General features: G+C 43.1%; 2 protein-coding genes and 1 pseudogene across 4 annotated transcripts; 1 reads left to right on the plus strand and 2 right to left on the minus strand.

Moving 5' to 3' along the window:
* Positions 1–23,664: 23,664 nt before the first annotated feature.
* Positions 23,665–34,208, minus strand: Cavin4 (caveolae associated protein 4). Its single transcript, XM_034502971.2, has 2 exons — positions 33,419–34,208; positions 23,665–27,021 (listed from the first exon to the last, which is right to left on the minus strand). Exons 1-2 carry the CDS (start codon positions 33,824–33,826, stop codon positions 26,341–26,343), a joined length of 1,089 nt encoding a protein of 362 aa, XP_034358862.1. The 5' UTR covers positions 33,827–34,208; the 3' UTR covers positions 23,665–26,340.
* A 110-nt stretch (positions 34,209–34,318) lies between these two features.
* On the minus strand, positions 34,319–112,725 carry Tmeff1 (transmembrane protein with EGF like and two follistatin like domains 1). 3 transcript variants are annotated; one of them, XM_034502732.2, is made up of 10 exons: positions 112,177–112,725; positions 94,154–94,263; positions 88,672–88,801; positions 84,490–84,516; positions 82,073–82,169; positions 60,356–60,504; positions 58,580–58,645; positions 47,408–47,531; positions 38,572–38,730; positions 34,319–35,442 (listed from the first exon to the last, which is right to left on the minus strand). In XM_034502732.2, exons 1-10 carry the CDS (start codon positions 112,349–112,351, stop codon positions 35,358–35,360), a joined length of 1,122 nt encoding a protein of 373 aa, XP_034358623.1. In that variant the 5' UTR covers positions 112,352–112,725; the 3' UTR covers positions 34,319–35,357. The 3 variants fall into 3 exon arrangements, with proteins under 3 accessions (XP_034358623.1, XP_034358622.1, XP_076791107.1); XM_034502731.2 differs by having other exon boundaries at positions 82,073–82,172; XM_076934992.1 differs by lacking the exon at positions 112,177–112,725 and adding an exon at positions 106,619–106,690 and having other exon boundaries at positions 82,073–82,172.
* LOC117708359 (Golgi-associated plant pathogenesis-related protein 1 pseudogene) lies at positions 69,479–69,837 on the plus strand (annotated as a pseudogene).
* Positions 112,726–119,619: the final 6,894 nt, after the last annotated feature.

Consider the following 119,619-nt stretch of genomic DNA (forward strand, 5'->3'; position numbering starts at 1 on the left):
TGTTAGCATGGGAATGTATCAGGAAACTCTCATGCTGTTAATGAACACAGAACAGATAGATGAGACAGGCAGAATGTGGCAAATTACGAAGATGACCATAGGGATTCAGGCTGCCCAAGTCCTGCATCTGCTTACTAGAGGCCCCTTTTTCTCTCAATCTTTGGTGCTGACCTGGCTTTGCTCAATCCCCACAGGGATCCAGCCATACTTGACCCAGAGTCCTAGAGCCCTGTCTCTGCATAACTGGGACTCTCTAGTTGCTCTGTCCATCCTTGAAACCTAGGACCAGTCCACAGTACCAGGGGAAAACTGTTCAAGGATCTTTGAGCAAACTGTTGAAGATGGTAGATTGCAGCATAGAAGCAGAAGATCTGTCTAGAGGTTGCAACCTCAAAAACCAGACAAACAGCCAATCAAGATTCCAATCTAGCTGTGAATTAACCTCATCCCAAACATTGTAAACACGTTGAAAGAAGGGGACTTGAACAAAAGAGGAAAAACTCAACCAACAAACTTATTCTACCTACACAAATAAAACCCAGAAAAACTACAAGGTGTCACCTCCAAACACTAAAAGCCCTACAGTAATAGCTCCTAACAGGAAAAAGGTCATGCTGTTGTTTTTCATGGACCCACCAGCTATACAAATAATGACAGGGAATCCTTTTAATATTTTAAAGCTTAGGTTCTTTAGCTAGGGTGATCTCCCAGACAACTATCTAAACTTAACCAGACTAACAAGCCTATGACCTGTGACATGGCTAGTTCTGTACCTCTCTGCTCCGATACAGTCTAACCAGTTCCCACCACATCCACTGGAAGAATCTCCCACCTCAGTTCTCCCAGAGTCCCTATCTCTGCCAGAAAGTTCTACCTTCTGTTTCCTGCTCAACTACTGGCAGTCAGATCTCCATTAAGGCCAATCAGCAAGTAAGAAAGGATGGGTAATCGTCTACAACGTAAGAAGCCAGTGATGTACAACAGGAATAGCAATACCAACATCTGGTCAATACTCAGCTCTTTGCTGGTGTGGCAGTCAACAATTGAATATACAGATACAACCTTCACACAACGTACAAATGGCTACCCCAACATTTTACTCCCAGAATCCACATTCCTTGGCAATAAAATCGTGTGTGTCCCCCCCACCCCACAAAAAGTGCAAATCCCAGTACTCAAGAAGCTGAGGTGGGCAAATCTCTGTGAATTCCAGGGCTGCATAACCGTGTGTGTGTGTGTGTGTGTGTGTGTGTGTGTGTGTGTGTGTGTGTGTGTGTTAAATGAAACAAAGAAAGAAGAAAAACAATCTAAACCTGGTCTGGTGGCACACACCTATAATCCTTGCTCTTGGGAGGCCAAGATAAAGTTGAGAACTTGAGGGCCAACCTGGACTACATAGAAAAGCATATCTAAAAAAGAGGGGGGAACGGAGAATGAAGGGAATCTTTTTATTGCCTCCATGAACACTTGGCTATGGATCTTAACTTGGCTAACAAGACATTGACAAATGTGTAACAAAAGCAAACCTGAAAACCACTTGGCCCCTAGGCCCTGCCTCTTTGCTGCTCTACAGTCCTTAAGATGCCGAGGAAATAAACTGAGAGTGGCCCATTTAAAGATGAGAAAACACACAAAGGAAACTGTGGCTCTGGCCTGTGGCCCACCAATAACCACACAAGAGAGAGGCCACCACTGGCCAAAGTTACATGAAAGCTGACCTGGGTCAGAACTTCCCTGCCAACCCAAAGGACTGTGGACTGCAGAAAATGGTTTATCTAAGCTGTTCCAATGTCGGTGGAGTATGTTTCATGGCAAAGGCTCACCTTGTGGATTGCTGTGTGTATTTTCTGCTCCCACAAGAGTTCCCCCCCCCCAGCCCCAAGGAGGAGTACATCACATACTCAGGTGAGGTCAGGTGGAATCTTAACTGATCAGATAAGGCTAGAGCCTGTGATTGGGCAGTGGAAGGAAAGGCAGAGCTGAAAGTTTTGGAGAAGGGAGAGGAGGACGGAGGGAGAAGATGGAGGAAAAAGAGGTGGAAGATGCAGCAGACCCACGGGCCTGGAGGAGCCGCAAGTAGCTAGGGATTTCATAGCTGGGCAACAGAGTAGTGTAGAAATAGAGTAGTGTAGCGTATATTTGCCCAGCCTAGGCAGGCAGCTTGTATTCATATTAACTGAGTTGTGTGTTCTTTGCAAAGGCATATTGGAGTTGGAGATTTTCTGATATAAATCTGGTGGATAAATATAAGTCTCTAGAGTTTTCCTTTCATGGGGCTAGAGGGAGCTGAATAAGACCAGAGTGTTGTTGGTGTTCTACAGACCATCCATGGGGGATAGCCTGAGGAACACAAGTGGCGGGCTCTAGGCATTTTCAGGAAAAACTGGTTTGGTCAGCTTAGCAGCCTGCTGAGGGAATCTGGGCCGGGTGGCTGCTTAGAGCTAGCCATGGGGGATGGTAGTAACCAAAGTGGTTGGCCCCTAAACAGATTTAGTGTGTTTTTTAAAACTACATGCTACATTCCCTGATGCTCTTAAGCTGAATGTGTGTATGTGTGTGTGTGTGTGTGTGTGTGTGTGTGTGTGTGTGTGTGTATGTGTGTATGTGTGTGTGTGTGTATGTTGTTACCATGAACTGTATTCCACCCAAGGGCAGGTAAAAACTGAAAACTGCTTTCTTTTCTCTCTTTTCCATAATATTTTTAGCTGATTTGTGAATTTCTCATTACTTACCCCCATCACATCCACTGCCCAGTTATCCAAGGTCCACTCCCCCTACCCTGTGACTTCCCCCAGAAAGAAGACGGGAGAGGGGGGAGAAAACCTCCCAGTAACCAACCCCTTAAAGTCCTCCCCGTTCACACCCTGACCAGAAGCCATCAGTTGTGGAGAGCGATGCTTCAGCATCTTCACTGTGTTTAAGAGTTCTCTTCCATAGCTTTCTGTCAAAGTTGTTACTTCTTGTGGGGGCGTGAAGTGGGGTCACAGAAGCCTTCTATGTTCCTCTTTTTCAACTATGAGTGCGCAATCACCAACACCTCTGCAAAAGTAGCTTTCTTGTCTTTACAGTTGGCAGAAACACAGATCATGGACTTCTACATGGTTTCTACCACAGCGTTGGACACAGAAGCCATAATATCCCTCAGTGACAGCACAGGCCACTTACATCAACATGGCCTGGAGGCAGCTCAGCCTCAAGACAGCATCAGGTGACAGCACAGACACTGAACATCCACCTGACCTTTGGTGGTAACACAGGTCACAGACATCAACACAGACCTCAGCTATAGTAGGTCCAGGGACCCAGACATGGTCCTCAGAGGCAGCCCAGCCCATGGACACTGATTTTCTTTGAAAATAATTCTATATTTTTCTGTTGCCAATATATAAAAATATAGGAGAAACTTTTCTCTTCAGTCTCAACCAGGATTCTTCTGGATTAGAAATGACCTTAACTTTGCATTTATTATTGTATTGCTAGTTTCTCAACCTAGAACTGACTTTAATACTTGCATGTAATTTAAACAGTATAAAGGCAAAAAAGGAGGAGGGGGGATGGGATAGGGGATTAATGGATGGGGGGAATGGGGAAGGGGAATGGCATCTGAAATGTAAATAAATAAAATATAGAATAAAAAAGAAATGACCTCAACTGTGTGTCCACCACTTTGTCCAAAAATCTACATAAAATGAGAAAGCCTATCACCTTTCTGAGCTGGAACAATGTTCCTTAGGAAAAATCAGCAGTAAGCTAGAGGTAATCCTCGGGGTCACCTGACAGCTGATCACCACAGAAACAACTTTGTGTCATGAGCCTACATCACTGGGACAACAGACTGCTTTTTTGATGGATAACATAGAGCTTTACAATACTTTGATATCATTTCACACTGCATGTAATATAAAATCATGGATTCTCTTGCTAGTTTATATCATTCTAAACTGAACAAGAAGACATAGACAAGAAGACCCCAGTTCAGCAGAACCCACCAGTGCTCACTTTAGGGAACACAGCAGCAGTCCCAGCTTCAAGGCTGCCTGGACCTTCTGCCCACCATGGTAGCTGGGACAATTATGAAGCTGATCACAGACCACTTCGTGAACAGGTACAGGAAAGCCATCCACAATGCACACCTCTGTTGTGTTTTCCCCAGCACCTGTAGAGTGAAAAATTATAAAGGCCATTTTATGAAATATGTGTAGATTTCTTTGCCCTTAGACCTGAGCAGAAAAGAGCAGATTCCAGAACGCGGAACTGAAAATAAGATTTCAGGCCTTCACTTTCCCTGGGGCACATTCCGGGTGGAAGAGGCCCAAGGCAGGAAGACACATTCCTGACCACAGATAAAAGATGCAAGCCACCTAGGTGGGGCTATAGCAGGAAGAAGTAAAGCTAGTTAATCTGAAATAGTTGATAAATGACAGGGTGGGACACAGTAACATGGTAAACCATTCAGAGTGGGTTTTTCTGGAATGTTTCGCTATTCTTATGTTATGTATCCTTGGCAACCCCTCACCCCCGCCCCACTCCCCTGGTTTGTGGTTTTTCTCTTTAAAAACCCTCCACGGACTGGATGTTGGGGTTGGACCCTACTCCTGCGCGAGTACGTGGTCAGACTGCTGGCTGCCAGCTCTTTTCCCTAATAAACCTCTGCTGATTGCATCCAGGTATGGCTTCTTGTGATCTTTGGGAGGTCGTGATTTCCTGAGACTTAAGGAAGGGTCTCCCGAGTATGGGGGTCTTCACACCGACCCAGGTAAAAGGCATGTTCAAAGGGCAGACTGACTGTAGGGAGTGGAAAATTAAGGAGCCACTCATTATGCAGATAGCAAGATCCTGGTGTGATGGACAGTGACCATCCAACTGGATCTCTTTCCTCTTTCTCAAGGCCACTAAGATGTCCTTGCTTTCTAAATATGGCAGAGAACGATTCTTCCACGAGTCACCTAGAGCATCTGACCATACTTAATTAAAGTCCACCAAGGTTTCTCCAGTCAGCTTGCTCTCTGAATCTGAATGATGATCACTACCTAAGGATTTTTTCACTCCGCCCAAATACCCAGGCACCTTTAACTCCCTCACTTCTACCAGATACTCTGGTCTCCTGCCACATGAAAATGGCAGGCTCAGACTGGAAGTCTAGAGAGTCTCCACTCTGGTGAGTTTTGGGGGTTTGTTGTTGTTTTGATTTGGTTTGGTTTGGTTTGGTTTGGTTTGGTTTGGTTTTGACAGAGTATATTTTTTTGAGACAAGGTATCACCATGTAGCTCTGGCTGCCTGTAATTTACTATATAGACCAGGCTGGCCTTGAACTCACTGGTTTTTTTGTTTTCTTTTAGTTTCATATTTTAAATTTATAGAGATAACTGTAGCTAAGGTTAAAGATACACAAAAATGACTTTATAAAGATACCTTTACATTTTAAAAATGTGCTACTATTGTGTGTATATGTTGATGTGTGGGTCTGATGAGCAAGTGTGTCAAGGTAGACATGAGGGGGTCTGTGGAGTTTTGAATAAGAATAACCCTTACAAGGCTCATATATTTGAATGCTTGGTCACCAGGAAATGGCACAATTACACAGGATTAGAAGGATTAGGAGGTGTGGTCTTGTTGGAGGAATTGTGTCACTGGGAGTGGGCTTTGAAGCCTCAGCCCAGTCTCTCTTCTCCCTCTCTTCTCTCTTTTCTCTCTCTCTCTCTCTCTCTCTCTCTCTCTCTCTCTCCTCCCTTCCCCCTCTGCCTATGGATCAGGATGTAAAGCTCTCATCTAGTGCTTCAGTGTCTACCTAGATGACGCCATGCTTCTCTCCATGGTGAAAATGAACTAAGCCTCTAGAACTGTAAGCAAGTCCTCAGTTTGATAATTTCATTTATAAATGAGAGTTTTCAGTGTGGTAATGGTGTCTCTTCATAGTAATAGAACAGTATCTAAAACAAGGTCATAGGACAACTTTGTGGAGCTGGCTCTTCTCCTGCCTTGATCTGGGCTCTGCAGATCAACCTTTCTGCCTGTTGCCAGAAGGGTTGATCTGCAGAGTGTCATGCAGAAGGGTCATGTCTCCAGGCTTGTGAAGCAAGAGCTTTTTATCCACTGTGCCTCTCACTGCCGGTCTTCCATTTTTGGAAACAGAGTCTTGGAGGTTAGTCAAGGCTAGCCTCAAACTCATGGTCTTCTTGCCTTAGGCTCCTAAGTACTAGATTATAGGCATGAGCCGCCACACCTGGCTATAAAATAGTAGTTTCATAATAAATTTAACTACATTAGTCTGAAGGACAATTTAAGAAGATACAACCAAGAGTTTGTCTCTTGATACTGTCCCATGACCTCTTCCCATCCTCATTAAACAGAAATGTGCTATTCTAAAATTACTTTGAAATACAATATACATATCTGAAAGGCCAGCAAGTGTGTGTGTGTATACATGCACACACTAAATATATATATAATAAAGAATATTTCATGTAATAACTTTCCTACAAAAACAATATTAAGAGGAAAAGAGACAGCCTACCTGGATTCTTTTGGGTGTTTGTTTTTTGTTTGTTTGAAACCAATACTCCCTGGCACAGACCTTCCCACAAGTGTACAACCATCATTTAGCTAAATATGAGAAATCTAATAGGGCCTGGCTATACTTTGTGTGAGCTCTAAAATTATTGTTTCCTTTCTTTCTGGTTTCATGAGTGTAAAAGCCGTTAGAAAACTAAGAAATAGCCACTCTCTTTACTCAAAAGGTTTGACAGGAAGATGATCTGTAGATGGACTGTATTTAATCACATAAACCCCTTATGAAGTGAGTTAACACAGTCCTGACTGAGCCAAGCCTGAGCACTTTCAGGCTCATAATTAGACGGCACCAGCCATGCCAAGAATACTCTTGAATGGAAGGTAAATAGCTACTGGGCCTTTGATTTCCATCTTGACAAATGAAGTAATTAGTCTAACGGCCCTGCTCCAGGAGCTCGTGCTAAGAAAGTACAAGGAGTTCACATGTATCTGCTTTGTTCTTCCCTTAAAAACTGACAGGAAGCCAGTCTGCCATGTGGCTCACTCCTTGAATCCCAGAAGAGGCAGAAGACCCATCTCTGAATTCGAGGTCTGAACGGTCAACACAGCGAGTTCCAGGACATCCAAGGCTACACAGAAAAACCTTGACCCATAAAAGAGGAAGGAAGGAAGGAAAAAGGAAAAAAAAGGAGGAAGGAAGGGAAGGAGGGAGGGGGAAGGATGGAAGGAAGGGAAAAGGAGAAGGGGAGAGGGAAGGGGGAGAAAGGAGGATAGGGAGAAAACACTGAAAGTATACAGCATACCAAGTATATAATTTCTGAAAATAACTCTGATTTATATCTCTAAGAGGCCTCAGCAATCTATACCACCCTACCCAAGCAAGTATACTCCCCAGAAAGGAGGCAGAGCTTCCCCACAGCTAACTGATAACCAGATATAAGACTTCTAAACAGTTTCTGTGCGTCTAGACCAGATAATCTCAAACTTTGTTACAGTCAGTAGTACTAGCTTTGAAGATCCTGTGATCTCCATCACGCCCCAGTTAAAATTTGCTTACAAAGACAGGCAGAGGCTGGATTTGGGCCTGGGACCCTTACTGCACTTTCCCTCCAGAATTTACTCTGAGCAAAGCCTGAGGAGTGGCCATGACACAGCCACTATTCTGGTTCCCTGCAAAACAGAACTCAGAGTTCTCATGTACTCCCTAAAACTCATCTCTAAATAATGCAGTATCCGTCGGTTTCCCCAGAGAGTCTTCCCCTTTGTCTTGCTTGTTAGTATTCCTAACTGTTCCTCAGTCAGGGAAGAAGTGAAAGATGAAGCAGCCATTTCCAGAGAAATCTGTGACATTGGATTCATGTACTTCAAAGGGATCTGCTTCTGGCTCAAGGCATTTAAACCTAAACCCCCTAGGTTTTTTTTTTTCTCAAAGGAGACCAAGCGACACTGTGTCCTAGCCTGCCATCTTGTGGCAAACCGGAGCATGGACGGGGGAACACTCAGAACCAGGACAGGGGGAGCAAGGGGCTTTGTAACAGGTATTAGACCCCGCAGCTCGCAGTCCCTTGCCTCAGTTAGTTTATAATTCATAAAAACAGGGGTCTGTGTCAGTCCAAAAGATTGTCGGAACATACATAAAGTTACAACAATGAAAAAGTCTGAAGGAGCCGTATCACTCTCTGAAAGTAAGTAAAGGTGATTTAACCATCAGAAGGTGGAAACTTTCTCTGGGGGGAAAATGGTTAAAATGAATCCGGATACTTGTGAGGACTGCAGAAGAAAGAGAAAAGGAAGGTAGGGGTGTGGTGCCTCATGCTGGGAACCTTATCACTTGGAAATCTGAGGCGGGAGGATTGCCAAAGAGTTGAAGCAATTTGGGGCTACACAAAGAAATTCAAGCCATCCTGCATCCCAGCTACAGAATGAGACCTCATCTCAAAAGAGATAGATAGATAGATAGATAGATAGATAGATAGATAGATAGATAGATAGACGGGAGAGGATTCCAGAGAGGATGATGTCTGTAAAACTGCCACAGAAGGAGGGAGGAAAGAGACTGTGGTGTGAAAGGAGAGGCCAGGAGACTAAAGGGGGTCAGATGTTAAAGGGCCCCACAAGCAAACATCGGGGCTTCTCTTCACACTGTGAGTGAGTATAGCAAAACTGTAAAATTTGTCCTATGGAAGAAAGACAGGCAGGGGTGGATATCAATCTATTGAATCTCATTTCAAAACAGGTCCTGTTGTGCATCAGTTGAGGTCTCAGGATATAATCACGAGTCCAACACACTGCAACAAGTTTATCTGGGAAAGTTTGGGATCCAGTAATTACTAATGGGCAGGATTGGAGTAGTGAAGAATCCAACCACAGCAATAAAGAAAGCCAAACAAAGAAAAGGAAAGATATAGGATACAAGTGGCATCCACCATTGGGGGGGGGGGGGGGGGACTCCTGCTCCAGGCCCAAATCTTGTACAGGTGGAGAAATCATGGCTAGGCAGAGAACCCTCAGTAATAAAACTTCCAGGGCACCAGGGAAAGCCACTTAAAAGGAGGTGACTCTCTGGAAGCACTCTGCTATAAAACTGCCTACACATGGTGCCACAGAATGCTGTTGGTCACAGTACACAGCAGACGGCTTAGGAGCCCAGTGCCCAAGGATTTACCCCAAGGAGAAGGGCACTGCAAGAGCTGGCACAGAGCCTTTCACACAACCGGGAAGTCCTCTGTATCTGCTGTCTCTCTAGTGCCCTCTACTGACAACATTTAGTATAGTAACAACGGTCCCCAAAATAAAATATTCGGAGGGTCCTGGAAAGTAAGCAATGGCAGAGTAGATTTGAAGACGAGAGGCTATAGATGTATTTAAACTACCCAATAAAGCCTTCTCCATTACAAACTGGGACAGGTCAAATTTGGAATTTTTTTGTTGTGGTAAATCTCCAACCCAATAAGACCTGTCAAAGAAAACACAACTCAATAATTATAGATATAAACTGCACGCCTAGATTGGGCAGATTTACCATTGCACTACTCTATTCTCCAGCTATGAGATCCCTTATAACTTGCGGTTTTTCCAAGCCATGTGCTTCTCCTCCTTTTTCCTTCCACCTCCAGCTCCTCCATCGTCTTCCTTCTCCATTGCCTTCCTTCCCAATCTTTCCTCTTTCCTTGCCTTCCTTTCTCTCCCCTCTCCAAGCCTTTTTTCTCCACCTCTCCTTCTGCCCAATCACTGGCTCCAGCCTCCTAAAAATTAAGGTGGGCAGAAGGCTCACTAGAAGTCACCTGTGTACTGATTCACTCCTCCTCTGCAGCCCCTCCCAGGAAAGTGGAATTAGCTTCAAAATACAAGGCCAGGGCTATCCACAACAATTTTAGATTTTAGATTAATTGTATTTGTGTGTGTGTGTGTGTGTGTGTGTGTGTGTGTGTGTGTGTGTGTGTGTGCAGTACTGTACTGTACATGTGTGCAGAGCCATGTGCATATGGAAGCCAGAGACCACCTCAATCCTCATTCCTCAGGATCCATCTCCTTGTTTTGTTGAGACAGGATTTCTCTCCGGAACTGTCCTTACAGCATCATCTGACTGAGTGGTGAGCAAGCCCCAGGCATCTGCCTGTCTCTACTACCTCAGTGCTGGGATCACAAGCACAAACAACCATGCCCAGCTTTTTAACCTGAGTACTGGGGATCAAACACAGGTCCTAGTGCTTGTACAACCAGCACTTTATCAAGTGAGCTACCTACAAGCCCCTTGGTGAATTTTTAAATTATAATTGTACAAACTGATAGTCTACTGTGTCACCTTCACACATGTATATTACATAACCTGGATTGTATTCACTCCCACTATCCTTCATGTCTTCTTACTAGTTCTTCCAGGTTCTCTTCTCAATACACAACAACAACACACACACACACACATTTTTAAAATCTATATTCTCCACATGAAGGTATGTGATCTTTGTCTTTCTTATTTTGCTCAGCATGACGACCTTCAGTTCCACCCACTTTCCTGAAACATGACTTTGTTTTCCTTCACAACTGTAGCATATTCCACTGTTAAACCACATTTCCATTATCTATATTGGTTGAGACCTTGGCTGATTCAATAGCTTAGCTATTGTGAACAGTGCCAACATGAACATATTCAGTAATCTTGAATGTATGCTGATTTTGATTCCTATGGTGGCTTAACTAAGAACAGCCACCATAGGTTCATATATGTGAATGTTTGGCCACCAGGGAGTCATGTTATTGGGAAGGACTAGAAGGATTAGGAGATGGTGGCTTTAATGGAGGAAGTGTGTCCCCAGGGGTGAGCTTTGAGATTTCAAAAGCCCATGGCAAGGCCAGAGTCTCTCTGCAGATCAGGATACAGTTCTCAGCTATTTCTCCAGCACCCTGCTTGTCTACTACCATGCTCCCTGCCATGATGATGGACTAAAGAAAGTCTAAGAAAGGCCCCAGTTAAATGTTTCTCTTACGATTGTTACTTTGGTAATGGTGTCTCTTCACAGCAATAGAACAGTGACTAAGAATTCCTTTAGGCACATTCACAGGAGTGAGTTATCTGATCATGTGATAGTTCTCTTTAACTCTTTGAGAACCCTCCACTTACTCCAGAATAGCATTTATGTTGTCCTTGACAGTGTATGGAAATGTCTCCTGTCTTCACCCTCCACATCCTCACCAGCATTTGTCATCATCGTTTTTCTTGGTGACAGTCATCCCCACTGAGGGCGAGATGGAATTACAATGCAGTTTGGATTTGCATTTCCCAGTTGGCTAAAGATGCCAAACACTTTTTTTATTGAGACTATACATTTTTGAGCAGCACACCTTGACCTGCAGATGGAGAGCTTTCTGGAGAAGGAGAAAGAACTACTGAGGTGGATGGATAATGGGTTTTGAAGTGGGCCAGGAGAAGGCAGAGGAAATGGTAAGAATCAACAAATTCAAAAAAGATAAAACAGTAAACAAAAATACCCATACACTCCAAGTTCCCTATGGACACCAAGTAGCAAGGTTCGTGTGCTCATGTCCCCGGGCTCACTGTACTTACAAAGCAGAGCTTCCTCCTCAGAAGGCAAGCTGGGTCAGGTGTCACAACTCCTGAGACAAGTGATTGACAGTAACAGCCGTGCAGAGTCAATTCCTGGTATAGGAAATGCACAGGAACGGAGCTGCTCTGAGAAGCTTAGCAGGCTTAGTCAGGACATCAGGTGCAGGCAAAGGGCAGCCAGTCCATACAAACACTGCCACGGCCAGTTTACAAGGAGGAGGGCACTGCTTACACCTTAAAACTTCCTAAAGTTAAAATAGCTTGTGACATTTTAATGTGCTTTTAAGTTTCTGGCATTCTTAAAATCCAGCCTGGCTTTCTGCAGCTCAGTGGCCACCTTAATTCAGCAGCTGTTCCAAGATTATTTGGGAACAGGGTTTAGAGAGGAGTAAAGTGGCACAGTAGTGTCTCCAGAAGGGCCCACCCACCCATCTGCTACCTACAAAACTGGGGCATCACCAGTGTTACAACTCGACACTGTGAGATTGAAGTAACTGTCTGCAACTACAACTCAGTGCTTAGATACAAAACAGGACAGTCCAGTGCTGTCGTGGGCGGGGGGTGGGGGGGCAGTAGAACTGTAGATGAGAGTAGAACAGGACAGGTAAGTGACTGCTGATACTGCAGTGTGTGTGTGTGTGTGTGTGTGTGTGCTTATACGTGCACGTGTGTGCATTGCATATGGACATGTGTGTATGTGCATACATTGTATATATGTAGAGAACTCAAAGAAGGACATCAAGTGTCCTTTTCTTACTCCTTGTTTTATGTCCTTGAGACAGGATCTGTCACTGTACCTAATCAGCAAGCACACAGCAATCCTCCTATCTGAATCCTCCACAGTGTTGGGATTACAAACACACATGGCCACACACAGCTTTTCACAAGGGTGATGGAAATATGAATGTGGGTCCTCATGCTTGTGCAGCAGGCACTCATACCCACAGAGCCATCTGCTTAGATTTATCTAGGGTATTTTTCTGTACAGTTAAGAAACTGTTAATAATGCCAAGTGGTGGTTGCACACCTTTAAACCCAGCACTTGAGAGCTAGAAGCAAATGGATCTCTGAATTCAAGGCCAGCCTGGTCTACAGAGTGAGTTCCAGTACAGCCAGGGCTACACTGAAAGACCCTTGTCTCAAAAGAAAGAAAAAAATAAGAAAAGAAAAAGGAAAGACAGACAGGAAGGAAGGAAGGAAGGAAGGAAGGAAGGAAGGAAGGAAGGAAGGAAGGAAGGAAGGAAATTGTTGCTGACAAAACTATTCCATTATTGGGGGGCAGGGAGCAGGGTTTTATTATGAATAGAAGAAAATATCCGGAAGCCTCTGACTCTGGAGTATAGAAGCAGTATGAGTAACCACTCTAATGTGTGGCTCTGGAAAGGATTTTGTTGTAGATATGAGGGAGATAACAGCAGAGGCATCTGGAAAAGTCTAGAACAGAGAAAGAAAGAAGACTGAACATGGCCAGCAGAATGGACCTCATCAGAAGAGAAGCAGTAAGAGATCAGAGAGAGGGAGTGGGGTGGGGGAAGATGAAGACAGAGGACCAAGAAAGCACATACCCAAAATAGCAGGGTTATACGAAAATTGAATGACTGGGGAGAGGGAAACCCATGAGCTGGAGAGGTTTAGAGTGGGAGGTGGGGGTTGTAGTAGGATATTTATTCTGTTACATTGTATTCACAGTGGAGCTTGGTGATTAGGCAGTAGAAGAGGAGGTGGAGGTGAGAGAAGAAAAGAGGAAGGGGAGGGGAGAAAAAGAGGAAGGGGAGGGGAGAAGAAGGCTAGCCGCCATGGAGAACCACGGATGGGTCAAAAGCTGTCCTGGGTAGCAACTTCTATCAAAAAGTTAGATATTGGGTAACAACTCTAATTGTGTGGGCAGCTTGTTGATTGAGCATTTCTAAATATATAAATCCTTTAGATAATCATGAAGCTTTAAGAGTCTCATTTTTGAGGCAAGGGTGGCAGATATTGTCTGGGGTTCAGCCAAACTTTATGGATGCAGTGTGGTGTACTGGCAGAGCCATCCCCCACGCTGGCATCTCATGGGTGCGAGGGCCTGTGCATCTAGCTAGCCAGAGGCCCTGTCAGAGCCGAGGAGCAGCGGGAACATGGTGGCTGCCCAGGAACAAGCCGGACTGGGTTCAGTTTTCTAAATATGAGCCCTAAAGGGGACAGCTGAGAAGATAAGACGCCAGCATGGACACTGAAAAGAGCCAGGTTCCCAGCACAGACTCTGAAGTGTGTAACAAACAGGTCCTTGTGATACTGAAGAGCTGGAGGCCATCATGTGCTTCGGTATGCTAATAACACCACAGGTAGCCTATTATCCTCTGTTTCTTCTGCCAGGGATAAGAATGGCTCCTTTTGGTAGAGGAGAACCAGCTTCACAAGTTCCTGAGGAGTGCTGGCTTTTGTCTACCTGCCAGAATTTGGGGAAATGGAGTTTCCTTTGGACCTGACCCAGAGAGAGTAGACTGGATGTGGCCAGAGAAGCAAGAGAGAGCAGAAGAGCTGAGAGTGGAGATAGTGAGTTAGCAAGAGGTGGGGGAGGGAGGACCCCATGGGGAAAACCAACAAGATAAGCCTGATGATCTCAGAAGGGACAGAAGGCTAGCCTTGGGGCTTTTGAAATACATAGCAAGTACTATGAGTAGGAACGGAGGGAGCCTGAGGCCAGCATGGGCTTTCTTGTGCAACCACTGGTATATGTCTATTTCTCTTCTGGTAGAGCTTAAGGAAATGACTCCTTCTGGGGATGAAAAGCCAGTTTCACAAGTTCCTGAGGAAAGCTGGGTAACCACCAGAAATCCTTCTATAGTCCACCCTGAGCTCATGTATAGACACACAGACTGTCTGTGATATAACATTTTCTAATGACTTTGCTGAGGTCAGGAGAAGCTTCCCAGTAAATAAGAGAAAGTTGCTATATGACTATAATGCTGAGCTGGAACATTAATAACTCAAATAATTTACTCTTAGTTCTAAAAGTAGATGGAGGCTCCTATATTATCTAGTACCAAAGAAGTTATTATATAGGCTATGTCTACAACAGTCAGTGGAGCAAGAAATCTCCCCCTGCTGGCACCATCTGGATGAACTCAGATCTCTAAATATGACAGCCACAGGAAGCAGTCTAAGCACCAACAGCTGAGAATTAAGTTCTGCTTGTTTGCTGCAACTGAGTTAAAACAATACTAATTATAAAGTAGTCCTAGTTTCTGAGCTAGAATTGGACACACTCTCTCATCCCAGGAAGCTGAGCAGCCTTCCTGCTTTTGGAAATGCGAAAATGGGCGGAAATGAGTAGTGGACACAGACCAGTAGACGGAGGGGGGAAGGGTGTTACAGAGAGACAGACAAAGACAGACAGACAGACTAGAGAACAGTCAGAGGCATCTGGAAGAGTCCAGAGCTGAGAAAGAAAATAGTGGACTGAGCATGGCAGCCAGCAGACTGGGTCTGGCCATGAGAGACAGAGGGGTTGGGAGCAGGGAGGAGACAGAGAGCATAAGATACAGAGTGTGAGCATAGTGGAAATCACAGGGTCATAGGAGAAAGAGTAGCTGGGGGAGATTAGGGGAGGGGCAGAGGTGGGAAGAGCTAAGAAGCCAGCATGGACTCTGAAAAGTGCAACAGGTCCTTGTGGTACTGAAAGAGCCTGGAGGCCAGCATGTGCTTTGGTGTGCTAATAGGTGCCACAGGTAGCCATTTGTCCTTTCTGCTACTGGTAAGGAAAATGGTTCCTTTCGGTAGATGTTGGGAAATGGTTCTCTTTGTCTTCTGGAAGCTGTGCTTCCAGAGGCTGAGGGTTCCTGCCCCTAGCTGGCTTTGATTGGTAATAAAGAATTGCCATACAGCCAATGGCTGGGCAGGGAACTTTTGGATTGCATGGCAAGGGACAGAGTGGAAGGAGAGAGAGAACTGCCATGATGAGCAAGCAGAGAGATCAGAATTAAAGGCCTACCAACATGAAAGAATCCAGGGAAGCAGCCCGGGGGGGGGGGGGGCACTCCTCGCCTTGTTTCTGGGGAACCAAATATAAAAATTAGATTTAGAAAATGTTAACTCAGGAATATTGGAAGGGACTGGTGCTAGCCACGGGGAGGTTTAGAACTGCCCAACCACTGCTAGTTAGGAATATTTAAAATTAAGCTGACTCGTGTGTGTGTGTGTGTGTGTGTGTGTGTGTGTGTGTGTGTGTGTTTCTCAAATCTAAAGGGCTCTGGTAAGTGGCTAAAGGCTCGCTCACCAGCTGAGAGGAAGCTCAAAGCAGAATAAGTATTCACTACTTACAGGTAGAGGTGAACAGGCTGGCTTCACAAGTTCCTGAGTTATGCTGGCTTTTGTCTAACTGCCAGAATTTGGAGTTTCCTTTGGGCTGACAGTTATGAACACATAATGATGTCTCTTCTAATCTCCACCCCCATGAACCAGTTTATTCTCTTGGCCTGGGATTGATATCATAGGCATCCATTTCTAGAATTGCTATTTGTAAGTAGTGGCCAGGCTAAGTCAAAATTATATTCCTCCCACCATGTTAAGTTTAGGCATGAGTACTGATGAGTGGGGTTTTCCTGGGCCCAGTGGGTCAGGAGTAGTAGCAGGAGTGGCAACCTTTGGAAAAGAACTTTCCTTAAGTGGCTGTCTTCTTGGAAGTGAGGAGACTTCAGCAAAAGCACCATGGCCAGGACAGAGCAATGGGCCAAGCACAGCCCAACTCTCAAGGTGCTTATAACATAACGGTCTAGTAGGGACCATCCATATATACACTTTAAAATGATGAATGTTCCCAACTCATGTAACAGGAGACTTTCCTGGTCAGAGAGTTGAGAGGAAGGCCAGGAAAATGGCCCTGAATAAATATTTTTTGAACTGAAATCTGAAAGATGAACAGGATTTAAGAAGTACGTGGGCAGGTACTGGGTGGAACAGAAAGGTCCTGGGGGTGGTGAGATGAAGCCATGGATCTGTTAAGCCAGTAGGCCTGGAGTGGAGAAACAGAGGGAGTAATAAGAGACCAACATGGGGCTGAGAGATGGCTCAGCAGTTAAGACCACTTGACTGCTCTTCCAGAGGTCCTGAGTTCAATCCTCAGCAACCACATGGTGGCTCACAACCATCTGTAATGGGATCTGATGCCCTCTCTGGCATGTCTGAAGACAGCTACAGTGTATCACATACATAAAATAAATAAATCAGTTGAAGATGCAAGCAGAGGCCATATCCTGTGGAGCTAAAGCCATTGAATGGTTATAGTACTTATGGACCATAACAATACATGTAGCTAAGTAGACTTTACAATTACATCCCATCAAAACAGAGCGAATGGACAGTATAAATATATAAAATTCCTTAAATTCTGCTAATGACAAAAACAAACTTTTAACACGGATACTACAACAGATAACTCTAGAGACCACCTGTGTCCCCCCTAAACAGTAACGTCCAGCTGTTCCTGCTGAATAAGTACTAGTTATGTCAGAAATTTGCATCAATTACCTGACTTAATAAAACTCTTACAAAATGGATTCTAGAAATGAAATATAAAGGATGTAACTTGTCCAAGTTCTCGGAGTTATTAGTAAATAGCTGGAATGTGAAACTGAGCATCCAACCGCAAAGCAGATGTTTTAGACAGACAGACAGACAGACAGACAGACAGACAGACCAAAGAATGAATGAAATGTGTTGTGAGCTCCTCCTAAGAGTTACAACCATGCAGTCTCCAGATTAAGGGCTGGCGTGCAACAGATAAACAACTATCATAATGTCCACTAGGCGTCAGACATGAGTTGCAATGGTGTTTTTCAAAACAGGACGTTTCAGCTCTCTAATTGAAAACATTTGCAGTCAGGGTGGTTTCCTTGAAAAAACAAAAACTAAGCCAAGTACTACAGTTACTTTTCTGTATAAAACAGTGATTTGTCTTTTTAACAAGTAAAATGGCAATAAACTCACAAAACTATGTCACTGCTCTGTTCAATGTGCTCCAGTCTGTGTCCTCGTTCAGGAAGAAACCCAAGTCCTTAAGAAAGCCTAGACCCCTTGGCTCCAGGCTTTGCACCCTTGCACTTCAGCCCTTAATCTAATTCTGAGAAGGTGGACAGGCTATATTCTTTATATTTCGTTTTTAGAATCCATTATGTAAGAATATCTTACTAAGTCAGGTAATTGATGTAAATTGTTTGACATAGCTAGTGTTTATGCCTCAAGAACAGCTGCACGTTAGTGTTTAGGGGAGACACAGGTGGCCTCCAGAGGAGACACCTGTAGTAATATCCTCCCTCACTTCAGCCTCCTGTCTCTGGGACAGACTTGAAACTCTTCATAAATCCCTACATGGTTGAAGCAGACCTAAGGCATTGCAACCATTGTATCTGAAAAACCTTCCAGACCTTAAAACAGCTGCAGCCTACTCTTTCTGCCCTTAACTGCTCTCTGTTCCCTTACCCTGACTTAGGGCATCTGGGGCCAGGGAGACTTGCTGCACCAGCCTGGTGACCTGAGTTTGATCTCTGCCACCTACACACAAATCTGGGTGTAGTGGTGTGCATCAGGAATACCAGCGCTCCTGTGGGAATGTGGGAGACAGAGACAGAAGAATTGCCCAATAGCTATGGGCCAACCAGTCTGGAGTCCACACTTGCAGCAGTAACAAAAACAGAGACCTACTTCAACAAGGTAGAAGGGGAGAACCAATCCTTTGGCATTGTTTGTCTGATTGCCACATGGTTGTCCTGACACACACACACACACACACACACACACACACACACACACACACCTTCACTCATATGCACACATGAAAATCGCTGGGGTTGGAGAGATGGCTCAGCTTGCTGCTCCTGCAGAGGACTTGAGCTCAGTTTTTAGCATCCATGTGGTGACTCATAACCACCTGTATGTCCAGTTCCAGAGAACCTAACACCTGACATTTTGAGGTGCTAGGAATGCAGTTGTACACATGCCTACATGCAGGGAAATATTTTAAAAGGCAGTATTAAAATTAAATTATTAGTGTTAATATTGTTATTGGTGTTATTAAATTGTTAATAGTGTTATTAATACTAAAAAGATAATATTTAATCCAGCCTGTCAGTTACAGAGGTGTATCAACCAGCTTTTGTTTTAGTGCCCTAAATATCACAGAACCTTGGTATTCTAAAAATAGCCTGCAAGTACTGGAAGAAATGAATCAGGCTTTAAGCAAAAGCAAGAGGGTAGTGGGCTTGATTATTGCTGGTATAACAGCTTTAATTACATTAATTGCTAGTACCACTGCTTCTGAAATTGCTTTGACACAAGAAGTTAAGACTGCTACTTTTGTTAATCATTTAGCAAAAAAAAAAAAAAAAAAAAAAATGTTACTAATGTGTTGAATATACAAGAAGATTTAGATAGGTAGTTGGAAGAACAGCTTGATGCTCTTTATCATATTCAAATTATTGGAAGGAGGTTCAGAATTTAAGGGTAAGGAGCCATCTCAAGTGTCATGCCAAATACCATTGGGTTCCCGTTAGTTCTAAAATTTATAGTGGTAGTTACTATAATTAGGAAAAAGTTTAAAGACGCTTGCAGTGTATTTGGAATAATTCTAACACATCTCTGGATGTTTTAACTTTACATAGTGAGCTTATGAATTTTAGGAATGCTGCTCTGCTGAGTGTTGATATGGTAGATACTGCTGATAAAATTACTCTTGGCCTGAAGTCAGTATTTCTATTTTGGTCAAGGTTCAAAAATGGCATATATAGATTGATCATGCTAGCCCTTTTTGTCCTAGGAATACTTTTATTCCTGCCCACCATGTTAAAGCTTGTCTTTAACAACATCAACATGTTAGCAGCCAAAGTACAAGTCTTGAACCTGAAAATGGACCCCCAGATAAAGTTATTAAATTAACAGGCTGTCAAGCCAAGGACAGGTAAGATTCTGCACAGAGCCTTACCAACCTAAGACAGAAATGCATTGCTTTTGATAATGCATATTCCATGACGGGTAAGTAAGGCATTCTTGTCAGAATGACCTAAGACAAACTCAGTCTTGTTAATGAAATAAAAAAGGGGGAGAGGCAGAGAGCCTTTGGGGCTGCTTGGCAAGAATCTGATATGGGCCAAGGACAAGGAAACAGGCTGCATGGCAGAAATATGACATTGGCCAAGGACAAGGAAGTAGGCTTCAGGCAAAAATCTGACATTAAGCTAGAACAAAGAAGTAATTTCAGGCAGGAATCTAAATCCTAGGCTAGAACAAAGAAGTAATTTCAGGCAAGAATTGAAATATTAGGCTAGAACAAAGAAGTAATTTCAGGCAGGAATCTAAGTTTTAGTCTAGAACAAAGAAGTAGGCTTCAGACATGAAAATGACTTTGGGCTAGGACAGGGAAGTTGGCTCAGATATTTTGGTCATCCTGATAAACCCTTAGAAACAGTGATCATGGGAGTGTTCACAGAATTTTATTTATTGCTTTGCTTGTTCTTGGACTATTTGTGTTTATTGTCTTGCTTATTCCTTGACTATTTACATCTATTGTATTGCTAGTTCCTCAACCTAGGACTGACCTTAATACTGCATGTAATTTAAATGGTATAAACACAAAAAGGAGGAAGGGGGATAGGATGGAGGTTCTAGGGAGGGGAAATGGGGATGACATCTGAAATGTAAATAAATAAAATATCCAATAAAAAGATAATATTTAAAAGTAAAACAAACAAAACCAACATTATACATCCTCATTTACACTAACAGACCTTACCTCACTATATGTATGCGACAATAATTAATGAAGAAAGAGGCCATGACTCTGGAAGAGAGCTAGGAAGGGTATCTGGGAAGGTTTTGAGGGAAGGAAGGGGAAAATTATATTACATTATATAACAATCTCAAAAAATAATTTAAAACATTTGGTGAGAATCTGCTTAGGCTTCCCTTTCCTCTCCAGGCTGGGTGCATTGAGGGACTGAAAACTGCCTGGGGTCCAAAGGAGCCTGTGAGTCACTCCTGTCTCCTGATGAAAACCAAGCCATAATGTATTCAATTGATTGTTTTCTCTGACTTGCTTGAAACTTTGTTTAAAAGAAATGATAATTATTACATTTAAAAATTCAATGGGCTCCTATGAGATACAGAAATGGGGAGAATGAAGAAGGAAACCATGGATTTTAATCACATGGTTAAGTGTACATGCAGCAAAACAGTGAAAAAAAAGAAAAAAAGAAAAAAAGAAAAAAAAAAAAAAAAAAAAAAAAAAAAAAACAGCCAGAAAACTCAACTGGTCAAAACCAGGAGCAAGCACTTCAAATGCCAGGACATTGTGCAGAAGGCCAACTGGTCTTCATTGTCAATGAGATAAAATGTATAGGTTTCAAGTTCCAGAGGGAAAAGGAGAGGGGGAGGGGGAGAGGGGGAGAAGGGGAGAGGGGGGAGAGGAAGAAGGGGAGGGGGAGGGGAGGGGGAGAGTCAAAAAAGCTCCTAAGCTGCCTCTCAGGGGTCCCTGCCAGGGAGGTCTTAAGAGTTGAACAATTCTGGTTTTGGAGGCAGGAAAGGTATTCATACAGTTAAAGAAGCCACCCATTTCAATGGATTTCATTTCATCCTAAACTGATGTATCCATGCTGCTACGGTTTTCAATGTAAAGCTTGTTTGATGGAGTCTGATGAGATTAATAAATGATGACAATCAGCCCACAAGATTATTAGGAATTCGGGTGTTTTACACTATGACATGGTGGGAAACCCAGCCTGGAGTGATGCCTTCACAGACTCAGCAAACCCTGCCCACTGTGCCCCTTGTCACACACCAGGTTCCTATGGAAGTAAGTTAAGTTTGGGAGAGGGAGCTTAGGAAGCCATGCCTGAGAGATTCCTTGTCCTTCCTAATTCATGGTGTCAGAGTCACCAGGGAGATTTTCCTGGAAGTAGAACTCAATTTGGGATTTTGTCAGCTATGAAAACCTCTCCTTTCAAACTGTCAAGATTGACTGATGAAAACCCACCACTTCACTATTTTGTCAGAAGTGCATGAGGCTGGGTGTTTAGCTCAGTTGATAGAGTGATTGCTTAACATGAAAGGCCCTAGATGGAAGCAGGAAGGTCAAATATTCAAGGTCATTCTTGGCTACATACATAACATGTTTGAGGCCAGTCTGGGATATGAGATACTATCCCACCCCCACCCCACCCTCCACTCCCAAAATGTGTTTATCTCAGCCTCTCCTCTAAGCTTTGCTCTATACTTTGCCAGTTCTCATCAATCAGCCCTCACTTAAGAACAGTGCGTTAGTTCAGTATGTCCAAAACAGGCCTCAGTAAGGGGTAACAGCCAAGTTCATTGGGTCACATAAAAAAAAAAAAAAATGGATGTACATATTCTTGAGTGCTATGCCTGTGTAAATGCTTGTATAACTGTGCATACTTGGTACCTGCAGAGTTCGGAAGAGGGTACTGGATCTGGAGTTTAGGTGCTGTGAGCCACCTCGTGGGAGCAAACCAAACACTGCAAGAGCAACTGAGTCATTTCTCCAGCCCATGGGCTACATTTTGAACCCTGCACATTAGGACTCGGACTAGGCAGTGCCTTCAAACTGAACCCTGCTTTCATATGTAGTGGATTCTCTGTCCCCATTCCAACCACCTACCTCCTGACCCCTTGCCAACTTCCTTGTGGGGCAGAGGCCCACCTCAGGGCGGAAGCTTTCATTTCAGCTACTTTCAATGGCTGTGAGTGACAGGCTTGTAGGCCACAGCACCAACTGATGAAATGGGATGCCCTGCTCCAAATCTTGCTCCCTTCTGAAGCAACACCAGAACATGCACTTCCCCAAGGAGACACAAAGGCCTCTCTCCTGGCAGCATGCTACCTTTGCCCAGAATTTGTCAGGTGCCTTACATTTGGGATAGTTCCTGTATATATGCAAAGCCTTCTGGTAAAGACAGCACTTTGGTCTGTAATTTGCTACTAAGCCTTATATGGTGCTTCCATCAGCTAGAACTTGAAAGAGGAAGAATATGCCCTACAAATGCATTTTAAATCTCTAATACATTCTGAGGTTTTAATGCTATGATTCAGATCCAAGGTGACAAACACCAAAGGATCATGGTTAAAAAAAATGGGGATTCTTGCTGCAACCAAGGCCATTTTGAGCAGCCACATGTATCCTGGCAACTGCGCCCTTGGCCAGGATAGCAGGTTACAGCAGCTTTTATTGCAGTCTAAATGGAATGACGCACAGCTTTAGTTGGAATTTCAGGTGTCAAACAATACACAAGAAGAAAGACACCCATGTTAAGGATCAGGAGTTGCCTTTCTTTGGAACACAGAACAAGCAAGCAGAACTCGGGCCTTGAACAATAAATAGATCGAAGAGCTCACAGTGGCCTTCAACCTACAAGGCAGTTCTACTTCTCAAGGGCATGGGCGTACTGAAGGGAGGGCTGACTAGCAAGAAAAGCAGCCCTGTGGGAGTGTGGGTAGCAGAGTCCTGAGAGACCCACAGTGATGCAGCAGCTCTTCTGGGTTGCCCAACACTGCCAGATTCTGATCTGGGAGGGGCAGCTGTAACTGCTGGGGCATTGCCTGCTCAAAGGAGTCACAGGAATGACCCAAAACTGAGCAGGAAGCTCTTTTACTACAGACCAGGCACCAGCACACCTCAAAGTGAAAGAATTGGGGATGGAAACATGACCAGTCCTCCCCTTATTTGGAGATCAAACCTGAATTTTCTTACCAGAGTTCAAAACCAGAAGCTACAGAAAACCTGTCCCAAAAAGAAAAATAAAAGGAATCCAGTATTTGCTTTGTAACCCTGAGGATGAGAGTTCGAATCCCAGCACTCACAAAAGAAGCTCACCTGTAAAAGGCAGGCAGAGGTAGAAAGATGGAACTTGCTAGCTTCTTGCCTAGATGAGAAAGTGGGAGTACTACCTTCAGGGAGAGAGCCTGCCACCAGAGAATAGGTGACCTGCCAGAGGGCACCTGATGGCCTCTTCTGGCCTCCACACACAAGTGTACACTCATATACACAGACATGCATAAATAAATATTTAATTAAAATAAGAATCGCCATGACTACCAGGCCTGTTCCAAAACAACTTGTTTAATGTGTATAAAAGGCAGAGAAGACAAAATGGTCGGATGTTTTCTTTTTGGCTTGTACTTTTCATTCATGAAAACTTGTTTTGGGAAATACATACAAGTCCACTCTCAGCAAGCCGAACGCCCATGTTTATTTCTCTATAACCTGTAATCAGGGGCCAAGCCGCTGTTCACTCCGGATACCTGGATCACCACATGCAGGAGATAGGCTTGCACTTCCCTATCTCCCCTGGAAGAGCCTCAACACTGGGTCCCCATCCCTGGCATCTGTGGCAGCTGCTCTGCTCCATCTCATTACTAGAAGGGGGTAAATCTTGCTACGGGTTTGACTTGAGTAAATTATTTAAACTCTGATGTGTAATGCTGCATTATAGATCAGTAAGTAAACCGATGTTTCCCAAGACTTTTAAAATAATGAACACTGACTAGAATATGACTTAAGCTAAGTGAGTGTGTGACTTTTGCAGCCCATCTTCTCCGTGCCATGGAAGCAGGTAGAAGGTACAAGAGATTCTGAATGTGGGATTTAGGGATGTCCTAAACGTGAAAAGATGCTGAAATATATTCCCAACACGGAGGGGAAATCCTGGTACTGAGAATGAAGCACGGGGTTGCAATGAGCTGTCGGCAACATGAATCATTTGGTGGTTCTGGTGCCAAACTCTAGCAAGACAAGGAGCTGGCCATACCTCCTTCCCAACCAGACTCTAATATAGCTGCAGGGGCAATGCGTCACAAGCTGTCAAGGCTGAGTATTAATGAGTCAGTAAACAAAAGCCCCAGATATTTGCAGAAAAAAATATTTTAGACCAAATGAAACAAACTGAAAACAACCACTGTAACTTCTCGATATTCTTCCTACCCTCGACTTACCACATCTGTAACTTCTCTATATTCCCTCAAGCCTTGATTTAACCATCGGTTAACTCATCCTTCATTTGCATATTGCAGTTACCATTCATCACCAGTTAAAAGATTTACAACCACAACACTGGGCCTCACATTTTGCAGTAACATCATTTCATATTCAAATTTATTCTTGGACACAGTTAACCTCCTTCTAAGCTGTTATAAAAATGTGTCTGGAATTATTCTTTCAAAGTTTTATTCAATGCTACACATGCTTTAGTTTGCAGTATTAAAAGATACCAAGATGCTGTGTGGTGGTGGTGCCCGCCTGTAACCCCAGCACTGGGGAGGCAGAGGCAGGCAGGTCTCTGTGAGTTAGAGGCCAGCCTGGTCTACAGAGAAAGTTCCAAGACATCCAAGAAGGCATGCCCCCCATACCTGCATATATTTAAGTACTACATGATTATTCCAAATTAAACTAAATGTAAGTAAAAAAAATATATATCAGAAATTTCACTATCTTTTCCATATTAAGAAAATGACCCAAAGATTTCAGTGGGCTGGAAGCGCAGAATCGGTATTTGTTTCCTTCAGCAGCAGTATCTACTTCTTGACCACCCAGATCTAAATCTAAGAGTTAAGAGGAATTGGACACTCTCCAAAGAGGCTGTGACAAAAGCTTATGGGCACTGTTCTTATCCCTAAAGGGCTCATTCTGGAAAACAGGCGTGTCGGAGGTCATTTCCATGCCCAGCACATCAGGGCAGACCATAGAAAAACCTGCTTGACAACCAAGCCTCAGAACAACCGAGCCTCAGACTTCTACCTCGTGCTGTGCAAGCAAAACCTGCACGTGTCTACCCCACATCCAAATCTAAAGGAAATTAGAGCCAGATTTCCAAGGAATATGTTAGGGCGCGGCTAAAATGCCAAGGTTTGGTCTCAGCCTTTAATGGGAAAGCGTCCATCCAAGCATCTGTTTTTCACTCTTCATTCCGTGAAGAGTTGTGAAGAACAACCTCAGCTTCTGCTCAACTCTGGCCTCCGAGTCTGTGCCAAGGGATTCTTCATAGATGTAACTGTTCCGTTTTGGTTTAAGGGAGGCCAGTGTGGTTTGTGCTTCTCCACTTGTTGTTATGTCTCGTTCTCACACACTCTGTGACATCCCCTCAGATCTCAAGTCCTCCAAGAAGTAGAGGACCTGCGAACCCTCTCCATTTTTACCATTGGGAATAAGTGGTGACCAGCCAAGTGCCTCACTAGTAATAAAAGTTATGTTGCCACAGCTAAATAAATGTTCAAGCCCCAAACTTCTATTTCCTTTCCCTGACCCAAGAATTTCATAAGCTTCATAAGGGTACTGATTCACTAATGAGTCTCCAGATGTGAACATCTGGGCAACACAATGTACTCATTAGCTATTCCCCTTTGAGACTGTATGTGTGAATCCTGACCCAAATCTACAGTTTGCTGGTGAATGATGGGCACAGATTTGTCATTCCTATGAATGACCAACCATCTAACTGATCTGTGCCGTGCAACTATTTTCTCATTGGCCAAGAGCTACCACAAAAAGGCATGACATAAGGGGGATGGGGGGGGCGATGCTGTCAGAGTCATATATTCTCAGGGGAATAGAATTCCCAAAGAAATTATAAGAAAATTCTATATATTTCCATCATCTTTAGGATTTTAAAGGTAAGAAATGAAGCTTTTATACCATTTGCCTTTCCACTGTGTATGAATATAAATTACTACACCATTCAAACTATGACCACGTGGTTCCAAGTGATGGATGCTCATACTTAAATCCACTATGAGGACTGCTTTAACTCCAGCAGGAGTGACTCGTCATCCTCTACTCTCACCTGAGGTTTAAAAGTCACCTTCAAAGGCTCAGGACTTGGGGGATCCCCTCCTTCTTGGGGAATGTACCCTACTTTGGTCACCTCCTTTTCTGTTTCACTGAACTCATCAGAGTGGAACTCATGGATGGGCCCCAGAGCCAGGCTACCTGAGATGATATCCACACCCATCCCTCTGTCTACCTCCTGGCCTTCAGCCTTGGGATCCTTCGGTTTCCTAAGGCTTCGAATCTTAAAAGCTTCCTTTGAGGGGGCCGCATTTGAAATCGATTTCTTAAATCTTTCTCCCGACTGCCTCAACCTCTCTCCCGACTGCCTCAACCTCTCTCCTGACTGCCGAAGCCTCTCTCTCCTTTCAGGAGTGACTATCCTAGTTCTAATTCCACTCACTTTCTTGTCAAAATTCTGCCGTGTCTTCTGCATGTTTTCTTTGGAGAATGCCTTCTTAATATGATCAATGCGCTCTTTGCCTGACTTTCTAAACCTGGCAGATCTGCTTTCTTCAACATAATATTCTTCATCCGATGAGAGATCTATTGGGGGATCGAAGACTTCCTCGGCCTCCTCCTCGTTCTCGGGCAGGCTTCTGTCTTTAACAATAGACAGGGATGCGGGGCAAGGAACATCCTCCTGAAGGAGAGAAAAGCAATGCATGTGAGTGCTTTCTGTGCAGCAGGCGCCAGCTTCCACCTCTGGCCATACCGTATACCTCTGTGATGTCTGTCCCCAGCCTGCATCTTTCAGGGTCTCTCTCCTTGGCCTTTGTCTCACAATATTGTATCTTTGCTTCTCCACTCCAAAGCTGACAAACTTCTCCATCTAAATATAGCAGAGGCACCTCTCAGAAGTACAAGCCTCAAGGCCCATCCATTATCCTCTCTCCTTATATTGCCATTCCTGCCTTTCTCAGCATTGGTGGCCATCTGGGCAACATACAAGGTAGAGACCTCAGAAACATTGCCCCAAATACACTGTCCCACAGTCAACTAGTCATCAAGCTCCATTAGTAACACTGTAAAATCCTGAGCTCACTTCTCACTCCTCTACCCACGCCTTACCTCAGCTCCTCATCACCTCAGGTCTGACCTTGGGCTATCAGTTTCCTCCAATCCCTCTCCTTCCAGACCATTATCTGAGGGTTTCCTGAGAAATGCTTTTACAAGCAGAATTGGGTTATAACCCACTGAAGACTTCTGAGAGCCCACCAGTGCTTCAGGATTGAACCTGAACCTTCCAGTATGCTTAGCAAGCTCTTGACCTGACCCCACTTTCCCAATTCTCAAGCCCAGAGACACAAACCATTCTTAAATTCCTCAAACACAAAAGATTTTGAACCCTCTAACAAGATGTGTGCACCCTATAGCATCCTGGGATGTAAATCCCAGGATAGCTGGGACTTCCCCAATGTATTTGCAGATGTTCATGTCACATTTCAGTGCCAAGTAATTGGACACTAACATTCTATACACCTTCGTATACATGACTGCCTTTATCTTCAATGCCCCTTAACCTCTATTTTAGCTTTACAAATGATAGCTTTCTTCAAGAATCAATTCAAATGCCCTAATTTCCCCCAGGCAGAGAGTTGAGAAGACCAGGTCAAGAGAAGCTCTAGGGCCAATAGTGAGGACAGATGTTACTATTCTGACAGGAAGCCTTCTCGAGGGTCTGAGGACAGCAGTGGCATGATTTGACCCATGCTGTGCAAAAGGCACTCTGCTGGAGATAAGGCACATAGGTTGGACAAGCAAGGAGAATGACAGAGCAGTGACTTCGCTTGACCTGAAGTCATCCGGGGAATGGTATATCATTTTCCCAAAGTCAGTTTCATTCTGAATTTTGAGATACCCTTTACGTCTGAGGAGTTTTGAATGAAACACCACTCTGTCTTCTGATCTTTTGACTTGTGTGTGTGTGTGTGTGTGTGTGTGTGTGTGTGTGTGTGTGTGTGTGTGTGTTCGTGCATATGATGTGTATGTATAAGTATGGGCGCAAACGCCCTACAGCATGTGAATGAGTCCAAAGGACTGCATTTCAGTTTTGGGGAACTGATTTTTCTCTTGCTGTGGGACCTGAATTTAGGTCATCAGGTTTGCTTGGCGAGTATTTTTTACCTACTGAGCCCAAACTCTTCTTTTTCACATGAGTTCTGGGGGCTGAACCTAAGTTCTCTTGTGTGGCAAACTCTCCACTGCTGTGATACACAGTATGTGCCAACCTAAAAGCAGGCTGTCATATAATAAATGTGTTTGCTTGGGAGGAGACTTCTTTTGATTCTTTAAATTGAAGTTACAGAGATAATAATAATAATAATAATAATAATAATAATAATAATAATAATAATAATAATAATATCTGTTCTGTTTGTATTTTCTAATTGTAATTGAACTTGTTACCCTGGACATGTAAAGAAAGATCAAGCACATATTCTGTATCACTTGAATAATCATTTGTCTGTGAAACCTGAATAAAGAAGCACCTGATTGTTAGTCCGTCAGCTGAGAGACTCCCCTGACCATTGTGCCTGGCTCACTCCCTCTCCTAGAAGGTTCCTTATCTCTTCTACAGGCCACCCTGTCTTCAAAGACCCTCCAACATTCCTCTCTGTGCCTGGGGAAGACTCCCTGGGAAGGACCCCAGCAGTGGAGAGTTTGCCACACAAGAGAACTTAGGTTCAGCCCCCAGAACTCATGTGAAAAAGAAGAGTTTGGGCTCAGTAGGTAAAAAATACTCGCCAAGCAAACCTGATGACCTAAATTCAGGTCCCACAGCAAGAGAAAAATCAGTTCCCCAAAACTGAAATGCAGTCCTTTGGACTCATTCACATGCTGTAGCACGTTTGTGTCCATACTTATACATACACATCATATGCACGAACACACACACACACACGCACACACACACACACAAGTCAAAAGATCAGAAGACAGAGTGGTGTTTCATTCAAAACTCCTCAGACATAAAGGGTATCTCAAAATTCAGAATGAAATTGACTTTGGGAAAATGATATACCATTCTCTGGATGACTTCAGGCCAAGCAAAGTCTCCTATCAAATGAGTCATCTTAAAAGCTTTATTTTGCTACTATGGTGGTCCATGACTATAGCTCCAGTTCTTAGGAGGATGAGGAAGAAGGACCACAAACTCAATACCAGCCTGAACTACACAGAAAAAAATAGTAAAGGAAGAAAGGGAGGGAGGAGGAAAGAAGAAAAAAGGAAGAAAGGAGAAGAGAAGAGAAGAGAAGAGAAGAGAAGAGAAGAGAAGAGAAGAGAAGAGAAGAGAAGAGAAGAGAAGAGAAGAGAAGAGAGATCGACTCTGCCAAGAGTGTCAGAAGGGAATCTGCTAGAGACAGGCCAGCACAGTGAAAGAAACCCAGTGTGCCATTCAGAGATTATTTCGAAAACACAACAGGCCAAACTTCAGGAGTTATGAGATTTTTAAAAACTGAACCATGAGTTACAATTTCTAAAAGAAATGGTATTGACATTTGAGATTCAGGTTGATTCCACTCATCAGATTTAATAAACACACAAGAAGGATGTTTGCAAATACTCTCAAACGTGACCGGCTTGATAGTCAAGAAGGCATCTTTAGAATCTAATTCTTTAATTTAAATGACATTTTTGGCTACAGGATCAGCGTACTCATGAGCCCCACCCCTCCCCAACAAAAGAGGCAGAAGTGGGTGTCTCATGACTCTCTGATGAATCAGTTAGAGGCAGGGAAGTTATTCCTCTCCCTTCCTGACACCTGTTGTGGGGAGCCGCCTCAGCAAAAGTGTGGGCTGGACAAGCCTAAGAAGGTATAATTAGAAAAGGAAAGAGCCAAAGGGTATTAGGGTATTACTTGGTAGGCAGAGATCCCCATAATCCTGCAGGGAAAGCATCAGACACAGGGAAACTGGAATATCACACACCCTTCTCTTCAAACACACAGCACACAGTACAAAATCAGTCAAACAGAGATAAGGGTAGGAAAAGACCTTGCCTGGGAACCTATCACAGCCCCCATGAGTTGGTACTACTGTGAGTTAAGGGCAAACTCTCTACTAATAATAGAAGGTTGTTGGGGTTAATTATAGTTGACTTCTGAATACAATCACATTTCTATGTCAAGTCCAGTTAAAATTAGCTTTCCACTGTTTTTGAGACAGGGTCTCACATAGCTCAGGCATGCCTCAAACTCACAGTATATTTGAATTCCCAATTCTCCTGCCTCAGCCTGGCAACTGACAGTACTGTAGGTTGGCACCACCACACCTGGTTTAAAGGATGATTTTTATAACAGAATGAATACTACGGATCAGAGTAAAGTGGAAGTGAATCAGTATAAAAGGAACACAGATAGGAACAGTTTGGATACACAGAAGTCCAGAACTTATCATTAGAAGAGACTCAAAACTTTGGAACCACGGACTTGTGCTTACTAAGTAACTGGAATTATGAGAAGATATTCTGTGGCTCATGCCATGCACAGGGAGAGGGATCACCAGTGTTCAAAGAGAAACAACCTGGATAAGAATGTTAGCCAATCTTTAAGTGCCAACATCCAGAATTTGTCAAAAGCTTAGACAAACACAACTGTAGAAGACATAAGTATTATCAGCAAAAAAAAAAAAAAAAAAAAAAAAAAAAGATGCTTGCGAAAACTCAAGGAAGATCAAAAATGAAAATGAAAACATACTTTAGCAGACTAGCTCAGTTTCAAATAATTTTAGAAGGGACAATCTTCAAATAACTATGATAATTAACTAAGGTTAATCTTAACTGCTAAAAATAACCATGTAAATATCGTACATATCTATATACATTCTAACCTATAACAAGTACATGAATTTGAGTCTTAGGTCCATAAGATAAGATTTCATATTTTCCCTGTAGGCTTATAAAAGATAGCAATTGGGGTTTTTGTTGTTGTTGTTGTTGGTTTTTGGACAAGCTGCTGCATAATTTAAACATCTTAATTTTCAAGAATCTTCAAGATAGTCTATCTTAAAAGAAAAGAGCCTTATCATTAACTAGTACCTCTCAGTTTCTTTAGGGAACTGTAGGCCCCCAAGGCAGGAGGGAACTACAAGTTATAGAGAATAGAGACAAACAGAAAAACAGCTTTCAGGTAGGGGTCAGAGAGAGAATTACATCAGTAGATGGTGAAATTTCTGTTTCCTTGCTGTAGCTTTTGTGAATCGTGAGGGAACTGTTTTGCATATAGGTTCCCCAGACACATGGAACCCCAAGCATACTTCCTGACATAATGCATGCAGATGGAGGGTGAGCACCCAGGCAGAGGCTGACACCCCAGAAGGTGAATGGATCTATCCTTCAGTCCCCCGTGCAGCTCACCACTGAGTACACCAATGCTGGAATGGACACCTGAAATCAGGTGACATTTTTAAACCTAGAGAAAGGCCTTTATAAGCCTATAAGAAAAAGGTGATGGGAAAGGAATTCTGAAGACACCAGTTTATTCTTCTATTTTCGAAATTCCCTATTTTTTTTCCTAAATAACCTGTGGACTCCTAAAAACAAATCCAAAAATGCCACTCGACCATTCCAGCGTAACTTGAGCACTCAGGGTGTCTGGGGCACTGCTGAATGCACAAAGAACGTGAAGGTTACAGGCTGGATGGTTCCGCCCACTGTGCTCTTATTTCATGTTGTGTTTACTATTCTAGGGTTCTGTACACACGGACTTCCACTTTTAAAAGTACATAGCTGTGCATATGCATGGATGAACATTCCCACACATTCCTGAGTTTATGCTTATAACAAATCCTCTGACATGAAATCTGGGGGCCAGTAGGTTTGGGGATTTTTTAAGTTCATAATACACACTATGTAAAATGTCTTCCAAAATGTTATTCCAGCTGATTCTCCCACAAGCAGAACAGGAGAGGCGGGTCTTTCCTCACCTTTGCACTTCGGATTTACAGTTCTGTATTGGCCAGTCTTTAAGTAGGTGAGCAAAGAACCCTGCTATCATTTGTTTTGTCTTTTCCTATCATCGTTCATTCTTAACGTGGCTAAAGAGTCCAACTTGTCCCTTTTAATTTACAAGAGCTTAAAAAATGTACTGTAGACAATATATGCATTTGCCATGGGTTTTTTAAAAATTATTGAGCAGTTATAGGAACTTAGCAAAAAAAAGGGGGGGTTCAATTGAGTAAGGAATTATCTATGGGACTTCTGTAACTGTATTACTGTAGTAAGGATAATATTAAAACAAAACTTAAGGAGAAGTTGTGACTCATGTCTATGATCCTAGCACTTGGGAGGCTGGGGCAGGACCACCACCATAGTTTGAGGCCAGCCTGGATTATTACATAGTGAGGGTTAGATCAGCATGAACTACATGTTGGACTGTCTTACAAAAACAGTCAACATTTTAAAAACAAATAATGGCCTAATGATTCATTTGGAAACAGGTAGCTTTTCTTATTGTAAATAATACAAAAAAAAATCAATGGATAAACTATATTCAGAGTTTTTGATTTACTGGTTGGGTTCTTGGTAAGAATAAAACCATCACTGCCAGGGTGCTGGGTCCTAATTTGTTTTCTTTTAGGGGGATGCTGGAAGTCAAACACAAGCCTCGACCACAAGAGCAAGTGTTCTATCACTGAACTGCATGCTCTGACCCTCCTGGTTTCTTCTTTTATGTATAGCAAAGATAGTTTTTAAACTTGAGATTTCTTAGGACCCTTTTGGTTCCAACATTCTAAGTCTACTGGGTCACTGTGCTTAATAGGACTCAAATGCTGAAAGAACCTGACAGTATTGAGTTTCAAAGGCAAGAAATAGCCCGAGCTGCAAGCCACAGTTCACATTCCATGACCAGTAAGAAGTCTGACCCATGGGTGACAGCAGCATTGGTTAGAAATGTCTCTCTCCCCCGAGGGGACCACTCAGTGAGCTCAGTATATTCCATATACCATGGCTGAGATGTGACACTAAAAACCCCTGTGACCCAACAGCCAAGGATGGAAGGGATGACGGTCATCCAGCTGGCCCCAAGTCAAGCTTACCTGGAAGATTACCACTCGGAATTTGTTTTTCTTCATTATTTCTTCCTGCTTTGTTTCGACTTTGGTTACATGAACCTGTTGCTTCTCAACCCGGGCCTTCACATCTTTAATGTGAGCGCTGACTTTCCGGGTCTTCTCAAACAGCTTGTTGACAATGTGGCCCGTGTTGCTGTGTGATTGTGAGAGCTTCAGCAGGTCGATCTGGACAGACTTTATCGCGTTTCCCATCTCTCTGTGTCTCTCCGCGATTCTCTTCTGGCTTGCCTGCACACTGTCCACGACGGTGGCTACCCTGTCCAGCACAGTCACAATAGTGAGAGCTGCGTCTTGGTCTTCATCTTCAGTCGCACTTGACAGTCGATTCTGGTGGATTTTACCAGCATTTGAAGCAGACCCGTTGTGTTCCATTTTACTTTTTTCTCAGCAGAAGATCTCCTACGGCAATCGGTTCCTACGCTCGGAGCCAAAAGTCGGCCTGGTAGCAGGCAACGAAGCTGCTTTAAAGGGCTGAAAACCGCACCCTGGAGAGTGGTCAAGTATTTATAACTACAAGTGCCCATACGTGACTGCCTTGCAACATGAGCCTTTGCAAAGCACCGGGGCCAGTTCCAAACATGCTTGCCGACTGACTAAGGATCTCAAATAAATCTGTGTGGGTGGAAGGGGAAAGCTGTCTGAAGAAGTTCACTAAAGCCACTATGGTACTCATACTAAGCCTGCAAGCCAAGTAGCTCCAAACACTGAACAAAGTTTTTCTCTTTGGATCATCTCAAGGGGTAGTTTGTAAGAAGAAAGGGGATTCTGAACTGTGATCTTCTTGTCCTATGAATTTCACCTATTATGAGTACTAACAGACCAATATCAAAGAATACAATAAATAAGCACACAAGGCAGACCGTATAGTGAAAACATTATATTATAACATGCTTTTCCAAATCAAATTATTAAAATTAATATTTAAGTTTAAACATAGTCTTTAAATTCTACATGCATACTTTTGACTGGCTAAACTACACGTTAAACACCTCGATACATCCTACTCACAGTTCAGACTTAAACATCAATCGTCTATTAATACAGCTACAACAGGACAGATTTGAATTAGAGGTCTTAGGTCATTTTTAAGCTCACTTTCAGAGCACCAATCATTAACAATTAGTTCTGCACTGTATTCACAAACACTGATACAATTTGTACACTTATATTAAAACAAATACAATGTTTAAAAATGAATATGTATTAAAGTAGTTTAACTGATACCGTAGGTTTTATTCCAATCTGCTCATTAAATACCCTATCTTGACAATATCTAAATCTATTTTCGGTGATCTGTTCCATCATTAATTCCCAGATACCTTTTAAAATTATTAGGATTATTTCTTCAAAGAGAGAAACTGTCCATTCCAGTTCATACAGCTTATAAATATGTTACATCTAACACACACACAGCTTTGCAGCTCATGCAATAGGGGAAGTGTCTAAAAAAATCAGGTACTAAATCTCAAAAACATTTAAATATCTATTTAAACACAGTGTCCTCTAGATTTTCTTTCTGTAAGAAAAGTAATCTGTAAACATCTTTACTTTTAGTTCATGCTTTGTCATTTGCTGTGGTCATTGGGGAAGAAGTATGACTTTATAACCACCATGAAGTGGGTCCATCCGTCTCTGCAAAAATATTACATTCCATGGATAAAGAACAAGTCTTAGTATTACCATGTGTTACAAATTCGTGAAGCCAATTTCCGTATTTAAAAACATAAAACAGAGACTACTAAACAGTCAAAAACTGTTGTAGCTAAATATTCTAAATACGAGCCAACAGTACTACACTAAAAATGTCCAAAAATAAGGCCTCTGAAATAAATATTTCCATTCTTTAAAAAAAGACATAATAAATGTACATCACGTGGTCAGTGTGCATATAAAAGTCAGCAGCTCAAACCATTCTGGATGAAGTATCTGAAGTAAAATGACCTAGGTTTTGCTTCTGCCGTCGTCCTCTATTGTTCTTGGGGCATTTTCTGTTGCATGAAAATACAGAAATTACAAAACAAAATCATTTAAGAATGTTTAATCTACGTCAAAGTAACACACAGTTCCCACACTGCACCCCATTAGAGAAGGAAGAAAGAGATGGGTAGTTCAAGGCAAAATGAGGACAGGTGGGTAGTTCAAGGCAAAATGAGGACAGGCATAATGACTGGTTGTTGGGAGGGGTCACACACTGCTGATACACATTTCTAAGAGGGATGCCTGCCTCTCTGGCCCGGTAACTCCTCAATTCCTGTGATTGATCGCTGGGACAGTAGAAAGATGCTGATCTGGGTATTTTTCCTGAGCATTATCACAGGGTCAAAAACAGGACAAGAAAAGCTTCGCTGGCGGAGACCAAGTAGCACTGCACTGATGATCTCAGACAGAATGAACCGAAGGCCTTGCAGTCGAGGAAACAAGTCAGGCAGACCTGGTGTACACCTAGCTGCAGCATGCCACAGAACCGCCCTGGAGACTGGGACCCTACAGGTGAGGGACTCTTGGTCTCTGCTCTTACATTTCAGTAAAGGTGGCACTAATGTGGCAGAAATGTCAGGACAGTGTAGCTATCCCTCTCTCTACCCACCAGACTGCATGATTGGCTCTTACAAGGGAATGTGTAAATGCCGAGTAAAGCACTGACATGAATTCTGGCCATTTTGAGTTTGGACGCTACTGTCAGTAATAACCGCCTAGTATCAGTAGTAGCCATCTGTGCAAATTCAATGCTGCTTCATGGAAACAGTGACATTACAAGACCATTTCCACTGTATTTGCTCTAATATCCCATGTTTTCATTCAGTTTCAAAGAGGGCTGCTTTGCGTTAGCTTAAAAGCCTTAATGACAATGTTTCTGGTGGTTTCAACGGATTTTCTCTCACTAATCCTTATAAATATAGTCTGATGTAGGCAGGACTGGGATCTTATCCATTTCATAATGAGGGAGCTGGCTGACAGGCCAAGCAACTGGCTTCAACTGCCACTAACCCACCATGACCGGGAGGAATTCCAAGTTCCCGGGACCAGGCCTTTTCCTTCTATACAGTAAAGAGTTTGGCTGAGACATGTTCAAAGTCCCTGCCAATCTGTCATTCTAAGAGTCTGAAAAATAAAAGATTCCAAGCATAAAAGAAGAAAACACTACTCACAGATAAGTGAGGTGGTAGGAACATCCATTTAAAGGAAGATTCCTCACAAGAAACAACCATCAAGGATATATACAGCTGTCCCCTAATGGACTACACGGGAGAGGCGGGCCTCAAAAACTCAGTGGTGTGGTTCAAGAACATAATCACAACATTCCACACACAAGACAGCAGGCTATTCAGGGGCTGGGGTGGGGAAGGGCTGTGTTTCTTACATGGCCATACATGAGGCTGTAACGTGGCACAAATGTCAGGACAATATAACTACTCTTCCTACCACGTGGGGCTTTCCTCTACCAATGCCCTAAATGGTCTCCTCTCACCACACAGCAGCCCCAGCCCATCAGTTCTGCACATGACCATTAATAGGGTTCAAACACACTAAACCTTGACAACATCAAGTTAGGTTCCTGTGCCCTGTTCCAGGCCATACCTGGCTGGCCTAATCCCAACACAGCTCAACATGGCCCTGCCTCTCAATGGTTCAGTAGAAAGAGGAATGACTGAAGGATCAAACCGCACTGAATCCAAACCCAGGCACTTCCTCTTGCTAGCTGAATGACCGTAGGCGAGGTGGTTAACCTCTGAGCCTGTGTTAGATGGCCGTTGCCGTGAGGCCGTTACATGTTTTCCCCATCTTCTTTTCCTGTTGTCATTGTTATGGCATTCTGTCCCAGCTTTGATCTACTGCCCAATTTTATGCTCAGTCACCTTGCCAGAAGGCAGATCATCTGTTCTGTGGGATAAAGCATGCTGGCTTTAGCGCCTAAACTTCATGAAGAGTATCAGCTACTAGGAGAACATTTTCCCATCATCTCTAGATTTACCATTTTGCCTCCGGGGCAATGGGACCACTTGAAGGTCTCTTTCCAGGCCTTGCATTACAAAGCCTATAAATCCAATCAGCTTGTCAGTATCTGCTTGATATGCTATGACTCTCTGCCCCAAGCCCCGCTCCCCAAAAAGGCAGGAGAATACAAAGATATGTTCATGGAACATGAGAACCAAACCTTAGGAAGTAAGAAGAGGTGAGGAAGAAGCAAGGAGAGAAGATGGAAGGGCAGGACATTCTGCTCTGACTTTTCCAGTTCAGTCTGACATGTCTCTACTCCATTTGAAACATCCATTTATTGTCAACTGTGCTGCAGATAAGTCTTTTAACACATAGTGAATGCTTGTTTTTTTTAACATTTATTTATTCAGTGTGTGTGTGTGTGTGTGTGTGTGTGTGTGTGTGTGTGTGTGTGTGTAGGTCAGAGGACAACTATGGGGAGTTGGTTACCTTCTTCTACAATTCTACAATGTGAGTCCTAGGACTGAAACTCAGATCATCAGGCTTGGTGGCAGAAGCCTTTACTCACTAGCCATCTCGCTGGCCCCTGTGCCCTGGCCCTTTTATTTTTAACACAACATTTTTAAGCCTTTGACTTACCACTGTAATCTAGAATAGGGAGCAATGTTAAGCCAATGATGTAGTCAGAAAAGGTTATCTTTAAAGTTGATGGTTGCTTTCTTTCTTGCTACACTTACTACGGGTAAAGTGCATTCATTCCCAGACCATAAAACACATCACAGTTCTGCAAGACTTAAAGCACTGCTGCAATAGTCAAGCTCTTCTGTGAATGTACAGAAACTTCCAGAAACTCGGCTACAACCACTGTCCCTGAAGTCAGCACTCACAGTGCACAGTTCCAAGATTCCCTAGCCTCCTTGATTGCATGGACTGTTCTCACACCTCTGCTTATAACTCAGATATGTCTCTAACTCCGGGAATAAGTTCCTGCACATATTCTAAAGAAGCAAGACAGGGAGAAGTCAGACCCATGTGGAAATTCTGTCTAGTGAGCCAGACGGTAGAACTCTGCCTGATGGACTGGCAGCCATAAGGGCCCTAGCTCAGTAAATAAGCTTTCCTCTGCTTTACAACTACCAATGTCTAGTTTAAAGAACACATTCTATGTCATTACCTACCTTGTTATGCACATGACGATTGCTACTATAATGGCGATCTGGACTGCTCCAATAATGGCTGCGATAAGAACATGGGTGAGCTTCTGCCTACTTGGTACTACATAGAGAATACTAAAGTCCGTCTTCTCACAGTGCTGTCCAGTATAACCAGATTCGCATCTGCAAGGGGGGAAAAGCAATCCCCGTAAGAATTACATTGTTAATGTACTATTCTTATTCTTTGAGACTTTGAAACATGCATACGATGTATTTTAATCATGCCCACCCTCCCTAATTCTTCCCCCTATCTTCTAGATTTAACCCCAAGCCCTCCCAACCTCATGTCCTTGTTTCTTTTTTTATTATTAATCCATTGGTTTAATTTGTGCTTCCAATATACACACAGGTGTGAGACCATCCACTGGAACAGGATCCACTTACCAGGGACCATATACCCCTCAAGAAAGAGATTCTCCCTCTCCTATAGCCATCAATGTCCATAGTGCTCACCAGTTCGGGGTGGTGGCTCACGAGCCCTTCCCCTCTCTATGCTGGACCGCTGACTAGACTGATCTTGTGCAGGTCTTGTTCAGGAAGCTACAGCTGCTGTGAGTTCACAGCGCAATGGACCTGCTATGTCCATAGGGCACTGTTCACTCCAGTGTTCAGCAACCTCTGACTCGTACCATCTTTCTATCCTCTCCTACACCACACTTCTTGATCCATGGGGAAGGGAGGGTGATTCAGATGTCTCATTTATGGCTGAATGCACCACAGTCACATGAGTATATGAGTGTTTTTGGTTTTTTTGTTGTTGTTGTTGTTGTTGTTGTTGTTTTGTTTTTGAGACAAGTTCTCATTATGTGCCCCTAGCCGGCCTAGAACCAGCTCCCAAGAGATATTACTGTGCATTGCCACACTTGAAAGAAATTAATTTTTTTATATTATCAAAGTTTTTAAGTTAAAATACAAAAGAACAATAAAACTTAAACAGGAGTAGAAAAATCTCTCCACTACCATGGGGGAGATGCGTGTTTTCTCATGTCTGTTCTTAATGGGGATAACCTCCTCCATACTCATCAGACCACCTTTGAGGTTACTAAATTATCTTTATCACCATCATTTAAAGTAGAATCGCAGCCGTGTAGGAACTGGCCTATCCATTCTGAGATGCATCTGTTGTCTCCAGATTTCACACTGAGAAAATGGATAAAGTAAGAACCCAATGAAAGTGTCCTCTGCATTTAGACCTATTCTTTAGGATAGATGCCTGGGAATATAACTACTGAATAAAAAGGAGGAAACATTTACAATTCTATGGACACAGCACCAAATTATACTCAAGACACTCTTCAGTGTAAACAGCATAAACACTTAATATGCAGGGGAGATGAAAATAAGTTATTAAGCAAACAGCACAAAGCAGCCAAGTGGATGCTAACCTTACAACTATCTATTAAAGGTAAATATAAAGACACTATCAGCAGCCGGTGATGATCGTCTGATAGGGAAACACTGAGGATATTTAACAGAAGAAAAACTCCTATTTTAAGCTGACAGGACTGAAAGCACTGACATGTGGGAGCTCTGTGTGTGCTCACTGGGCATCTGTGTGTGCTCACAGCATTCGTGTGTCCTCACTGGGCATCTGTGTGTGCACTGGGCATCCACTGGGTATCCGTGTGTGCTCACTGGGCATCCGTGTGCGCTCACTGGGCATCCACTGGGTATCCGTATGTGCTCACTAGGCATCTGTGTGTGCTCACTGGGCATCTGTGTGTGCTCACTGACTCTCTCTAGGGCTCATGGATGCTTGCCAGGAAGATCTGTACTGAGTTCTTGACCTCAGAAAATTCAAAAAGAGTGAGGCAGTACATTGGTCACGGAACCAAACTGAGAGGCCAGAAGTAAAGCACACACCTACAGCTGGTTAACCTGTTTGACAGAGGTGTTAGGGTGAGTTGGTGGAAGTCAGTGTCTTCAAATATGATCCTGGGAAACTGGGATACATGCAGTGAGGCCAAGCTTCTTTGCTGCAACCCCCAAATTAACTAAAAGAGGATGTGCTGGTTAGTTATTACAACTTGACAAAAAGGAGTCATCTGGGAGGATGGGACCTTAACTGAGGAAGTGCTGCCATCAGACTGGCGTGCAGGCAAGTTGTGTGTCTTTTGTTTTTTAACCGTTGATCAACGTGGGAGGGCCTAGCCCACTGTGGGCAGTACCATTCCCAGGCAGGTAGGCCTGGAGGATACAAGAAAGGTCACTGAACATGAACCTGAAAGCCAGTGAGTAAGCAATGTTCTCCCATGGCTTCTGCTTCAGTCCCTGCCTTGGTTTCCCTCAGTGAAGGACTGTGACATTTATAAGTCTAAAATGAGATAAATCCTTTCCTTCCCAAGTTGCTTTTGGTCATGATGCTTTTATCATAGCAATGGAAAGCAAACCAAGACAATGGGTCACACATCGGAATGTAGGGGCTAAAGCTCTGAAGAAGCTCTTAGAAAAAAACAAACATTACAACGTTTCACAGCCCCAGACTGGGCAATAATTTCTTAGACATGACATCAAAACAAAAAACTAAAAAGACAAACTGGGATAAATCAGAATTAAGATACTCATGGTTACAGGCATCATCAAAGTGAAAAGGCGGCTGCACAAAGGAAAATGACAACTACAAATTACAGATCTGACATGAGACTTGTACTCTTAACACATAAAACACAAGTGAGCGGTTGAGGAGACAGAGCATCGGCTATAGCTACATAAACCTGATGATCCAAGTTTGATCCCTGGGGGGAGAGGCAGATGCAATGGTTCACATCTGTAATCTGTCATACAAGGAGATGGGGAAATGAAGGGAAAAGGGTGGGGTGGGAGTTGGAAACTGAACTGTCCAGAAGCTGGCCGGGAATACACAGCACAGGAGCAGAAGAAATAAGAGATCTCACTTCACAAGGTGGAAGGTGAAATCTGACTGCCTCCCACAGGCTGACTGCTCGCCTCACAGGCATTCACACACACACACACACACACACACACACACACACACACGCTATCTTAAAAATAATTAAATAAAAATTAATTTAAAACATGCTTCCTAAAAAAAACACCCACTAATTAAGGAGCAGAGAATCTGAACTCCATTTTCCAGAGAAGATACGGAATTGGCCAAAAAGAGAATCAAATATGGTGGCACATACTTGAAATCCCAGCACTCAGGAGGCTGAGACACAGGGATTTCAAGTTCGAAGACTACCTGTGAAGCACAAGAACCTGCCCCAAAACCAGACAAACAAAAACAAACACACAGTAGACTAGCACCATGCACCCCAAAACAAACACACACAGTAGACTACCACCACACACCCCAAAACAAGCACACACCTTGGACTAGCACCATGCACCCCAAAACAAACACACACAGTAGACTACCACCACACACCCCAAAACAAACACGCACAGTAGACTAGCACCACACACCCCAAAACAAGCACACACATTAGACTAGCAACACATACCCCAAAACAAGCACTCACAGTAGACTAGCACCATGCACCCCAAAACAAGCACACACAGTAGACTAGCACCACACACCCCAAAACAAGCACTCACAGTAGACTATCAACACACACCCCAAAACAAGCACACACATTAGACTAGCAACACACACCCCAAAACAAGCACTCACAGTAGACTATCAACACACACCCACACCCCTGCCTAGATCAAAAAGTAAGGTGACTACAAATGCTAGTGACAGCCTTGCACACGATGATGAGAAATGGGAAGGATGCTTTGAATGCAGGCTGGAAGTCCTTGAAAGGTTAAAGAGGGTTAGCACTGGATCTAGTAATTACACTCCTAAGCATTTATCCAAGTAAATCAAAGCATGTGTCCACACATAAACACAAGTGCTGAGAGCAACCGCACTCAGAACAGCCAAAATGTGTATACGAACTCAGTGTTCATCAGCTGACAGCTGGATGTAAACATGGGCTCCAACGCCCAGAGCAGAGTGTGCCTCAGCTCTCAGAGGAAACCGAGTGCAGACAGACAGCTATGACACTGAAGACTTAGAAACAGCTTTCCAGGTGAACGAAGCCAGGCGCCAAAGACCACACTATACCACTCCCTTTACGTGAAATGTAGAAGTCTGAAAATGTGGCTAGGCTAGGCTGACAGAGCCCTTGGCTAGCATCTACGAGGCTCTGGGTTTGATTCTCCGTATCAGCTATACGAGGTGCTGTGGAGCACACCTGTCTTCCCAACACTCAGAAGGTGGAGGCAGGATGATCAGGAGTTCAAAGTCATCCTCTGCTATATAGTGACTGTAAGGCCAGCCTGGGATACATAAAACCTTGTCTTAAGACAGAATAAGAAATGTATAGAATAGGTGACTTATAGAGACAGAAAATAAATTACTGGTTGCCTGGGGCTCAGGCCAGTAGGAAGATTTGGCAACAATGAGTAAAGGACAGATTTCAAAAATGTGCTAAATTTGATTGTGGTGGTACTATATTAACACCATTGGACTGGGAAAGAGGGAAAGCGAGGAAGAGGAGAAAGGAGAGGAGGAGAGAGAGGGAAAGGAAGACTAGGGGAGGGGCACAGGAGAGGGAAAAGAGAACTGACACGAAAAGCAATCTCCATAAAATAAAATCAAACAAGTCATTTCAAAGGAGCAGCTACTTCTGTTATTAAACTCCTGGGAACTTCCCTTCTCTGGTCCTCATTTAAAGAGGGCACCTTCTAATACAGAGAATATCGTTCTCAACAACACAGCAGCAGTAAATCCAATACTATAATGAAGACCCATGGGACTTTTAAAATAATGTCCTTCATGGTAGAATAATGACTCAAAGTCACAGCTCAGTAAAATCAAAACAGCTCCACGGAGAGCTACAATACCCGAGATGTATAGCTCCCAGACAGATCAGCTTAATTCAAAGATTAAAATCAGAATATCAAAAAGAACCTTTAGACCACATATCATTCAAGTCATCTCCCTGGATATTACTTTCCACAACCAACTTTAATAGTCTTCAAACATCTAGAGTATGAAGTTCTAAGTTGCCATCACCTCTTGTGTTACTAAAGGAAGATCCAGGGGTTCAGCCCACTGGGAATCTCCTTCACTCCTTATCCACTTAGCACACTTACAGAGAGCCTGCTGGGTTTCAGGTAAGGCTACAGGAAGCATTCAGAGAAACAAGGCAACAAAAGAGTGGAATCCCAGGCTATGGAAATGAGTCAAGGGGTAAAGCACTCGCCATGCAAGCCTGAGGACCCGAGTTCAGATCCCCTGTATACATGTAAAGTCAGATGCAGTGACCTGTGTCTCTCAGAGATCCTATGGAGATAGACAGAGACAGGAGAATCCCCAGAAGCTACAGGCCAGCTAGCTTCACCTACACAGCAGTGACCAATAAGAGACACTGAAGTCTCAAAGGAAATAAAATGGTAAAGATGAAGGAGACCTGAGATTGTCCTCTGACTTCCACATGCGGGCCAAAGCCTGCATGTGCCAGCAGTGCCACATACATTCATACACACACACACACATACACACACACACACAAATATTTTTTAAAGCATTTAGTTTTGAAAAGAGCTTATCCTCTAGTGGAAGCCCAAAGGCATAATAAGCATAAGCAAACTAAATGGTTATGTTAAAAGGGGTGTGTGTGTGTGTGTGTGTGTGTGTGTGTGTGTGTGTGTGTGTGTGTGTACATGCATGCATATGAGGGTGTGGTGCCTGAACTGAGAATGGCTGTAATTTTGGTTAAGATATATTCTGAAACAAAATAATTAAGATGACTTCTCAACTAATTAGAATATAGAGAACATGAGAGAGTCAAAGGTGTAAGGTGTCATGTGGTATTCTCTTTGAACAAGTGAAGAGACATTGGAAAAAGTTGCAGGTGGACATAGGCCTATGGTGGCTAGGGGAGCAGGGAGGTTTAGTCCCGGTGAGACTGAGCCAGACATAACAGGAAATGTAAAGGAATCAGACTTGAACCTCATATTCAAGAGAAAGGACTGGGATTTATGTAAATTAGGAGCCATCTACAAAAGACCCAGATCTAGTCATTTGGGAAGAGCACAAGATAGAATTGTAGTGTACTATATCACGGTGAAGTCAGGGAGCAAAGAGGAAACCAACCAGGAGTGGAATATCCAATAAGGCCAGAAAGAGTTTCATCTCAGAAGCCAAGAGAAGAACAGATGACACGTGAGAAATGGTGCCATCCACGTGGATGTGAATTTAACAGTAAGACTTCACCAGTGACTTTCGCCATAAACAGGCTCTCTAGGATGCTGGAGATGAAAAGCTTACTGAAGTGGCTTCAAGAGAGACCAGAAATGACAACTGGAGCCAGACCAGACAACACAAATTCTTCTGCGAGAGAAATGCAATGAGTTTCTTCATGGAAGAAATCAAGTACTCATATTTATAAACACGTAAAATCATTTATATCAAGATATGTAATATGGAGGAAGGAGGACTGCTTGGGTGACAATGACGGCCAGTGGAAGTCCAGTGGAGGCTGGAACAAACTAGACTGCAGGTGTGTCAATAGAGGAAGCGAGAGTGGAACAGAGACGACACTGGAGATCAATACAGGGAATGGTGGGTGCAGGAGGCCTAGAAGACAGGTTACCACAGATGCTAGAGGGGATATGCTAGAGGCGGGACTATTCTCACGTCTACTCTCCAACTTGTATCTCCCAAAATGGATAGCCCATAGGCATAGTACACCAACATGTGAAACTGAAGAGTCATTTCCCCAAAACCTCTTTCTCTGAGTTCTCCTATTCACAGGTTTTCCATAGCCAGAAGCCTAGGAGACTCTGTACACTTCCTCCCTCTTCCCTCGGCCTCCCCTATGTTTGAAGTCTCAAACTGTCTCATGCACTTGTACAGATGACAGCACTGTTCATATTGTATTTTGGTTACTAAATATTTTCTGAAGACAAGATCCCAAGATCCCTGATATATGTAAGTTTAACAAACCATTACCATGGAATTTGGCAGAAAGAATAAGCTAGTCTATCAATGGTGGGATAACACTAGATTTTAGTCTAATAAAAGGATTATGGCTAATGGTTATTCATCCCTGGCTAATACTAGAGACACGTGATATTTTAGCCTGATTCTTACAAATGCTATAAATACACAAATAGAAAGTTACAAGCTGTTATTATTCTAAGAATAATAAATACATAGGAAAGAAATTCTTTACCATTTCCAAAATTTCTCCATTCAGGAGAAGATGGGAAAGCTGATAATCACTGTATTATTAGGAATTTATTTGCTACAGACCTACTGGGTTAGGAACTAGAAAGAAAGTAATTCGTAAGATGGAGTCCTTGATGTAACAGGCTTATGCTCTAGTGACAGTTGCTGTTGACTATAACACTACAAAGCCAATGGAGTGAGCTACACATGCCACACACACATCACTACTGCACCCATTCTGGGTTGTTGTTGAAGGTTTTCGAGACAGCATCTCACTGTGTAGCCCTGTCTGGTCGGGAGCCTGCTATGTAGCTCAGGTTGGTGTAGAACTCATGATCTTCCTGCCTCATCTTCCCAAGAGTGGAATTACAGACAGTGGCCCCACAGCTCGATGTAGGATGCCCCATCTCAGGCTGTCAAGACCTGAACTTCTGCGAAGATTTCTATACCACTGTGTGACAAACCTGAAGAATTGCTTGTGTGGTTTGCATTATGCAATCCTTTCTGTTTTATACAGTTGTTGTTTTCAAATGTTTGGGGAGGGAGGAAACAGAGAAGTTAGCTCCTTCAGAGACAAAGAGAACCGTCCATGGGGAAAAGCCGGCTTTTACAAAGAGCTGTTCAACCGTTAACAGTGAAAGCATTTGCTCTGCTATTCATCTTTATGCAGGAGGAAAAGGAAGAGAGCTAAAGAAGAGGGATCCAGGAGGCCCCAGGGCCAGAGCAGAGTCCTTACCCTGTGGATAGATAAAGAAAAAGAAAAATGCAACAACTCTCCTTGTTTTGATGTTTTGCATAAGAGAGGGAAGCAGGTTCCTGCCCAACTCCCAGAAGCAGGAGTGAGTGGAAGGACAGCAATGGCCCACCCCTTGTCTGCAGAAACCCAGCCTGGCTAACCAGACACAAGACAGTATGCAATTCATGACAGCAACACACACACACAAGCGCACATGAACATACATGCACACACACATGCACAGATAATCACACATGTGCACACACACGCACACACACACAAACATATGCACACGTGTGCATACAAACACACACCAGCAAACCACACTGAGCTCCTCAGGCTGTGTGTCAGGGACTCTGAGGTCTAGTTTCTTCTCGGCTCTATTTCCAACTTGCTGTTGACCTTGAACAAGTTATGCAACGTCTCTGGAGTACAGGAGCTGAAGACTGACACTCTTTCCACTTCCCTCTCACAATTCACACCTGGTTCCTCATCCCTACTCCTTTATTTTTAGAAATCTATTTTAGCATATGTTTTATTGGAGTTATTCCTTCTCTATTCGTAATATATTCTTCAGTCGTTCAACCACCTTGTGACAGATTGCCGAAAGATCAAAATAGCGTTGGAATATGGCAAATTAATATTAAAATGTCATCGTAAAGATGTTAAGCTCACAGCCTCCAAACCCTAATTTGGCCTGTTTCTCATCTTTGCATTTTTCTTGCCAGGTTTGGGTGATGTATAGATGATGATTTGTTGGTTTATTTTAAACTTATCTATTGCAGATAACACTATTCATGTGGTGCTAGTCAGTCTATAAGGCAGTAATGACCAATGGAAACAAGTTTCTCAGCCCTGATCATGAGCAGCCAACTTACCTACAAGAGGCCTTCTGAGTAGAGTAGATGAATTCACATTTCCCGTGGATGCAGTACCCATTCAGGTTTTCAGGGCAAGGCATGTGGCTTCCGATATAAACATCTTCCCTTTGATCACCTGCATCTTTAAGGAACACAAACCGGGTGACTGAATACTGAAAACAAAAATGGAAAATACAAACCGTTTCAAAGGCTCTTACAAAAAAAAAAAAAAAAAAAAAAAAAAAAAGGAATCCACCCTGTCAATCACCAGCTGGACAATTTAGAAGGGAGACTTATCAGAGAGGGTAAGCAAGAGCTAAGGTCCCTTGCAACGCACCATGCACAAACACAGCAAGTAAGCAGACAAATTAGACAGAGAGCACACAAAAATAGTCGCAGAACATGACCACTATGAACTACCGCTACATTAGAAACAGTCTGAAAAAGAAAAACATCTTTGCTAAACTATAACTGCCAGGTTTAGAAGGAAGTTGGCCCTATGACAGAGATGGTGTGCATACTGTTGTCTTTGGAGGGGGGAAGCTGCTCACTTACCTGGAGCCTGTGAGACTGTAGATCAATGGCATAGGCAGAGAGCAAGTTAAGGGATTCTGAAACTTTGGGTAAAAGATTTCTTTTTTTCTTTTTCTTTCTTTTTTTTTTTTTTTTTTGTTGAATGAAAACTATCAAGGGCGTGCCTTTTCAAATGGTAACAACTTTGTAAACTCAGCACTCAAAAGGCTGGCGCAGAACAAACTCAAGTTTGACACCAGCATAGGCTAAATGTTAATACTTCATTGCTGCATTGTGTCTCAGAAACAAGGTAGAGAAGGAGAGAGGAGGGGACAGCCAAGAAGGGGAATGGGGTGGCAAGATATATTTTTCCCCTTCCCTTCTTCCTCTCACTCTGGTCCTGCTTGCTCCAGCCCCAAGGTTCTTATTTATTTATTATATGTAAGTACACTGTAGCTGTCTTCAGACACCACATGAGAGGGCATCAGATCTCATTATGGATGGTTGTGAACCACCATGTGGTTGCTAGAATTTGAACTCATGACCTCTGGAAAAGCAGTCAGTGCTGTTAACCGCTGAGCCATCTCACCAGTCCGTGGCAAGATACCTTTGCTAGGGTTTTTCACACAGTATTTTTAAAGTAAATGTTCCTTCGAAAGAAGTCAAATCACAAAACGTGACAAAAATGTCTTACAGACTCTGCACATGTCAGCTGCATGACCTTTACCATTCTCCTCTCCCTAACCTTAGGATTCATAGCTGTAAAAGCAGGATAGGACAGCCTATACATCATGCAGATCTGAAAGGGTTACATGACATAAATTCTGCACAGTGGCAATAAAATAATCAGATATCTATATGACACCACAACAGTGGGCTTGTCTCCCTGAATCACAAAGCGTAATAAAATCTGAAAAATGTTAACAGAACAGATTAGGAAGATAAAAAGGTGGGGCTATCGGAGCCTCCGCCCCTCTGCTCTAGTGTGCTCTTTGGTGTGGGAAGATACTCTGCAGGCTACCAAAAGACAGACATGGACACCAACCCAGCCACAAAACCTTTGACTTACAGTCTGTCCTGCCTGCAAAATATGCTAGGGCAATGGTGGCACAGATACTGTGGGAGTAGCCAACCAATGTCTAATTTGACTTAAGACCCACTCCACAGAACTCACTCCACCCAACATTGAGTAACCAAGAACCAGAGATTAGACAGCCCAGAGACCTGTAATAAAACCAATAAAACTCGAAAAAAAAAAATCAATAACATGGTTCCTAACGATGTTCTGCTGAAGTCATAGATCGGTGCCTTGTCCAGTCATCATCGGAGAGGCTTCCTCCAGCAGCAGATGGGAACAGATGCAGAGACCCACAGCCACACATTATGAGGAGAGAGACAGTCTAAATGGGAGGTCTCCGTAAATTCCTCTCTTGAGCTCAGGGAATCCCATCAAAGGGGAGGCATAGAGACTGTAAGAGTCAGAGAGGCTGGAGGACAGCAGGAGAACAAAGCCCTCTGAATCAGCTCAGCAAGGTAATGCATATGAGCTCACAGAGACTGAAGCAGCAAGCACAGGGCCTGCATGGGTCTGCACCAGATCCTCTGTGTGTATTGAAGCTTTCAGCTTAGTATTTCCTGGGACTCCTGACTGTGAGTACAAGTGGGTCTCTGACTTTTCTGCCTGCTCTTGGGCCTCCTTCCCCCTGTTGGGCTGCTGTATCCAACTTCCATAGGATGGTTCTTGCTTTATTTTATTATATTTTATTTTGTCATGTGAGATTGTTATCAATTCCCTCCTATGTTTAGAAAACTCAACATTCTTGCTCATGGTGTGCTGGATACCAGTTCATTAATATAGCCTGAAGCTTCTGGAATTACCCTTTTACAGATAAAGCTTAATAGCTGTGATGGGGAAAAAAAAAAAAGACAAAGAGAAGGGGGAGTTATACATGTATCAACACAGGAAGAGAGGGGGAGGAGTGCCAGGTGGGAAAACTAAGCTCACCATACAGATTGTTTTGGGAAATTTACATCTACTAATATGATGTATGCTAGAAAGAGAACTGAGTTAGGATCTAGGCCACAAATCCTCCATCATAAACCCATCTCTGCGGCTTTGTGACCTCATTCACAACATTAATTCCCCAGTAGACACATGACAAGATGCAGATATAATCTCTTTTCTCTTGGCTATATTTTAAACTAAAAAGAAATATAAATTAATCATGATCATATAGTTTAATAAATACTAGCGTTTCAATATATCAGTATGAAGATCAAGACTCTACATCTGTCTCCAAGTCATCAAGTCTGTCTGGCTCAGTTCAAGTAGATCTAGAACTAATGATGACATTTGTTGACCTTCCATAGACCTAAGTCTTGAGGACACAAAACCAAGACATATCTGAACCTAGAAGGGGTCCCAGGCCCTCCAGATGGCTCCAGGCTCCCAGGCTCCTGGCCCCAGGCTCCCAGATGACAGCCGTGGGTAGCAGAAACAAGCAGCCTCCCTCAGAATGCTATGTAGCCTGAACACCCCTCCCTACTATACACTCACCACTATATATTCTATACACAGTGGAACAGCTGCTTGGACTTTAAACTCAGATATAAAATGGAGTTCCTTAGGAATCTAGATACCTCTGCTGTTTGTCCCTGTATAATTTCCAATTCTGAGAAGCAGGCTGTACAATGGACAAGGACGTCTCTAGAGTTAGAATGTTTGAAGCTGAACTCTGGCCTCAGCAACTCCCTATCTGTGTGACCTAAAGGCACAGTCTTCCTAGTCTGAGAAATGGGGATATATAATAACTAGGTCCAGTTTTCACAGAATTGATTTGAGGCCTATGTGAGGTAAGATCTAACATATTAATAGTAGTAGATGAATTGGTTCAGAACTTTATGTTTTCTTTCAGAGTTATTTGTGAGAGTTTAGCTGGCCTATATTCATGTCCATCATATGTGTGTTCTGGTGCTGGAGAAGAAGAGGGTACTGGATCCCCTGAAGCAGGAGTTACTTGGATGGTAAGCCATGTGGGTACTAGGTACAGACCCTAGGTTCTCTACAACAGCAACAAGTATTCTTAACCATGGAGCCAACTCTCCAGCTCGTCGTAGAGAACTTTAAAAACTGTCCTTTGCAAACAGTGAGTGCTTAATCAATAGCACCAGCTGTTACTCTATGCCTAAAGAATGTTGCAGGAACAAGCCACAACCTTCATTTGTTGTCCTCACGCTGTAGTGTGACCTTTCTGGCTGTGTGCCAAGGGAGTGTACTTCAGGAGATGGCTGGAAGTTCTAGGTTCAACCCCAGCAACAGAAAAGAAAAAGAAATAAGAAGTTTATGGATTGAATCATCTTTGGTTTCCATTTAAAAAAAATACTATCCCAACAACAAACTAAAAGGCTTCTACTTTGAAATTCCATTCAGAAAGAAGCTTCTTTTAACAGTGCTGCCCTGGGTCTCCCAACACAGGCTGGAACTTGATTAACAGATTGCTTGTTTACAAACACTTGTGATCAAAGCAGAAGGCATGCCTCGAGCAATCGGCACTGATGGGAAGTAGCTGAACAGAAACCAGCTACACTAAAACAAACATGCTTTTCCTGCTTCAGTTTAACTGAAAGTGGGGTTCAGCAATCCCACTCAGGTGGCAAGAAAGGCGGTCACTACCCCACTTCACCGCACTTCTCAGAACACAGAACCTAGTAGTGGCACACCATCAAACTGTGCATTTGTGGGACCACAGTGAGATTGTGAACCCACCCACCACAGTAAGATACTGTAACAGGCATAGGTCCAAGTGGCTCTGTGGAGGTCAGGTAGTGTCATAAGAGAGCATAAAAAAGCCCTATATGATGCAGGAAATTTCAGGCATAATACAAAGATAGAATTTTCTGTCAGAAAATTCAACTGCATGAAAGCAGTATGAAAAAATAGGATGAATTAAGAATGGGTTTTGAGAAATTAATAGACAAGATGTGATGCTAAGAAACACCAACTAAATGGAACCATGAGAGAAAGTGGACCCTGGCTGAACACACAGAGAAGCTGTAGAAAAGAAGGCATATCCAGTAGGGCTGAGAGTCTGGCTAGCAGAGTCCAAACTCAGCGTTCCACTCAATGCCCAAAGTAGCCAATACACTCCACTGCCATGCTATTCCTGTACACAGGCTCAGCTACCTGGAGAACATGATGGGTAAGTTAACATGCCAGAGAAACTAATCAAAATGCAGTAAATTTGGATAGTGTTGGATATTTTTCATGTTGAATGAAATCTCTAACTTGGTACACATTCCCTAGTGTCCGCTCACTCATTCACTACCTGTGTTGTATCCTGAAGGTCAAACTTCACATTCCTATTTGAACAAGTTTAGGTTACACCTATCTTTCAGAGTGGTACCCAGGACCTAAAGAAATGGTGGCTGGTGACTGTAACTGCAATTCAGGAGACTCAATGGCCTCCTCTTCTGGCCTCCACAGGCACTGAACCCATGAGACATACATCATAAACATCCATTCTGTAAAATATGAATAAATACTTACAAAAAAAATGGTACCTATCACCAGCTCGGTACATTTAACAGAACAAAAGCATCCTCTTCACCAAATACATTCTTAACAGAGCCTCGTAAACGTCTCTAAACCTGAGCTTCATGATGGGGAGCCCAGGAGAGAGAGACCAGTAAGCTGAATTAACACTCAGACCTACGGTCATTCCGAAAGTGCTTTTTAGAGATTTGCATGTTTTTGACATGTTCCGAGCACCGTAGTAGTTTCCTGGGGTTTGAGACAATGGCAGAATGAACAGAGTGTAAGGACAAAGCCTCACTAAGCATCTGAGTGTGTGGAAAGAGCTCAGCAAGGTTCTCTGGGTAACGGAGGAGAAGGATACACAGGAGAGAATGCAGCCAAATAGCGCAGGACTCTTACCAGCTGTGAGATACAACCAAGAGCACCAGGGTTCAGGACACAGGCTTCCTTCAGCTTCTCTACACTGGAAACCCTCAGTTTCAGCTTGGTCATGCAAAACGAGGGAGTGTGGTCCTGCCCGCCTCATGGATCACTCAAAGGCACAGGAGCACACAGAACACTTGCTTAAAAACTGCTAAATGGCTACTGGTGCCACTCACGAGCCATAACAGGAATCCGCAAGAGAGGTGTGCTCAGCTATGGTGAGACCGTAAGAATAGTCCAAACCAAGTATTCATGTATCAAAAATAAAGCCAGGAATCCGGTGTTCAGTTTTTCAGAGCGATCCCAGCTAAGAGGCATAACCGTCTCTCCTGTGCGGATGTAATCACTGAGGCTCAGAGAAACCGGCTATCACAGCCTTACTTACGTGTAGCTCCTGTCTGAGTCCACAGCACAAGCTCTTGGTTACTACACTGTGATTCAGCAGTTCCCTGGGAGATGTATAGGAGATAGGCAAAAGTGCAATGTTCAAGACCTGCTCTCCAGACTAAATAAGTGAGACCGCTCCAAAAAGGAAAGATTTTTTTTAAAAAGCCTTAAAGACCCGATGAAGCATGACTTCAGACACCAAAGCAGACACACAGCCTTGGCACAGAAGCATCCTGTCTGAACAATGCCCTTAGGCGAGTGGTGACAGGCTCCAACAACAGCATCCACTGCTGGTGTCTGAACAATGCTTGAAGTGTGTACAGTATACACAGGACATCTGGCCACCCAGGGACTCGTTCCATCCACAGAAGCTTCGTAAACAACTCTGCCACCAGCAGCCAGGTTCTCACACACAAAGGTCAGTGCGTTCATTCTAAGTAATGATGTCATAAGAAATGGTACCAAGTGGCCTATCTGCAGAGGACCACTGATCATCTGGCCTGCTCCACCAGAACTGATCTTAGCGACTGAAGCATGTACCTACAAGGTTAGTGGCTGTAGTACAACTCCATCAGTGCTTCACCAGTAACTTTAGGGTTCCCTGTCTCTACAGGGTTAAAAAATTTTAAATATCATGTACAGCTTTCCAAACTACGCCACCCTCTATCCCAACCATTGCAGTTACCTATCCCTCGGCGGACTTTCCTACCCCAGGCTCCTGAAATCTCAAATTGAGTAAGTATCTACCCAGTAAATACATTCCTACCTTCTCTCAGTTATAAATCTATTGTACTTCGTCCCAACCCTGACTCTCCCTAGCCCACTTATGGCAGGGAAACGACTCTTCTAATATGTATAGGCTCACCCACCTCCTCAAGTATCCCCTTAAGAAAAATCCTTCCATCTTCCATCCCCCACCTTCCCCTGACATGCTCCTGACAGTTGCTTCCAGCAAGCCTTCCATTCTTACCCCAGAAGAAACCATCCCTTCTCAGGAGCTCTTGAGCAGTTCCAACAAGACTCTCCACTTGCTCACAACTTGGGCTTCTTTCCGTGAGTCTAGCACCTGTGTTATTGACTCATTGTCTTTAAAAGGACACATCAACACACGAACAGCCATCGAGCAAATGAGACTCATGGTAACGGCACTTCGATATCTCTCGTGCCCCTAGCCAGTACAAAACAAGAAAACTAAGAGGTCTCAGGAACGAGGTCAAAGATGGGGGCGGGGTTGGAATGACAAGTCTGGGTGTCTTTCTAACTAACGTGCTGCAGTTCACTGTAGGCTATGTGAAAGTACTGTGGGATTGTAATGTCTAGTTCATGAAGGAACTTCCTAGGTAGCTGGAAATATATCATAAAGGAACTTCCTGGGTAGCTGGAAATATTGCCAAGCACAGTGGGGTGTGGTGTAGGTGAAGCACATCGATTTCAGGATGGAAACTATATCTGAAAAACTGTAAAATTAGAATTAGGCTGATAATGTGCACTAAAGGTAAATAGAATAAAATACTAATAAAAACTGACAGTGGCGTGGTGACTCCTGGTTAAGAGCGTGTGCTGCTCTTGCAGAAGACCTGACTTCAGCTGCCAGCACCCACACTGGGTGGCTCACAACTAAACTTCAGAGAGATTCCACATCCCTCTGGCCTCTGTGGGCCTCTGCATTCAAGTGCACATACTCACACATACATCCACACACACATACTAAAAGTTAAACTTTAAGAAAACAAACAAACAAAAAACTCTAAAGGTGGGTACTGAGTACATACAAATTTGTTAGGTTGTTCTCTTATATTCTTTGAAATTTTCTATAATAAAGATTATATCTTTCACACACACATACACACACACACACACACTCCTTGTACTCAATCAGTACACCTTTATGATTTCAAGATCTTCCAATGCTACTGTAAACAGCACAATTAAACGTATTGAGTTGGCTTTCTCAAAACAAACAAACAAAAACCTTTCCCACTGGGCATCACGTCTAAGTTTTATATTCTCTTGCTGACAGAACGTTCCTGCTTTCTATGGCAGGCCCTGTTTTAGTACCTCCCACCTACACAGCCTGGGCTATGGACAGACAGACACAAGTATTCACCAAAGGCTCCTTTGATGCTGTGAGAACAGAAAACAAAAGGTAGCAGCTACCTTTTAACATATCCCCTACTGGTCCACAGTACTGGGAAGAGACAGCATGACTGTGGCATGTTCTAAACTCTCACAATCTGGCCTCCATCTTAATCCTACGGAGAAATTCTTTCCAATGACCTTACTGATTACAATTCAAGATGGTTGACTCCTCATCCCAAAATGGCTTTCTGTAGCATGTTAAACTACTGACCATCCTTTCCACTTATCAACTCTGGACCAGAGGTTTGTCTCCAGGTTTATGCTGAATAGTCTCCCTGAATAGTCTCACATCACATCAAATTCCAAAATGCAATTAGTCACCTTCACCAACTCCTCCTTCACCCACACTCCAAACACCTCTCCCTCCTAGCATATCATTTCTATAAAAAGAACCGATTGCCTAAGTCTTGGGGGTTAAGTCTCGGTATTTTTAACTTTTACTGTCCCACATCTAAGTGGATACCTGTCCCTTCTGAGCCTGCCTATTTCACCTCTCTGCCTTGCCCATGCGCATAAGAAGCACTGTGTTCCTGCAGGTATCACTCACTCGAGTGATTCATATATGTATTATATTATATATACATATATTATATCATATATTATAGAAATGATCTCTGTCATAGTTTTTGTTCTATCAATGTGAAGAGGCACCATGACCATGGCAAGTCTTATAAAAGAAAGCATTTCACTGGGGCTGGCTTACAGTTTCAAAGGTTAGTCCATTATCATCATTGCAGAGAACATGGCAGCATGCAGGCAGACAAATGCTGGAGAAGGAGAGCTCCACATCCAGACCCAACCACAGACAGCAGGAAGGGTGACACTGGGTCTGCCTTAGGCTTTTGAAACCTCAAAGCCCGCCCACAGTAACACACTCCCTCCAATAAGGGCATACCTACTCCAACAAGGCCACACCTCTCAATCCTTCTCAAGTACTGTCACTCCTTCGTGCCTAAGCATGTAAATACATTAGCCTATGGGGGCCATTCTTACTCAAACTATCACATCCCTATGGTTCAAAATAAAGTCTCATTTGTCCAACAGGGCAAGATCTAGTCCCAAGCTCTCTTTGCCACCTACCCTCCCCCTTCTTCCTCTAAATCCCCCAGCACTGTCCAGTGCACCCTGTCATAACATTTGAGTCTGCATTACTCTTACGATCTTTTAGCCTCCCCAAATATCCTGTGTCCTATTCAATCTCTTGAAGGTCAAAGTTTCATTCAAATTCTATCTTCTCCATGACTTTTCTCACGTCTTCATGCTCCCCCACCAAAGAGCAATCCACCTTTTCTAAAGACCATTTATGCTTACTGTATGCTATTACAATCATGACAATATTTCATCTCTACACTGTGAGAGCAGGTGAATCGCATGTCTTGCTATAAGGGACACCCAAAAAAATGTGTATCGCATACTAAATTATCTTCCCTTCCACAAGTAGTGTGGCTAAAAAGACTGGCATAAATGAGACCTATAATAAATAAGTATCTTCTAATATCACTTCAAAGTTATATGACAATTCTTATGTGTACAGAATACTCAATGCCTCACAAGTGGTGAAGACTATCAATACGTGGATATATTATGATATGATATTTGTGAACACCACACAAGTGTTTGGAGTATATGGAATTCCCAGATTTGCCTTTAAAATGAGCTGCTAACTACGGAAAAATGGTCTTTGTAATGTAGTCCTATTTATCAGTGGAGAGAATAAAGCTGGTATGCCGTGACTCCAGTGGGAGCAGGGGGGTTCCTATTTAAATACAGCATTTGTATCAGCAGAGAAAACTGTTTTTCAGGGCCTGTGGGCTATAAGAAATTCAGGTTGAATACAATTCAAGTGAAGGAAGTAACATATTATTCGACTACAAAAGTTACTATTTACTGAGCACTTACAACCATGTCAGACACTGTTCTGAGCATTGATGAATAATCTTATTTAGCTTTGAGGAAATTCTATACAACAGGGACACTTTTTAAAAAGGCATGTAATGAAGATTATATTATGTTTTTTCTACTATTGTGGTCTATGGATCCAGCCAGGGTCCGAAGTTGCCAGGTAAATGCTCTATTGCTGAGCTACATCCTCAGCCCTTGGTGTTTTGAGACAAGGTCTCACTACATAGCTCAGGCTAGCCTTGAACTGCACAGCCCAAGCTGGTCATAGGCTCATGATCCCCTTCCTTGGTCTCCCAATTGTCTTACATAGCACACAGGTTTTTACATTCACTTTGTTAATATTTTTTAGAACTTCATACCTGAGTGCTGTATTTTCAGTGTTTCCACCCTTCCTTCTGTCCCCTCTAACTCCTCCCGTGCTCCCTCCCCCCCCACCCAGTCTCAGTCCCTTCCCTTTAATTACTTTTCCTTCTTTAACTACAGATTAGTTGAATGTATACTTGTGATGATCTAGGAGTCCAGTGATGTAGCCCCTCTTTAATTAACCGGATTATCATCACTGAACCTCACACTGGCCACAGATCGGGTGGTCTTCTTAACTGCTACTTATAAGATTCAAATAAAACAATGCATGTGACCACAGATGGGAAAAAGCAGTGAAACATAAGGTCAGATTCTAGTCTCTGCTTTGATCTTTACTCGACATGAGACTTTTCACAAAAAAATAATGCGACTCCATTCTCTGGATGGATATGGAACAGCTACCAACTTGCCAGACATTCTGCTAGGGTTAGCAACACAAAAGAAAGATGGCTTACTTTCAATCCAAATGGAACTCATGATCTGAGATACAGATGGAGACGCCAATAATTAGAGTAAGCTAAGTGCTCGGACAGGAGAGGTTGTGAAAGCATCAAATCCAGATTTGGGGGCCAAGGCACGATTCTCAAAGGAAACAATGCCACTCTGAGACTGGAGAAGATGAGCAGGAGTTAGTCAGACAAAGTGGTGCAGACTTCCAGATAGAAGGATTGAAGTTCAAAGACTTGGTAACAGGGAGGAATGTTAATGGCAGAGTCTAGAGAACTTCGCGTTGTGAGGAATAATGTCAACCAAGAAGAAGCATACACGTGAGCGCTCTCTAAATGGAAAGGAACCTTAGCTACTGCAACGAATACTACTAACCGATTATATCAAGAGTGTTATCACAGAGAGCTAAGCTAAGGGAAGCAGAAGCACTAGCATAGCTAATGGTCACGTTTCAATTGTCCAAATCTAGAAAACCTTAGTACCTTTCACATCTGGCCGGTACTGCAGCCCGTCATCCTTCTTCCCCAACAAACTTGCATCGTCTGTGTCTGTAAGAAAAAAGCAGCTGCAGGTTAAGCAATGCCTAATGCTGAAGTCACACCGAGAACTCACAGTCACCTCAGGTGCTCTGGCTCCTTCTCAACCGTATGAGTTTTACCATTCTACTCTCCTACCTGACAGACAGAACTACATTTACCGCGTGAAGAATAACATTTTGCCATGTACAACATGAAGGGAACGTTCCCATCATCTCATTATCCCATCATCTCATTATCAGTGGTCCCTTTTCTCTCCCAGCTCTCAAGTGATCCCAGGTACATCTACATCTCCGCATGGTAAACAGATTTTATCCAGACTTCAGCACAAATGTCATGGACTTTAAAAGTCTGGCATACACCCCTTGGAGAGCCTTTCTCTCCAGGGGACCACTGAGCTCAAGACTTACCTTTTCCTGCCATGTTTATCTGAATATGAGATTACAATAAATACAGAATCTCTGCTAAATTGTCGGACAACATTTAGATCCTTTCACGGGAACTTCATTAGACTGTGAAGCACGTGCACGTGCTGAGAAACACGGGCTTCCACCTCCAACACCCATGAGAGAGCCAATAAGGAGCTACAGTTAGGTGTGGATAGAAAATTACTGAGAGAATGAAAGAAAACTTAAGGATCCACCACTCCAAAACTGCATAAATTTGAATTAAAACTCTCTGGCTTGCCCATTGCTCTGAACTGGATACTCCAGGGAGGACCATTCAAACATCCCATCAAAGCTCTAAGTGCTACTGCATGTAATAAACCAAACTGTATTCCAAGACCAAGGCCAAGAGGTATGTTCACCTATGGGACTCTCCACCAGAAAATGGTCTCCACCATCATGCCCATGCCTACCCTACCTGGAAAGCTGTGAGGACCATCTTGAATCCACTGGGAGCTCAGAACAATTATGGGAAGTGTGTTACACAGAATTCTTTACTAAGACAAAGGAATAAACATCTTTATGATGTTTTTGCCCTAGCTCAGATAGAGCAGGTGCCTCTAGTAAGTCCCCAAAAGAACAAAGGTAAAGGAAGTGGAAAGACAAAGCAGGAAAGGTCTACACTCCGAGTACTTGAGGAGGTGTGGCCCCCATGAATTACTAGAACTGATCCACTATCCCAGCCCACCGGGTATTACTGAGGACAGAAGCCTGTCACTGGCTTCAGTGACCATTGACATTTCTAATAGGAGAAGAAAGCAAAGCTTATTCTTATATGGTTTATGTTCCGTAAATCATAGTAAGCAGGAAGAAGGGCAAATGGAATTTTCCTTTACATTCTGTAACTTTACACTAAAAACTGTAACTGCACATGACATGTTTGGGTGGAGGGGAAAAGGGAGCTATGCTGAATAAAGGGAATTCCTGTGCTGGGGGGGGGAGTAAGAATACATACTGCAAATGTATGGTTTTGCTATAATTAAAATAATTAGTCTAATTTCTAGCTATAATTAAATTTGAAATTACCTTAAAACTATAAATAAACCTCAAACTGATTCAGATACACTCACATCAGACAAGGATAAGCTTAGTAACCAAATAACCAAGACACAGTTTGTATCTGAAGGGGGTGAAAATAAACAAATGTCTAAATTAATAGCAGATGAAGTTTTAAAATACACAGTCATAAAAAGATCAAGCCTGAAGAAAGACACTAAGCAAGAGTACCACCTTGTGATATTCAAGGCAGGTTTCCGGTAGACAGAGCGGCTTTTACCTGTGCAGTGGCCAAGGTGCCTTATGTCGATCTGCTCTTGCTTTATACAAGATGCTTCTCGAACGAAACAGGGGTTGTTATAGGAACTCCCATCAGAAGCGCACACGGGGTTAAAGCTGTACCCACTGCAGTCTATGTTACACACACACCTGTTGAGAAAGACGACAGTCACCTACACAGGACAACAAAAGGATTTACAGTGCAACATCAGCAAACAGCAACTCCCGACTTCCTCTCTGACTTCTGCAACACAAGGCAGAATGGTGTTATACATCACAAATAAATCTACAGTGAACGAGATGCCAAGCTAAAACTGTCTCTCAGGTATGAATTTGGAGATATTCTTAGACAATGTGTTACCCCAGTCAGTAGTCTCTAAAATTTTCATTTTTAGATCAAATCATGAGGAGCTGTTCAATGTCAACAACATTAATTTAAAAACAAGTTAAATGGGAAGAACACAGTGTTCTAAACCAATGGTCATGGTTTGCATCCAGCATCTTCCTCAAAGTCTCATTTTACCCACCTGTAAAAGAGATAATAATAGTATACCTACACCAAACAGTTTGGATAATTAAAAATATAATAGATATGAACTATGTAGACAGTTTTTTTCTAGCAACACATCTACCTGGGCAACTGAGCATCCATCGTATCCAGAACCCCACGGGCACAGAAGCCAGGAGTACCAGGCTATAACACTCCTCCCAAAACCAATGAAGTCTAACGGGGGGCGGGGGGGGGAGGGATGATGTCCAGTCTCCAGCTACATTCTAGCCTAGCCTACTTCACCACCCTCCTACTGAAAACAAAGCTGGGCAAAGCACTTTCAAACTTCCTCTTGGATACACCCGAGAGCTGGTAGGAATGTCAGGAACATCCAACACAGTCAGCAACATGAAGACAGAGAGAAAGGTTCTGGCTCTCTAAAGGCAGTTTTCACCTTAAAGGGATTGTCCAAATGGGCAGATCCAACCATAAGCCTTTTGGTTTTGTGACCCTCTAGGGACATGACCCACCTAAGAGAGGCTACAGAGGCCTCCAAAAAGCTACAAGCCTTGGCATGAGTTTCATTATGACACAGGAAAAGCCTTTTAAACAGGGCTGCCCTGATCCATGGCACTAAACACCTCCCCTGAGAATCCACAACCACAGTCAGTTCTTTGTTGCAACTTAAAATATAGTTGGTTCTTCTAAGGTCACCAAGTCCAGAATTGAAGAGGTTTCGGACTGGCTGGGGCCCTGGGCAAAAACAGAAGCAAACAGGATGTCCTCTAGAGAAGCCCAACTCCACTCTGGGTCTTTGTGGTTTTCCAGAGTGCAAAAGTGAGAAAAATAACTACACATCTAAACACATGTGCACATGCAGACACACACAGACACACAGACACACAGACACACACACACACACACTTAGAGTACATATAAGAGGACTAAACTTTAAAATTAAATAGCAAAGACAGGCTGGGTAAAATTACAATAGTTAAGTTCTATGCTGCATACAGGATAACGAAAGCACATGCTGCTCTTGCAGAGGACACCAGATCAGTTCCCAGCACCCACATCAGGTGGCTCTCACCTGCCTATAACTCTCCAGAATACCTGATGCCCTTTTCTGGACTCGACAGGCACCTGCACCCTCACATGCACATACCCACACAGACACACCGTATGCACATAATTAAAAACAGATATGTTAAGAAGTAATGATACAGAAATTGAGTAGAGAATAAGGGTGAAGGAGATACATTTGGTGTGGGCAGAGTTAGTATCATATACAGAAGACTTTGAGACAAAAATGATCATAATATGGAAATTAGGAGGTTCTCTTATGATACTAAAATATTTTATTGTCAGGAAGATTGTCTAACATTCTAATATAGTCTCATAATCTTCAAAGCAAATATTGACAAGACTTGTGTGATGAACGTATCTCTCAATAACCCATACAGCAAATAAAAATGCCAGTAAAAAGTGCTCTCTCTCTCTTCTCTCTCTCTCTTCTCTCTCTCTCTCTCTCTCTCTCTCTCTCTCTCTCTCTCTCTCTCTCTTTCACACACACACACACACACACACACACACACACACACACACACACACACACACAGAATTTGAGATTTGCTTAAAATGTTATTCCCAAAAAGTTAAGAAGAGAAGATAAAACAAACTTAGCCTTTTGAAGATGAGGGATGGGTATATGGGAAGGGGCCCACTTTAATTTTTTTTTCCTTTCCTGTGTGTTTGAAGATCCCTTTAATTTCTGATACTCTACAGACCACATGTGAAAGATAAAACTGAACACTAAAAGATTCAGAAGATCAAAGGTAAGAAACTGATAAATCTGACTTTGAAATAAAACAGAATAATTATGCCCGTATAAGCAACAAGAAAATTAGAATCCAGAATACATAAATACAAACCTATTTCCTAAAAGATATAAAACTGATGGGGAAAGAGGGGATCGAAAGCAGACAAAGGAAGGAAGAGCCTTAAACACGATATTATAAAGATGCATGCAACCTAACAAGGCTTATCCTGTATAATCATGACCTTGGAAGCTAAGACCACAAACACGGCATCAGAGTCATGAGGTTGATAAGAACTAAAAGGTATTAGAACAAGCGCAGGCAGGGATGAGGAGCAGGCGCTGGCATGAGAGCCCATTGGAATGACTGCCTCGGGAACACTCATTCCCGGGAACACCTAGACTTGGACTTGCCCCACGAACTCGGCTCTTCCATGGACTTGAAAGTCTCTTACCGGTGAGCGCCAGGAGACATGAAGTACACAGTGTTTGTCACGAGAAGACTGTAAATGACCCAAATGACTACCTGCAGCAAAATGGGGCCATAATCACATAAGCACATGGTTCCATCGATCAAATTCCAACACACAGTGAAAATGACTCCAGCCATGTACAGGGCCCTAAACGAATCTCAAAAACACTACCGTTACATAGAAAAAAAAAAATATATATATATATATATATGTCAACTTGATAAAAGTCTCTGGGTCACTGGGTCATCTGGAAAGAAAGACCCTCAGTTGAAGAAATATTTCATCAGACAAGCCCTAGGCAAGTCTTTGGAGCACTTTCTTGATTTATAGTTTATGTGGGAGGGCTCAGGGAAAGCCCGTCCTGCTGTAGGAAGTGCCACCCATGAACAGGTGGGCCTAGGGTGTCTCAAAAAGCAAGCTAAGCAAACCACGGGGAGGAAGCCAGTAAGCAGCATTTTCTCATGGTTCTGTTTCAGTTCATGCCTCAACTTTCTTGAATGATGGGCTGTGATAAAGACATGTAAGCCAAGTCAACTCTTATTCCCTAAGGTGCTTTCGGTGGTGGTGTTTATCACAGCCATGGAAAGCAAGCTAGGACAGTGCATACAGCATGGTTCAAATATATAAAATCAAAGTTTACAAATATAAATCAAACAGTGGGAGAAGTGGCTCAATGGCTAAGAGCATTGTCTGACCTTCCAGACAGTTCTGTTTCCAGCGCCCACATGGCAGCTCACAACCATCTAGAACTCCAGTCTCCAAGGAGATCTGCCCTCTTCTGGCATCTATTGGAACTGCAGACACACTGTACATAGACTCACATGCAGGCAAAACATCAATACATATAAAATAAAAATCCAAAGAGGACAAAAAGGTAAATAAACCAACAGCAAAATAATATATATGTTAAGAGACACACCATATAGAATAAAACTATGAAGAAAGCAAGGAAATACTTTACACAAAACATGATCTACTGGGTGAATAGGAGCGTCAAAGGGAGCTCTGAGTTCTAGTAAATGTTATGGTTTGAATATAAGTGACCTCTAAAAGACTTGTGTGTTGAAGCATTGGTTCCTAATATAGTGGAATTCAGAGGTAAGACTTTGGGGAAGTGCAGGAGCAGGAGGGCTCTGTTTACATCAGTGGGCTTACCCATTCATGGATTCATAATTTGAACATCACCGGATGACGGTGGAAAGTAGAAGGGCCTAAGTGGAGGAAGCACCAGAGCCAGCCCTTCTTGTTTCTCTGCTTCTCGTGCACTGTAAGGTGAACGGCTCAACTCCATTTAGCTCTCTCTGCCCACTACTCACGTTCCCATAGCAACGGGGCCCAGGGACCACAACCTTCAACCTCTGAAGCAGTGAGCAAAACAAATCTTTCTAAGGTTACTTTCCTCTGGTGTTTTATTAGCCTCAAGAGCAGCACTGTAAAACTCTATTCCTCGGTTGGGAGGAAAGATTCACAAAAGCTGGTTTTATTTTTGTGCTACTCTAAGTATAAAAATTGTCTTTGGAGCAAAAGAAAAAAATTAAATTCATAAGAACAATATTCACTAACAAGTAAACAACAACAATCTCGTGCCGTTGTTTGCTTTCTAGAATACAGACGTCAAGAGAATAACCAGAGTGTCCTAGAAGGTTAGCTGATCAGAAAAGGGTAAGCTTAGATGAGGACACAGACAAATCCAGAGAATAGCCACCAACTATACATGAGTGAAGAAAACATTTGCACATTTAGTTTTCTTTTTCCTCCCCCTCTCTTCTCCCTCTCTTCTCATCCATCCATCCATCCCCTCTGTCTATCTATCTATAATCTATTTATCTCTCTATCATCTATATCAATGGGCACTGTATCTATCTATCTATCTATCTATCTATCTATCTATCATCTATCTCTCTATCATCTATCTCAATGGGTACTGTATCTATCTAGCTATCATCTATTTCAATGGGCACTGTATCTAACTATCATCAATCATCTATCTCAATGGGCTATCTATCTATCTATCTATCTATCTATCTATCTATCATCTACCTCAATGGGCACTGTAGAAAGCCAATGAGGCAAACGACTTTAAGAAGCCATCTACTCCCAATCTTGCATCCACTGCATGTTTTCCCTGAGGAAGATCTGATATGCTGTCACAAGCCTGCCAGTTCACTTGCAGTGATGGTTAGCTTCATATCTCACCAGGCAGTACATTTCATGGTTGACTAGTTTCTACCTTAGAATGGTCCCAAAACCTGCATCCCAGTGTCTTCCACCTATTGACTCACTGATATGGTTTAATTATGAAGTGTCCCCCACAAGCTCCTATGCCACATGCTTGATCCCCAGATGATGGCACTGTTTTGGATTTGGGGAGTTTGTATTAACGCTGGGAGGGGGTGGCCTTGATGGAAGAGGTAGGATTCTGGAAGCCTGCATGCGATGACTATACAGCTCCTCTCTCTCCCACTCTTCCCCTCCCCCATTCCCTCTCTCCCGTCTCTCCCTGACTCCACACCCCTCTTTCTCACCTCTTCCTAAATGTGATGAAAGGAACAAGTTCCTCCTCCACACACTGATGACACCATGATTTTCTACCCAAGAACAAGAGGCTAAGCAGCCATGGACTGAAATGTCTAGAACCACAGGCTACACAAACCTTCCTCCTTTAAACTGCTCTCTGGCATTTAGAGCAACACAAAAAACAATGGATATGATTCTGAGTCAACATGTGATCTCAAAAGTATCTTCCAAGAACTCCTTCTAAATATTCAGAAATAATCATCTGATTATACACATGTTCTCATTTCTGTAAACTGGATCTCAAGATTGTGCATCACTCACCAATGTGATGGTTTCTAATTTGCAGTATTTTGATAATAAAGTTTAAATTGTAAAAATTATTCAATGATTACCCATCATTATAGTATTCAACATCCCATGCCCCCATCCAGCTTAAGTATCTTATAGGAGGCCACTAAAAAGCATGTTGCAGTATAGAAATGATTACATTAATTATTCTAGATACTATAAATAACATGGAAAAGAATCCATAAATGTTCTTTATAATTATATTTAACTTTGACCCATTTCAAGGTTCTTAAACATGCCCATTTCTGCATTTAGAGTCTCAAAGCATTTAACTTAACTTTTGGAACCCAAGACTCTGAGGATCCATATCAAATTTTAGGTTATCTCAGAATGCTAAAATAGTTTGGGCTCTAACCTTATCACTTAATATCTCTTCTAGATTGACAGTCATAAATTAAACAAGTATATTATATATTTTTACTAAGTCATCAATAAAACACTGATAAAGATAAAATCACATATCCTATTATTAGAAAACTACTTTCAGAACTTACAGAAAAATTAATCCACCACAAGGAGAAAGCAAGAAAGAAGGAAGGAAGGAAGGAAGGGAGGGAGGGAGGGAGGGAGGGAGGAGAGGGGAAGGGAGGGGAGGGGAGGGGAGGAGGAAAAGGAGAAAAAGAAAGAGGGAAGGAAGGAGGGAGGGAGGGAGGGAAGGAAGGAGGGAGGGAGGGAGGGAGGGAGGGAGGGAAAGATAATGAGGTTAGCTTTAGCATGGCTTGTTCCTGGTAAGCTCACACTGTTACTAGAAACCTCACCATGTGCTCGGAAACAAAGTTTAAAGACATCCAATGCTGAAAGTCACCCTGGCTCAAAGATCACGATTCGACCAGAACCACACTTTTTCCATTAAACAAATGTCCAAAGATCTTTTCCACTACTCAGACAAAACCTGGGTATTCAATTTACTTATGACGCTATTTATCATGCAAAGGGTCCCACTCCCTTCCCCTGTTTTTCTTGTTTTTCCACTTTCTCCTCCTCCAAGCTTAGCATAAAGAGGAGGGTGGTGGGGAACATCCAATAAGGAAGATGCCTTGCTGTTCACACGAATGCAAAGCCTGATCTGCTCACACGGCATCTACCACTGCCCTTGCTCCCTTCCATAGAAAACTGTTATTTTTATATATAAAATAAGGCAAGGTCAAAAACTCTGGTGCATGTGTTTATCTTTCAAGGCAAAGAGAATGCTTACTCTGGAGGCCAAGGACAGTTGCTGCAAACTGACATGTCAAGGAGAGACCAGCAAACGATAAGCAGTCAAGCCACCAAGAGAACAGATAAAACTAATTTCAAAAGGCAATCTGTCAAAGTTAACAGACTTTCTGGTATATTAGGAAAGGAAACTGAGTTAATGGTAACAAAGGGACTGATCCAAAACCAGAAAGCTCTCTCCATCCAGTCTGCTCTGTAGGAATGAGGGGTGTTTATGGTAGACATGAAGCAACTAGGGGAAGAGATGAAGCAAATGGCCCCACTAAGCAAACAGATCTCCTGCCTGTAGGACAAACCAATGGAGAATGTGGACAGAGGACAAGAATGTGAAGAGAAAGAGCAGAAGTAAGGCACTACTCACTATCATCCTCGTCATGCACTAAGAATAGTCTTACAGTGTAACTCAGTGGAGTTCTTGCCTATCATGCACAAGGTCCTGGCTTCACTCTCCAATGTGCACATGTGCATACCTGTAACCCCAGCACTCAGGAGGTAGAGCCAAATGGTCAAAAGTTCAAGTTCATCCCCAGCTACATAGGGAGTTCAAGACTAGCTTGGTATATATGAGTCTGTCCCCAAATATCTAGATAGATGATGGACAGATGGATGGATGGATGGATGGATGGATGGATGGATGGATAGATGGATGGATGGTAGACAGATGGACAGACAGACAGTCTAATTATCAGAAGATTTAACGGATAGTTCAAGTCAAGGTTTGCCAAACTAAAGTAGTAGGTCAATGCAGACAAGTTAATCGAATGTTTCTATGTTGTGTGTGCTTGTGTGGGTGGTTTATGTGCCCATAGGGGCAAGAATGAGGTCTCCCCTGGAGCTGAAGGTACAGGCAACTGTGAGACACCAGACATGGGTTCTTGGAACCAAACCGTGGTCCTCTGAAAGAGCACAATCATTCCTAACCACTGAACCACCTCCCCAGCTCCTAAGAAAGGTTTATATAAGAGGAGTGACCATAATAGAGCACATGTAGTCCTGCAAAGCCTTCGAGAGTCACCATCTAGCTCTCTGCAGAAAAGAAAACTACCGCTAGTTTACAAGACAAAAATAAGGCAAACCTGAAATAGCAATTAAATAGAAATGGCAGCAAGTAGAAAGAGCTGAAGACTCATTCAGAACCATGAAAAGGGTTGGCAAAAAAGACAAGACACTGTGCCAATCTCATCTGACAAGTGCGATTGTTTATGGTGGGCCCTGGGATCAACGAGGAGCAGCCTTAACAAATGTCTGGCAGAGACAAGTGCTCCTCAGTGGGATGGAACCACTGCGTCTACTTCCAAGAACTAAGAGCAAACCATTGCCACCGTCTTCTATGGCATCTGAGGAACTGAAATGAAATTAGCATCTTAAGTAAAGGCCAGCTCAGTGGAGCAATGAGCAGGAAAGGAGAATATTAGATTGCAAAGGCCACAGACACAGCCGATTACAGCAACTACAGATGTTCCCAGACTGCCAAAGGTGGTGGAGGGCTTGATGCCCACAGACCGGAAGGTGAGGCATGAGAGATTGCTCATGAGTGAGTCAATGCATTTGTCAACACTGACAGCACTTACTGGGTTGGTACATCAGTCACGTCATTTAATCCTAACAAGTACAATGGTCAAAGGAGGCGAAAAATAAGATATTTTAAAGCCCAAGGGGGAGTGTGTGAGACGACGTTTTCTCTACTCAACTGTTACCTGAAGTGAATTTTAAGCATGGGCGTTGTTGCATGGTCATATTAGGAAAAGTCTTTCCACTAAACTGCCTCCCATTGCACAACAGGTGCACTTCTGGGGCTTTCTCTCCTCCCATGGTTTTCCAGAGAACTCCCCCTGTTCTGTCCCCCACCTCTGTGTCTTTTCTTAAGTCATAAAATAATGGATGAAAAGGAAATCACTATTATAATAAGTGGGGGGGGGTGGGGACTGGAGAGACGGCTCAGCGGTTAAGATGGCTCACTGGCTGCTCTTCCAGAGGACCTGGGTTCAATTCCCAGCACCCACATGGCAGCTCTCAACTGTCTGTAACTTCTAGAGAATCTGATATCCTCTGAGGACACCAATGCATATTAAATTAAATAATTTTTTTTTTAAAAAAAGGACTGAGAAAATGGCTCGATGGGTAAGAATTCTTGCTACCCAAGGATGAAAGCCTGAATTCAGATATCCAGGATCCATGAGCTAGGCATAGCCTTGAACATCTGGGACCCTATAACTGGCAGGAGGGGAATTACCAAGGCCTCTGGTCTTCCTCTGGCCTACACACATGTTGGTGATCACACACACATACAAACCAAGGGCACCCCAAGCTGAGGAGTGCACACAGCTAGCCATAGGCAAGCCAGCTTCCAAACAGGTTAATAATGAGGTCCTGAAGGCTCACAATGATTACAATGTTCAGCACAGGGTTTCCCCTCTGGAGCTTTGTAAGGAGCTCAATTAGGAAGCTCAGTAGTATTTGGAAGTCCTGGCCAACATCTCCTCGAGCATGGGCCAGAGTCCAGTTGTGGCCAGTGTCAGGAATACCTTACATAAGCATCCTATACACTCAGGCAGGAAAGGAAGTGGCTGACGGGTGGATACAGGGAGATCAAGAATGACCACTTCCAACAGCCTGGCTTCTGAGACAGGACACTTCAAGTGTTGGGTCCTCCTTTGTGATGGCCAGATACTTTTCGGCAGGGAATGTCATCAACCAGGGTCTCTTTGAAGAGAATATGTTTACCTGTGGGCATCTCTTGTGACAGCTGCACGGGAGCTCATTCTGACTAAAGGATGGGAATCGGAAACATTTATCCAGAGGGTTAGCTAGACCACAATTACTCAGACTGGGTAAGATTAATTCTGACATATTTTTGCTGTTATTCTTTAAACAGACATCTTTTCTATCTTTCTGACTTTTAATATTCACACTCAGACTTTGTATGTTCTGAATATTTGCCATGCTGAGAAGTGGGGTCATTTTACATGATCTTCCCGCATTGTAATCTCCTTTTGGTAGATTTTTAAAGAGTATTATTAAACCTCCCTTTAAAATGTGAAGAGGAGAGAGAGAGACACACAGAGAGAGAATATATTGAAGAAATAAAAGACAAAGATAAATAAATTTAAAAAAAATAAAATAAAATTTTAAAAAAAGATCACTAAAGCCAAACATTGGTTCTTTGAAAAGACTCAAGTCAGGAAAGCAGGTTGAACAGAGAATGACAATAGAAGAAGAGAAAGACAACAAAGCCAGTGGGGGCTGGAGAAAAGGCTCAGCTTTGAAGACTGCTTGCTGTTCTTCTATAGGACAAGAGTGTGGTTCCCAGCACCTACAACAGGCAGTTCACAACCAGCTCATAACCCCAGAACCCGACATCCTTTGTGCCCTCTGCAGGCAGACACACAGACAGACGGATGAGCGGACAGACAGATGAACACACACACACACAACACAGGTTTGATCTTATCACCTACATAATGGATCACAACTACCTTTAACTCCAGTTCTATGAGGTCTAATGTCCTCTTCTGCCCTTCGCCTGGCATGTGGCACAGAGACATATATGTGAGCAAAACACCATTGAACATACAAAAATATAATAATATTTTCAAAAAGGTCTGAAGAGATGGCTGAGTGGTTAAGAGCACCTGCTGCAGACCAGGGTTGGTTCTCTACATGGCGGCTCACACCGGGGGCCCAAAGCCCTCTTCTGGTCTCTGCAAGCACCTGCACATACAGACACATAAACACACATACATAAATGGAAAAACATCTTAAATGATAACCAAAGGAAAACATAGTAGGGCTAAGAAAAATGATTCAATGGGTTAAAGCACACGATGACAAGCCTGGGGACCCGAGTTCAATGCCCAGGACTCACACAATGAAAAGAACCAACCAACTCCTACAATTTGTCCTCTCACCTCCACACGTGTGTGTGTGTGTGTGTGTGTGTGTGTGTGTGTGTGTGTGTGTGTGCGCGCGTGTGTGCACATGCATGTATTTTACATACACATACACACATATGCTCTATGTATATATGCATTTATATGTTTATATATGTGTACATATATACATATATGCTATTCATCTACATATTAGAATCCTGTCAGAGAGTCTAGAGAAATGACTCTGTAGTTAAGGACACTGGCTGCTCTTGAAGAGAATCCAGAGTGGGTCCTATTACCTACATGGTGCCTCACGACTGTCTCTGATTCCAGCTCTAGGGAATCTGATATCTTTTTCTGACATCCACTGGCATGAGGAATACACATGATGCACATACATATATGCAAGCAAACACTTATACACATAAAGCAAAATAAATAAACCTTTTTAAAAAGTGAATCCTGTCAGATATCTCAGCTGAAGAGAGCTTCAACAATAACTCCAACATCTTTAATGTCACAGGAGGCAATGTCGTAACCTCCGCAAAGCCAAAACCCAGCTTCTGACTCAGAGGCTCTTGGTGGTTCCTGTTCTTTATGGTAACACTACTGCCCTTTCGTTCCCTGATGGAGTTGAGACTCCAAAGTTGGCAATATTTTATTTTATAGCCAGGTACACAGTAGTTCCCTAAATTACATGTGTACATTAAACATTTCTGGGTATAATATAGATGTTACAATAAAAACTTTAACATACAGGCTGTGCTGTGATGCCTTTATAAAAGAAAATGAATGTGTCTGTGTATCTGCTTGGACATGCATGAAACACCCCTGGAAAAGTAAACAAAACCTATCACAATGATTGAAGGCAACTGAGTGACTGGAAACACAGGTGGGGAAGAGGCCTTCCCCTGCACAGCCTCGCCAAGCTTTTCAATTCTTAACACTGTGAATTTCAAAGGCATAAATGCAGGCACACGTAAGTAAATAAATGACTAAATAAAAATGACTTCTATGATTTAGGGCTATGATTTTGGTAAATTGCAGCTCCCAGTCTTTAAAATTGGAACAATACCTCCTGACACCGCTGACAGAATCAAATAAAGGTCTGGGAGGGGGAACCCTTTGAAATATTTCAAATGGTATGCATACTTGAAAGGCATCATTGTACTATCATTCAAATGAATCTAACCCTCGTCGTTCTTTCTTCTAACTCTGCACAGAAAGTACCATTTCATCTCAATAGTTTACTTAGCAGTTAGGAAAACACTGACTTAAACTAAGGCTGGTGAGTTTATTTAGATTTAACAAACACCTAATCAAGCCTATCACAAGTTCAATACGTTAAATCCTCATAAGTAACTCTAAATGAATAACAGATTCAAACCACAGAATGCTATTAACCTAACAATGAAGGACCACAGGAAGCCCCCAACTTGTGGTGGTTTGAATGAGAATGACCACCATAGGCTCATATATTTGAATGCTCGGCCCCATTTGGTGGAACTATTTTGGAAGAATTAGGAGGTGTGGTCTTATTGGAGGAGATGCATCATAGGAGTTGGGCTTTGAGGTTTCAAAAGCCTACACCATTCCCCATTCCCCATTTGCTTTTGCGCTCTCTCTCTCTCTCTCTCTCTCTCTCTCTCTCTCTCTCTCTCTCACACACACACACACACACACACACTCTCGACTCTCGCTCTGCCTTGTGGATGTGTCTCAAGATGTGAGCTCTCTGCTTCTGCTCCAGTACCATGCCTGCCTACTAACATGCCACCTGCCACAATGGCCATGAACTAAACCACTGAAACTGTAAGTCCCAAATGAATGCTTTTATAAGTTGCCTTGGTCATGATGTCTTATCACAGCAATAATCTTATAGCAAAGTGCCTAGTCCCAGAGACCTTACAACCTGCCAGTGACTGCATGATATAAACATAGTGTCACATGGATGTTGTTCTTCAAGACCAAGAAAGAACTCACAAAGACCATGGAAATGCTTCCAAGAAGAGGTGGTGACATTCTACCTAATTCACATTTCATCTTGATCTAGAAGGAATGGGTTAAAATAGATAAACAGGTGTGGAACTCCAGACAAAGGGAGCACGGGGAAAACTGAGGCAGGAAAAGTGTCCAGGGACACTGTAAGGACACTCAGCAGACAAGAGGTTTTGGAGAGACGAAGGTCTGTACCTTAAAAACAAATCTATCAAGGGGAACAGTTACTGGAAACCCTCAGAAGTTATTGCTAGAAAAGAACCTGTCTTTGCTAACATCCAGATTACACTTTGCATAAAATACGACAGAATAGTATTTATTTTCTATTACCATCAGAGAAAGAACTTGAAATTATTTTTCTGTAATAATCAAAGGGACCACAGTAGAATTCATTATACTAATCGATTTTTATTTTTATTATCTGACAGACAATTTCATACGGATACAGTGCATTTTGATCCTATTTGTCCCCTTACCCCTCTACCCTGCTCGCTCAATCCCTCTGGAGCCCTTCTTTAAGGAAGTCCCCCTCCTACTGTTCCTTATATTTTTGGATGTGGGCCTAGCCTTTATCAGCTGAGCCATCTCTCCAGCCCCCTTGTCTTTTTCTCAATGACCCCAGGAATGCAATTAGGATTACTTGCATGAACATGGGTGTGGGGTTACTACTGGATCATGGGCAACTCACCAAAAGCTACACCCCTGAAGAAAATACATGACTTCTCCCCTCTCCCCTCTCCTCCTCCCCTCTCCTCCCCTCTCCCCTCCCTCTCCCTCTCCCCTTCCCCCCTCCCCCTCCCTCTCCCTCTCTCCTTCCCCCCTCTCCCTCTCCCCCCTCTCTTCCTCTCCCTCTCCCCCTCTCCTTCCCTCCCCTCTCCCCCTCCCCCCTCCCCCTCTCCCTCTCCCCTCCCCCCCTCCCCCAGTAGCCATTAACTGCCAATAGCTCCCCAGCTACCTGTGGGGCCTTGTGAGTCCCCTAAATTATTTTTAAGTCTATTATTCTGAATGTCCACAGTCAGGCAATGCCAAATGACAGTCATCACTGTCATCTCTGTGTGGAAACAAAGAAGGAAAACGTGTGAGAAACATATAGAGCTCTCAGAAAGAAAGGCAATGCATAGCCATAGCACTGCTCTCTTTTGCAAACATTTTGCTGCGTTTAGAAGATTGTTGTGCCAGACATTGCCCTGAAATCTGAAAAAAGACAGCAGATAGACCAAGATGTCCACCAGGTGAATTAGCCTGTTCTCAATGCTGTCTGCCTGACACACTGTACAATTCTCTTAACAGCTCCCAGTTATTTATATCATGCAGGGGTAAAAAGGAAAAGCAGCCCCAAAGAGCAGATTGCATCAAATACACAGAAGAGCAGAGACTACTTCCACAAAGCCCAAAGAGAACCATTTGGAGACTTTTATAGCTTACCTGTATTGGCTCCATGCCTCGGGGGTGTACAGATGCCTCAGACCATTCCTAAACAGGGATTGGGGTCAGGTGCATAAAGGCACCAAAGGGAAGGGTCCTGTCATTAGTAGCCACACAGCTCAGAAAAATGGCTAGTAGCTGACTTGTAGCAGTAACTAAAGCCTTGGACAAATTAGAAATGCCCTTGAGAAAAGGGAGATGGGAGGGAGAGTAATGCCAAGAAATGCACAGCTTAGAGATATACCTTAATAGAAAGGGCATGCTGACCACAAGGTTTAAGGCTGAAGAGGCCATTCAAGAAGTCCCTATACTCAGCCCTCACACTGGAGTACTGAAACCTCGCTTACAAGGAAGGGAGCTGTCCCTTTTGGAATATCACCTACATACCTCCAGATATGAATTCGAAAGGTAAGTAATCAGTCAGAATGCAGTCACCAAACCCATGCAAAGCTCAGGCACCCCAGGGAAAACACAGTCTGCCTCAGGAAGAGGAAAAAGTAGCTCAGAAGTCATTTAATTTGGACGCCTTATTTTTAAATGGTATATACTTATATGTGTACCTGTGAGTATATGCATGTATGTTCACATGCCAGAAAAGCCATAGGCAGTCCATCTCCTAAAGCTAGGGTTACAGGTATGTGAGCCACCCAACATGGGTGCTGGGAACTGAACTTGGGTCCAGTGCAAGTGTAGTAAGTGTTCTTAATTGCTGAGGCTGAGCCATCTCTTGCCCCAGTAATTTAAATTATGAATGACTAAAAATTGCCAGCAAGCAGGTGAGAAAGAAGGTAAGCGACAGAGATTACAATCATTTCTGAGTAGTGCTCATTTGACATCTGAGTTATTCCTAAACCAGATGCTGTTCATGGATTCTCTTGTTTCGTGTTTGAGGAGGCGGAAAGGCAAACCTCAGTCAAGTTCACTGCCAAGGCACACTGGCAATACCCATAAACAGCAGCTAGCAACCCGACAAAAAAGAAGAAAGCTTTGTTTTGCTTTTTGGGTTAGGTTGGGTGGGTAGGTAGGTGGGTTGGTTGACTGTTTTTTAAGACAGTCTTCATATTACCCAGGCTGGCCTCATACTCACTGTGTAACTGTGAAGTTCAGAACGACCCTGAACTTCAGAACCTCATGACTCCATTTCTTGAGCACTGGGAGTGCAGGCACATTACACCAGTCTGTTTATAAAGTGTAGAAAGTGAATCCTGGGTTTAGGCAAGCACTCTAGCAACTGAGCTATCCCCCAGAGCCAGAAGTGTGTGGTGTGTGTGTGTGTGTGTGTGTGTGTGTGTGTGCGCGCGCGCGCTTTCGCTCGCCCACACGTGCACAGGTACATCTGTTCACAGATATACATACACATGTATACAAGTGCATGTGGAAGTCAAAGGTCAACTTCAGGTGTTGTTCCTCAGGAGTCATCACCTTGTTTTCTGAGGCAGTCTCTTCCTGGGAACTGGAGGTCACAGATTAGTCTGTAATGGCTAACCAGTTGGGCCAGGATCCTTTGTGTCTCTACCTCTCTCCAGGGCTAGGTTTATAAATATGCACCATCCCACCAGGATTTTCACCTAAGTGTTGGGATCAAACTCAGGCCCACACACTGGCACATCAAGTACTTTACCAACTGAGCTATCTTCCTAGCCCAGAAAACTCATTTTACAAACACAAGAATCCAAAGTACAAAGCAGAGTGGTAATTCAAGTATAACAGAAGGGAAAACACACACACACACACACACCAGAACCCTCACAGAGCACAAAGGATAAATTCTTTGTCAACGGCCTGCTAACAGCAAGCCTTTCCAGGCTTCTGAGCTCATACACCCCTGGAAAATCAGAACAACACTTTCCTGCCTTCCCGACAACTGCCAGGAAAGCCAGTGGAAAAAAATAAGCAAAAAATTTCAAGAATATTCTAAAATGTACATGCACTCCCCAAGAAAGCAAGGAAACCCAGACATGATGGCACACGCCTACAATCCTAGCACTTCTGAGGCTGAAGCTGGAGGACTACGTGGTTCAAAGCTAGGCTAAGCTAATTAGTAAGGCCTTGTCTTAGAAGGGGAGAAAGGAGGCTGGAGGGTGGGGGTGGGGAGAGGCAAGGCTCAGTGAGTACAGTGCTTAATAAGCAAGTGTGAGGACCTAAGTTCAAATCCCCAGAACCCTCGGAATACAAATCATGGTAGACCAGGTCTTTAATCCCTGTGCCATTAGGAGATGAGCAGCAAAGACAGGAGACTTCTAGGCTAGGCAGCTAGCACATGCAGTAGCAGAAAAACAGAGAAATCTCTGTCTCAAGCAAGGTGGACAGTGAGGACTAACACCCAAAGCCACTCTCTCTGACCTCCACATGGGTCCTGGCATGCACACATCTGACATCCAAACAGATTTTAAAAGGGGGGGGGGGGGCATGGCTGCAATGAAGGGCTCTGTGGTTAAGAGTGCTTGCCGCTGTGTCAGGAGGACCACAGTCTAACTCACAGCACCTATATCAGGCACCTCATAACTCTCTGTACCTGCAGCCTACAACTCTAGGGGATCCAATGCCCTCTTATGGCCTCAGAAGGTGCCCACACACACATGTGCAGACTCACACACGTGAAAAAACAAATTTTTAAAGAAAGGAAATGTAAAAGAACAGAGGGATTTATACAGTGTAATTAATTAAATTTAAACAGCTGAAATTAAAAGATATAGCTCCTTCTCTTAACAAAATTAATTTCCACGGTACCACTACTCCTTCTTCCAAAGTCCTGAATTTTTTTTTAATGTATCGATTAACAATAGAAAGGAACCTTAAGTGTAAGAAGCTAGAATGATCATGCAGCATTTCTTCTGACAGCGAAGATATTACAAAATGAGAAAGATAAAACATTTTAATGGCTACCCGTATCTAAAACTATGTGAGATTTATAGCTATGATAGTTGTGTTTGAGAGCATTATCTTTAAAACTGTAAGTCATATAAGTAGTGGATTATGAAGTCAATTTGTGGACCACAATGGTATCACTTCCTTTGCTACTGGCTATGGCAAAACGCCTGAGAATACAAAGTAGACCAGGAAGCTATGGTGGTTTGAGTTAAAATGGCTCATATATTTTAATGTTTGGTTCTCAGCTGGTGAATTGTTTAGGGAGGATTAGGAGGTGTTGGGCAGGGGTGTCACAGTCTCTCTCTCTTCCCTACAGCAACACTCTGTCCAACAGCATCTGCCTCCTGCCTGAGGATTACGATGTAAGCTTCAGCTACTGCTCCAGTGCCATGCCTGACTGCCTGATGCCACCCTCCCCACCATGATGGTCATGGACCAACCCTCTGAAACTATAAGCAAACCCCCAATTGAATGCTTTAGTCTTTATGTTGCCTTCATCACAGTGTCTCTTCACAGCAATCACACAGTAACTAAGCAACTAATAAGAGGGTTTGCATCACAGTCAATGGTGCAGGCCGTCATGGTGGGAAAGTCATGGCAGTGGAAGCTTGAGGGAGCTGGCTGGACAGGTGGCATCCTATGTCAGGAACTGGGGAGAGAGGAATGGTGGTGTCTCAGCTTTATGCTATTTATCCAGCCCATAGAAAGATGTCTCCACACGTAAGGTGTGGCATCCCATCTCAGTCTAGAAACTCCTTCACAGATGTGCACAGATGTTTGGCCCCTATATGATTCTAGACCTAGTGGGAAGCATGCCAGCAGGCAGACAGCCATGACCCTAGAGCAGTAGCTGAAAACTTACATCTTGACACATAATCATGAGGAATGCCGTGGGCTTTTTGAACCCTCAAAGCCTGCCCTCAGTGACACACCTCCTCCAACAAGACCACGCCTCCTCATCCTTTCCAAACAGTTCTACCAACAGGAGACCAAGCATTCGAACATATGAGCCCATGGTGGCCATTCTCACTCAATCACCACAACCACCAACATTTCTTAAGAAAACAAGATTAAAAGTATTAGAAATATTTTTAAATGCATTACACTTAGTAAAGGATTCCACAGACTCCTACTCAAGATATTTAAGTACAATGTAAATATGTAAGAGGATTGTTAGTTAACAATGCCAACTATTTCTTTTTTACTTTTAAATTTATTTACTTTATATGCATGGGTGTTTTGCTGGCTGGTATGTATGTTTGCCACATGTGTGTCTGTTGCCCATAGAGATGAGAAGGCACTGGATCCCCTGGAACTAGAATTATATATGTAAGACACCATGTGGCATGTAAGACACCTAGGTCCTCTGCAAGAGCAAGTGCTCTTAACCACCAGCCATCTCTCCAGTTTTGGTGAATTTCTTCAATGGAGTGTAGTTTTAAAAAAGTTGAAAGCTGCTTCAAATATAAAGGCACATAAATCCTAGCATCTGGAGGCTGCAGCAGAGGGGAAGATGGAATGTCTAAAGCCAAACAGGGCTGTATAGCAACAGTCACTGATAGGAACTTGTTTCCTTTTCAGATAGCTAAAGTTCACAGCTGCAGCCAGACATACATGATATGTTATAATCCTAGTACTTAGTAGACTAGATCAGAGAGATCATGAGAGGCCAACCTGGACTATATAATGAGACCCGGCCTGAAAAATCGTCAACAGACAATCTAATGGCTACTGCCCATATTCTGCATCCCTAAGCCCCATGCTAGAGCTCTGGAGCACACTAGGACCACTATCATCTCAATTAACTTTTAACTTATTTTATGAAAAGCCAAGCATAAAAACCAGGCCCTCAACATAAGGAAAAGACGAGGAGATGGAAATGCTGATTACCCAGTGAACATATATACTAAAGCATCACACTTTATACCACCTAAACATGTGCAATTCTGTGTAAGCAATAATTTGTATGTGGATGGCATATGTGTGCACATATGCATGCCTGCAGAAGCCAGAAGAGGAGGTGAGGTATCCTCTTTTATTTTTAAAATTTTATTTATTTTATGTATACGAGTACACTATAGCTGTCTACAGACACACCAAAAGTGGGCATCTGATCCCATTACAGACGGTTGTGAGCCACCATGTGGTTGCTGGGAATTGAATTCAGGACCTCCGGAAGAGCAGTCAGTGCTCTTAACCACTGAGCCATCGCTCCAACACCCAGGGTATTTTATTTATTTATTTATTTATTTTTGGTTGCTTTTATTGATTGGTTGGTTGGTGGGTTGTTTTGTTTTGTTTTTCTTGCTTGTTTGAGACAGAATCTCAATATGTAGCCTTAGATGGCCTGAAACTTCCTAGAAAGACCAGGTTAGACTTGAACTCACAAAGATCTGGCTGTCTCTGCCTCCCAGGTGCTGGGATTAAAGGCTTGTGCCAACATAACTGAGGTAATTTTATCTATCAATCTCTACCATATTCACCTGAGACAGAGTCTCTCACTGAACCTGAAGCTCAGTTTCTGTGAGGCTGTTGGCCAGTTAGTCCCTAGGATCAGCCTTGTCTTCATCCGCATGCTGAGGTTACAGAAACATGCAGCCATGCCCCACTCTTCTAGCTGGGTGCTAGGGATTCAAACTTAGGTCCTTATGCTTTGTTAGCAAGTATTCTTACCCACTGAGCCATTTCCTAACCCCTAAAATAAATTGAGTGACAAATAATAAAGAGAGGGTAGCTGGCTTCTGCGGACACCTGCTCTCACACCAAAACAGACATACCCACACCTAATTCAAAGTAGATCATTTTTTTAAACTCAAGACTACTATACTAACTAATGTCATAGTGATGTATGTCTTATTTTTCTGTACCAGAAGTTCTCTGTAGCTGTGTTGTTAGAGCTACAGAACCTTCACAGAGAGCTTTCCTTCCACAGTCAGTTATAGTTTACAGGCTAACCCTGTAAATAACATTTCCTTTTGTTGCATATCTACAGTAGCATCATTGTCTGGACAAATGTGCCAATCATTTCTTCAATGTTTTCTTATTGTCTCATCATCTCCTTGCCTGGCCTTGGCTATTCATTGCAGTCCATGTTCTCCTCTGCCTGGAGGTAAGCTCTTCCCTGGTTGGTGTCCATTCCCTATGCTTAGAGCTGGTTTCTACCTGAAAAGTGGCAGCCAAGAAACATATAAAGTAGGGCTGAATAGAGGTATTGTTAAAGGAATAAAAGCAGACTAGTATACCCAGCCAATCAATCACAGGCAGATATGTAACCTATGAACACTATTATAAAACTGTCCTAAGGAAAAGTAATGAAAAGAGTACACACACACACACACACACACACACACACACACACAGAGGGCTGTTCCACCCTGTCTTATCATTAGTAACATTGAAGAAAAGACAGCACAGGATCTATATACACAGGCTAGTCCTGTTTTAAAAAAAAAAAAAAAAATGTGTAGAAACAACACACATTAAGATTCCTGAAGTTGCCAGGTTGTGGTGCACACCTTTAATCCCAGCACTTGGGAGACAGAAGCAAGCAGATCTCTGTGAGTTTGAGGCCAGCCTGGTCTACAGAGTTCCAGGACAGCCAGGACTACTCAGTGAAAAACCTGTCTTGAAAATCAAAACAAACAAAGAAAAAATTCTAAAGTCACTTCCCTAAATCTACTTATTGCAAGCATTTAATTTTACCAAATGCCACCCAAGCAGCTGATATTATGCCGGTAATATTTAAAATGGTATGGTCTTGATTTATAAACTCACTCTGGGCATTAATGCTAATTAATACACCGTCTTGATGAAAAACTTTTAAGCGCTGAATAAAACACAAGATCTGAAAGTACAAAAATATATACAAAAGAAATAAAGTACAAATCTCCAAAAAATGAGTGTTCTTAAATATACACTAAGAGGAAACAGAGGAAATGAAGAAGATACACCTAGCTGTCAGGTCCTCAAGTCAGTATCAAAGCTCTGAAAATCAAATATGCACAAATTAAGCACCGTAGGAAAAGGAAAGAGCAAGGCGGGGAATATGCAAACATGGTTCTGATGAAAGGAGAACTCAGCCTGACTGCTGACAGATGGCAGCTTGTCCCTTGCCTACCAAATCCGACTTCTTACAGGGAACCGGTAGGAAACCATTGGGTCTGCTAGCCATTAAACACCTTGGTGAGAGCGGAACATGAATAAGAGAAAAAACAGAAACTACACAACTGAGATTTGTAAGAATAATTTTCGATTATATAAAAGTTAATACAGCTACATTTTGGAGACTTTTTAAAATTTTTCTGAATGCACGGAGACATATTAAGTTTTTGCATAAAACTGCAAGAGGAGAAACAGACGCTTTGCATTATAGATACCAGCAGAGTGGAATGGAACAATTCAAAACAACAGTTTTGATGGAAAAAAATCATAAATAATATACACAAAATCATTTTTAAAGGACAAATAGAACTCAAAAACTGTAAACGGATTCTCATTCTAAATATTTAAACAGTTGCTGTATTAACATCAACTTAAAAAGCCAGTCAGTCGGACTAACGTCAACTGTTAAAATATAAATACGCATGTGCAGAACCCACGCATGCGCAGAACCTCCAGGCCCGGGTAGAGCGTTCTTCCCACCTCACCAGCGAAGTGACCTAAAAAGCAGTCAGCGCCTTTCCCCACAACTCACCCAACATTTTCCGCATCCTCGTCACACTCAGCCTTGTACTTGCACGGTCCACACTTGGAATGTTTCCTGTGAGCCCCTGCTCCTGAGCCTTCCTCCTCTGCTGAAACAGAAAAATTAATCTTTCAAGCAGAAGTTGGGATGGATCCTTCCAGACATGCTTTCAGGAGCCATTATCTTCTTTTGAAGGAAAATGCACCCAAACTTGTGGAGACAATCACTCCCAAAGAGTCCTCAGAGTTGGAGGCCACAACTGCTGGCTGCTACTACTGAACAACATATCCCAAGTCACAGCCAGGTTAGCAAAACAGCATCTTAGGCTGTGTGCAGGAACAATACAGAAGGTTTAATAAATGAACTTCTACAGAATTACCATTTAATGCTGCGTAGGAGAAAGTAAAACATAACAAAACTCCGGTCTGTGACTGTGCTCCCCCTAAAGCAGCCTGCGGAGGCTGAGAGGCACAGACATGCTCGAACGCAGCCTGCTAGAACAGTGTTAGCATCATCTCCCTTCACACCAGCTCCACACCCAACTTTCTGAACACATAAAAGCTAACTTCACAGTTAAAAGCCCCTCTTCTCTAGTTGGTCCACTTAGCATAGCCAAAAATACTCAGATGTAGAAAGCTTTGTGTCTCTGACTTCCAAGCCACAAAAGGAGCGCATATGATTGTTTACAAAAAGACTCACAGCCCCCAAACAAGGGCATCCTGTATGTGCCGGCTCAATTAGAGTGGATCTTTGTGCTCTCCCAAAGAAGGCCAGGAGGTCAGCTGTAAGGAAGGAGTTTGGCCTCAAGGGACTTGGTATGTGATAGGATTCCATATCAGGGAGCCTGTCAGTGAAGAACTTATCAAAAGGCAGGTCTACAGATAACATCTAACCTTCCCAGTGTTGCCATCTGCCTAGTCTGACTGGGAACACTCAAATACAAATCAATACCCAAACAGATTGCAATGATCGTAATAGCTAATAATTCTGAGACCTCAGAACCATCATGAAATCCAAAACGGCTGAGCTAACCACTAAACTTCACAACGCATGCTCCCCTGAAGGCTGAGAACAACCTACATTCTCGGCAAAACAGTAAGGACTGCATTATATTAGCAAATCTTGGGACCCTCTGAGGCTCCTAATGGAACAGTGATCACAGGGACCAGGTCACATGATCTCTTAAAAATCCTCTCTTGCTCTTAGATCTAAAATTCATGAAGTTAGCTTTCACACATGATTACAAAGCCCCTGCTTAAACACGTCCATTTAAATCAAATCCTATTGTTCAGTAGCCTTTATCGTCTTCTTTCTGGCTGAAACTCTCATCCTTGAATTCCTCCCCATAAATGTTCTGTTCTCTATAGTCCTTCAAAATCCCTCCCAACTCAGAAACTTTGGGACTCTATGAAATACAGGGGAAGGAGCAGCCTGACACAAGGTTTCATATGGTTAGGATCATATTTGCAGTTTATATTTGAGCTGAATTTTCCCAGCGACAGGACTTTTAACATATCCTTGGGGTACCTCAAATATTATTTTGCATAAGCTTCATTAAACATGAGGCAGGTTAGTCATCCTCATTCTGGTCCTGCAATGCTATTACCAAATATGACATTTCAATCATCAGAAATAATTTTTTTCCTCTGAAATAACATTTAAAACAGAAAAATTTTAAAGTTTAACTTTAATTCTGCCAGAGCTGTTTTGTGGGCTTTCTCTTATCTAGACACAACTAACTCTAGATTTTTTTTTTCTTAACCTTGTTATTCTAAAAATAAAATCTTTATGATTTATGACTTTTTTAAAAAATGGAAGCAAATAAGAGATATTTCAAAGTTGTGTTTCATGATAAAAAAAAAAATTCACTTGTGTCCACAATCTTGAACAGAAATCAGCTTGTGTATCTGAATTTAACAGGAGCTACGATGGGTTCCCTTTAGTCTGACAACAAACCTTCAATAAAAACAATGTGGAACAAAGACTTTCTGAGATTACAAGGATAGCCAAAGTAGCCTTGGTGGCCAGGGTAACAAGGATAGCCAAAGTAGCCTTGGTGGCCAGGGTAACAAGGATAGCCAAAGTAGCCTTGGTGGCCAGGGGACAGGGCTCCCTGTAAGGATGGTGGTGGTGATAGGCCCATGACTCTGCATATCACTAAAAGTCCTTGAGCTAGGAACTTCAAGTGAGTGAGCCCTATGGTGTTTGAATTATACCTCAGAGTTGTTAAATATCAAAGGAAAACAAAGGCCTTAAGAGGTATCTGAGCTGGACATGGAGGATCACTCCCAGAATCCCACCACTTGAGAGGCTGACACATGAGAACAAATGTGAGTTCAAGACCAAACCTGAGCTTCACAGTGAGTGCCAAGCCAGCCTAAGCTAGAATTAAACTCTCTCAAAATAGCCAAGTATTTGAAACTCACCTCCTTCTCCAGATCCAGAGCCGTTATCTGAGAAGAAAAACAAGAAATGTAAACATTTCTCCTGGAAATTCTATCTCTTCAGATAGTAATATTTCTTACCAAAACAACTGTAACATCTAGGATTATATATTCCTTTTTTCACATTTCTGACAGCTAAGTTTATTTTCATATGCCTACTTTAGGCTGTGCAAAGTAACCTAGACACATAACCATCAGTCTTTGTTATATACTGAATACATTTCTTACATCTCAGAAGTCAGACGGCCAGGAAATACCCAGATCCTGTGTGCCAAGACTAAAACATACTATAAACAGCTAAACAGAGATGATTAGCCAACTCATTAAAAAGTAAAAGGAAGTTTTAATTTTGTTAAGGCTGGAGAGGAGCTGAACAAACCGCTTCTAGTAGAAAGATAAAGGCTGAGCCTGGCTCCAAAAGTCTTCTTAATCAAATTTATGGATACAGACCAGAGGCCAAAAGGCTTTTTAAAAAAAAAAATCCCTAAGGTTTAGCAAGGAGAACCTCAGGGTTGAATGTGCACAGTAATGATAAAATTAGCTTCCTCTAGGAAATCTATTCAGGATAAATCTCAGAGAGAGAACAGCCTAAAATGTAATTAATGTACATTTTAAAAAAAAAATATGCAGTTCTGGGCCTTATGCATACTAGGCAATTTTATTTTGTAGTGCTGGGTCTTGTACATACTAGGCAATCCACTCTACCACTGAGTCACACTCCAAACCCTAAAGTTTTATTGTATAGGGCTGAAAGTACCAATATACAACACAGAGTGAAAGCATGAGACTCTGTCGTATCATCAGCATGGAGCTGTGAAAATTAAAAATAAAGAGAGATGGCAGATGAAGGTTTTGACACTTTAGTCAGCACTCTATAGGGGAGATGAGATCTTGGCCCCCGGGAATTAATGCTATTCTTCAAATCATCTCTAGAATGGAAGATCATACTGAATACCAGTCCTTCCCTCTAAACGCCACCAGATACGCAACAACGGGGGACTGGAGAGCACACGTGCAGGCAGTGTGGCAAGTGCACAGGCTCTGTGTGCAAAGTTTTCAGTTGCATTCCATTTTGATTTAGCCAGTCGTGTAAGGCTGTCTCCTGAAAGGAAAGAGGGGAAGAATGGAGGAGTAGAAGAGGAGGAGGAGGAGGAGGAAGAAGAAGAGGAGGAGGAGGAGGAGGAGGACTGGAATTGAATTTGTAAAAACTTATGAAAACTAACCCTTAGGAAACTAACTCTTCTCCCTTTTATTCTATGTACGTTGATTGGAGCACATATTAAGTTCCAAGAACTGTGATAAATCACAGTGATAAGACACATTCCTAGTACATGAGACACTCACCATAAACCTTTTTTTCAAGCTGGGTCCACTCTTAATAGATATTTTAAAACGCCACAACTTCCTTGATCGTTAAGGATTCCTAAACACGGGGGCTGGAGAGACGGCTCAGCAGTTAAGAGCACTGACTGCTCTTCCAGAGATCCTGAGTTCAATTCCCAGCAACCACATGGTGGCTCACAACCATCTGTAATGGGATCTGATGCCCTCATCTAGTGTCTCAGAAGTTAGTAACAGTGTACTCATATATATGTGTATATATGTATATATATGTACACACATATATATGTATATACATACACACAAAAAATAAATAAATCTTTTTTAAAAAGAATAAATTAAAAAGTACCCTGATAATACAGTCATTTTTCATATTAGAATTTTATCAGTGATACACACTCCTGAGTCTATCCCAGCCCTGAGAAGATGTTTTGTTTCCCTACACAGGACACACAGCCTCCTGGCTGACAAAGCACTTGTGTGGCCATAAGCAAGCATATCAGTAAGTGAAATGCAGCATGCTGCATCATGCATAGGTACATAGAAGATAAAACAGACTTCCTAGAAAGGTCAGAGAAGAACTTCAGAGTAAAGCCTAAAGCAGGATTTTTCTGAGTAATTGAAAGAGAAAATATTTCAAACTCTCAGAATAGGACACCTCTAAAGACCAAAAGACATGAAAACACTGGCCCAGTCAGCAAGCAACAAAGACAATAGGGTATCTCACCGCCTCGGTATTCCTGAGCTTACCAAGCCCAGAAGGCGGATATCCATATAATGATCTGGATGAGAAATGAATGTAGTTCACAGAGCCATAGTGGCCTGCACAAAGTTACACAGTAAATAAAAGCTGGGACAACTTTAATGTGAGGCCTTCTGCTCCTAGTTTCAGGGTTGTCTGCAGTCTGCCACGCTACCTCCTGTCTAACACTCACTGCCTAGCAAAGCGCCTGGTGTCTTACATACATGCTAATAAGTGATCGATGTGGCATCAGAAAGAGTCCCTACAATTTCTAGATGGAGCCTATGAAGCACAATGTACTTACAGAAGTCTGTGAGGACATCCCATGAGAGCCCAAGAGCACAATACTTTCTCAGTACCTAATTATCTTGAGTACAATAAAAATGTATCCTTGTCCAAAGAGGTCTGATATTTAACCTATGCTTCTGGGCAGTCATTTATAGCATACCAGATAGGAGTGTCTGTTTGGGAGACAAGTTCTACATCAGAAATGGAGAGTGGGCCAGCCGTATCTCACAGTATAAGGGCTAGTCACATTAGCAAGATGAAGACTGAGGCTCTGAGTTTGGGCCCCCCGCATCTGTGTAAAAAGCCTGATGTAGCAGCATACTCCAGTAACACCATTACTGGGCAGACAGAGGCATCCTGGGAGCTTCCTGGCTAGGCAGTCTAACTATAACAGTGGTTTCAGATGCAGTGAGACCATATCTCCAAGAAATAATGGCTAAAAACTGGAAGTTGACTCAGTGGTTAATAGCATTTGCTGCCGTTATTTCCCAGCACCCACAACTCTAGTTCCAAGAGATTAATTCAACACCCTCTTCTGACACTCTAGGGCTCTGCACAGATGTGGTACAAGCAGGTGAGACACTCATATACAAAAATGAAATAGTAATAAAGGAAAATGGCAGGTGTCTATCTCTGGTTTGTCATGCATCCACACATAGGAGTGTACCTGATTACATGCATGCATATATCACACACTCAGACACACAAAAGAAATGAAAAGACCAGTCATGTGATTTAAAACAAAAGCTTTCGGTCAAGTGGTGTGAGAGGAGCCAGAGTCTAAGGTCAGCGACATCCCACTCAGGTAACGAAGCTGCGCTAAAACCCAGCACTAGAGCTCAGGTTTCCCGGTTGACAGTACTCCATGAGGAAGCAACACCGTCTGTGATTCCTTGGAGAGGACAGCAAGATGTTCCATGTTTAGACGTCTCCCAGAATCTTCCCTATGCATCTCTGCTTTGGCCAATTTTAAGTATATCTTTTTCATACAATAAATCGTAACTATATCTTTTAGTGAGTTTTATGAGCCCTCCTAGAAAATTATACCTGAGGGCAATTTGGGGAACTTCTTGCACTCTAAGTGAGAGCAGTGTTGGGGACTATGCCCACTAACTTACAGTTGGCCCTAAATCCTTCACATAGCAAGAAGGAGAGCATTAAACACCCAAATACTACAAAAAGCAAGTGAATGGAGACAACACCAGCCTCTGTCTTTACCACTGGCCCCTACACAGTAACTCTAGTTACAGTACCTAACCTGCAACCACACCCGCAAACTCAAATACAAGTAAGCAGCTCACATTAAAGCCTCCAGGAACCAACCACCACCAATTCAAGAAGAAAGAAAAGAGTAAATAAGATGGCTTGAGGTGACCGGTGGAAAAGAGCAAAAAACTTGGAAAGAGATACAACCTGACTTGTTCATAGAGACTTTCTGGAGACAATCATCTCCAAAAGATAGATAGATAGATAGATGCCTATCTTGGACGGATGGATAGATGGATGGATGGATAGATAGATAGATAGATAGATAGATAGATAGATAGATAGATAGATAGATAGATAGAACCTATCTTATGCCAGTTCCCAACTCCAAATTGTATCAAGCAAAGGATATATGAAGTTCCCACATAAAACCTACAGTCAACAGGCATACAGTCAATACAAAACTCACCTCAAGTTAAGAAGCAGTAACATAAAATATGAATAAAACCCTCTCAAGTCACTACCGATCCCTGGCTAAATTCTCTTTTTAGAATAGATGGCAGAGTCATTTTTAACATCATACATACCAGAATAGCAAGGTCCACGTGCCACCACTGTTATGTCTTTCTGGTGCTTGCAAGCAGCCCTCCTGAGAAAACACTCATTCTGGTAAGTGTCCCCGTTTGATCCACAGACAGGAATGTAATTTGTATGGCACTGCAGAAAACAAAAATACACTCTCAGAACAAGGCATGAATATTAATAGCATAGCTCACACTCCTCAACACAAAAGCAGAGTATTATGACGTTCTTCTACTGCTGGAACAGGTTGTCCCTGTGTTTTACTTCAACAAAGAAGACCTGCCTCTTCCTCATGCCTTTTTCTCTCGTTCATAATGAAAATAACTACCCTTGAATGAAACTGGACATCCCTGTGCAATCTACTTTATTTGCTAAGACATAGAAACACTAAGAGGAAAGTCGTGACAATGTTCATCAAGAACTACTTAGGTAATGTCACGTTATCATTAAAACTCATTTACTCAATACCTCTAGTAGGAAAGTCCCCATGGAAGGAACAGAGGACATACAAAGAAATCAACGCAGTCTCTGTATTCAGAGATCTTATTTATAATTCTGTTAAAATAGAAAAAAAAATTGCAAAGCTAAATCATGTTCCAAATCAATCGATCAGACAGAAAGTACGATGCCTGATCTCCAGTGTTACCAGCTAGGGTGCTTAAAGAAAACCTCATCAGAGAAAGTGGGATTCCAACTGAGCACTGAAGGACAGACAGGAATGAGGCAGATGAAGACATGAAAGATGACACTGGCTCTACACGCTTAAAGAACTTTAGAACGTCTACACATCAAAAGCAGCACAAATGGGGGCTGGAGAGACGGCTCAGCAGTTAGGAGTGTGGTCTGCTCTTGCAGAGGACCAGAGGTCAGCTCCCAGCACACACACTGAGCAGCTCACACCTGCATGTAACTCCAGCCACTCACATCTGGCGGGTCACAACTACCTGTAAATCCACGCACACCAACATCTTCTGGATTCCATGGGCACCTGCACATACCCACACAGAGACACATATGCGTGCATATAATTTTAACATTTTTAAAATAAATAGTTTTTGAAAATCGCATAAATGAAGTTTCAAAATTTGGGGGAAATATTTTAATATGATACAAGCTATCTTCATTACGAAAATAAGAACAGTACAGACGTTCTTTTTAAATGGGTCAAAGTATTTACAGACAATTTAAAATAAGCAATTAATATATAAAAGTAATTGACTTTCAGACTGGAGAGATGGCTCAGCAGTTAAGAGCACTGACTGCTCTTCCAGAGGTCCTGAGTTCAATTTCCAGCAACCACATGTTGTTTCTCAACCATCTGTAATGGGACCTGATGCCCTCTATTCACTATAGTCCAGACAGAACTCACCTACCCAGTGCAGGGATAAGAGGCATGTGCCATCATGTACAGCCTGCCCTTTTTTAAAGGTATTATTTATCCATGACACTGAATGCAAATTTTTAAAAAAATAAATAAAATACAGCAAGAAATTACATTGCATTCATAGTTTAATTTAGAAAATATGCATAAATTCTAGAAAAAAATGTCAATACATTTTTCCTATCTTTAATTTTCTGTAATCAACAAGATGTACTTTTACTATTATCTTCTTTTTTAAGTGGTTGGTCTTGGTGTCTGAAGTATAAATATGGCATATTAGCACAGCTCAGCAACCACTAACTAACAAAATATTTTATAACCAAGTTGATTTTACTCTATATTCAATATCAGCAAAATCTTACACAAACTTTTATTAAAATTAAATTTTTATTCGGAGAGCTTTGTATATGAAACCGCTTATGAATATTTTTAATCCAACTTCATTATAAGTAGATATAAACGCCTGAGTACTACACTGCCTTCTAACATAATAATTCCAAAGCATGTAAGTTATAAAATATTTATATCATAAATGACCTTTATTTTTCTTTTATATTAAAATTATGTACAATTCATTTCTTTAATCCTGTGTTTTGTAGACTACATTGTGAATTTCATTTAGAGGTAATAAAGAAATGAAACATAAGTTATTGGTGATTGAAAGAGTTTTGAGTTTGATAGGACTGGCAATCTTAACGTTTATAAAACAATAGCCCAGTAAGCAGTGAGCAGCAGCTTTAAATGTCTTAGGGCTTAAGTCGTCTAACAGCCAATGAAGCCTGTGATAACGTCAGGGCAAGGGCTGTGCTGCACCACCTGTGTGAAACCAGCATGACTTTCCCCATCTGTCTAAGGCTAGGTGTCATAGATCCTCCCAAATAATGTCATTACAAGGACTAAATAAGGTGTTTCTATTCCGCCACAGCAAATTCTAAATATGAGCTGCCACTGCTGTAGCTACTGTCATTTCTAAGTCTTGAGCTCTGTGTAGGAGCACAGCTGATGAGGAGTGCAAGAGTCACAGTTGCTCCAGGTGACGTACTTTAGACACCATACACACACTATTCAGAGTCTCACCCATAAGTCACCTGGCGACAGTGAGCGAGGGTCCTTACATCCCTGCAAACATCCAGAAGCACACACCTCAGAGTGAACCTGAGATGAGGAAGTAGATCTGTTGTCTTGTCATTCTTTGTTTCTAGGCTCTCCCTTGGGAGCCTCCCAATATGCTTATGGACAAATGAAGAGATCTGGGCAGTTTTTACAACATTCAGTCATCCACTGACCCTGGACACTCTCCCTAACCTCTAGTCTGCCACCTTTGATGAGGGATAGGAATCTCCATTACTTGTGATTGTAATGATACTGCCAGCTAGTTGACGCATTTGTTGTATACCCACTGTGTGCCAGAACTGTTTGGATCACAACAAAGTAAGAAAATAAAGCTCCTGGGATAGTTCATCTTGATTGTCAACTTGACTGATTGATAGGTACCTAGAGGTGTAGTAAAGCAGATGTCTGGACGTGTCTTTGAGACAGGTTACATCCCAGGTTGCAGGGATGTAAGGGCCCTTGCTCACTATCACCAAGTGACTTATGGGTGAGACTCTGAATAATTCAGGGAGAAGGGCCACCCCTGAATATTGGTAGTAGCACCCAACAGACCTAGGGGGCGGAAGAGAATGGGACAGGAAGAAGCAGCCCACAAGCACTGGCCATTCCTCTATTTCCTGGACACCATGATGGAAACTGCTCTACTCTGTCACACCATGAAGGACAGAACTTCTGACAATGTACAGCAAAATAAAATAAGCCTTTCCCCCATGTGGCTATTCTGCGCGGGTGTTTTGTCACAGCAAGGAAAAGTAGGAGTAACATAGCTGTGATGGTTAATTTCATGTGGCAACTTGACTAGGCCTTTGGGTATCCAGATTAAAAGTTATTTCTGGATGAATCCATGAGGGCATTTCCAAATGAAATTAGCAGTGGAGTCAGTGAACCAAGTAAAGCAGGCTGCTCTCCCCAGGGTGATACACATTATCCAATTTGTTGAGGAACCAAATAGAACAAAATGGCGGAGGGAAAACTTCCTTCTGACTGTACTGAGACTCTGGTCCTCAGCCTTTAGCTTCCAACAGGGACTTACACCACTCCGTTTCCTGGGTCTTTAGCCCTTGACAGACTGTGGGACTTCTCACCCTCTGCAATCAAATAAGCTAATTCCTCATTAATCCCTTTCTCCACTGCTCTCACACAGTCATGTGTGTGTATGTGCATGTACCCCTGTTGTTTTAATTTCTGTGGGAAACTCCAATACAAAGGTCTAGTAAGAGTAAGAGGCTGTGGGGAGCTAGTAAGAACAGATACAAACACAGGAGGACAGGCTACAGAACTCTAAATCTGACAAGGAAGGAAGAAAATTAGGGGAAAGCCAGAGACACTAAGTTTTAAGAGAATATGAAGCATTAATAATTTCTCTATGCATATAATTAATGAGCAGCTTTGTTTATATAACTAGCAAGACAATGGCTTTTATGAACCAACTAACAAAACTTGCAGTTACCCACAATTCTACTTTCTGTGAAAATGAGCCTAAATCACTCCACAGAAGCTTGTATTAGCACTGAATGCATGCAGAATTAGAAGCCATCTTTCAAGCAATTTGATTATCACTGTTAAGATTTACACAGCAGAGAGCAAGGCCTAGTGCACATATCAAGTCATTGTTTTTAAGCTGCCAATAATTTAGGTTTTTATGAACAGATCCATAATATCATAGGAAGACAGCAGAGCAATCAAAGGAGAGATTCCTCAGCAGAAGGAACCAACCCTGCTGCAAGCCTTTCTGCAGTTTGCCCCTGAAAGGCAACGAACCTGCCTTTAACCATCCTTAGCATCCAGCCTAAGACACTGCATACAGCAAACCTAGAAAAGCACCTTCTGGTCTCGCTTATATTTCTCTTCCCGCTTTGCCACAGGTTAAGAACCAAATGATTTAAGACAGATCATGAGAAGATATTTTTCTTTAGTTGTTGAAGGACATTGAAAAGGCTACTTTTTAAAAAGTAATCTTAAAAAAAAAATCTCAGGGGCTTACAAAAAAAACCATAGGAAAACAGATTATAAAATCAGCTCCATAGAAATGAAAGAGGCCCATGGAAAGGCAGGCACAGAAGGAACTGATATCCCCCAGCCAATGGGCAGCAAGGGTGTGAAGCCAGCCAAAGAAGGCTAACCAAGCTCAGAAGAAAGTGGCTATTGTGGAGCCTGTCTCACAGAAACACTGCTCTGTATAAATGAATAAAAAGTCCCTTTGCCCCTAAAATCTGACTGGGTGGTCAATGACAGTGTACCTAGCCACCCGTCCCTGAGGATGGTCAGTAGCTGTGTACTTAGCTAGCCCTGCCCATTACCTTGATTCAGTTCTCTATTCCTTTTAATGGAAATAAAGATCGTGATGGCTCAGAGCATTCAAGGAAGTTTCAAACACAAGTGTTCTTGCCCTCTGTGTTCTTACGACACCTTCTAAGTATGCAATGTGCCTTTCTTCAGATGGGATACTGGTGAGGAAATAATTCTTAAGAACGTAGATTTGCCTCAGGTCCACTGGGTTACCAGAAACACTAACTCAGCTAGAAACCGTATACCTGGTTTCTGAACCTCTTCCTCACCTCATTATTCAAAATGGCAGCAAGACTGTAAGTGAAAACCAGACAAGCTCTTTCTATACTTCATGTCCAGTTCTGAGAGGCCATCTACAGCTAGATTATAATTTAATAATAATTAAAAAAAGGGGGGAAATAATGTCAACCTGTTAACTAAGAGTCTCTCCCGAGGCCCCTCCCCTTTGCCTCCCCCGGCAAAGCTGACACTTGGCTATCTAACATTTTCCCACGCGTGTGCACACCTATCATGGTCAATTGATCCTCTTTAATTTCTGAAATGAACCACAGAAAAGACAAATAAGAGGACTTTACCTGGCAAGAAAAAAGTCAGTGGGCTGTTCATTGAATTCCTTCAAGGCTCAAGGTGCTACATACTTTTTATTCAAGGAATGTCAGATTATAAAATGGGGGAGGGGGTAAAATTAATTTTGGTTTTCTCACCTGAAACTGGCATGCACATTTCAAACCGTCTCCATCTTCTTTGCAGACACCTCCATATTTACACGAAGATTCATCACACACTCTGATGTCAGATTCTCTCAGATTTAATTCTGCAAGAGAGAAAAACATTATTTTGTGTACATACACAACCATATGCATACACCATACACACACACACCACAATGTACACAGATTAATAAAAAGCACAAATGGCATCTCATTCACTGGTATAACAGACAATATAAAAAAACTTATGGGTGCCAGAGAGATGGCCCCAAGATGAAGAGCACCTGCTACACAAACATGAGGACCAGAGTTCAGATCCCAACAGCTACACCATAAGCCAGCATCTTACTACACCTGTAACCCCAGACAGGAGGATCTCTAGGGCTTGCTGGCTTTCAGCCTACTGAGAAAAATGTAAACCCTTAGTTTAGGGAAAGACCCTCAAACGGATAGTTAGAAATTGATAGAAGTCACCAGCACAGACACACATGCATATATATTCACACACACACACACACACACACACACACACACACACAAATACATAAATCTTCTTTAAAAAATAAAAATAGAAAAGCAAGTTCCTGTCAAACTACCTCAAAGAGAATCTTAAGCTATATCCCTAAAAGGAACTTTATCCCAAAAGAATCTCAAAATGCTAGGTTTTAAACACAATCTCCAAAGATGAATCTATGGAATTTTTCTATTTGGGCTTGCTAAACATTAGATAATGTTGTGAGTGTCTTGGAAGTTTAAACTCTTTGGTAAGTAACTCAATTTTAAGGATAACAAATTATAAAGTTTACATCATCAGTATTATTCATTCCAGGAAAACAATTTTAGTTACAAAGAATTATAAGAGTAACTTGAATTTCATACAATAGGTAGGTATGGAACACTTATGAACACAAAATTAAGGAGATTGGAATTTTCTCTCCTGTTAAAACTTCTAAATGATCAAGTTTAGGAAGCAAAGTCAAGCACCAAATTCTTTTCTGCCCGAGACTGTCAGCCCTGCACTGGAAGCAGCACATTCAACTTCCTCAGAAACCATTCAGGGCTTCCAGGTTAGTGCTAAGTCAAGTGGAACTGGGTAAGAATCACTGGATGTATTTTCCTTTCTTCCCATTGGGAACTAGAGCCATAACAAATGCACATATACAAGCAGTAAACAAATGTCCATCTTAAAAACCATCTCAGTACAGTCATGGTCACGTACCTCAAGGAGCCAGAGGCCAAAGCTAACCTCTGGCTGGCTGCAGTGCAGAGGCTGATTAACTCGAGGAAAAGTACAAGATGTCTCTTGCTCTGTACATCATGATGAGGTAGGTCCTGGCAAACAGACCCATTTCCCAGCAACCCACTATCCCTAGTTTTCAAAGCAGGGTTCCTGGACCAAGTCAAAGAACTCTAATGCTAATGACAGCTACCTAGCAGTATATCACTGGCCTCCCCAAGTCATCTGTTTGCACCCTCTGCAAGGGTGTCTACGGTGTGCCACTTCTAAGAGCTAGCAACAGAAGAACTGAGTCAACAGTTCTTACAGGAATCAACACTCTGAAGACCAAGTCGTGGATTAGGGGAAAAACAGCTTATATACCTGTGGGTTACAATTATTTTTTTTTTCTTTGTCTTAAATAGGTCCCAAGATCACAGCAAAATTTTGCACTTAAGACAGACAATACAGTTCTTTTACTGTTCCGATATACAAACCCACCTACAGAAGATGGGTCTGAGTTCTAGCTAGGGCTGTAAACGTCTTGGGTTCTTGGCTCTCCTCTCTCAATTTTTGTTTGCCCTTCCTTCCCTCGTTAAAAGTGTATTTAGCTTTCAAGAATCCTTGGTATTGGCCTTTTTTTCTATATCTAGTCAATAAAAAATTATAGCAGGTCCAGTTCCAAATACTTCAAATTCTAAGCTTCAGACCCTAAGAAGATCCTGTTGTCTATAGTTAGAGCTGTCACCATACACACATAAAGATGAACGAAAGTCATCAGCTCAAGATGTCAGCAAAAAGAAAGACAGGTGTCAAGAATCATGAGGCCACACCACACTGCATCCATGCCTTTCAGATACTGTTGTAAAAAAATAAGCAAATGACTACATTTTTTAAAAAATCAAGCCCTCTTCATATAAGCCAGGTCACAGACGCAAACTATTAAATATTATCCCAATAACGTATTAAGACAAACATTCTTAAGCAAACAGTTTTCATATTTTGTGCTTCCTCATACATTTCTGAGTTTGTCAAATGCACCATGATTTCTGGGTTCTGTGCTTCCTAACTAGCAAGCCAACCAAAACTTAGCTCAAACTCAATACAGGACTCTGAGTGTCCTTGAGAAGAGGGCACTCTGCTACCTGTCAGTGATGAAGATGATTACACACCTGCCTTCCTTTGAGCCCAAAATGGAAGCTCAGCAAAATGGATGCGCTGCCACTAAGGCTCTCAAATAAAAAAATATTACACACACACACACACACACACAGAGAGAGAGAGAGAGAGAGAGAGAGAGAACCCACTCAGAAGAGTGGCTCAAAATAAAAAGTAGTTTGCTCTGGTTGCCAATCTGCCCATCATCCAATTCTCATATATTGTAAAAGCTGTCTCCAACTTCATTCGTTTTTCAAGGCTGGGAAACATTGCACAGGAGGGGCAGAAACCCTGCTTAGGAGGAACAAACACTGCCAGAGCTCAGATTGTTGGCGCCACTCACTAGAGGCTCAGGCTACAGTCCAAACCAGAACTCAGCAGCTCTCTGGATGATATGGCTTTGTTACCACCTTTTCAGCACACAGGAAAAAAAGTCCTGTTTGGCTAGCACTCATGGAGAACCAAGAGACTAAATTCCTTAATGTGACCAGAGAACTTGGGGCTTCTCAATCTGGGCTAGATATTTGGGGAAAATTATTGATCTTCACTGAGCTGTCTTGAGCAATGACAGTGTTGAGTGACATTTCTGGCCTCTACTCCCTAGCTGTGACAAGCAAAATGCCTTCAGACTTTACCAAACGTCCCCTGGGGAGACAAGATCGCTCCCAATTGAAAACCGCTGTGAAAATGAAATCAATGGCTTTGCACTTTATTCTTCTCTAACAAGGGTGTCCAACCCTTCAGCACCTCGACATGATGTCATCTATAAACCATGCTGGGCCACATTCACGGCTATCCTGAGGATACATGCATCCCTCAGGTTAGCAGTAAGACACACCTGCAACACAGTTGCTGTAAGCAGTAACCTCCAAGAACCTAAAATATTACTAGAAACGTTTTCCATTTCAGAAGAGAGCCCTACATACAAGGTTATAGCAGGCTAAAGTTCAGAGTAGAGGTCCCACGTGTTGTAACGCCTTAATGTCCAGTGGCGGCGGCTTCCTCAACCTCTCAGGTAACCGACTGCCTCTCCCTTCCTATAAGGGCATTTGCTTTAAAGTCAACAAAATCTCATTCTAATGATAAGACAGCTTTTTTAAAGTCTTCCCCTTTCCTGGCATTTATTTATTTGGGGGAAGGGCATACCACAGTACACATGAGGAGGTCAGAAGACAACCAGCATACAGGTTTCTGTGTCATTAAACTTAGCAAGCATCTTTACCCACTGACCCATCTCAATGACCCTCCAAGTCTTTCCTTGACCCTTCTATAGCAGATGACAGTTTCCCTCCACTTCTAGAATCATCTTTATTATCCTCCAACCCCAACCACTTCTCATTTGATTACCCTATTTTTTTCTCTCTCGCTCTTTTTTTTATTATTTGTTTTGTTGTTGACTATTTTGTTTTTTTGAGGTATTGTTTTTCTGTGTAGCCCTGGCTATCCAGGACTCACTTTCTAGACCAGGCTGGCCTTGAGAACTCACAGAAATCCTCCTGCCTCTGCCTCCTGAGTGCTGGGATTAAAGGTATGTGTCACCACACCAGGCTGCCACTCCTCGCTGGCCCCAGCTGACTCCTCACAAGGCATATTCAAACATGTTACCTTATCTTCAGAAACACAGTTTCACCAGCTTTATAACCACTGTCTACGTGTAACTTGTATTTGGGGAAAACACCCTTTTTTAGAAAAACACAGCCACTCAAACAACAGGGCCCTGACAAGTGGTTTTATTCCCTCAAAGAATATTCTGGAATATGTGCCCAGCTGTCCTCTAAGCAAACCCATAGACCCTTATCTATGCTGAAAACTAAAAATATGGAAAGGTTAAATAGTTACAATATCCTCCACCTGAAAATTTGTGGTACAGCCAGGGAATATTATATACCGATTTAAAGATTCATTTTATATAACACACAAATATTTCATAAAGGCTATGCAAATGTTTAAATGAAAAAGAACATAAAGCTATAGATACACATAATTATATTTTTATATGCACACAGGAAACACCAGCTTGGAAACTGCGACTGTTTTCTGCCAGTTCAAGCAACTTTTTCCTCTTTTCGGTTTTCTATATTGATTATTATTTAATTGGGGGCGGGGGTGTCTCAACCTGATTTCGAATCAAACCAGAGGCAGTTTGCCACATCATGAGCAAAACTGTAATGCACAGGATCAGGATCAGAGGGAGCCACGTTCCCAGGCTTGGCCTTTCTGATTGAGTGAGATAGCCTGTGCAAAGTAGCAATGCCTAGAACAAGTAGGCGACAACAAAGACCGGCCCCTCCCTAGACATGACTTCAACACCTAACCCATCTGAGAGGCACCTCTAATGACATCTAATGGCACACAAAGGCTGAAAAGAGAAAGTCAGGGTAAATCAAAAAACAAATGTAACTGTGAATTTCAAGCTCTAGCAAATCAGAAGAACTAGAAATTAAATTTTCTTCAACGTGTTTGCTAAATTAACATTATCACAGTACCCATCTCCTATCAGGGCACAGCGGCAGAGAAAATGAACTAAGTATTCCATAATGCAAATGCAGCCTACATTGATATTAAAATGCCTTACAGCAGAGATGACCACAACTTCGCTAGGCTGTATTTAAATGAAAGAAGCTGCATATGTGCTGTGCCACATAGCTTACCTGTCTCCAGTATTCCTGCCATCCATTCGGCATGCTACTGCCAAACTAGCTTTGCTAAATAACACTTTGATCCCATCAGTCCTCCACCTCCACATCTGCATCTTCCCCTGCTGCCTTCTTCAGTACTAAATGCCTGTGTCAGGATGCTGCAGGCAAGGTGACAGGGAGGACACGTTGCAGGTTCAGATGAGAGACCAGACCGAGATCCCAAGCTGAGAAGTGAAAACATCAGCTTCTGGCCAAGGATGCAGGACAGCAATGGTTCCTCCCACTTCAGTTCTCCAGGGTACTGACACTAGCTTGGCAAACCTGTGTGTTTTCGTCTCACAGATACATAAAGTGAATCTATTATGGTGCTTGTTAAAAATAATGATGACAAATCTCCACATTTCCTGACAGGATACATTAGCCTTATTAAAGGCTCCCCCAACCCATATGCACGCAGACTAGAAATGTGGTCTAGTGCATTTCTACCGCTACAGATGCAATGGTAGTGTCGTTGCCTAGCTAGCACAAAGCCCCAGGTTCAAATTTCCAATGCCACCAAAACCACAATAACTAAGTTTTTCTAATCCAACCTTTTGTAATGCCTACAAAAGAATTTCCCAGGGCTGGGGAAATGGCTCATTATGTAAACGCACTTGCCATGCATGTGAAGACCTGAGTTGGAACCCCCAGAACCCATAAACCAGATACATAGCTCGGTCTTTGTAATCTGAGCTCTTCTGATAGAGATAGGAGGTAGAGACAGGAGAACCCCAAGCTCACAGGCCAGCTAACGTGGTGTGCACAGTGAAAAACCCGCAAAGGGACTAGGTCTCAACAACGGTGGGATGTGGAGAGGGACAATTGAGGTTGTCCTCTGACCTCCACAGTGGAACCATGTCACACATGAACGAACGTGTGCTCACATACAAAGCTAGAAAGAGAAATATGAACTACAATTCTTTCTTGGGGTTACTGGGACTGGTGGTTCATGACCACAGTATGATTCAGGTTTCTTGGACATGTTCTTAGGAATGACATTGGGCGGGTATATAAAATCCACTGAATTGTAGGTTTTCCATGGCAAAGAAGATATCACCCCTTCTGTAAATCAGATGAAACCATCATGCTACTTAAGATGAGAATTTGAGACAACTAACGAACATGCACTATTACATAGTGTTTAAGGCCCAGCCTGGTATACCACCTCCAGCAGTCTCCTGACTTTCCACTTATCAGCTGTGTGATCACAGTAATTAACCGCTCTGTACAAGGGAGACAGGACCTCTCTTAAGATGTTGGTGGAGGATTAAAGATGTGGAAGGACCTTAGAGCAGCACGTGACATGCAAATGTCATGATAGTGTCAGATACTTCATTGCTATTAGTATCTGTGCTGGAAACAGTAAGAAAACTGAGCATGGAGCCAACTACAAGAACATTCTAGCAATCCTCTCATGGCTATATATATTAAAATCTTGTCTTTATCCTTTTACCAAACAATTTCATTTCTAGAAATTATGATAGAAAAACAAAATATGCAACACATAAAAAAACATTTTCCACATCTATTCTTCTTGTTGTTTTTGTTTTGACGGTGTCTAGCTGTGTTGCCCAGGACTGTCTTGGAATTCTGAGGCTCAAGTGATCCTCCAGCAACAGCCTTCCCAGTAGCTGGTCCATCTGCATGTGCCTCCACATCAAACCCGCTCATCTTTTCAAACACTACCCTGAGTACCCATCTGTTAGGAATTAATTAAATAAACTGTGTATCCATCTGTTAGGAATTAATTAAATAAATTATTGATAAAACGTTACCCAGATACTAGAGTATGTGAAAGAAGAGCCGTAGGCTGGAGAGATGACTCAGTGGTTAAGTACACTCACTGCTCCTGCAGGGGACCAGAGATCAGTTTCCAGCACCCGTGTCAGGCAGCTCACAATCATCTGTAACTCTGACTTGAGAGGATCTGAAACCCTCTGCTGGCCTCCTTGTAAACACACACACACACACACACAGATTCATACACACATAAATAAATGAATTATTAAAAAGAAGACAACAACTGGCCATAAAATTACAAAAAGAAAAGCGGGATATAAAACAGCACATGGTCATACACTCATTTTTACTTTGTATCTGCATTTGCTTACATACATGTTTTAGAATTTTCCTAGTGTACTTAATATACAGCCTACTTCAAACATTTGAGCACTGACTGCTCTTCCAGAGGTCCTGAGTTCAATTCCCAACAACCACATAGTGGTTCACTGTAATGTAATCAGATCCATCTGTAATGGGGTCCAATGCCCTCTTCTGGTGTGTCTGAAGACAGCTATTGTGTACTCATATAATTAAATAAATTAATTAGTAAATTAATATATCTGAACATGCAAATATTGGTATTGGTTCTATTTTTAACCTCTACCCCTTAATGTCTGTAACACCAAGTAGAATAGGAGGTAGCCAGAACCCAAGAACTCACCCACAGAGACAAAAATCAATGTAAAAACAGCCTGGAAATTGGCACTGGAGAACTTGGTACTAACAGCTTTAAAAAGGAAAAAAATTTTTTGAGACAGAGTCTTACTATGTAGCCTCGACTAAAACAGAACTTGCTGTTTTAGATGTTGAGGTCCCCCTGCCCCTGTCTCCCTGCCTCCCTGCCTCCCTGCCTCCCTGCCTCCCTGCCTCCCTGCCTCTCTGCCTCTCTCTGCTTCTGCCTCTCTGCCTCTGCCTCTCTCTGCTTCTGCCTCTCTGCCTCTCTCTGCTTCTGCCTCTCTCTGCTTCTGCCTCTCTCTGCTTCTGCCTCTCTGCCTCTCTTTGCTTCTGCCTCTCTGCCTCTCTCTGCTTCTGCCTCTCTGCTTCTGCCTCTCTGCCTCTGCCTCTCTCTCTCTGCTTCTGCCTCTCTGCCTCTCTGCCTCTCTCTGCCTCTGCCTCTGCCTCTGCCTCTGCCTCTGCCTCTCTGCCTCTGCCTCTCTGTCTCTGCCTCTCTGCCTCTCTGTCTCTGCCTCTCTGCCTCTGCCTCTGCCTCTGCCTCTGCCTCTGCCTCTCTGCCTCTCTCTGCTTCTGCCTCTCTCTGCTTCTGCCTCTCTGCCTCTCTTTGCTTCTGCCTCTCTGCCTCTCTCTGCTTCTGCCTCTCTGCTTCTGCCTCTCTGCCTCTGCCTCTCTCTCTCTGCTTCTGCCTCTCTGCCTCTCTCTGCCTCTGCCTCTGCCTCTGCCTCTGCCTCTGCCTCTGCCTCTCTGCCTCTGCCTCTCTGTCTCTGCCTCTCTGCCTCTGCCTCTCTGTCTCTGCCTCTCTGCCTCTGCCTCTGCCTCTGCCTCTGCCTCTCTGCCTCTGCCTCTCTGCCTCTGCCTCTGCCTCTCTGCCTCTCTGCCTCTCTCTGCTTCTGCCTCTCTGCCTCTCTGCCTCTCTGCCTCTCTGCCTCTCTGCCTCTCTGCCTCTCTGCCTCTCTGCCTCTCTGCTTCTGCTTCTGCCTCTTGAGTGCTGGGATTAACCATTTTAAAAAATATATAGGTTTGAATAGAAATGAAGTTTAACAATATATGAAGTTATGTAACCAACAAAAAAAAATATAGACTGAAAAGAGCTTATGACTCAAACACATAATTCTAAAATCCAAGAGAACACTACGCCAAGTTCGTAAATCCCTTATCTCTCTCTGGAGAGAAGCTAATGACAGAGTTAATAGTAATACATAAAAACAGCTCTGTTACAAGGCTTTTAACCTCAAATTTTAAAAGGCCTCAATGGGTTGAAGTCGCCACCTCATCAAACTTAAAAAGAAATTTACATTTTTTAACTCATTAAAGAATCTACATATGTAGGAAAAATGAGAGTCAACAAATATCAAATTAAGTGAAGAAGGCCGGTTGTAATAGAAGAAGTGGAAGATGGGGGTCACTCAGGCATCACAGCCTTTGCAACCAAACAGAAAAGTTCCTGTTGGCCCCTCAAAACCAGGTCACTGAACCTCTGTGACATTTCCCAGTGCCTCCAGGTGATTAATGTCTCTCTGCCCATCTCCTTACTGAAACAGAGCTTTTCTTTCCCTAAAACTCCGTAACACTAACAGATATAAAATTTCTTTTTATTTTTTTTTGGGGGGGGGCAAAATGATTACAATGTTTACAGAACCTGTGTTATATTTAAATCATTGCATTATATAATTTAAGAAAAAAAGAAAAAAAACAAGATAGCTTTGGCATAGTAGTGATACACTGTGATCCCCGTAACAGGGAAGTTCTACTGCCTTGGCTGCAACAGAACGAGCCTCATGAACGTAAGTCAGTATCAGAGCACGGTGCCTACAGGGCCCCGTCACTATCCCCAGCGCCACAAACACAAATGACGAGGAGCAGCACACATGATGACATCATCTATGAATGAGCTGAAAGCCTGGAGTTGCTGAATGATCCATATCCTACTAGAGAACAAATCCCAACTCCGAAAAACTTGGGTATTACAACTTGAGAAAAGGCTTTCAAATGCCCTACGAAGGGATATAAGGTATAAACAAAGTCAGAAAGTACAAGAAATTATCAAAGTTTAATGTATGGTTCCTAAGACAAATAACAAAAAATCCTCTTGAAAAACCTCTGCCATATTTGGAGGTTTCAATATTTTATTAACAGATGACAAAATAAAAATTAAATATATAGGAATGCTGGGGAGCTGGCTTAGTCAGTAAAGTGTTTGGAAACATGAAGGCCTGGGTTCAGAACCCCAGCACCCCCATAACAGCCACTGTGGAAGTGGATATCTGCATTTCCCGCACTGGAGAAGCAGAGATGGGTGAATCCCTGGATCTCGCTAGCCTAGTCAGTGTAGCTTCACCAGTGATCCCCAGGTTCAGAGTCTCTCAAAAATTAGGCAGAAATTGACTGAGGAAGACATGTCATGTGTACCGCTGGCCTCCACACAGGCTATATATATGAACACACACATCCATACTATACACCATACACACACACACACACACACACACACACACACACTAAATGTACAGACCAAATACAAAGAATGAATTGGAAGCTGGAGAAATGGCTCCGTGGTTAAGAGCACATGCTGCTTTTCCAGAGGCCCAGAATTCAGCTCCCAACACCCATGTCCAGAGGCTTACAACTGCATCTAACTCCTGCTCCAGGGGATCCCCCACCTCTTCTGGACCTGATGGGCACCTCTGCAAGCATGTGTACATACACACCCACTCATTCAAACAAATAAAACAGATCTTCAAAAAATATCTTACATCTTTCCCTTTGTGAAGAGCCAGTTTGGTAGAGCTAGGCTCATAAAGAAGAGACGAGAGACAGATAAACGGAGAACAGCTAAGAAAAGAGCAGACACTCAGAGAGAGCAGCTATGAGACCTCTGCTAGAGAATGCGGTGCACCCCTATGACTCTCTTCCGAAATTAAGAATTTTTATAAGTTTAGTAAAATAAGGATTGTCATGGAAAATGAGAAGACGAGGAACTTTTTTTCCTAGAGTGTAAATCTTTCATTAAATTTGTTCAAATCACGATGTCAATATCCACCTACTTTTAATATACTCAAACCTAGAAAATCTATACAGAACATCCTCAGATCGTAACACAAAACCACTAAGCAAACTAAGACACCTTAGTTCACGTACTTTATAACCATAAGTGGAATCTAACCATAAATGCCTCAGTATTATTTAAAAGATGAATGTAACAAATTTAGAAAGAAAAAAAGAAAAGGCAAAGTGTAAAAGGAGGAAGTGCCAAGACAAAAATCAAGAAACTGCTGTGGAAATAAGTATGATAAAAATACCATGGGGGAATTTAAGGAAAATGTTATAAGCAGATAGTAGAGTAAGTTCCAAAGACAAAGGGGAGGTGGGTTCAAAATAAGGATTAAGAACAGGAAGGGAGTGAAGCAGCTCTTCTCGCTTCTCTGAGACACTGCACTGACCACTGATGACCAGTCCCTTCCTTTGGGAGAGTAAGAAGAGGATGCTAGCCTGAAAGTGAAGGGAGCAGAGCATGCACACAGATGGTCACACACAGGCAGGGGGTGTGCAGCGGGGAAGCGGACCATTGCAGAAGCAGATCTCTATCCGTCCTGTGACCTAATCAAAGGACTGTCCGAGGTCTCCCCCAGGCCCTTCATCCCACATTAAGTGTGCCACAACCCACAAGAGATCCAGGGGCTACAGCGGAAGACACAGGAAGCAGGCCAGCTGCTGGAGGACCAGAGGAGTGAGGAGCCCACACCTTATTCATCATTGGCTATGTGAAAATGAGGGCTCAAAGTTACCAGAGTCTTCAAGTCTAGAAAAGGCTGAAATCCAGGTTTTGAAGTGAAGCCTTGAGACTTCAATGGTTAACAACCAATGACACTTTCTAAAAACACCTTATAGGCTGAACAAGAGTCTCAATGTCCATGGTGTCTTCTCACCATACTGCCAAATTCTCCATTTCTGCCTGGCCAGTTCCAACCTTTGCTTTCTAAAAACCACAAGGCCATGTGAACTTTCTAATGAGACTTCCATGTCCTCAGAACAACTGCCAACCTTCCACATTGTCCTCGAATGCCTACAGCTGACATGGTGGCAACCTGTGCCTACCTTCCGTTCTCCCTTCCCTGACCTTCCCCACCACAACCTTGGGCAGCATATTAGTTACTATCCTTGTGGCTGTAACAAAATACCTAACAGTGCAACTTAAGGGAAGGGTTAACTCTGGCTGACAATCCAAGGGTTCACTCCATTGTGCCCAGGCAGCAAGAACTTAACAGATAGTAGTCACATACATCCAGTCAGGATGTGGAGAACCCGATGACGGATGACTGGTGCTCAGCTCCCTCCCTCTCAGGTCTTCCCATCTCAATGAATCTAATCAAGATAACCCCTCACAAATGCCTGGGGGTTCCCTAACGTAGGTAACCCCTCACAGTTGCCCAGGTTTGTCTCCTAAATTGGTCGTCATCGGCCAATTATTACACATGATGGCGATACCGTTGAAATCCCACCTTCAGTTTCCCATCTCTGTGCCTTTTCTAAGCCTAGAACAACCTCTCCCAACTCTCTTCAGAGGCACTGTTTATTTGGTCATTACACTGTCCCATAAATAACTATACAATAGACAGGTCACTATGCCAGGTACCATTCTAGGCATGATGTGATCTAAGCGAACAATGCTTAGAACAAAAATACCGTTGATATGGAACTTATAAAGGAAGAAAAAGAGCATGGACCACAGGGTGAGAGAGGAGAGAGACTGAAGGTCCTGAAGGCAGCCATGTTGGAAAGCAGAATTACAACACATACCTGAAGGAGCTACATGACTGGGACCAGAAGGTTCCAGGCAAAAGGAATGTCAACAGCAAACGCTCCAGTACTATCCCTCAAGATCTGATTCAAGCACCACTTACTCTAATTCCCACCAATCAGGACTATTGTTCCTTAGCTCTGTATGCATACCTTCTACAAGCATTCTGTACGGGGACGGCGCGTGTACCACCATGGCCTCCTTTCTGATGCACACAAGAGTGACTGGTGGGAAGGAACTGGAAAGATGTAGGGGAAAAGGAAATTGTAATCAGAATATATTATATGAAAAAAATCTATCTTCAATAAAAGAAAGAAAAACAAAGGTGGTAAAAATTGTTGACAAATGATACAGGTTTGTGTAAGTCATTTTAAGTATATAAACCCAGACCTTTTTGGTTTTTTGTATAGGACTCTGGAAAAACAGTTCCCCATTTTCTTAAATAAACTACACTAATGATCCAATTGCCTGTGATGGCTGTGCTCCTTTCAGGAAAGCAGAGGTCTGCCAAATACTTGTAATGTTTCCTAGAGAATTCAAAACTCGTCAGCGTTGTCCCATCTTTTCTGTCATCTTGATCTGAAATCTAATGCATTCAAAGGCCATTCGTTCTGTCTCTTTCCTTTATCGTGTCTTTCCTAAGCATTTCACAAAATAACTTTTCATGTCTGTACTTCTCAATCTGAGGAATGCTTACTAAATTGTACTCGCAAGTGCCATTGGTATAAGTAAGTTTGAGAGCAAACAGAACTGATTCTTAGTAGGCAGGGAAAGTAAAGAGCACACAGGTAAAATGCAGCTAATGGAGTTTTATCACCTGTGTGTTGTGGGCCTTCCTGAGTGTAGATGGAGACTGGCTAACATAGATGTCAAATCAAGGCCAGGAGAATATTTACAGAGACATTTCCATTCACCAGTAAGGTTTACAAATGACCAACAACTACATGAAAGAGATGTTTAACGTCATTATAATCTTTGGGAAAGTCAAATCAAGACCCCCTTGACACAATTTCACACCCACTAAGATGGTTGTAATCAGAAAGACAGACACTGGGAAGCACATAGAGAAACTGAGACCCTCACACATTGCCGGTGAGAACGTAAAAGATTACAGAAGCTTTGGACCACAGTTTGGCAGTTCATCAAAATGTAAAAGACATGAGTTAGTGTGTGATCCGCTAACTCATTCAGTGTACACCCAAGAGACGAAAACAACAGAAACGGATGCACAAGACGTCACCACATCCATACTGTAAAATATTATTCAACCCTAAAAGGGAATGTAGTTCTAATACATGGGTGAATGTTGAAAATACCATATTAAGTAAAAGAAATGGGAAACAGTGAACCTTGTAAGGTGTGGTTCCACTTGCTTGTATGTGCAGAATGCAAACGCACAGTCACAGGGTGCAGAGTGGTAGCAGCCAATGGCTCAGGAGACCGGATGACTGTCACCAGTAGGAGGTTTCTTTTCAGGGTGAAGAACAGTTATAGAATTTGTGGTAATATTCAATTGTGTTACTAGACTGTTCTTACTGTACTGTTTGTGTGTTTGTCTGTCTGTTAATACAATTAGTGTTAGTGGTCAGCAAGTGCTTATTCACAGGGGGGAGAGGTAGATCCAGATGTACTAGGCAGAAATTTCCATTACATGATTTGTAACAGAATAATCACCCCTCCTCCAACTGTAAGGTCTCTGAAGGCAGGGAGGGCCTCTCATATATTTCTCTAAATATTTGGTATGTTAGGTTACACTACACAGGATAAGTAAATTAATAACCATATTTTACACGTCGGAGACCTCAACCACCGTTCCGACCACTGTTTTCCACTCTAACTAGACAACTCATTGTTTATTCCCTCTGAAGTGCCACTAGCAAGGCTCTCCTGTCAGCCTGGCGTTTATAAGATTCTTACCACCACATAGCATCTAGAGGGCTTGCTTCTCACTGTTCTGACATGTTGGAACCCAGTTCAAATTCTTCTTCTTATGTCTGCCACTGAATGCCAGTTGTTGCTCTGTTTTCCTACCTCTTTAACCACAGTCCCTGAGCCAGAAATGTTTCATATATTTAGCTTCATGCGTTCTTCTCAAACCCAAAAGCTCCCAAAACCAGAAAGGACGATGGCTCCTGTCAGGAGTAGGGGAAAAAAAGTCACCTCGTGTTAGCTAGTCTCTGGAGTCTCAGTTCATCTTCACAGAAGTCACATAACTGCCACATTTGTTTTCTCTTTGGAAAAACAGAAAGCTTCCTCACAAATTAGATTCTTAAAGAGTAACTATAAAGAAATGTAAACAAAGACAAAAAACATCAGAAGCCTAAAGTCCAGAATGAGGAGGGTACTGTGGAGAGAGACCAATAAAAAGAGCTTACATAAACGAGAGAAGAAAGGGGCTTACAGCTTGGGGAAGATGCTGCCTTGGCCAGAGCTGAAAGGACAGTACAGACCCATTCAGCATCACTGCCTTAAAGGCACATGCTGTCCAAACTGAGTCTGGGACTCTGACAAAAAGAACACCTACAGTGAGCAGCTTGTACACTGAACGGCTGCAGACCACAAAGCTGACTTCAACATACATTTCCTGGGCAAACCAAGTTTGCTCATTGATGCTGAACAAACTTTCAGATCATACTTAAAAACTACTGCTAAATATTTACACTGTCTTGACAGGGAGCCAGGAGACCAGAAATTAAAGAACACACCCTCATGTTTAAAAAAAGAAAAAAAGGAGAACACCTGCAGATACCTGAAGATCATCTATAGGTTAACTTGCAACCCAGCTGAAGTTTTTGAGAATAGATAAATCTGTGCATGCTAGCATGTGTGTGTGTGTGTGTGTGTGTGTGTGTGTGTGTGTGTGTAGAAAGAGAGAGCGAGTGAGAGTGTGTGCACTTAGATTCCTTATAAAAGGCATGCTCTAGAAGGCTTTTTTTTTTTTTTCACTAGAATGGAGAAAGGGGGAGTGAGGCGGCCTAACAAGATGTTCTAACTACACCTTTTAAGGATAGTCTGGTGAAAAAGATGGAAAATATCAAACTCAAAAAGCTTGAAAATCTACTAAACTCAACTAAGAGAATGCAGCGCTTGAACGTCTAATTAACCAACACATAACTTCCAGTAAAACACTGCAGAACCCCAACCTTTCTATAATCTAAATAATTTCTATTGATAAACCCCATAGGCTCATCATCTTCCTATTTACAAAGGCCACGAAACTCTTGAGTAACCCAGCACACACAGCCTGGCAGAATCCGACACCATTAAAGATCACAGGCGTCTAGAATAGCAAACCAAAAGATAACAAAAGGAAGTCAAGGATGGCACTTAGATTCTAAAGCTCGATATACCCTTGAGATAACTTCACAAGGAAACACTAGGACTTACAATCTCAAACTGTATTTAACACAAATGCATCGTGTACCCATACTGGATTACTACAGTTCTCAAATTCATCAACTAAAATGTGCATTTTCCTTCTTTGTCCCAGAGAGTTATAACAAAAATCTATCCTTATGCCCTGGAAAGATGGCTCAGCCATTAGGAGCACTTGCTGCTCTCACAGAGGACCTGAGTTCAGTTCCCAGCACCCACATGATGGACAGCCCAGTTTCTGAGGAATTTTTCTTCTCCTGCCCTCTTCTGGCCTCTGTAGGCACTGCATGCAGATAAAACAAAATAAAATATAATTAAAGTACACCTATAATTTATTTGCATTCATTATCAATGACAAATTTTTCTAAAGGAAGGCTGAGATATTAAATCCAAATCTGTTTTAATTGACGAAACTAAGAAAAATCAACTGACTTGCACCCAGATTTCAGCTCTGCAGCAACAGCTATGGCCTCCAGATGAGCCCCCTTCTTCCCACACCATGTGAGTGCCCAGTCCTTTCTGAACACTTGTCCTATGCACTAGGACAGAATCAGAAAGAGTATATACAAAAACAGCCATCCACAAATGCTATGCTTTGCTAAGGACAAATGAAGTTAGCTAACTCCACCCTCAACACACACACATATACATACATACACACACATAACCATAATACATCACCCAGTAAGATATTTTGACAGTGTGGTCACCTACAAAAGGTAACCATTATTCATTACCCAAAAAAGTCACTCTGATATACAGTTTATCTTCTTAAATAAACAGTGATGGCTTACTAAAGCATTATCCCACTCCAATTACTATTAGAAAAAACAGAAGAGAGTTTATGGGTGGAAAGGCTTTTAACGGACATGCCATTTTTATCAGTTCTCAAAACCTCTCATAAAACATACCATATGAAAATTACTAAAAAAGGTGTCCCTCATCACAAACCAAAAAAAAAAAAAAAAAAAAAAAAAAAAAAAAAAAGCCAACATAAATCCTCTTGTGCCTAAATCACTGTCCCATAAACATAGCCCCTTCACGAACTCACAGGTACAAAGTTGTCTGGCAGGCCCCCACAAGCTGACTCTCAGGTGCACCCCCACCCTCTCACCCCCCCCCCCAAACCCTGGTTAAAGGGACAAATGCTAGGCTGAGAAGTGATAAAAGCCCAAGTGAGCAAGGGCTGGCTTATGACCACTAGGTCTTCTGGGCCAGCTGCAAGCCGACTTACCCTCCTCCAAAGAGAACCAGGAAGCCTCTCCTTGCCCCAGGGCCTGAATCCCCTAGTTCCTCTGGGACTCTTTCTGAAAGGATGGGGGGAACTTTACTGCCTGGTCCCCTCCTCCCCTGTGTCATCCATTAAAACCCCAGCAAGCTCTTTGTTTCCAACAGCTGTGGGAGGGCAGGCGGCCTTGGAGAGAGGGGAGAGGTCACTTACTCCCTGGCTCCCCTGGCTGCCAATCTCCAAGTCCTCCTGCAAAACACACACGCCACTATTGCCTCTCTTTCCACACCACTTTAATTAACCCGGGGTTACACTAGCTACACAGGGGCACTCTCTGAGACCTAATTACCTTTCATACCCAAATCCCACACAAGATGACTCCCTAGCTCCCTCCCTCTGTCAAACTGGGTTCACCACTGGACTCTCATCTCTTCACCCTATATACATACTCCAGCGTGGTTACCTGAGCCCCAGGCTTTGTCCAGACACAACCAACAAAACACTTCCTGGGCCCTCCTGGGACTCTCTGCTGCCCTGATTCACAGATCTGTGGATAGTATAGGCCCCCCACTGCATCCCTGAACCCAAAGGACAAACATAACCACTCCTTCCTTTTACCGGCAAAACCTCTCTGAGACCCAGGAACTCTAAGGAAGAACCTCCCCACCAACAAACACATGGTCAGTCCTCAGGCCCTTATCCTCAGTCCCCGAGCTCACCATCTCACACACACACACACACACACACACACACACACACACGCACACACACTCCCCTTGAAGCCTAGCCGTCCTCCCTCCCTTGAGGCTTCACAACACTTTACACGCGTTTCCACGAGCACACCCAGGATCACTGCTCCGTCTCGCGGAACCTCACCAGCTCACCACGCCGCAAGGCCACCCTAACCCCGGACACTCGACACCCACGGAGTCACACACGACCACTCCCCATCCCCAAACCCAGGTCCCCAAGCCCGCACCGCGAACTCGCGTCCTGCCCTCCGCCTGGCCCCCGGGACTCCTCAGTACCCTAGTCCACACCGGGTCCTCCCGCGGCCCAGAACGGCGGAAGGGAGGAGCCCCAGAGGCGGGCGCCAGAGGCTCCTACCTGAGCAGTTGATGCTCTTGCCTCTGCCTCCGGGACAGTCCCCGCCGCCGCCCGCGGGCTGGTTGGACGCGCGGCTCCCGGGCAAGCAGAAGGCGAAGAGCAGAAGCACCGACGTGTAGCCGCAGACGGCGAGCGGGGGCGCGGCCAGCAGCCGGAGCGGCGCCTGGGCGCCCATGCTGTCGCGGCCGCACGGCGGGGAGCTCAGGGAGCGGCAGGCCGGGCACACCGGCCCCGCGCCGCCTCCTAGCAGCCGTGCCGCCGCCCGGGGCAGCCCCGCAGCATCCCCGCCAGGCCCCGGCCCTCCGCGCTCGGGACAGCCTGCTTGGGGGGATCCCGGCGCGGGCGAGGGGCGCGGGCGCGCGAGGGCAGGGAGCGCGCCGCGTGGGGAACACGGAGCTGGGGCGCGCGCGGGGGGCGCGGGGCGGGGACGGACGCAGCCTCTAGCTCGCAGGCTCGCCTTCCCTTTGTGTCCGCGCGGCCGTCGCCGCCGCGTCACAAAGACCCCGGCCCGCCCGGTGAGGGGCGCGTGACGGAGCCGCGGGCGGGGAGGGAGCGGCGACCCCGCCCCGCGCACACCCCCGGCGCCGAGCTCCGCCCCTCCCGGGGAGCCATTGTTCCTGAGGCGGGCGGGGGCGCGGGCCGGGGTCGCCGATCCTTCTGGCTGGCCGGACGGCGCCGAGGATGCTGGAGAGCGCTCCGGGACGGTGGCTCAGAAGCCCTTTGTGAGCCTTTCCCTGGCACCTTCTAACCCTGCGGGAGTTCAGGTGGTCTTTCGTGTGTTTTCCAGGTGGAGGTAAAGGCAAAAGGTGACTTGTCCAAGGTCAGTCACATCCCAAGAAATGGGCAGGATCGGGATTAGTACCTAGTTCTCACTCCAGCTGTGCGCTTCTCAGGGGGAAAGGCTTAATCCCCAAGACTCACCCACCGGGTTCCTGGATAACTACATCTCTGGGCTGAATCTTTAAAGTGCTTTACCCTTTCCGCGCATAATAGCAAAGATTTAGAGCGGATTTGCTATATCCAAGGCCTAGAGGAAGCTCTTAGCCTGTATCCTCTCCAGCCCTACAAAGGAGTTTGCATTCTGGTCTTCTGCCTTCCCCAAATCAGGAAGTTGTGACCAAGAGTCTTCCAGCTGTCTGGAGCCCAGGACCATCCTCTACAGTCCTCACCTTGCTAGATGATAACTTTATACAGGCAGTAAGACCATAGGCCGAATTTTTGGAAATTTTCTGCTTTGTTCAGTCTGTCATGTTGCCCACTTCAGAAGGAATTTTAGAGTTTCATTGTAAAATTAAGAAATATGCAAAAAAAGCCCACTCGAAGAAAGCTACAATCTAAATGCAAGACAAACACTGAACATAAAAGTAAAGACAAGGAAGCTGACAAGCAAGAAAAGTGCAGGCAAGGGATACACTGGAAAGGTTTGAAGACTAGCAAGAGATAGCCCTGCTAAGAGCATAGGCTGCTTTTGCAGAGGCCCCAGGTTGGATTTTATAGCAGCTCACAACCATCTGTAAATATAGTTCCAAGGGATCCAAGACTCTCTTTTGGCCTCAGAAGGCAGTGTGGGCATATGCATCAAACAAAACACCCATATACATTACAAATAAATTTAATTCTAAAAAATAATTAAAGCCACTAGCAATAAAGGGAAAGATATTTAAACGGAAAAGTTACCTCTTTGGATGACTATTAAATAGTTAGAAAGATTGACAACTTAGCACAGCTCATTTATACATTTTGGAGGGAGGGGCAACCTAAATATGAAGAAAAACACTAAATTTACTTTCCCAACCATACCTAACAATGAATAAAGGAACATGTTCATTACAGCTTCTGTATAACAGTAAGATATGGCCCCCGTGGTCATCAGTGGGGACAGAAATATGATTATCTTTGTGTCCAGCTTTTGATAATGATTAGGTTAGTAATTATTGGTATAGAAACACGGATACTGGTGAGTGTACGTAAGAAAATTCTGGAGACTGGAGAGATGGATGGTTCAGTGGTTGAGTTCTTTCTGCTCTTGCAGAAGACCTGGGTTTGGTTCTCAGCAACCACATCAGGTGACGCCTAACTGCCTATGACTCCAGTTCCAGGGGGGTCTGAAGCACATAAACTCATATAAGCACACATTAATAAAAAAATACTCTTTAAAGAAAAGAAAATCTTGCTTTTCTAATAGATATTCCAACCCAAAGAAAGAGCAAGACAACTGTACCCCATTAAATTGCTACTGACTCTGGAAAAGAGGATTGTGGGTAATAGGTATTTGTGCGTCATATTTTTCTGTTGAAAAGGTTTTGTTGTCATAATTTTAAAAACTATTTGCTGTTAAGTTGCACTTCTGCCACGCTCTTTAGCTAAATAGATCTGCATCTCTTAACACCCTCTATGGTTTGCCTCCAGCCTCTGAGCTGTTAGCCTGATACTTCCTGATGCCCTGAACCAAGAGTGATCCCAGCCCCTTCCTGCTCAGCCATGGCAGAGGCTCCCAGCCACCTCTCTGCTAAAGCTTGATGTCATGCATGCTTCTTCCATGGACAGCCTTCACCTCCAGCCCCAGTATTCTGCCTTAAGTTTCCATTTGCCTGCTAATCATAGCCCAGGCAAAAATACTAGGAGGACACAACCTTAGTTTAAATTGAAAGCAAATAACCCTAGGTCATGAATCACAATTCTCATCTGGATCTTTCTCCAGATCAGGAAAAAAAAAAAATTCTACATGGATTTCTCCAAAATGTCCACATTGGAAAAGGTTCTGAGAAGGAGACTCTACTCCAGGAAGAAAGGATCTCTCTGACTTTAATCATATGGTGTCAGTAAGGATTTCTCTTTTTATTGTGAGGTCAAAGAAGGAAAATTTTAGAGGTTACATAGAAACCCTATCATACTTGTTAGTGATTGTAATTCCCAAATAACAGATAACAAAAAGATGTGGAACTCCTGTGTAAAATCCACCCGGAGAGTTTAAAAGGAATGTAGATTTCTGAAAACCGCTCCAGACAGTCTGGAGGAAGTTTTAGTATCTATTTCTTTTAAAGTTCTCTAAATAACTCAGATGCACTGCCAAGGTTAGAAACCCTGACCTAACCCCTGATCAATCAACTACTGCTCCTTAACAAACAACCATAAAATGTCTGCACTGTGAGACAATCTTTCTTCATAGGTCTTATAGGGTCTGTGCTACGATTGGCTGATCTAGGGTTCCTTGGCTGGATGGCTCTGCTTGGACTTCAGACCCAGCAGGGCCTGGTTCTCCTTCTCTTGCACAGGCTGAACTCTGGGGTCACTCCAGCAGAATGAACACTAGGGCTCTGGTTGACAGGGCAGAGGCTTCCGGGAGGACTTGTCAATGTTGAAGGCTGTGCAAGCAGCTTCCTCCTGCTGTTTGTCCACACTAATAACATCCCACCAGCCAAGGCCAGTTCCCCCAAACAAGTCAGAAATCAAAGAGTAGGGAAGCCTGGGCTAGGTGTCAGAAGGGTTTGTGGTATAAGCATGAGGGTCTGAGTACATACATACAGAGAGAGAGAGAGAGAGAGAGAGAGAGAGAGAGAGAGAGAGAGAGAAGGGAAGTTAGCCCAGACATGTGGAATGGATGTTTTTGAACAAAAACCTGTCAGGGATCCTGCCTGTGACTACTGTTTCTTATGGTTTGAAAGAATGTTTTCAGCTCCAAATAATAGAAAACCCAAAGTAACTTAAACAAAAAGATTGGGAGGGGGGGGGTGGGGGGGGTGGGGAGGGGAGCTCAGGGTTGGGTTTTTTTTTTTTTCTTTGTTGTTATTGTTTAAGCCAGGGGCAGTGCCTTCTCCATAAGTTGGTTTTTGTCCTCAGTAATAAAGCTTGACTCATGGAGAGCAGTCATTTCTTTAGGAAACCTTTGTGAGCACTCTTTGCATGCTAGGCACCACAGCAGCCTCTTGGGGCAAGCGATAATCCTGCCCTTGCTGTGTGGGGGTGGGGAGACATCTGAAAATTAACAGTTACAACACAATGTGATAAATCCTAAATATAAAGGTGGTTGGGGTAGGGGCAAAGAAAATGGCCAATCCTATTCCAGACTCCCAAGCCCTGCCAAACTCCCGGCTTCCATGGACCTCCTGCAGGCTGCCCTGGCTGTGTAATGAACTCCTGATAAACCTAATGAGACACCTTGGGGCTGACTAATTGGCCCTGGAAGGAGACAATCACAATGTTTGAGCCAGAAACAGGGAGAGGGGCGATTTATGGAAGAGCATGGGAACACCCTGAGATTGGCATATAATCCAATTTGAGAGTCGAAACCCCGCTTCCTAGAGAAAGGATGGGGGAGTCTTTTTTAAAAGTAGAAAGTGAAAAAAAACATCCTTTAGCAAATCTGGACTGAAAGGCTCCCCAGTCCATACCAATCCAATGTCTCTGTCCTAAGGAAGTTTAGTGTCAAATATTGATATCATAGTTAACATAACATAAAAATAAGATTTCAGCATTACTAACAAATGGTATGAAGAGGAGGCAGACAAGACCTCAGAAGAAGAGTGGAAGAGCCAGAGAAAGAGGGAGGTTCCAGACAAGCAAGGAGCCTGTTAGAGGCCTGAATGTCAGCCGCTGTTGGAAACACAACTGCATTGAGTCAGCAGCTATTTCCTAAGAATCTACTATGGATGAGGTTCTGTTCTGGGTGCAGAGAAGCATAGTGGAGAAACAGAGCCACTGCCTTTCATGGCCCTTATAGTCGATTAGGGAAAACCAGATCATAATAAAAATAGAACCCAAAATTGTTGGATGGAGAAATGGAGATAAGTACAACTCACTGGAGGCACACTGCATCCTAGATGATGTCTGATATCTTGTATCTGTGGTCATTAATTCCTACTCCCACCTGGTTAGTGTCGCTTCCATTTCATGGATGAGGGAAGCAACGCCCTAAGAAAGTTCAGTACCTGAGTCTACATCAGTAAGTTGAGTCGACTGGTTCACTCTAGCCCTGAAGCCTCACCACACCACTAACTTGGAGGAGGAAAGCATGGTTTTCTGATACACAATGGGGTAAAGATTGGCACCATCAGGATGGCAACCAGACTCCTAGCAACAACTAAGAAACGTGATCAACCTGCAGGCGGTTCAAATGAATGGATCAAGAAAACATATATGAGCCGGGCAGTGGTGGCGCACGCTTTTAATCCCAGCACTTGGGAGGCAGAGGCAGGCGGATTTCTGAGTTCGAGGCCAGCATGGTCTACAGAGTGAGTTCCAGGATATCCAGGGCTATACAGAGAAATCCTGTCTCAAATAAAAAAAAAATGTGTGTGTGTGTGTGTGTGTGTGTGTGTGTGTGTGTGTGTGTGTGTGTTCAATGGAGTGTTATTTAGCCTTAAAGACAGATGAGACCCTCTCACTTGCAACAAATAGTTGGAGCTGGAGAACAAAATGCCGAGTGAAAGAAGCAAGACAGGGAAAAAGCATCTTGTCTGTTCCCCCATACCTGGATGCTTAAACACATGGATCTCTAAGTAGAATTGGTGATAACTAGAGATTGAGAAGGGAGCGAGGGTCAGGGGAAGGTCAAAGACGGTGGTTGCCTATCACTAATACACCGTATGCATGCATGGAAATATTAAATGAGATTCCTTTTGTATGTACAATTAATATACATTTTTTAAAAATAAGGCTGCAGCTGGAAGCTTGATGTGTAGCTCAGAGATAAAGCACATTCCTAGCATGATCCAAGCCCAGGGTTAGAGCCCCGGGATCAATCTATTTTTAAAATTTTAAACTGTAGCCACCAAAGGATATGCACACGCCATCCTTGGCACACTGCAAGGATGTCAAAAGATTTTGTTAGGCTTCTTTGATGGCGTGATGTGGGGGATCTTTTGAATACTCCGGTACAGACTCCAGTGGAAGGTGCTATTACTGTTACCCGTATCCCTCTAATGATCCTCAATTGTGCAGATGGAGAATGGGGAGCCAGGGCGGCATTTGCAGACATTTGAAGAAAAGGTACTATAGGAATCCAGAGAGCTAGTCTAATTCCAGCGGAAGGAGAGCAGCCTCCCAGCTGTAGCTCTGTCAGTCTGAAAGCCTTCTCACCCAAACACTCCTGTGAGTGGGTAGAGAGGGAGGAGACACCCCTAGGTTTTCCTACAGGCCTTCCTGTCACTCAAGTGTTCAGCACCTCTCTAAATACAGAGGTAAGGTTTTTTATCTCTATGTCTTTCAGCAAACTGAAAATGTCAGCTGCGATTCACAGATTTCTCCAGTGTTTAGCTTACGAAGGATTGTGCTCCAAAAATGGCTTCTCTAGAAAAGACAATCCAACATAAATGGAAGTAGCAGTTCCGATGTGTTAATTAAGGGTGGACACTCTGGATCCCAGCCATCTGGTTTTGTTCTTAGCTCTGCTAGTTCTATGACACCTGAGCAGGTTACTTAGCTGTTCTGTGTCGGTTCCATGACCTGCTCAGCTCCATTCCCATCTACTTCACAGAGTTGCATGGAGGACAAAATGAGCTGATGTGTACAGAGTACTTAGATTCATGCTTCATGCATCACACATACTCATCAAGTAATTGGCTAGAAGTAGAAATTGCATAGTAACTACATGATAGATGTTAGTAACTGTGTAACTAAGCTGTGGCTCTGTCCTAAGCTAGAAAAGACATGTGTTATCCTCTATAGTACTGCACAAAACCCAAGCAAGGCACTAGGTCATCTTTATTCTGAAGATAGGAAAACCGGCTTGGAAAGGGTAAAGAATTTGCCCAAGTTCACACAGTGCAAAGCAGGGTGAGGGCCTTGTCTGTCTTATTCCATAATCTATACTCTGAGTCAAACCCCAAAGAGTTAACAGTCAAGAGAGCTGGGCTCATATTCCTCTGGGCTGGTTGCCTACTAGAGGAATATGTAAGAGGGCAGTCTGCTGACTAGCAGAGGCAGCCAAGCTGTTAGGAAATAAAGCTGAGACAAATAACCAGGTGGGCCAGGGAGCCAGACAAGAGCCGAGCAGTATGGTACTCACTTCTAATCCCAGTGCTCGAGAGGCAAATGCTGGAGGATAGAGTTCCAAGCCTGCCTGGGATACATAGGAAATTCAAGGTCAGCCCAGGATACATAGTGAGGGGGGGGGGGACTGTCTCTGAAGGGAAGGAGAAGAAAGAAAGAGGTAGCAATGGAAGGAAAGACAGAGGTGACAGAGTTTAATTTTTATCCAAAGCCTAGGAACAGCATCCACTGTGGCCAGAATCCTGAAAGAGACACCAAGGAACTAGGAATTAGAGAGAATCAAATGTAACTAAATAACTCTGTTTTGCCATTGAGTGTGTTTAAGTATGTCAGCTTGCCTCTGTATGTATACATATGTATTGAGCATATGTCATTTGCCTGTATGCATACATATGTAAGGAGTATATCAGCTTGCTTCTGTACATATGCATAAGTGCCAAGCATATGCCATTT

The sequence above is a fragment of the Arvicanthis niloticus genome, chromosome 5 (genome assembly GCF_011762505.2).
Source record: "Arvicanthis niloticus isolate mArvNil1 chromosome 5, mArvNil1.pat.X, whole genome shotgun sequence".
NCBI lineage: Eukaryota > Metazoa > Chordata > Mammalia > Rodentia > Muridae > Arvicanthis > Arvicanthis niloticus.

Excerpts from the sequence above, each read along its gene's own strand:
- Cavin4 (XM_034502971.2), bottom strand. The coding sequence starts at position 33,826 with ATGGAACACAACGGGTCTGCTTCAAATGCTGGTAAAATCCACCAGAAT. Across the intron at positions 27,022-33,418 it reads TCCGAGTGGTAATCTTCCAG|GAGGATGTTCCTTGCCCCGC; the intron begins GTAAGCTTGACT and ends TCTCTCCTTCAG.
- Tmeff1 (XM_034502731.2), bottom strand. The coding sequence starts at position 112,351 with ATGGGCGCCCAGGCGCCGCTCCGGCTGCTGGCCGCGCCCCCGCTCGCC. Across the intron at positions 60,505-82,072 it reads GAGGATGCGGAAAATGTTGG|GTGTGTGTGTAACATAGACT; the intron begins GTGAGTTGTGGG and ends CTTTCTCAACAG. Across the intron at positions 58,646-60,355 it reads GCACCTTGGCCACTGCACAG|ACACAGACGATGCAAGTTTG; the intron begins GTAAAAGCCGCT and ends TTTTTCTTACAG.